General features: G+C 39.4%; 1 protein-coding gene across 1 annotated transcript; it reads right to left on the bottom strand.

The window, feature by feature from the left end:
* Positions 1 to 7747: 7747 nt before the first annotated feature.
* pth2ra (parathyroid hormone 2 receptor a) lies at positions 7748 to 113437 on the bottom strand. The gene is made up of 13 exons (XM_084724196.1): positions 113348 to 113437; positions 94059 to 94164; positions 88849 to 88959; positions 88031 to 88152; positions 81576 to 81673; positions 75696 to 75876; positions 68759 to 68912; positions 62499 to 62559; positions 53806 to 53872; positions 46066 to 46160; positions 23921 to 24059; positions 10150 to 10191; positions 7748 to 8131 (listed from the first exon to the last, which is right to left on the bottom strand). The coding sequence occupies exons 1-13, from the start codon at positions 113432 to 113434 to the stop codon at positions 7748 to 7750; spliced, it is 1647 nt and encodes a 548-aa protein (XP_084580322.1). The 5' UTR covers positions 113435 to 113437.
* Between the last annotated feature and the right edge of the window lie 6999 nt (positions 113438 to 120436).

Here is a 120436-nt window from a genome sequence, read left to right as displayed (position 1 = left end):
TTTCATACTAGTGTCAGAAGGTGGCCAGAAAGAGCTAATTATTTATTTTCCTTGAATCAAAGGGTGAATGCAGTCCTCTGAGGCTCACTGGATCAAGCTCCTTGAATAAAGTGTGAAACAATGCAATGGTCTCTTTTTTGCTTAACCAGTAATTCATGTTTTCTCCTCCAGTGTATCAATAAGCATTAATGCACTGATAGTTCTCTTCCTGTTCTCTGACACAGCCATCACGAAACAAGGAAAACAAAAAAACAAGAAAAAGCACACATGTCAAGACTGATATTGTCCAGCAAGATAACGATACAAACTATAAGGTTAGAAGATGTAAATGTATTTACAAAGACACAACAATACAGCAAATGAAAAGTACCAATTATAGCCAACTAATTTTTAGTGAAACTATTAAATCATGTTACAAGAAACTTTGGTTATTTGTGAATTCCTTCTGGTAACTACCACAGATTGGAAACTGTAATTATGTTTCATGCAATTTGCAACCTGCAACTAGCTGCATGAAAAGTTTCAACTGAGAGAAACAAGGAGTTCCAACTTCTCCACCAGTCAGCTAGAACTTGAAGAAGCGTCTCGGATGAGAGGAGAAAGGTCCTAAAGAACATCAAGATAGTCCAGTTGTCTACGTGCAGCTCCTAGAGAATACCATTTCCTTCCTGTTGATCTCATGCACATCATAAATAAAAGCAAGCTATGATTGTAACACACCCTCATACCTACATGACAGAACAGGTCGACTGCCAATTACATATATCTAGACATGTATCTAATTACTTTTTCAAATTAATAATACAGTTACAATTACTGAAATGTAAATGTGCTCATTCATTTTGTCTTACCTCAAAACGGTAAACAACCCCAGAGGACAGCAGCCAAATGCAGCACGTAACAGTTCAGGCCATGTAAGTTTGCTTATCATTATACAAAAATAGAAACTGTTCACTGTAGTTATTTATTAACTAGCATAACAACACTTGGTTGACATGGTCTTCTTCGATTAAATCTTACCATCTAAACCATAGGAAATAAAAGTGCAGCTTACAGGTAGGAATGGTAGTCGTTGCTGCCCTCTAGTGGTCAGGAGTATTAATAACTCTTATCAGTGATAAAGCTTTCACACTGCCAGCCTTCAGCCAGTAATTCAGCTACTTCTGAGAGAAATATCTAGTAACTGTAAATATTAATATTATTTCAATCAGGAGAGACTGAGAGTAAAAGAAAATGGTTTATTGACACGTGCATGAGATATGAAACATGAAAAGTCTTTGGCGGTTAGACCTCACTGAGGTGAAACAATAAGCACATATAAATGTTGGTGATGAAGCTGTAGTGAAGAGAACCCCCCGGGGTCTAGACTCTGGTGGTGGTGAAGAGGTGCAAAGCAGAGACTGGTGAGGTGAAGTGGCTCCAGACTCCTGCTGCCTGGACCTGAAGACTGGAGGAGAGAGAGGAGGAGGAGGATCGAGGTGAACATCTTCTGCTACCTGGGTCCAATGACTGGAGGAGAGAGGGGTGGAGGAGGGTCGCACGACTGACTGAATGACAACTGATGGAGCAAAGACAGAGGCGATTTAAAGTTTGGCAGCAGCAAATCGACTGGCTACCGTGACTGTGGCAAAATCTGATTGGCCAGTAAAGAGGAAGATGAACGCCCACAATCAGCTGATTAGAGGGAATAGGAGGAGAGAGATGGAGTAAAGGAAAGTTGTGAATGAAGGCACCGTAATAGAAGGTCTTCCTGATTGAACTTACGCTGAGCCTCATTTAAAACAGCACATGAACCAGACCTTAAATATGTGATGTACGCAAGTCATGTGGTATTGAACACACAGTTAACATTGCAAAACTCCAGCAGTTTGGTTAGACTTAGGCAGAAGAATATACTTAGGTTTAGTTTTAGATTGTGGTTTACCCCCAAATCAAAAATACATGTTTTTCCCCCTGGTCTGTAATGCCATTTATCCATCTAGATTTATTTGAAAAGCTCAAAACCAGTGTCTCTGTCCAAAAATCATGATGTAGTTACTCAAGGTAATCCATGGACCTTTCTCTTCTAATAGAAAAGAGAGTAGATCTAGTAGATCCTAAAGTATTTCCACTAGATTCTACTGCCGAAAGAAAGTAGTTTCAACATGAAACTGCTCACATCAGGGTCTGTGGATTAATTGAAGTGGAGCAATTGCGTCATTTTTGGAAAGTATACTGGTTCTGAATTTTTCAAATGTATGTTTTTGGTGTTTTAATCACAACAAACCACATATAATTTAGAGACAGCAGACATCTCTACAGCCAATATCTCCAAAACTCTGCAGCTCACAACAAAACAACTAGAGGGATAAATAGGACTACAGGCCACTACATTTTTTTTTTTATTCTGAAATGAACTGTCCCTTTAAAATAAATACATGTGATGGAAGTTCTGTACACAACCTGAAACTTTAAATAATAAGGGATACAAACTCTAATCTCCTGGGTGGAAATCCCATGTTTGTTTGACTGATCTATCTATCTAGACTTCCTCGCTCTTAATGTTTGCACCAAGGTCACAGTTTGATCAGTGACCCAGACGCACGGCCATTTTGGAGGTACCACGTAAACAACAGAATGGATCACATGCTGAATATCTAATTCAAGCCAACTTTAGTTTTCCTGAACTTTTCTGTGGTTTAGACGGCCTAAAGAGAACCTGCAGGAAACAACCTGCCTCCTATCATCATGAACTGCATTTTCTTTTAGCCAAACTCATCATACACAGCTCGACATAAGATGCCAGTAAATCCCACACACTGGCCCTTCCACAGAGTGGTCACCTTAGGCATATGTTTCAATATCTGATGTTATATAGGAGTATATGTGTGATGTGTTTTTTTTTCTGTTAATTCATAAAAGAAAGCAATTTCTCTACCACATGCAATCATTGGAAAGCTGGGATATCAAAGAGCAGCTCAACAAGTAGTTGTTGAAAACATCAAACATTTATCAGGAGTTAACAGGGAAGGAGGAGGGAGAGAGAGACAAACAAATATAGAGAAAAACAACCAAATGCATTCAGCACATAAACAGACAAGACTAAAAAGAACCCTGTCAGTCCATTTTTTATGCTTCTGCTGGAGCAGAAGAGGCACACGTACAAAAAGATTCTTTTTTTAGTGACTAAGCACTGCAAACATGCATACACAAAGCAGACACAAAACCCATCAAAAGTTGCCCTTCACAGTCAAAACAACAGTTGATTGTCAAAAATGAGAAAATCATGATTGTAATGCTGTCGTAATGTGCCATGAAAAATGTGCGTGTGACTGTAAGCAACCGAAACCATAACAGTTGTCACAAACAGTTCACATGGCAACTGAATCCACAGATGTCAACAGTTCAAGGCAATAAAAGTCAGAATTGTCTGTGCTTGTGTACATCAATACATCTCTTAAAAGTACACAATGTCTTCATTTCATTTCAGCTTGATTTAATAACAAAAAAATACAACCCCAATTCCTGATTAACCTTTATTGTTTTTGTAAACACGCACTCATTCTGAATTACATGCCCTCAACATGATCAAAAAAGTTGTGTGTTGTGTGTACCTCTGTGATACACTCAGTGTTTGGGAATTTAGGACACTAATTGTTGAAGTTCTGAAGTTTTTTGCTTGATATATGGCTTCAGGTGCTCAATAGTCCAGGGTCTCCATTGTCATATTTTGTACTTCATAATGCACCACACAGTTTCAGTGGGAGACAGGTCTGGACTGCAGGCAGGTCAGTCTAGTACCTGAACTCTTTTACTACAAAGCCACACTGTTGGAACACGTCCACAATGTGTCTTGGCATTGTCTCGCTGAAATAAGCAGGGACGTCTCTGAAAAAGACATCTGGATGGCAGCACATGTTGCTATAAAACCTGCATGTACCTTTCATCACAACACAGCATTAAACATGGTGTCTCTCAATGTTAGCGCTGGTAACAATCTGGATGGTCATTCTCTTTGACTCAGAGGTCACATTGTCCACAATCTGAAATGTGGACTCTTCAGACTACAGCAAACTTGTCCATTTCAGATGAGCTCGGGCCCAGAGAAGTCTGCAGTGTTTCTGGAAGTTGTTGATATGTAACTGTGTTTACTGACAAGCCTTGCCCCTTGTGTGCAGAGATTTCTCCAGATTCTCTGAATCTTTTAATGATATTGTAGATGGTTAAATCCCAAAATGTTTTTGAAGTTTTGTGTTAAGAAACATTCTTAAGCTGTTGGACTATTTGCCTGCACAGTTTTCCAAAAAGTGGTGAACTTCATCCAATCCTTACTTGTGAACGACTGAGCCTTTTGAGGATTTTTGAGCCCATTTAATACCCAATCATGATACTGTCACCTCTTTTTGTTTGTCTGTTTTCCACAACCTTCCCAGTTTTGCTGTTCATCACATTCAGAACGAGAGTATATTTACCAAAAACAATGAATTTAATCACTTTGAAGATTAAATATCTTGTCTTTGAACTGTATGCAGTTGAACACATGTCAAAAAGAATTCAATGATTTGCAAATCACATTTTACACGACTTTTTTGCAATTTCTTTTGTAGATTGTGAAGAATCTGGCATTTTGTGAGGAGACACGAGTTATCTAGCAAAGTGAGCTGAGTGTACAAAAAAGCACATAAGTTCCTCAGGAGTCAGTTCTTAATAAAAAGATTCATCATTAGAGCCTCTTGCATGACAGATGCTGCCACATGTGGGAATTGCAATTAAGCCAACTAGAGGGTTTAGAAACTGCTGAATATGACTGTAAATTATGTTCCAATGTTCAAATTCACTGAACATTTATTTGCAAGAAAAAAGTTCATCAACTCTTCTCATTCCAGATGAGGTTTATTCTACAGCTGCAGCTGCCTTAAAAAAAGTCATCACCCTTTCTTCTTATCATCTGTTTCCCCCAGTTTCTTCTTATGTCTTTGTGTATTCCTCAAGTGTTTCTGTGTTCTCTTTTCCTGCTTTGATTCTTTTTTATAATCAGTCGCATTTTATGTACAGTCAAGATGACAGCAGGAAAGGGGAAAAGAAACTGCATTGCCCTCTCTTAGAAAAATAAATGCTTGTAGTCCTTTTTGACAGACGTTTCATATCAATGTTTAATTTCTAACCTTCTGAAGGTGATAAACAATTGTCTTCATTAGGAGGTGCAGCAGCCACAGCAGCAGCTCGCTCAGACTGCCCACACTAAAATCTAATTTTATACATGTTCGTTTGTTGCATTTCACCTCTTGGCACCTCACACATACCACTGCCTCCTACAGATTTATCCATATGTAAACCATCTCCATCAGAGGTAATAATTTATGATAATTTTCACGTAACAAGTGAAAAGTATAGCAGTGGCGGTTGAGGAGGTCAGCAGACATCAAACATTTGCTTTCAGTGCCAGCAGACCTGTGTCAAACCATCAGCCAGTATCTGATGATTTTTTTTTTATTTTTCAACCCTGCTCATGTTTTCTTTAAGTCCCTGTGTGTACAATTTGAGCATTTCAGATAACTGGAAAAAGAGGCGGACTTGCCATCAGGCAAAGGTCAGAAAATGCCTTTGGCCCCAAGCTAACAATACTTTACTTTTACTTTACTTTATCCTTTACTTTGCCTGCGTTGTTTTAGGCTAAAGTTGGTCTTTGAGCCTGAGGTTCAGGGAGTTCATGCAAAGGTCCAGGTCAGCGATCATCAAAAAATACTGTATTAAGTTACAATTAATGCAAACCGAACATTTCATACTGCTCCAGCTTCATAGTAAAACCATTTAACTAGCAAAACAAGAATTTACTTTTATTTCGAAGTAGATACAAGAAATACAATGTCAGGGGGTTTAGCTTTAATGTGATAGTTCATCAAAAATGAGCTTACAAAACACAAAAAAGGTCGTTTTTGGCATATTTTGACAGCAGATCAGTTTGAAATATGTCAGGGAGTAATGGAGCTGTCAGGAGCAGCTACAGTGAGCTGTTAGATGAAGAGCTGCAGGTGACAGGCTGTTGCACACCTCACACACACTCACACACACACACACACACACACACACACACACACACACACACACACACACACACACTGCACAAAACCTCTCTCAGCCAGGTAATCAACACCTCTCACTGCGCCCTGATTCGATCCATGTGCAGCATGAAATCAGATCACGTATTCTCAGAATGATGGAATAAGTCCAATTATTGCCTGACTTCTTTATTAAAACCACAATAGTTTGTTCTGCTGCCTCTGAATCCTGTGACTTGTAGTATTAAATCACAATTGCTGTTACCACCAGGAGTTACAGGTGTCTCGTGCAACTGCATAATGGCACCAAAACCGGTTGAAGTTGATTAATATTTCCGATCAGTGCTGCATTCTGACAGATTTGAACCATCACCCTTCAGTGAACTGCTTCTTTGAGGAGGTCTGAGAGCATTTTTGACAACGAATGAAGTGTCTAGTTATCCTCAGGGATTTTCTGCCTTTTTAAGAGTCTGTTCACGCTGATAGAGGCTAATGAAAGCAACTTTAGATAATAAAGTGTTTTGACTTTTCGCAAGGGATGTCGAGGGTCACATGCCTGTGTTTGCGTTGGGGCCCAAGATGACCAAATCCGCCTCTGACTGGCCCTCAGCCTCACAACTATCCAACTTCCTTACTAAAATACTGACTTGCTTACTAAATACTTTGTATGGTAAGTTCTTTTTAATAAGGAGATTCGAGACACTTTTCAGTTTCTTGTATGTACAGGGAAACTTTTTGTTTGCTTTGATATTGTCTTTAGAGTTTGAGTTACATGAGACTGATTTAGGTTGGCGCAGGTCCAGCTACAAACTTCTTTGACATTACAAGGTTAATTTATTTATCGGAAACACTTTTCAATACGATACACAAGGAGGAGTTACAAAGGAACCAGTGAGGACTGAATCAGGAATAAACTGAAGCTTGTGGAGTTTGCATGTTCTCCCCATGCTTGTGAGGGTGTCTCCTGTGTGCTCCAGTTTCCCCCACCATCAAAAATTTCCCCTCCGAAATCAAAAAGTTTGATGTCAGTGTGTAAAGGCCTTTACTAAGCAGTCTCTTATTACTTCATGATTATGACAAGTAGTATGTGAACAAAAACCAGGTGCAACGCAGCGGAAAGCAGAAAACTAGCCTTGCAGTTCTGGACTCCTCAACTTTTGAGACTTTGGAGGCGGGAGTGAAAAAGACCGTGATGTCCGTATGATGTCGCTTTACTTGAATGGGTCAGAGAAAGATCAACTAATAATTCAGTGAGAGTTTATCAGGAATGACTCATGAAGAAAGCGGACAGTTTGTCGATTCACAGGTAACTCATGATTCATTAATATATACCAGTCTGTTTCCTGGTAAGTTATTATTCTTCAATCACCGTTTTTCAGGCATTATTTATTAACCTTCATTCATCATCATGTCATTCCTGATTCTTTCCTCACTTTTTCCTTAGTTTTGTGTATCGTTCAGTAAAGTGTTTAATTATATACACAAATTAAATACAGTAAATGAGTGAATAAATAAATAAGTCATACAAATAAAACTATTTTTTATGGTGGAGCGCTGAGGCTGAAATGAAGTCTCACAGCCTAAAGAAAGAAGCCATTTTGGAGTCTGGTGTTTCAGCAGCAGATACTCCTGTATCTGCCACACAGCAGCAGGGTGAACAGGCTGCGGCTGGAGTGAATTATTGTTTTGTAGTGTCCTTTGGACGACTGCTACAACGTTTCCTCCTCATCCTCAGCTGTTGCACTGGGACTAACTACGGGTAGATTTTCCTTCAGCGAGATATCGTCCACCCGCTTGGGGCCGCTGTCCTCAGGTTCCTCAGGTATGGATGGGTCTGAGCTACTGATCACGTATCCCGGGAGGGTGGCGTGCATGCTCATCACGGGACCTGTGCTCCGATAAACACGACTAGAGACAAGCGTAGTGGAGCGTGTGGAAGGGCCACCACCCGCCAGGTGGGAGTGGCTGCTGGTGCTGTTGTTGTTGAGGCCGACAACGACGGAGCCGTAACGGTAGCGGCCGCAGACCACCGGGCCCTCCCACTCAAAGGCAAGGTTCCAGCGTGTCCATGTTTTCTTTATCTCTGTCTGGACCTGTGAGCAAGAAGAAAGCAAAGGCTATATATATTATATTGCAAAATAATCATACAGTGCAGAACAAGAGGCTTATTTTGAGATATTTTATTGTAAATATTTGGGTCCTGATTTGATATAAAACATAATTTTCTAAGGTAATTTTGCAAATGCAATTTCAACCTGTATTTTTTGTTTTCAATTTTCAGTACAGTGATTCTTCTGTGGGAACTGTAATGGAGGCAAAGTCCCTCCACTTCCAGTGTGCCCCATGGGACCATACTTAACATTCATAAAAATACGCTTGAATTAGACATAATGTTTGATAATTTTACAAGACAAGAACATCACAATTTGTAGTAAATTTTGTTGTAGTTTAGTTTTATTTGAACCTGCTTCGTTAACTACATCTCTCGTTTCTATCAGTCAAGGTTTTGAACTTACGCGTCTGTCTTTCCCAGCATCATGAGTATTTTTCATCCCTCCCACCTAATGCTATAAAAAGTAGGAAACTCTCAGCTGTCTGAGCTTGTTTGTCAGATGCAGCTGCCTTTTGTCTTCTATCAGCAAGCTGAGGACATAGTTAGATTAAACTATACTCTGTGTGTGGGCTGAGTGAAAGCAATGCATTAAGGGCAGCTTAAAGCTGCTCTGAGTATATGATGCTAATTGTGGGACGAAAACCTTTTACATTACATGAGTCATTTGCTTTTGTGTTAATGACAAAATTATACTTTATAGAGCTCAGTTCCAGCAGAAGAATAGAAAATAGAGTGCAGTGATGCAAGGGGTGCTTCATAGAATACAATTTGCATCAAAGACAAAAGACAAAACAGATTTTCAAGTACTTCAGTTCTTTACTTCTTACCTGTGCCACTGGATCCATTGTACTCCTTGAAGGGTAACTTAAGTATTTTTCAACCATCATCCTATTTTTCTGTGTTTCTGTGTCTAAATGGGTGCAATAAGTTCCAGTAATAATGATCCAGTATTGAGCGAGATCACAGTAGCCATCAGCCGTCAAATGTGCTGAATATAATCACTTGTGAACTGTCAAAAGCACGTCCACTAAAAGTGCTTTTTGCCATCGACAGGCTTCATTTTTGTTAAATTAGTGTCTGACAACATTATGGAAAGGTTCCCTAGAATAAGGCTGCATAATTAATTGAAATATCAAAGCTGTAATATGGAACATGCAACCTCCAATTCACAGAAGCTGCAATTTTTTGTTAAAAGAAATGTGAGAAACAGCTTTATAATAAAGTACTGTAGTGCTGCAGAGAGGCTCTGGCTTATAAATCCTGTTCTTTAGAAGTAAGAAAACATATTTCTTTATATAGACCCCAAAATGTGTTTTTGTGATGCAAAAATACTCATGCCCACTAATCATGAATCATATCAATTTTTTAACCTTATTGTGAAGCCCTACTACAGAAATAAGATCATTTCTGATAAATCAGAAACAGCCAATTTATTGCTTTCATCAAAGTCACCAGACTCGATTTACAAGAAAAGGGGATTTTTTTTTTTTTTTTTAACATTTAACACTTTCAAACTCAATAGAAACAAAATAATCAAAAACGCCTTCATCTTTCCAGTGTTACACCAATCACCAGCTTCAATTGTTTGGTCAAAATAAACTATTTTTACCAAGGTAGATGTGATAATATTCTGCCTCCTCCTAACTTTTTCACAATATTTTCACATTGAACACGGTGAATCAAATATTCATTTCTACCAAATAATCAGAACTGGTGATTGTTTGAACAATAAAAAGATGAACCAAGGAGTTTTTGGTTAGTTTTATTATGGTTTCTGTTGAGTTTGAATGATCGATACTAAACCAATCATACAAATCATTGTCCACATCAGTCACTTATGTGGGAAAATAGGATCCAGGTTGAAAAACAGTGATTGGGACGGTGGCTATGATCGATCTGTGACTAAAAGTTCACCTGTCATTTTATGTACTTTGTTTGGTACATTTTGTATTTGCTTTGGTGTTTGTACTTCTTGTGTATGATTAAAAAAAAACTCACCTCTCCGTTGCAGTAGCAATAAATAATGGACACGAAGAAACCCTGAAAGGATGAGATTGAAATAAAAGTTGAGTGCTCAGATCAAAGTGGGAGCATACAGTCTGCTGATCACAATCATTTACAGGATCAAAATGTCATTCTTCTCTGAGTGAATTACACACCCTGTCTATTATCAACACAAGATGATGAGCTGCAGGTCGCTTCAAATAGTTTTATCTGATGAAAAAATAGACAGAAATCTCTCTGGCTCCCCGTGTTCTGACCTGTTTCACCTTGTGTTCCCACCATCATGAGAAGTTACAGAGACATGGTGTCTCTGAAGTTGGTGGATTTATGGGAAGAGTTATGTGTGTGTGTGTGTGTGTGTGTGTGTGTGTGTGTGTGTGTGTGTGTGTGTGTGTGTGTGTGTGTGTGTGTGTGCATGTCTCGCTGTGCACCTTTGCTGGTGAGAGACAACCACGCAGTGACTTTCTCAGAAGCCTAAATGAACACAGTGTACTCTGGAAAGAACAGCTTCCAGCAATGTTCAGACATTAATGTGAATGTTGTTTAATCTGCATTTAATACTTAAAAAAAAAAAAACAGCTTTGTTCAAGAAAGGTGAAGTTACATTTGAAATATACAAAAACAGGCAAATATTCACACGAAAGAAGTGGTTAAAGTAAAGTCATTAGGTATTTTTTATCAGAGGGAAAATACCAAAAGAAAGACAGAAAGCTTGTATAGATTTATATCACTGTAGAATTTATTTAAAATCCATGTGTACTGGTTGATTATTTTGTTTATTTTTGTAGTCCTGGTTCTCCCTCATGTGTCTTGTCTTTACTTCCTGTCTTTGTTCTTTTCTCGCTCTTTTTGATTGTCATTGGTTTCACCTGTCTGTCCACCTGTGTCTAATTTGGTTCTGTGTATTTAGTCCCTGTGTTTCTCTGTTTCTTTGTCAGTTCGTTGTTGCCCCCGTGTGTCACTCTGTCGTTTGTTGGACCTGTTCTCATTTCTTGGAGTTTTGCCTTTGTGGATCCTTTTGTTTTTTTCTTCCTGTCTCTGGTTTTGACCTTCTTCATTTAAATAAGCCGTTGATCATTTGTTTGCTTTATTAAACACACTTGAACTCTGCCTCCACAGTTTCAGTCTGCATATTTGGGTCCACTATCTAGTTTTACTTTGACACATATCATAACACATTTACTCATCCAGCAAACATGCTGCATTAATTTGAACTCTAATTATCATGAAACATTCTGTAGTTCTGTTCTCAGAGTGTCACGCATTTCAACTTTGCATGTTTCACTAATTTCTGATGACATGTCATTGTCATTTCATGATTTATTACAATAATATAATTCAGATTTCTTCTTTAAAAATTTCATGTATAAAGTACAGCATTTTTCATCTGTATAAAATATTTTTCTTTCTTTTAACTAAAAGTGCTTCTGCTTTCGTTCCTTAAAATAAAAGTAGCAGACATGCACAAAAAATTGTTATGAACTGGAAATGAATTTCTTAATTATGAATGGACAATTGAAAAATAAAAACTAAGCAGCAGACTGTAGCTGTCCTTTTAGTAAATGAAATAATTAAGCATGTAATATCACAGTGGAGTGTCTAAGCTGCAGCCTATAGGCCATATATCACCTTACTGTATTTTATATGGCCTGTAAATAGTATTTGGCTCACTGACTACTTTAAAATTCAGTTTCTATTGTGAACGCTCAGTGTCTCTATCACAGTGTAATGGGATACAGGATATATCAGTCTCAAGAAGCACTAATCTCATCCAGTCGAGAGCCCTCAGTCAGTGGGAGTTTCAGGTTTTCTTGATGGAAACTGATGCACGATGCAGGTATGTGGTTATCAGACTTGTGTGTTGGCTTCCTCTGGAGACAGAGCTGGAGCAAATCTATTCACCAAGATCTGAAATGGACTGTTTTTTTGTTTTGTTTTTTTTGTTTTTTGGAGGGAAAACATTCATAGTCTTGTTGAACTGAGCAATCTTGAGTAGCTGGCAGACATTGCTTTTTTTGTGGTTGATCTCACTGACTGTCTGAACGCACTGAACAGAAGCCTGTGATGAAAAGATGGCCTTGTGTCGCAGATGTATGCTCACACAAAATCATATTTTTGTAATTGGTGGACTTGTTGAAGGGGCAAATCAGTGACTGCGATGCTGCGCACCTCCCAACCCTGCTGGAAATGATCTGTTTCCTGAACATCAACATTTCTGTGAAAATGGGACTGTGCTCACATCACTGATAACATAATTTAACCTGCACTTTCAAGATTTACTGCCACCGAGAAAGAAGTGAATATATAAAGGCTTTATGTGCTGATGTGGAAGGAGCACAGGAGAACGTGTGTTGAAATGTGATATGATGATACTTTCTCAGATTTCCCCAGTTGAGGCACCGTCCCAAAACGATGCTCACTTTATTCGGCTCTGCATGCGTATGAGCAAAAATGATCTCCTAGGACACAAAGAGCAAATTCTTCTGTCCAGGTATCACTGTTCTCATTAGGAGTGAAATCAAACCCTTTGATAAGGGCTGGGTATCATTCAAAAACTTTCAGTGCCGATACGGATTAAGTTGGCTTTAATTTCGGTTCCTGAACCATACATTTTTTTATACCAAATCCATTATGATAAAAGGAAAACTGCATTGCTCATTACAGCACAGTTACTCACTTTAAAGGAAGAACTTGTTCAAAGATTTGGGAGCAGCTGGAGAAACTATTTTTACTCTAAACTCTCAACCAACCTAAAAAATATTGGAATATCTGTACAGTACTAAACTATTAAAAAACAACTAAAAATTCCTTAGGTATCAAATTATGGCATGAATAACTAAATCATGATTAACTGAATAACCGATTATGAAATTAATCAGAAACTACTTTGATAATAAACTAATCAGTTTCAGTCATTTTTCAAGGTTCTCCGATTCCAGCTTCTTAAATGGGACATTGTGCTTTCTTCACTCCTCTAACAAATAATTTGAATATCTTTGGTTTTTGGACAAAACAAGACATTTAAGGACGTCATCTTGGGCTTTTTGGGGGGCTTTTTATGCCAGCTGATGGGGGGGGTAGAGAGAACACTGATGATATGCAGCAAATGGGCGACGGGGCAGGAGTTGAACTAGCGGCCGCTGCAGAGGACTGACAGCCTCAGAACATAGAGCACACGCTCCACCAGCTGAGCTACAGCGGCGCCATTTTCTGACATTTTATAGCAAACAGCTATTAATAATAGAAATAAATAATCAATCAGTATCAAAGTTGTGTACTCGAAGCCCTAGCCTTGATTCAACTGGGCACGTTGTGTCTGTGACACCATTTTGATCCGTTTCAGAAGCAGAGCGTTTTACCTGCCTGATTTATTTTACTTATGTTGGATCATTTTTCCTTTTTTCCCCAATGGTTAAGTGGGCTACATAGTTAAATAGTTTCCTTTTTGTCCTTTTATGATCAGTCTTTCATTTTGAAAAAGGACCAGATTTTCTATGCTGTTTCTGTCTCTAACTTCCTGTCTGGCTCAATCTGTTCTTTGCAGCATCTGTCAAAAATAGCCTCAGCACGTATTTTCCGGAGCAGAGCAGAGAGTTTTATCAGTGGCACAGAATGGCACGGTGGTGCAGCGGTGAGCACTTATGGACCTGTGTGTAGTTTACATGTTCTCCCAGTGCCTGCTGTTTTTTTCCCCAGTGCTCCTAATACTGGCATGGCTTAATGAAATCCAGCTGTATAATTATTTTGTATGGTTGTATAAATCACAATAAAGCTAACCTTTACTTTCATTGTCTAGTACGGCTGTGATCAGCTGCAGTGGCTGCAACACAGTGATGTCCAGTTGATTCAAACACAGTAATAACTCATTAAGACAAATTCTCTTAAATTAAAGGTCTGAATGAACCATATTATTTTTGCCTCCATGACAGGTTTGGACACCCCTGTTCTAATTAAACAGAAAACCTATTTGAAATTAAGAATTACATTTTGAAACTATCACACAGCAAGAGAAAAGACATTGGATGAAAATTTGGGTTAATTAGAAGCCCAGCAGGTGATTTTAGCTCCAGCCCCCGGCAGGTTGATCTGGCCCTGTGTGTAACTTGCATTGGTTCATAGTTCAACTTTTTGTCATAAAAGTTGCCTTTAACTTCAGTGTAAATATTGTATGTAGGAGAAAATAAGGCTCTTTGTTGTAACATTGATGTGAATCTGCCTCCCAGGAGTCACTCATGTTTTTAAGTGTCATTCTGAGCACCTGTTTGTGAGTGGGTGGGTGCACCCATTATAATCTTTTCATAAAGCCACATGGGGTTCTCATCTGTGAGTGCTTTGCATGTGTTGGGTGAGAGACATCAGATAAATAACCAAATACTGCTGACAGCAGAGTAGGACAGTTTCTTTTGTCTGGATTCATTATAGCCCCTAAATACGGATATGATGGTGTGAAAAAAGCAGCTTATGAAGAGAAGAAGACATGAAGCATTACACCAAATATGGATTTTCCTCACCATTTTCGTAACCTGGCTCTTTTGCCATCATTTCAATACTTTAATATGTCATGGAGCCTCAGTTCCATTATGCACCTGGTTCTCGTTCTTTATGGATTCGTCCTCTTTCAGCTCTCTTTTCTGCTTGCATAAGCAGGGACGGTTTTCAAGAGCATCAGCCTCCTAAAGTGCAGGATCTTAAAGGACCTTTCCATTTGGTTTAAGACTGTAGACATTCAGATTCATATTAAAGCTAATACACACATTTCCTCAACCATGACCACAAAATGACATCAAAATAAAATTCTGTAAATAAAAATCTCCTCCATCCTTTTAACTGGCTTCATCTGATTACAGACAGTCTGACAGTGGCAGGCTTTAAGAATAATAAAGAAATATCCAGTCTTCTCACAGATGGTTTCATTTTCTTGTATAGGTCATGCAGTCATCAGTAATAAATTGACAGTTCAACTCGCTTCAACCTTAGATTATATATTAAATAGGAATTTAACCTATTTAATATACAGTCTGACATCAACATGCTTTTTTTGTAGTTCTCATTTTTGCATGCATAACTGTTACATGTTGCTCCTTTAAGTAGGTTCAGTATGGTTCACAAGCATAAAATATATGAAATATGACAATGTTAAAAGAAGACAGACTACCAAGTGTGTCATTATTATATAGACCTCGATACATACAGTTAAGATCACATTCTCATCCCTCAGTGTGTGATACTGAGGCAGAAGGTAAGCTTTGGCTGCAGGATCTGACATGGTCAGAAATCTGTTTTTAACATGTGATTAATGCTGTGAAACTTACTTTCAACACGTGATGAACGCAAATTTGTCAGTATCTGATCAGTTGGGAGTGAGACCGGCCTGCTCATTTTCAACAATAGCAAAGCAATTTTCATCTGGCGTGTCTCATGGTTTGTGGCTTCAAACAAATCAGCTCATGCTGGGGTGGCTGCAGGAATACAGCTAATGGTTTTGGTTGGCACAGTCGGCAGCACAGTGCAATGTTGGTGTGGTTTTAACATGAAACTGCTTTTGTTGTGTCTCTGGCCACCATCACAAATACAATCACTACCTAGTTTTTTGGCTTTAATTGGCAACAGCGCACACACAATCCAAAAACCCTTTCATGTGTTTTAAATTTGCCTTTTCACTTTGATATAACTTATTTGAACTAGTACACATTTGAATGCACATCAAAAATAAAATTGATGCGATTTAATTGATTGAGGAATTAATAAGTTTGATCCTGTTCTGGCTGATTAAGTACCTGCAGCTGTTAGATATCAGCGTGAGTTGTGTTTGCTCCATTTGAAGAAGGAATTGGCTGCACAGAATTTCACATGGGTCACACGTTCTGGGTACATCCTCCCACAGGCATCTAACAAAACAAGAAAATTTAATTTTTCTGAATTCTACACCCTAAAACTGGAACACTGGAGTCTCTGCACCGTTAAAAACTGATTGACAGTCATCTCACTTAGTCCATAAACAGGTTTTGTATTCACAAAGGGAACATAAAATCAATTCGGGCCATTCCTCCTGTTTGTGAACACATCACTCCTCTGTCACATTTTTATGGATAGATTTAGATTTATTCATACTGTATGAACAGTGACTCCATTTTTCTTCAAAGATTTTGCTCAGATCAAGCATGAAATTGCCTAGATAAACACTGCCAGTGTTTAAAGATGACTGAACCCCCTCAAAAGACAGTTCGACATTATTTATTAATATCTTTATATTTTTGTGCAATTCATTTACTCTTCAGCCTGAACTTTTATCATTGGCACTGATGCTCTTGGAGTGAAAGTAGTGTTTAATACCACTTGAGTTTTGATTGTTTGTCAGGAAAATAAATTAAATTATGGCTGCCGCACTAACGCGAGTCGAGGCCTGAAGAAGAGAAGAAGAAGCAGCAGCACTGGTGCTGGAATAGGACAGACAATAAGACATTTTGTCCCCACCACTTTCAGGTGATCCAAAGTGGCAACGTCTGTCACATCATTATTTCAATCAGGAGAGACTAAGAGTAAAAGAGAAATGGTTTACTGGCACGTGCATGATATATGAAACAGACTTTGGCAGTTAGACCCCATTGAGGTGAAACAATATGTATATATATATAAATGTTGGTGATGAAGCTGTAGTGAAGAGAACCCCCCGGGGTCTAGACACTGGTGGTGGTGGTGATGATGAGGTGCAAAGCAGAGCTGGTGAGGTGAAGTGGCTCTGGACTCCTGCTGCCTGGACCTGAAGACTGGAGGAGAGAGAGGAGGAGGAGGATCGAGGTGAACATCTTCTGCTACCTGGGTTCAATGACTGGAGGAGAGAGGGGTGGAGGAGGGTCGCGCTACTGACTGAATGACAACTGATGGAGCAAAGACAGAGGCGATTTAAAGATTTGGCAGCAGCAAATCGACTGGCTATCGCGACCGTGGCAAAACTGATTGGACAGTAAAGACGAAGGTGAACGCCCACAAACAGCTGATTGGAGGGAATAGGAGGAGAGAGACGGAGTAAAGGAAAGTTGTGAATGAAGGCAGCGTAATAGAAGGTCTTCCTGATTGAACTTACGCTGAGCTACATGTGTCTTGTGAGCATATTTTGAGAGCAGGGCAGGTTATTCTCATGCTAATCGACTGTGACACGTTCACACTTCTCACATTCTGTCATGCCACACGTTCATTTTCACACGTTCTCACTTTTCCTTTGAAATGACAGTTTTCTGGAAGACGATCCCAAGAAACCCTGTTTAGGTTTGGTTTCAACACCTTCTCCCCGACTTCAAAACTCCTTCTGAAACCACTGAGAGGAAGACGTATATGAGGGTCTGTCAGAACTGCTCAGATCTGAATTATTTAAACTTTTTAAATGAAAAATCCAGTGTTTCCCAACCCTGGACCTACACACCGCCCTACTTAGAAAGTTTCCCCTCTCCCAACACTCATCCCACTCAGCTCATCATCAAGCCTCTGCAGCAGCCTGATTCCCAGAGTTGGGAAACGGCCCGTAAGCTTAAGGGAGACCTTAAGATACAACTTAAAATGAACATAGCGCTACAAAGGCTCTGGGAAATGGGGCCCAGTCCATTTGATTCAGGTGTGTTTGAGCAGTGTGTCCCGAGAACCAGGGCTGGGAACCACTGTGGGCAGATTTAAACTGAGAAATACATGAGGGTTCATCATCAGAACTGCCTGGAACATATTTTCTTTAAAATCATGATTTATTTAAAGGCACCAGGGCTGCATGTAAAGGCAGATTTCAAACAAAAATCAAGACAGAATTTGGAGAATTTGTGTCTAAACGACAGACATGTATGTAATGTATTCCTTCAAAGACAAACTTATAATTTAAAGCAACAACAAGGAGTTTCAAACAGTCTCACTTTATCACTGATGCTTCTATGTGACTTAAGTTAACAAGACCACCTGGGAAAAGATCGGATATTTCTATATAGTTGTTCTTATGCTGCGTTCAGGACAAGGTCAAAGGTTAGAATTTTCCAGACCCAAATTTCTAACTTCTGGTGTTCCAGGTGCACATCACTCAGTAGTGCAGCCTCAAAGAAATACAACATGAGTCCTTTATGTTATGTTTTATTTTACAGCACTGAATAACATCGGCAACATATTAACATCAGTTTCCATGCAGAACAGGTTTTATCATATTATATTTTGTATTATTTCAGTGGGGCTGTTGTTCTGACATCAACAGCACTTCTTCAGGGAGTTGTGTTAAATCAGGCAGGTCCAAACTGTTCTATAAAGGTCTGCGTGGCTGCAGGTTTACATTCCAGGCTCCACTTATTTAATCAACTGATTTCAGTCTCCCAAAGAGCTGATTAGTTGACTCATGAGTGCTGTTGATTGGTTAGAACAAAAACTTGCTGCCACTCAGCTTTTATGGAATAGTTTGGACAAGTCTGGGTTAGATGGCTTTTCCCCTAGTTCACACGTAAGACTTAGAGTGGTGTTCTTTCGTACGTTTTTCTGGTAGGTGGTTAGAAATCAGAGTTGTGTGGAAGCAGCATTAATGTCTGAATAACTTGAAATCAGACAAAGTGAGCCTGTGTTTCCATTTTCACATTTTAAATTTTATTTTTAATGATATTTTGTGCGTTTTGCAGTGGAAAGGTTACCACTTTTGTCCACAGGGGCCTCCAGAATCAACAAGTTGTTTCCTAGTAACTTCTTGTAGTAGCTTTGAACATGTTTATTCCCATTAACTGAAATGGTGTATATGATGGTTGAATTCAAAATATTAAAATATATATATATATCTAACAAATTTTAACAAATCTGTCTTGCACATTGGAGATTTAGTATTTAGATTTAGTACTTTGATGCACTGTGGGTTCAGTTTTTTTACTGATAAAAATCTGTCTGGATCATTTGTGGAGGACAGTCTGAAGATGCAGAAGTATTGAGTTTGGTGTCAGTGTGGGAGGAGATATTTAGTTTAATTAGTTTTAGAGTTTTTGTAAAAAAAAAAACAGAGTGATGGACATCCAAACATTTCTGCATTTCTTCTGAGATCTACATTTTGGTGAACTTCACAGAGTGGTAATACTCACGACTGATTTTTTTTAATGAATTTACAAAGTTTTGAAGAAAAGAAATCTCTGCACACCTGAATGTGTGACATGTGTGTCAGAGGAACGTGCAACTTCAAAACAATGAGAGAAGCTCCTGCACACTATTTTGCTTTCTGCTGCCATTTTTTTTTAAATATTGATGTTTCAGTCTGACAAAACTTCATCTGGGCAGCTTCAAAGCATTTATACAAAGAGACTGCCTCAATTTTCCAATCACCCAGTCAGAGGACAGCTGAGATTGATGAGCACCTGAAGCTGCTAAATGGATCATCAGCCACATAATACCATTGAAAAAAAAAAAATCATGAAATCTTAAATATCCATATAACCTTATATATATTATATATATTTCATCTCAAGCTTCTAGATTTCCATTTTGCTATTTAAATGATATGAATGCTCACTGATGTATTGACAATTATTTTTTTTAACTTTTGTGGTGTGTTATGTTAGGTCCTGCTAAATGTGTGTGTAGTGTTTCCACAGATGGACAGAGGCTGGGTTGTTTTGTGGGAGCCTGATTTGTTTCATACTAGTGACGTGTTTGATTGTGTGAGGACTGAATTAAATCTGGAAAAACCCAAATATTCAGCGGCGCCTCTGAATGTCTCTGCTGGAACGCCTCCCTGCAGCTCCCGAAACTGCTCATTCTGCAGACAAACGTCCAAATTTCACCTCAATCGTACGAGTGCAACATACAAAAGCACCAGTTTTAAAAAGCACTGAAATCACTCACTCCAAGCCCCAAACAAAAAGCCACATTAGCCAGCAATGCAGTGATAGACAGTACATTCAAAGCTTGAGAGTACCTGAGAGTTTTCATTTTCATTTTCAAATTGAAGCTGGGGAAAAAGGACTTAAGCACAAGTCCACAGTTCTATATAGTTCAATCCACAGTTCATCAGCATTACTGGATAAACACTACTTGTCTTGCATTATTAGTGAGGGTGGTCAAAAAGGTGAATCAACTGAGTTTACTTGGGTTTAATCCTCACTACAACCCTGATTATTGCCTTTGCCTGTGTAAATCTTGGCCAGTTTAATCCCCGTACAGAAAGTTTGCATTGACATAATTATTGATCACTTTGAATCTTATTGCAGAAACCTGTTGCTGCCTGCCTCCCTGCCTATATCAACATACATATAATGTAATGATCTGCTCTGCACATTTTAAGCTAAGTGACTGGCTCATGTATGAAACATTATTTGGAAATAAATAAATTAGATTTGTAAGATTTGCTACATTCAGATATTTCTCCAATGCTTTACTCGTGTCACAATAAGGTATTGTTTTTGAGTTAAAATATCTTCATTTGGGGTCTTTTCCAAGCAAATATTGATATATGTGATTGTTTATGCATAAATCTGCATATTTGCCACATAATTAGATATTTCTCTAGTGCTTCTTTATCATGTTCACAAACAACTGATCCAGGCAGGACTGAGTTCCAAATAAAATGTATTTGCTAATGCAGATTATTTCTATTTTTGAGGGACATCGCTTCAATTAGCACATAGCAGATCGAACGGGCAGGAAGTCAGATGCAGAAAAGACAGGGAGGTCCTGTTAATTTTCAAAATAAAACACCCTGTGCAGACTTCTGATCATAAAGACAGAAAACAGAAAAGAAACTATTTAACCACGTAGGCTACTTAGTCATGGTAGAAGCACAAAGAACAAGGAAAGAGGATCTAATCAACAAAATCTGAGCAAAATCAGGCAGGCAAAATGCTCCGCTGCTGAAATGCTTCTGAAACACTGCTGGTGGGGCTCGCAGCTGTACGGAGGATGGATCAGAACCGTCACACAGACATGCCGTGTTTGGTGAAATCAACCAGTTAGTGTGTGAAACCTTTATGACCAAAAATTACTCTGAAACTGGGCCATAGTAAATTACATATTATTGTAACTAGAGGCTGGTTGGACAATGTCAAGACATTGCCAAGGATTTAAAAACAAGAAGGGCCAACAGTTTTGACTGTTAAGTATTCAGTAAAATCTGCTGCTGCTGCTGCTGCTGCTGTAAGATCGGTTATATTATGGTTGAAATTTGGTGCTTTTCACTACTGGGGGGTAAATCACATTTTCAATTTAATGGAGAAATGATTTTTTTTTATTGCTAAAAGAACAACAGAGAGAGAAGAAGAAAAAATCTACATGAAAGATAGACATGTTACATAATTCAAGGAGAAATATACAAATCCCTTACCTTCTCCTAACCTCCAAACAGTAAATTGGAGCCATAAATGGTCTATTAAATAGGTTGAATTCCTATTAAACATACCATCAATGGTGCTGCTCTGAAAAAACACACTCTGGAGCTGGAGTTCAGTGACTCATTAACATATTAACCAATTTAAGCATTCCTTCTAAAATATTAGTCATCATTTCTCAGTACTCATAAACAGACACTAACTCATTCCCTTAAGATTCGGCATAAATTTAAACTCCAATAAATGTGAAACAGACGACTGAACCGACGGGTATTAACGGGTATTTCAATTTACCATGTTTCCTTAATCTCTGATGACATGTCCTGGTCAGTTTCTGATTCAGTACAGTAAAGCTTTTACATGTTTCTTCTTTAATCTTCCATGAAGCGAGTAATCATCAACTATTTTTGGCTCCTGTAGAGTAATTTAATTTCTTCCATCCATTTAAGGGTTTCCATGGCAGCGCTCATTTTCTGTTTCATTCATTACACTGAAATTGTTTAAAGTCAAACTGAGAATTAGTTCATTATAATAGCTGATGAGTTACGTACTCAACACTCCTGAACATGAATTATAATCCAAACAAGTGGTTATTAGCTGTCATTTAGTTAATATATAGGAAAGGTCAATCTCATACTTACACATAATGCATGAAATTGCTCATTTAAATTTAGGCAGAGCTGAATTATGAAACTGAATCAGTCTCATTATCAGGATGCTTGACTGAATAATAAACTCTGACAGTCACTGACAGAGCCACTTCTAGAAGATAATTGTGGTCAGCAGTGTTGTTTTCGATGATGATGACAAAATAATTTCATTAACGCATCTTTTTTTCCATGACTAAAACGAGACTGTGATGAGCTAAACATCACCTATTTGATGAGGAAATTATGGCGAGACGTATCTGTTGTTTTCATTGACGAGAAGAGATGAGACAAAAATGTTAGTGGGTTGACTATCGGACTATCAAAATGCATTTCGTCCAACTGTACATTCAATCTGTCTGTCAAATGCTGAAGATATCAGCAATGCACCTGCATCCTGTCCTTCTTTGGTCCCGCCCACCACCGGGCACAGTGCACACCAGGCCAGTCACACACAGTTCATGGACCATTGCGGCAACGTCAGCACAAGGGCTTGGTGGGCGAAAAAGACGTGATGATTTATGGATATACTTTACTTTAATTTACTTTACTTTATGCCTTGTAGTGGGAGACAGAGGTACGCGCTGAACATGTGGCTACAAACTACGTGGCAAGAATACGACCAACCTCAAGAGGCATTTAAAGACTTAATTAAATTAAATTAAATTAAATTTGTTTATTTCAGTTGTTCTAATGATGGTGTTTTCCTCATGACTGTTTTCATAAATGTTTCATTACTGCTCCCAAAAGTAACAACAGGTTGAAATGACTAACATAGAAACATCATAGACAGGGCTTTAATAAAAGATGTCACCCTTTATGTCAGCATGTACATGATAAAAATAGCTTGAAAGTGTATTACTCTTCAGAAAAAATCCATCTTGTCATGCTCAGTCTGGTTGGCAGAGCTCATATGAGCCACTCACTGTGATTACTTTGGTTGCAAAGTCTATCAAACTAGTCAAGTTTGTTATTTCATGTTTGAAGACGTCCAAGTGTTGTGTTTGTTTCATACCATTCAAGTATGTATAACCTGACAACCTCATGTACCTCAGGAATTTATTTTTCTTGTAGTATTCTTAGTTTTAGAATATTTGCAGCTTGCCTGAGGTTAATACAAGACTGGAGTTGTATAAGCTAATGCCTCTTTACTATTCAGCAAGTACAGCATGACAGAACTGCATCTTCATGGATGGGAAAGTCTAGGCTAGTGCTATCAAACCGGTAAGGAATCTGGTTATTATACTAAAGTGTTAAGAGAGTTAACTGTTGCTTTATGAATTTTAACACAACCTGTCAACCTCAATTACAATTTCCTATATCTATTTTAAAGTCATTATTTTTTCAACTAAAATTATGACTAAAACTGGATTTAAACCCTTTTAGTTTTCGTCAACTAAAACTATCAAGGATAGAAATGACTAAAATGTGACTAAAACTAATAAGCATTTCGTCCAAAAGACTAAGACTGAAATTAAATCAAAAATGGCTGCCAAAAACAACACTGGTGGTGAGTCCCTCAAAAACGTTTGAGGTTAAAATGAGAATGAATTACTGGAGGTGGGAGTTGGACAGAGTCACAAGATGATGTTGAGATATTGACTTGTTGACACCAAACTGCTTTAAAATATGCATGTCTCAGCCACTGCAGGAAAAAAAGACAGAAAATTGCTGAACCTCCTGTCCTGCAATGCCAACGTGTCACTGCTTATTGCACCAGGGCAAAACAACAAGGCAAGTTTCAGGGCAGATTTTCAAGATGGTGTTTAAAAAGTTCATCGAGGTGTTAAAAGAAAGTACCTGAAAGGAGTTGAAGAACAGCTCACAGTACATGCGGACTTCCCAGCTCGTTCCCTCCAGTGTGTGAGGCATCCCAACAAAGATGATGTAGTGGATCCCGAACACCAGCACCAACACAAGGGTCGACTTTGCCAGTTTCCTATGAATAATAATAATAACACCTTAATAACCCTTTGCAATATTCTAAAACAAACACAAACACACAGTTATGTTGCCACCACTTCAGAGGACATTGCACTGACTTGCATTCATTTTCTAAGGATTTACCTTATCCCTACTCATAACAACTACTTGCCTAACCCTAACTTTAAAGGAATGGTTCACTCAAAACTCAAAATTTTGTAATGATCTACTCACCCTCATGCTGAATGAAGCTCAGGATTAGGTTTTTGGTCCACAAAACACTGCTGGAGTTTCACGGGAAAACAGCGCTGCAGAATCTCCCAAGCAATGTAAGTTAATGGTGACCAGTTTTTAAACTGTAAAAACAAACTTTATGCGTGCAAACTGTCGCACCACATGCACCCAGTTCAGATGGTGTGCACTCGCACATGAAAGTGGCTCCAAACTATGAACCCACAGTAAAGATTTATGCTAAAAATAAAGACATCTTTCAAGTATGTCAGGGCTTTAGGAGACTTGGATTATGCCAGACGAGCAGCATGGAGGCATTTAATGTTTTCTTTCAGTTATTAGGGCCCGAGCACCGAACCGGTGCGAGGACCCTATTGAAATCGCAAGAATTATTAGGGCCCGAGCACCGAACCGGTGCGAGGACCCTATTGGAATCGCAAGAATTATTATTATTATTATTATTATTCTCGTTCACAATCTTTAATCGCATTTTTGGGGGACTTGCCATATAGGTAGGGCCGCCAAATTTGGCGGGCGCGTCAGTCCCGGCGAAAAATTACGTATTTTAAGGGTCTCGAAAATGGGCGCGGCGAATTGGCTCAATAGCGCCATCTACAGGCGAGCCCCGACGGCATGTTTGTCCGACGTGCACGAAACTTGGAACGCAGATAGAACACATTGGGACGCACAAAAAATCCTCTTGGAGCCATGGGCTAAACCCTACAGGAAGTCGGCCATTTTGGACGGCGCGGCCGATTTTGGCGTTTCGCACGTGTCGTATTTGAACGAACTCGTCCCACACGATTCGTCGTATCGACTTCAAAATCCCTGTGTACCATCTAGACAACATTGTGATCAAAAGTTATTGAAGGTTTACGTTTTTGATAAAGGGCCTGCGCGCCAGGTGGCGGCGAATTTTGATGTCTCGCCATGAAACAGGAAATGGCTATAATTTTGGGGTACATGGTCAGATCTGCACCAAACTTCATGTGTATGATCAGTGTATGGGCCTGAATACAAATATATGAAAATATTCCATAATTGTCATAGCGCCCCCTGGTGGTGGCAGAAAATGACTTTTTCCGGGTTTTGACATGTTGCTCCAAATGCATTCATTATTTTTAGCTCAAATTTGGTGAAGATGACCTTAACAAGTGGGTAATGCTACATTTTGAAGGGCGTGGCGGTCCGGCGAAGGGTGTCGACGCTAGAGAGCGGCGAAGGACCGCGGTCCGAAAAAACGACATATTCATCAATACCTTTTGTGTGCAAGTTTGTATCAGCATGAAATTTCACGTGTGCATGACAGGTCCCGGTCTGAACGTATGTTATTAATTTCGTCGATGGGCGTGGCCAAACGGCTTGACCACGCCCTTTAAACAGCAGCCCCCCCGCCACGTTTGACCGACGTGCACGAAACTTGGTACACACGTGTATCACACCCAGACGCACAAAAAAGTCTCTTGGACCCATAGGCCAAACCCCACAGGAAGTCCGCCATTTTGCATTTCCTGTTAAGTTTGGCGTTTCACTTGTCGCGCATTTTAACAAACTCCTCTTACAGGAAGAGTCAGAACAGTGTCAAATTCGCTGGCTACCTTCTGCACTACACTGTCATCCAAACTTACTGAAAGATATTCCTCAAGTTGAAGGGCGTGGCCATAGTGGGGCGGCGAATGTTGGCGTTTCGCCATAAATTCAATTTTTTAATTTTTTGCAATAACTTCTGTATAAATGGTCCAATTTGCACCAAACTTCACATGTCTGATAATAGTCTGGCCCTGAACACACCTATATGAAAATATTCCATAATTCTCATAGCGCCCCCTGTTGGCGACAGGAAATGACATGTTTTACAGTTTGAGGTCCTGCTCCCAGCCCGTTGACCATATCACTCTGCAATCTGGTCTGAAAAGCCTTAAGACCATGATGATGCTATATCATGAAGATCAGGGCGTCTCATGAAACGGCGTGGCCCTGGCGGCATGGCGAAGGTCCATGTTTCGCCAACACACAGGAAGTTGCTATAACTGGACTGTACATGGTCAGATCTGCCTGAAACTTGACATGTTTATTAACAGTCCCAGTCTGAACATATGGTATGAGTTTCATCCATGTCCGTGGCCACATGGCTTGGCCACGCCCATTAACACGTTTCGCCAAAACACAGGAAGTGGCTTTAGCCTCCCTGTACTTGGTCAAAACTGCCTGAAATTTTACATGTTCATTAACAGTCCCAGTCTGAACATGTGGTATGAGTTTTGTCCATGGGCGTGGCCAAATGGCTTGACCACGCCCTTTGACGTGCGGCGCCGCAAATAGTGAGTTTCGCCGATGTTTACGAAAATTGGTACACATATGTAACACAGGGAGATAAACAAAAAAGTCTCTTGGACCCATAGGCTTAAGTCAACAGGAAGTCGGCAATTTTGAATTTCGTGCTCAATTTTGGCGTTTTTCACATGACCTATTTTAACTAATTCCTCTTACAAAAATGATTCAACTGTCTTCAAAACTGGCATGGAGCAACTACACAAGTGTGTGATTAAAACTTATTAAAACATTTGGTCAGTGTTAAATGCTGTGGCTGCAGCGTGGCGGCGAATTTTGGTGTTTCGCCATGAAACAGGAAATTGCTATAAGTTTAGTGTAAATTGTCTAATCTGCATCAAACTTAACATGTGTGATAATAGGCATGCCCTGAACACATCTACATAATACTGGGAGCAGGAAATGACAGTGAATTCCTTTCAAAAGTAGTTCACCTAAGAATGAAATTGCACTCAATATCCACTCATTCCTGTGCTGATGTGAGGAGGGATGAAGATCTCCAGTACACTTGTGTGCATGCATTTCCAGTCTCAGAGGCTACAGTTGACAATGAGGCTGAAAACACGGTGTAAATGCTGTCTTTTTGGGTTACATTTTACTGTCACCTCTTACAGACACTTAACTCACACCGCAGGAGCGGTACGGAGACATTTTGTGGGTTATTTGTGCGCACTTGAGGTCTTCACCCGTCCTCGCATCGGCACGGGGGTGAGTGGGTGTCGAGAGCCGTTTGGTTTTCGAGGTGGACCGTGGCTTCGGGGCGACGTCGGACGGTCGCGGCGACGCCTGGCCTCTCCGCTCCGGGGCGGGTCCGGCCATCGGGAGGCGGTGGCCGGCCCCCCCGAGTGGCGCGGGGGTGCTCGGGCCCGGTCACAGCTGCTTGCAGCTTTAATTATTAGGGGGCCAAGCCCGCGGGGACTGGGGAACGCGGATGCAAGCATACGCGTTTCCCAGTACCAGCGGTGCTGGGAACCCTATTGTAATTGTTCTGATTTTTATTATACTCCTTATTATTATTATTCTCTATTTTTATTCTTCCGCCAATAAAAGTCATGCTGCAGGCTAAACCGTGCAAGTTTGAACGATGCAAATTTGAGGGCTGGCCCACACCCCAGCACGTACCTCAGACGCAAAAAACTGCACATGTACGTCTGTAGGGGGCGCTATAACCAAGGACAACGCGTTTTGGCATATAACTCCCACACCGTATGTCGCACATTCAAAAACCTTATATCCCCATATTCCTTGAATGGAGCTGAGTCACTTTGTAATTGGCCACGCCCACTTCCGCCTAAATAATTTTTTCGCAAAATCGCGAAAACTGGCAAACCTGCTTTTTCGAACTCCTCCTAGGGATTTTGTCCGATCTGCACGAAAATTGGCACGGACACTCTTCTACTGCTCATGAGCTAAAGTTATCAAAAGATTTTTTTTGGGTTGAAAATTCCGCGAATTATTAACGAACAAATTTCCGTAGCTAGCCGTAAAAATGGAAAATGTTGCATATCTCGGTCAAAGTAAATGCTATCGACACCAAATCAGAGATCCTTGGTTGGCATGAGACTGGGAGCCTATGAGCTGAATTTGGCGAATGTTGGCCCTTAGGGGGCGCTAGAGATATGGGAAGTTTATATCTCTAGAATGGCTGCACCGATTTTTACGAAATTTGGTCCGTACGATGTAGGGCCGGTCCTGAGGCGATATCTTCAAGGGGGTCATGACAGGTCAATGTGGGCGGGGCTTATTACAAGATAAACAAAAAAAATTAATTTCTGCCAAAGTATAACACTTAGGGCTTTGAAATTTTATGGGTACATGTAGAATAGGACTCAGATCCTGCCTACCGAAAATCGTCCGTGTGCTCCGCTAGGGGGCGCTATAACGCATTTTTGCCCATGACTTCCACATTTTAAATGACACGTTGAAAAATTTTATATTGCTGTATTCCCTGAATAGCGCTGGATTTTCTGACGTAGGCCACGCCCACTTTCGCCGAAAATTCCCGTCGCTAAGTCGCCGCGTGTCCGAAACCTACTTTTTCGAACTCCTCCTACAGTTTAAGCGCCATCTGCGCCAAACTTTGCACATACGATGTCTAGATGTGTCCGATCTAAAGTTATCAAAAGAATTGTTGCACGACAAAAAATTTGCTAATAATAACCGAACGATTTCTTGGCTAGCTTAAAAAACACATGTTGTGTCATATTTCGGTCAAACTACAGTCTTTCGACTTCAAACTTAACACGGTGGTTCCAGAGGTCATCCACAGCCTCTGTGCCAAATTTGGTGCGGATCGGCCAATAGGGGGCGCTACAAACCCAAAAACATCAAGTTGCTCAGATTTGTACTAAATTCGCTATGCATGATGTGGGTTCCCTCCATTTTTGCCTATAACTTCCACATTTTAATGAGACATTGTGAAATCTTATATTGCCGTGTTCCCTGAAAACCGCTGGATTTTCTGACGTAGGTCACGCCCACTTTTGCCGAAAATTCCCGTCGCTAAGTCACCACATGTCCGAAACCTACTTTTTTGAACTCCTCCTACAGTTTAAGCGCCATCTGCGCCAAACTTTGCACATACGATGTCAAGACGTGTCTGACGAAAAGTTATCAAAAGAATTGTTGCACGCCAAAAAATGCGCTAATTATAACCGAACGATTTTTTGGCTAGCTCAAAAAACGCATGTTGTGTCATATTTAGGTCAAACTTAAGTCTTTTGACTTCAAACTTAACACGCTCGTTCCAGAGGTCATCCACAGACGCTGTGCCAAATTTGGTGCAGATCGGCCAATAGGGGGCGCTACAAACCCAAAAACATCAGGTTTCCCAAAAGTTGCTCAGAGTCGTCAAATTCGCTGTGCATGATGCGGCTTCCCTCCTGAGGCCGACCGCAAAGTTACCTAATGATTGGTCATGAATACCGCAGCTTGGACGACGGCGCGCGTCCCCGCGATCGCCCCGAGCCCCGCGTCCCTCGGGGCCCGCGTCGGCGGGTTCCGAGGGCCGCTGGGACCGGGTCGCGCGGGGAGGCTTGGCCCCCGTTCATAACTGCTTGCAGTTCTAGTTATTATTATTATTCTCGTTCACAATCTTTAATCGCATTTTTGGGGGACTTGCCATATAGGTAGGGCCGCCAAATTTGGCGGGCGCGTCAGTCCCGGCGAAAAATTACGTATTTTAAGGGTCTCGAAAATGGGCGCGGCGAATTGGCTCAATAGCGCCATCTATAGACGAGCCCCGACGGCATGTTTGTCCGACGTGCACGAAACTTGGTACGCAGATAGAACACACCGGGACGCACAAAAAATCCTCTTGGAGCCATGGGCTAAACCCTACAGGAAGTCGGCCATTTTGGACGGCGCGGCCGATTTTGGCGTTTCGCACGTGTCGTATTTGAACGAACTCGTCCCACACGATTCGTCGTATCGGCTTCAAAATCGCTGTGTACCATCTAGACAACATTGTGATCAAAAGTTATTGAAGGTTTACGTTTTTGATAAAGGGCCTGCGCGCCAGGTGGCGGCGAATTTTGATGTCTCGCCATGAAACAGGAAATGGCTATAATTTTGAGGTACATGGTCAGATCTGCACCAAACTTCATGTGTATGATCAGTGTATGGGCCTGAATGCAAATATATGAAAATATTCCATAACTGTCATAGCGCCCCCTGGTGGTGGCAGGAAATGACTTTTTCCGGGTTTTGACATGCTGCTCCAAATGCATTCATTATTTTTAGCTCAAATTTGGTGAAGATGACCTTAACAAGTGGGTAATGCTACATTTTGAAGGGCGTGGCGGTCCGGCAAAGGGTGTCGACGCTAGAGAGCGGCGAAGGACCGCGGCCCGAAAAAACGACATATTTAGCAATAACTTTTGTGGACAAGTTCACATCAGCATGAAATTTCACATGTGTGTGACAGGTCCCGGCCTGAACATATGATATTGATTTCGTCGATGGGCGTGGCCAAACGGCTTGACCACGCCCTTTAAACAGCAGCCCCCCCGCCACGTTTGACCGACGTGCACGAAACTTGGTACACATGTGTATCACACCCAGACGCACAAAAAAGTCTCTTGGACCCATAGGCTAAACCCGACAGGAAGTCGGCCATTTTGAATTTCCTGGTCATTTTGGCGTTTCACTTGTCTCGCATTTTAACGAACTCCTCCTAGAGGAAGAATCAGAACGGCGTCAAATTCGCTGGCTACCTTCTGCACTACACTGTCATCCAAAGTTACTGAAAGATATTCCTCAAATTGAAGGGCGTGGCCATAGTGGGGCGGCGAATGTTGGCGTTTCGCCATAAATGCAATTTTTTAATTTTTTGCTATAACTTCTGTATAAATAGTTCAATTTGCACCACACTTGACATGTCTGATAATAGTCCAGCCCTGAACACACCTATATGAAAATATTCCATAATTCTCATAGCGCCCCCTGTTGGCGACAGGAAATGACATGTTTTACAGTTTGAGGTCCTGATCCCAGCACGTTGACCATATCAAACTCCAATCTGGTCTGAAAAGCCTTAAGACCATGATGATGCTACATCATGAAGATCAGGACGTCTCGTGAAACGGCGTGTCCCTGGCGGCGTGGCGAAGGTCCATGTTTCGCCAACACACAGGAAGTTGCTATAACTGGACTGTACGTGCTCTGATCTGCCTGAAACTTGACATGCTTATTTAGAGTCCCGGTCTGAACATATGGTATGAGTTTCGTCCATGTCTGTGGCCAGATGGCGTGGCCACGCCCATTAACGCGTTTCGCAAAAAACACAGGAAGTGGCTTTAGCCTCCCTGTACTTGGTCAAAACTGCCTGAAACTTTTCATGATCATTAACAGTCCCCACCTGAACATGTGATATGAGTTTTGTCCATGGGTGTGGCCAAATGGCTCGACCACGCCCTTTGACGTGCGGCGCCGCAAATAGTGAGTTTCGCCGACGTGCACGAAAATTTGTACACATATGTATCACAGAAAGATGAACAAAAAAGTCTCTTGGACCCATAGGCTAAAGTCAACAGGAAGTCGGCAATTTTGAATTTGGTGCTCAATTTTGGCGTTTTCCACATGACCTATTTTAACTAATTCCTCCTACAAAAATGATTCAACTGTCTTCAAAACTGGCATGGAGCAACTACACAAGTGTGTGATTAAAACTTATTAAAAGATTTGGTCAGTGTCAAATGCTGTGGCTGTAGCGTGGCGGCGAATTTTGGCGTTTCGCCATGAAACAGGAAATTGCTATAAATTTAGTGTAAATTGTCTAATCTGCATCAAACTTAACGTGTGATAATAGGCATGCCCTGAACACATCTACATAATACTGGGAGCAGGAAATGACAGTGAATTCCTTTCAAAAGTAGTTCACCTAAGAATGAAATTTCACTCAATATCTACTCATTCCTGTGCTGATGTGAGGAGGGATGAAGATCTCCAGTACAGCTGTGTGCATGTATTTCCAGTCTCAGAGGCTACAGTTGACAATGAGGCTGAAAACACGGTGTAAATGGTGTCTTTTTGGGTTACGTTTTACTGTCACCTCTTACAGACACTTAAATCACACCACGGGAGCGGTACGGAGACATTTTGTGGGTCATTTGTGCGCACTTGAGGTCTTCACCCGTCCCTGCATCGGCACGGGGGCGAGTGGGTGTCGAGAGCCGTTTGGTTTTCGGGGCGGACCGTGGCTTCGGGACGACGTCAGACGGTCGCGGCGACGCGTGGCCTCTTTGCTCCGGGGCGGGTCCGGCCGGCGGGCGGCGGTTGCCGGCCCCCCCGAGTGGCGCGGCGGTGCTCGGGCCCGGTCACAGCTGCTTGCAGCTTTAATTTTTTTTTGTGTTTGAAAACTGTCATCATTCACTTTGGAAGATTCTGCAACGCTGTTTTCCTGTGAAACTCCAGCAGTGTTTTGTGGACTAAAAAAACTAAACCTAACCTTCAGCCTTTTGGGTAAACTATCTCTTTAACCTAAACCTAACCTTACTCTAACCCTAACCCAAGTCTTCTTCCTAAAATTTAATTATATATACTATGGGGACGTGCATTTTGTCCCCATAAGGACGGCAGGTCCCCCAGTGTGAGAGTGTAAAGAGATGTATGTCCCCACAGCATGAGGAAGACACGTCCACACACATACACTCACACACACTCAGAGCCCAGCTGCTTTAGATGATCAGTATATGAGAAGAAGAATATTGGTGTGTCAGACAGTTCTGTCAGATTAAACACTAAACAATTAAAATATAAAGTTTTGAAATGAAGGGTTGTGATAATATCACACTGAAGCAGTATATTTCCACTAAATATCATTGAAAATAAAATATTATAAAACAGAACAACAAATAAAAGCACAAACACAACACTTTAAAACAAGTATCTCTGCCCTCTGCACTCTTTTAATATAACCATTAGCACAGTGGTTTTTAACCGCTTTGGTCCAGCGCCCCCGACTCTATTATCCCTCACTGCCCCAGCAAACAAAATACAGAGTGAATATTAATGTTGATTATTATTCTCTATTTTATCATTGAAAAGGCATATCAAATAACAGATTTAACAGCTAGAATATCAGTGTGGAGGGAGGTGTGATAAGCAGTCAGCTGCAGGGGGTGGCGGCTCATGAGAGCAGTGTCAGGTGAGTTAATTGGCACAGCTGGTGCTGGTTTTCTGATCTTGCTCTCCTCTTTGTATGCAGCGGTGTGGCCCTCAGATAACTACCGCTCATGAGACGAGGAGGAGCTCTACCTGAGACTTTTGTTTGCTGAACTGAACAGATAGAGCAACATGTGCTGAAGGATGCAGGCAGCCAGAGGCACATGTTGAAGAACTGCTGATTTGTGTTTAAGTATTTGGAACAGTTGTCAAAAATAAAAGTACACTGACTGTGAGCTGGATCTGTGTGTCTGTGCTGTAGAACTGTAGATGGCTACAATTATTATCAGAATAAAAAAGCAATATGAATGGAATGAGCTTTAAACAAATGCAACAGTTAGAAAGTTGACATTCAGACATTAATTAGGCCTCATTTCTGATGAACAAAGAGCAGCTGATCAGAAATGCTAAACAGGAAGCAGTAAAACAAGAGCAGCCTACCAAGGAAAAAGGCCACACGTGTATGCGATCCAATATTCTAGGGCTATTGATCTTTACCTTTGAAAAAAAAAATAGCTAAATGCTAAAGCTTTGAATGTTTTTTTTTTCACCGCAGCTTGCAGATAAGTTAGTTAGAGAGGTTGTGCAGTGGAGGACATTGAATTCAAGCAACTGAAGCAGTTGGACTGTATGTGAAGAAGTCCCTGCTCAACAAGATTTACTGTTGGGAAAGAATCAGCCTGGTCTTGGTTTGAAGATTCATGATGGCTGGACAAAACAGTTTTAGAACCCTTTTCATGCTCCCTTAAAAAAAAATTGCTTCCAGTGCCCCCTGACAAGCCCTGAACGCCCCCTGAGGAGTGGTACCATCCCCACTGAGAAATGCTACACAAGCATATACACCAACACACCTGTGCATCTTTGTAAGAAAAACAATGGTTTCACTTTAGGTTTAATATAAAACCAGTATCTCCTTCCAGAAATCATGACCAGCTTGCTCAAAGTAATCCAAAGACCTAGTCGTGAGCATTTAGGAACTACTTTCATTCCACAGAATCCAGAGCCATCCTTACACACAACTGCTCACAACAAGGTCTGTGAATTATTTTGAGTAACTGGTTCATGACGTTTTTGAAAGAGACTGGTTTTGAATTTTTCATGCTTTGAGCACCACATGACTTGTGTGACGGCCACAGGCCTCAGGTCAGTTCCTGTTCCTGCCTCTACTTTCTCTTGCAGGTTCCCTCCCTGGTTGCTCGCCCCTTCCTCCTCGTTGAGGATTGCTTTCACCTGAGCATGGCCTTTAAAAGTTTGGGAGAATCCAAGATGACTCTCTCTCTCTCCCTCCTGGAAGGCTGGTTCTGGTTCTGTTTGGTTTGACATTGTTTAGCTTAGGCTTGGTTTCCTTTCACACATAGCTTATGTTAGCACACACATTCACAGCACCTTCATTACACCACTGATTCTCCTACTTAGTCATTGGGTTCTTTATGTTGCTTTATTTTCAATAAATAAATTATTTGTTTAAAAGCTGTTATTGTGTGGACCTCCCTTCTTTGTTACGCTCTCCAACGAGCTGGGCATAACATTTGTGCCATTTACTTCCAATATATTGGTGCAAAGGCAGACATCTCTGTGGTCTCCAAAACTCTCACATGCAAAATATCTGGATGGATAATCCACAAACCTTGTTGTAAGAAGTCCATATTATTTCTAGCAGAAAGAAAGTATCTCTAGTAGATTCTTACATAGAAAGAAAAGTACAGGCTTTTCTCCAAAGTGGAGTCCTCAAGGAGGAAAAATGTAATGGTGGCGTAATGTTGCATTTTTGCTATTCCTGTTATTACTGCAAGGTTACTGGGCGTACACACACATCTCTGTCTTCATTCAGTCAGAGAGCCGACTGTATCTGTTTCTGAGCCAATGCATGTGTCGTTCTCTTTGTCTTTTACATGGCAGGTCGTGTGCAACTTTCTTGGAATTTGATTCAAATTGTTGCAATATCTTTAATAGCATCTGAATGAGGATGTTTACAGACTTTTTAACTGACACGGCACATGTGGGACTTACGTAGGGGTGGCATGACGTATGTTAGTGCACACACATGTACACACGTTTTTTTAGCAGTAATTCACATTTCTCATGTCTACTTTAATTAATAGTTTCTTATATTTGTTTAAAATGTTAGTTTAAAAGATAAATAGTCCTACTTCTATACTTTATTGTTTAAGTCCATCCAGCCATCTTCAACCGCTTAGCCGAAGTCGGGTCATGGAAATAACAGTTCCAGCAGGGGATCCCAGATATCCCTTTCCCCGGCTACATTAACCAGCTCTGGCTGGGGGATCCCGAAGCGTTCTCAGGTCAGGGTGGAGATATAATCCCTCCACCTAGTCCTCAGTCTGCCCCGTGGCTTCCTCCCAGCTGGATGTGCCAGGAACACCTCACTAGGGAGCCGACCAGGTGGCATCGTTACGAGATGCCTGAACCACCTCCACTTGCAGCAGCTTTACTCAGACTCCCTCACAGATGACTAAGCTTCTCGATTCAGTCACCTTCCCGAGAAAACCCATTTCAGGTGCTTGTATCCTCGATCTTGTTCTTTCAGTTGTGACCCACCCTTCATGACCGTAGATGGGAGTAGATTGAGAGGTTTGTCTTCTGGCTAAGCTCTCTTTTTGTCACAACTGTGTTAAAGCAAATGCAATGCCACTCCTGCTGCTCCGATTCACCAGCCCATCTCATGCTCCAGCTCTGGAGAAGAAAAGAATCCGACCCTTATTGAGAGGTGAGGTTCAAGAACAGAGGCTGTAAATAAATATAAGCACCACCAGATCAACCTGATAGCGCTCCACCTTCTCCACATCCTACAGCTCCTTCTCCACCTGAGCTGGCCTCTGCTGCCCGGGTCCGATCCATCGGGATCCTCTACCTTCATTGCCACCTATCAGGCAGCTTACTCGACCCAGCAGTTCTTCCGCAGTTGGTAGGTCCACAGTATGGAGGAGTAGTAGCCACATCAGTTTTTTCAGGCTGTACCCAGCCAGCCTCCATGGCTTGCTGACGGTCCCCCTCCCAGGCCTGGCTCCAGATGGGGGCCCCAGGCTTCCTCTGGGCAAGGTCTCCACTCCTTCCTCGGTTTTTTATGAGTTCTTAGTCTGGACCTGGTAAAGATGTAGAACTGCTGCCCTAAACTAAATTTCTATTTCAAAGTTTTAAGAAAAGCTTTGCTAAAACAACATACCTGATGATTACAGCTCATTATAGGCATTATCATGCACCTGACACTGAATCAGGAACCTTTGTAAATCTGTAAATATGATGCTTTAGTGCTTCTGATTCCTTCCACCATTGACTGGTGATTTCTTACAGTATATTCATCTTTAACTGCTGCTCAGAGGGATCTTTTTCTCTTTCAGCCCTGACATTTGAAAGGAAGCGTTTTTGTTCTACATGTGTAATACATTCTTTTTTGCAAAATATCATCTAGAGTATTTGTAAAGAGGTGTTTCTGTAACCTAAGAGCATGAAAGATGATTCAAACATGTAGAGTAGTTCTTTCAGCCATTTGACTGTGCTGAATTAAGCTTTTTAAGTTGTGTGTAATTCTTGATGAGGAATTGGTATTTATTGTTGATGTTCATTGAGACAAACCTGTCACAACATGCCATGGTATAATTAATAAAAGCATGAACTTGGTCAGCTTTACAAAATGAAAGTAGCAGTTTAAGTTAGGAAGTTACCGGGCTAATGGCTTTCTACACTCTAGATACTGAGATCAGTAATGATTGTTTGTTGCCATCTGCTCACACAAGCTCTCCCACAGACTGAGCCATTTTGGTTTGCATACTTAAGCACAGAAAAATATTTCAAACTTGTCCTTTAGGGAATATTAATTTTCTTCTTTGGTAGCTACTAGACTGCAACACTGAAGCACAAAAACTTTTTCAGTTTATTGTTTAGGCTTAGTGTCAGGGCAACCAGCACAGCATATAATATTTTTAACATTTGCTTTGCTGACTCCAGTGTGGATCCCTTCAGCTAATCTGCACATCTAAATCAAGAAGTGACAGTTCTGTGAAATGACTTTTTCTCCAGGGACTATTTCCTGTTGGTTACACAAATATATTTAGCTGAGGTGTCTTCAGTGCTTTGACTGGCAGTTGTAGAAAATGTACAGGTGTGTGTGTGTGTGTGTGTGTGTGTGTGTGTGTGTGTGTGTGTGTGTGTGTGTGTGTGTGTGTTACCTGGATGTAAAATATCTTACATCCCTTACAAATAAGAAGAACATACTTTTTAATATTTTAACAATCCAATCATTTCAGACTACAAAGAAACTGATGGACTGTGTATCCAGAAACTCTGCCACTGATTGGCTAATAAGCTACTTGCTAGCTTGTTACAGGCATTCTTTATAATACATAATTTTTTTTCAAATATGATGACAATTTTTACATTTCAATAAACCTGCAACATAATCTTGTCTTAGAGCAACCAATCATATCAAGCAACTGGTAAAGCAGTGACACAGTCCGAGCGGTTGTGTGATGAGCTGCAATCAATTTCAGTCTTGTGCAGATGATGGAGCCTCCATAAAATAGGGTGCACATAGCAAAGTTTTGCCATTTGGCATATTTTCCTGGCCCCTTCCCATGTTTCTGTACGTGCAATAAATTTTGTTAAAATACGATCATTTGAAAGTCGCAGTCCAATATCACATATTTACATCTGGCAACACTGGCCTTGAGATTTTTGCCCTTTAGAGTGCTTTGGGTACAAAAAGTTTGAAAACCATTGGACTAACCATTTATTTCTATTTTGAAGTTTAAAGAAAAATTTTGTTAAAGTGACAACCCCAATACCTTCAGCTCATTACGGACAGTTTTGTGCTCTTGACACTGAAACCTATTCCTGTTTAAAACTGCACCGATTTTGAGGTTTTTGAGGTTTTCAGCCTCTTCCTGCCCTTTGAGTTGCTGTTTTTCTCCATGCACATGTTCAAGCCATAGTTTTCAGTATCACCATGGTGACTTATGCTGAACTCATAACCTTGTCAGTAGCAGGTTACATTCAGAGTTTCAGATTAAATCAGCTGTAAGAAGCACCGGTCTCTAACTCTATTTTTCTTTTCCTGGTGATGTTCTTTATGAACAAAATAGATTCTCAGATGAGGGAAGATGTTATATACACAACGTTGCTGAGCTCTACGTTCGTAATGCCACCAAACAAAATCATATTACAGCAGCACAAACTGTTTGCATCCTGTTGCCATGGGAACCTCAGTTTGGTGATGCAGAAAGTAATTTCCTTCACACAGCAAATCATCCACACAATAAATGAATGATGAAGCAGCTTCAGACACTTTAAATGTTTTTTAGACTGATCCATTTGAAACTGCAGAAATTGCACCTCAAAACACTGATTAGAAAACTGAATAGTCAGAATATTTTCTGTGAAACTTTACTTTGATTTTGGCAGAAAACTAAAGTTATTTCCACTTATCCTTCATTATAGGACAGAGTCAGACCGACAGCATCATGTTTAAAAACTGTTTAATGTGCAGCTGTCAAAGTAGAAATAAATAGCAGGCTTTAAGTAACTTAGTAATTTCCTGCCAGCATTCCTCTCTCGTCCTACAGAAACAGTGCTTTTTGCTGTAATGTATTTTTTCTATCCTTCCATTATAACGACGTGTTCATCTTTACTGAAGTGGGCGGCTCGCAGTCGCTCCACTTTGGTGCATCATTTGACTCTTCTTCTACACAAACGGCCCTTTTTATGTGACTGCACGAAGAACCTTGGGAAGGAAGCCTGGATTAAAAAAGCGAGATGATAACCACCATCGTGATACTCGCTATGCCTGACTGGGGTTTTAGGTTTTGTCAAACCAGTTTGTGCAAAGAAAGCCTTGCTGCATTGAGCTTCTATTGTAGAACAGCCAAGCTTTTGAGGCAGGATATTCCAAACTTTTGAACAATAATGTAAAAACCTGCAGACAGATTATAGACTAAAGGGTCAACTTGGCAAGCTACAAATGCATGAATGAAAAAGAAAATTGAAAAAAGTTTTGTTGTTTGCAAACAATTTATATTTTGCATTAAACAGAACAGAAGTTTTTACTGAGAGATGAATAACCAGACAATAAGTTTTATGGTTACCAGGTTAATGGCTTCCAACACTGTAGATACTGAGATCGGTAATGATTTTTTTGTTGCCAGGCTCACATTTACTCTACAGCCAGAAATACGGGAAATATTTCAAACTTTTTATAATATATTTGTATTATATTTATATAATATATGTTTTGTTCTGTAACTACTAGACTGCAACAATGAAGCACAAAATCTTTTTTTTTTTTTTTTTTTTTCAGCTTAGTGTTCTGGGAACCTGCAAACTAACTCTGTCATACGCTGTGGGAAATACAGACCTAAAGCTTTAAGACTTCAGTCTGAATCGCTTCAGCTACACTCTTCACCTTTATTTCCTGATGGAGACACATATTTTGAGCTGAAGTGTCTTCATTGCTTTGACAGGCAGTTTTGGGAAGAATCTACACAATCCTGCAGAACACTGTGTGCTGCTTTGTGAGTTTTGGAACACTTACAAATAAGAAAACATTTCCTAACAATCCAATCACTGCAGAGTACTTTTAAACCCAATCAGATAGCCAGAGCACAATATTAGAAGGATTGGATTATTTGAAGTGGGGTCATCTGAGGTATTTATCCATAGTCAGTGTGTTATCTACAGTAGATGGCAGTTGACATACAACAGAGGATTACCAGTGTAGGAAGCTAAGCAATGTACTGCTGTGGACAGATTCAGCAACAAAACATATTTTAGCCACTTAAGAAAGGCTCATCTAAAAAAAATCTGAATCTGTCTAAGTGTATTTTATATTGAGAATAATTTCATAGCTTTACCCTGCCTTCAGACAGCCTTTTATGAGAGGAAACTGGTGTTATATGAGCTAATATCACTCTCTCCCCCTCAACCGGACTGTTGATCATCCAAAATTTAATCAGCACTCCATTATTTCATTATCATAATTTTTTGTTGAGTGGCCTGTTTCATTCCCTCCTTGGAGTGAACGAGGGATAAATAAAATTGCTGATATTATAAAATATTGTGATTTCTGTACTTTCCGGGATATACAGCAGCATTTTAATACACCGGTCACTTCATTTTGATTTTACCTGCAGATCAGATCTACTTCCAGGGGCTTGTGGAATCTCCTGGAGGTAAGAACATCCATTGCACAATATATACTCAAGTGTGTGTGTCTGAGGTCTGGTCTGCAAATTGAATTGCACGCAGGTAAAGGCAACTCTTAATCCAATCCCAAATGCCAAAATATGGAGGAAAATAAGGTTTTTCATTAAACTGCACGGTCATTAATTGGGTCAGAGTCTGGTCCAATAAAACGATTACCTCAAAAACCCTGATCATCAAATGATGAATTCTGATTTTGTTTTGGGGACATATTGCATAACTTGCAAATTCCGTTTTTTGAAAATGGTATGGGGATGTCCAGAAGTTCTTAGATTTTGGAACTGTCTCTTCATGACTATCAGAAGTTGGAACGCTCTGGACCATGCCTCCTATATGTTTTACTGTTGAATGATGATTCTTGAAAACTGTGGGTGCGGCTGGCAGACTGAACAGCAGCCAAAAAATTGATTGCCCTACATTGGCAGGCGCCACATTTACAGAGAAAACAGTGGTTACTCACTTTTGTGGATGTTCTGTTCATGGAACAAGCTGTTGCAAAGTCATTTGCAGCAAAACCATATAATGTTGATGTTTTAGTAGATGCTGTTGAGGGCATAAAGGCACTATTGTAGGTTTGTTAGCCTTTTATAGTCAGGGAGTACTCCTGTGGGTGGCTTAGTTTGTGCATGCATGCATTTCTTTTAGGATCAATAAATCACATAATAACACAAAGAAACTAACAGATCAAGGCAGCTGTAGATCGGTGTTCTATGAGGTAAAATTATTAATTAATTTATCATAATTCTTTCACATGATTCTTATTTTTTCAATAAAACCATTTATTGCACTTGTAGATGCTCAAGTAAACAAAAAGGTTTTGACCAGACAAAATGAAGCAGTGTTTCCTCTGCCACTGCACAATAAGTCCATTCTGTCTCTGTAATAAATTATGTTGAACTGTCTTGACAATGTTAACTGTTTATCGTACCACTATACGTACTATATGAACACAGTGAATGTGGTTACTGCAACAGCTGATTAGTATTCACGCAGACACACAGAGGATGCTGATCTCATTTTACAGTCCTTTAAAATGTTTTTTTAGTCAGAGCTGCTATCAGTAACAAGTCACAGATCTGCAGTAAAGAGCTGAAATCTCACTGATGACTCCGTTCACTGAGCGAGCCCCCGAAGAATCAATTTTCCACATAGTAACAAGGTCTGACAGCGGAGTGCTGTGCATGAGGAAGAGATATAAGAAAGCCCTGACTGAGTTGTATGTGTTAATGTTGATATAATAGTGTTTTTTTTAAGCTTTATTTATCCAGGGAGAATTCCCAGAGACCGATTCTCTCTTTTGCAGTTACATCCTGGTCACATTCACACAGTTTGCCAGTGACACCTGGAAGCTGCCCAGTACAACCAGCTGGACACTGAGCAGCACCACTGGAGCAGTTGGGGTTTTAGGGCTTTACTCAAGGGCACTTTTCCCACCCAGACTTATCCTGCCGGCTGGGGGATTGACCAACCTTCTGGTCCCAGGCTTGCTTCTCTAGTCTTTAGTCCACCACTTCCCTCCACTGGCTTTACGTTGTATAAGTGTGACTGATATAGCAACTGGGATTGTTCTGAAGCAAATAAGTCAATGTGTAAATGTAGCGTGATGTGAAGGTGTAGGGAAAAAGTAGTGGGTGACTCACAGTACTTTCCGAGGAATTTTGCTGTTGGTGCATATCATCTCTGCTATCACATTTGTGAGTGAAAACCTGCTTGCCAATAAAACCTTTTCTGATTCAGATGTATGAATCAAGTTTGCAATTTGTTTTTTAATTAATTGTGCAGTGAGTTTCCTGTTGCAGCTTCTCAGTGGAAAAAGCTGTCTGATGGCAGGGGAAAGCAGTGGAAATATTATTATATTATATTATTGTGCACAATTACAGAAAAGATGCATTAATTTTTTTTTTAGGTAGGTTGTTCTTAAGTGGCGACTCCTCTCTGTTTCTTCCAACTGAGGGTGTTTGGACTGTAGGTAACACACTGGCTATTGAACCACACTTCACATGCAAACTATCCGTTAAACACACAGATTTGCACATTGATCCATTCAAACAAGATGTTTTATGAACACTTAATGATTGTTCCCATCCTAGCTTTACACGCATCAGCGTACAGCGCATTTCTCTCATGTTCAAACAAATTTCCATGAAAGTGAAACACATCCATCAAACAAACACAGCTAAAGCTCAGACAGTCCTCCTGTTTGCAGTTTGTCAACAAAAAGAACTGGACTCCCTTAATGGTTTGACATGGACTGCATCTATTCAAACTGCTGGGAATGTACAGTACATCCTGAGTAGAGTCCAGGGAAATGACAATAACAGCAAAGAAAATTGCAGGAAGATGGTGGATATCCTCTTTATTGGAGCAATTTTGAATACCATAGCAACCAAAGTGCATATGATGACCTCTGAACAACCTGAAAGGAAACTAAATTGTACTGTATGCAACCATTCAACATATTTGCCTCCAGTCACTGAACAGCTGCAGCATTCCTCAGCAGGCTATTAGCTTTAGAGAGATCAGCCCCGCAGCTGTGGCACTGATACTCTGTGGCAGCTCTAAACTCTCACATGCATGTGAATTTTAATGTATTATCTGCATAATAAATGTCGAAAGTTCATTCTAATTCTAATATATTCTAATCAAATATAATTTCAAACAGGCCACAATGCTGCACAATTTTTAATCACACAAAACAGAAGAAAATCACAAGCACTCTACAGGTTCTATCCATGGCTGTCAGGGCCGTCAAAGAAAGCAATCACTCCGAGGAACAGGAGGTCAATCAGTGATCTCCCTCCCTGTCTCCTCCTCTTTGCGTGATGCAGTCAGTTTCAATCATTTTTTAGCATTTTTGTTTATTTGAAATATGCAGGTAACTGCAGGATTTCATCTTCCTCTCTGCTGCTTCCACAGCTGTCGTGGTAAACAGCTCGAGGACTTGTGATTAAAATGCATCAGGACTAATTTGGTTTGGCTTTTTACAATCATCCAATTAAGTGATGCGTTTGTGATATGTGCTTAAGTAAAGACACGACTATATCTAAATTCTATTTCATTTTTGCAGTACTTTTACAATGCTGTATGCAGTCTCTCCAGGAAGTTGCAATGCGAGTCCCACCAATCACAGCAGTCCCCAGCCAGCTCAATGTTTATTATTCACTATACTTTTGTAGAAGAACTCAAAAGAGGGAACACAAGGTTTTTCTTTTCATTGTCACTGACATTTATCAATACTCTGTGTACTTTTTAGAATTTTGTGTTGTTTTGGCTGAGTCTGAGCTCCAAAAGACTTTGCTTCTTTGTCGAATGCCCCCCAGGTCGAATTCTTCATTTACAAATAAAGCATATGTTTTTTCAATTTTCTAAAGCTGAGCCTTGAGTTACTGCGAGCAGTTAGAACAGAATGTGGTTTTATTCTCCCTGAAACAACTTACCTTTGATCGTCTTTAATAAAATATAGAAAAAATAGTAACTTTTTTTTTTTTTTATTGTTTGCAATTTTTCCTTGCAAAAAATGTCTAAAAACTCTGTAACACGTACAATTTTTAAAACAACCTGTGGTGAAATCAGCCACAACAATCCCAAAAAAGCCAATGAAATCCTGGAGGGACTGTCTGAGCTATAATACAAGGCTCATTCCAGTAAGTCAGTGACTTTGGTGAGTACTTGGGTTGGGTGATTGGACGAATATATCACCTATTGATGATGGGCTGGGTGTCTTTTTTTGGCTGATTTTTGAGGCAATATTTGTGAACCGGATCTGCTGATTGTTTAAGAGTCAATGAAGCTTGTCTTAGTTCAATATATGAGAGAAACTTGAATTCAGAAGGTGTACAGTTGTTTTTCTCTGTTTAAAAAGGAAAATAGGTGTCAAAATATTTAATTTCTCGATGCTGTGTGAGTTTGTTTTGTTTATTGGACGTAGTGAATGTACACAGCATATGTAACTAATCTCTAAACTGAAGATCGGAGGAGGTGGATGAATATTTTACCCACCGCCGGTTGATGGGCTGATGACGGTTTACAGGAAAATTTGAACATATGTGAACTGATGTTCAGAGCTGCGACAATAAAACACAATAAACTGCCTATTGAGAGAGAGCAGAGTGCAGTTTCATTCTCCTTTGAATTTTTAATGAATTACAAACAAATCATAAATGAAAAAAATCCCAACTTCTTTTTTGCATTTTTCTTTTGCTCATCACATTCATTTTAGAAAAGCTGCAGTGAAATCAGGCATTTAAGGCCAAAACAATCCCAAAAAATCCCTCTTAATCCAGGAGTGTGTAAAACATGAATACTTTTGCCATGCCAGGGGCCAGTTAGTAAAAAAAAAAAAAAAACATTTATCAGACAAAATGAAAAACCTAAGACCCATAACTTATCTTTCTTTGAAACTCTTTATTTTCAAATTAACTAACTGATTAAATTAAAATAAACTGATTTATTAATTTAACTATTAAACTTACTAAACTAACTTGGTACAAGTATAGTAATATTGATTAAATTGGCTTGATGCCCGGAAAAAATAATTGATTATTCTGCATTTAATAACTCCAACTGCATTTCAGTTGACAGAACAAACAGCACATCGAAGGTCTTTTAGTGTGTGCAGGTTAATACGCAGCTTCCTGAGTGACACCATATCAAGAGCCAGATTTGGTCCACAGGCCGCAAGTTGTGCACCATTGGTGTTAGCAATAAAATGCAGTTTTGCTCATTCCAGTATCTCTCTCCCATTGGTGAGTACAGTTATTATCATAACTGATGCAACTGATGTTCAGAGCTATAACAATAAAACCCAATTAATTGTCACTCACTTTTTGCTTTAATTTCCAGCAAGCTACTGCAGCTATCATCATTATGAGCTGCTCGATTTAATTAACATCAAAAATCTGTGCCAGTCTTTGTGAGTCCTTTGCACTCGCGTCTTTGAGATATTGTTTGGCAGCTTTTTACCCTCACCTGCCTGTCTTCTCTGTTTTCTTTTTTATGGGCACCCTGAGATCTGCATCTGCATGAAATGTGTTGCATTTGGCTTACATTCATCTTCCATTGTGGCGTCCAGTAACTGCACCCAATCATTATCATCTGTCCTGACTAACAGTGAGTCACACTCACACACACACACACACACACACACACACATATATGTATATACATATACATATATACATATATATATATATATATATATATATATATATATATATATATATATATATATATATATATATATTAAACTTTTGTTAAAATGTCACTAACATGACTATAAACACATCAGTTAGCCACACTGTTGCACCAAATCACATAATCCTCCATTGCTGTAGCAACTCATTATCTCACTAATTCCACAACTGAAAATATCCCAATGCACAGTGTACTCATGTTTGGCTAATGTTCGCTGTAAACAACAGTCTCTTCCTTTCCCCTACTAATAATTCATAATTGACTTACTTACTGTTCCAGTGTCAGACAGAAACTTTCGTTCAAGGTGTCAAAATGACTGATCACAGAGAGAGATCAATTCTGCAGCGCACACTTTGCGTCAAACTCGGAGATGCTGTCAGTTGAGTACAAACCTGTACTGTTTTCTGGTGTCGTATCTCCCCGCGTTTGTCTCTCGGATTTTGGTGGCCAACACTCGCACGATGTTCACAAACAAGATGAAGTTGAGCTGAAACAGAAGAACAGAGATGGAAAAGTCTTCATTAAGTGCTCCTTGGTCCTATTGGACTGTAAAATAATGGGTCATTTTAATTGTTAAGGCTCCACCTTTATACCATGAATGGTATAGTGTTCACAAAAGATATTATTGCTGCTATTTAATCAAATTAAAGAAGACTGTCATGGCCGTGTTTTGCATTTTATATTTACATATTTACATTATCCCATAGATATGATGTCAAGGCTCTGCGTAACATCGGTGTTTCAGAAGTGGAGCATCTGTTCTTCTGCAACCACATTAATTACAGAGTTTAGAGTTGCTTTGCCCACTTACTGCAAGCATAAATACACATTTGCAGATAACCTAAACCCTAAACCATCTTACCTCATTTTTAACATCAATGTCAAACATCACAGCAGCCATGTTCCTGTCACATCAAACTCAGGATGGGAAGTTCAAATGTCATACTGCTGTGTTCCAAGTCATACACGCGTAGGCAATATGACAAATCATTATCATTTCACTGCTTCCTGATTGATCAGCAACTGAAAAGACTATGGAAAGCAAAACTCTGGAGGAACACTGGGCCATATTTTAAACTAAAAGAACAACCTGTTACCCACCACAATTAATCAGTCTGATCTGTTTTATCTGTTGTGTTGTGCTTATTTTCTGTTGCCGTCTGTCTAAAATGACTGTGTGCAGTGTGGAAGATGACTGATCCATCAGTGTGTCCCACACATTCATTAATTTGTGGCAGCTCACAATAACAACCTCAGCCGCCATAAACTGATTTTCTCATTTTGGAGCTGTGCCCGTTTCTCCCTTGATGTGAGCATCTGATTTGCAAAAGTCTAATGAGATTTGTACCCATTTCTATTAAGGAAAATCTCCCGCCTCCAATTTTCCTCTCACCAATAACTTTCTACTTCTCACGTAGGCCTATTCCTCTCCTCCGCAGGTTGATTCGTCCGTTGTCTGTCTCTCGGGGGAAAGCTCAGCACTGCCCCTAGAGGCCTGGAGCACTTCCATTGTGTGACTGTATATGCAGCGTTTTCGTTTTGCATTTGTTTTCTTATATGCAGCGCGTTTCTGTATTTGCAGCGTTTTCCTTTTGCATCTGTTTTCTTATATGCAGCGCGTTTCTGTATTTGCAGCGCCTGTCTGTATATGCAGCGCGTTTGCACTTGTCGGCCACCGTAATATATATGTATATAATGTTCTTTCAGACACACTTCAGGCCTCACTGTTTGTGATGTTTGAGTTTATATTATATTTTATTGATATTGAATTCTCCTTGTGCTCAGGATCGTTCCCGTCTGCCCTCCTGCCTGCGTACCTGTTTTTCTGTTCATCTTCGTGCCATTTTTTTTTTTACAGATAAACCTTCTTAAACCTCATCTTATCTCCCGTTCTTCATCTCATCTCCTGTGTCCGTGTCCTGCAGTTGTGTTCTAGAGTGAAATGTCATTTATCTGGTGGCACAAAAACTTGTAAGCACAAACCAAAAAACAATCAAACCTTTCTCACTAGAAAAACTACAGACTGTTTCCAATCACAAGCCAGTTTTACTATCCTCTTTCTGTAAACCATACAAAAATAATTTCAGTTTTAAATTGCATGTTATTCCAACAATAACTAGACGACTATATACAACTTTCTAAGAAACCATTATGTAGATGTCTCAACATTTTCCACTCTATCACAAGGTAAGATCAATACCTGCAGGCTAATCTGTAAACAACAACAGTAAAGCACTTTAGAAGCCTATACATTCCCTTAAGTGAGATATTATAGTGTTCTGTGCAATCCATTCATTTTTCATAATAGCTTGGAGGGAAAAAAAAGCTTTTTTTTTTTTATTTTGCCAAGTTCTGGGATTGCTTCTCAGAGACTTTAATGAGGCTGAGGCAAAGTAATTTGAAAGATGCAAATTGAGGCTTAAGTTTTTCACAGTGACAGACTTAGACCCATGAATCTGTATCATCCTTTCAGTACGATGTGTCTCTTGGATGAGAATGTAGTAACAAATACAGCTCCAGAATACACACACAGCTTTAGATATAATCCAGGCAAGAGTAGCTTAGATTTTAAGTTATTTTGCAGTCACATATGAATGAATTTCTGTTCATTCTTTCTCATTTTTCCGTTGCTATCATCATACATGCACACACAACAATACATTTGCACTATAGTGAGTGTGCCTGACATTATCAAGGAGAGTATGCTTCACTTGTAATCATTGTCTGACCCTGAACACCCACAGAAATGAGACGTGGTTGATGAGAGAAAATTAGCACTTAGACCATGAACCAGCAGAGCTATTGGTCTTGGACTGTGATGACTATCAGTGCCATCATTCATGCATAATGATCCCGTCTTTGTTGATAAAATCAAACACGCATGTGACACACAGAGATTATGAGACATCATTTCCAATATATAAACATAACACTATGTGATGGATGTTTGTCAGTAACAATAATCCATTTGAGATTGCCCAAGAATGAGTTTCCCTTCAGCTAACCTTCAATTTTTCTCCACATCTATTACACACAAATATTCACTGTATGTAATTCTGACTTCATGTCCATCTTATTCTTGTGAAAGCTATATTTCAATAACGCCATGAGGGAATGTCTCTTCAACCACCAAAATTTATTCAGTTCAATCTTGGGTCCAAGTGAAAATTTGTCCACTGTGACTTCACGTCTATACCACTCTGGTGAACTGGTGGCTATTTCAGCACGTGGCCAGGTGAGGCAGGAGAAGAACAACAAGAATAAAACTGGGTGAAGAAGAAGCAAAGACGAAGAAGGTGAAGAAAAAGAAAGAGGCTACAAAAAAAAATGCGAAGAGGAAGGCAAAGAAGAAGACAGTGGCATAGAGGAAAGCCAGTCTGAGATTGTTCTGTGAATTTACTTAAACCCCGTCAGATCTTAAAAACCCATTTCTTACCAAGCTATAATTTACAGACAGACATATTCACTTTCCTGAGATGAAGAGTTCTCAGAATTACTTCTAATGTGTCAAAAGATTTGAAGTAATTTTTTTCTGTTTTAGTACATTAGTGAGCACTGTTGAATACAATCTGAATTATAGCATTGGGTTTGATTTCAACACTCGGTATCTTCAGGGGATCATCAGCAGTGCATCAGTCCTGATAAATCAATTTTGTCACTGATTAGAATCCACAGGAGATTTTTTTTTCAAGCTTGGTAGCACAGCTTGGTAGCAGCTTAACTCAACTCAAGTGTGCACATTTCTTTCAATGAGGGAGTCAGTTTTCAGCTGTTTGATCATTTATTCAGCTCTTGCAAAAGTGGTGCTCACCACAAGACACTGCATGACCAGCCAATCCCCCTTTCTTCCCTCTCCTTTATTTGTGTTTTTGTTAAAATGCTAAAAGATTCCAGAAGCCCACAGAGGAGCTGTGCACAGCATGAACGACAGAGACAGGGACCGTTTCTCATGATTTGTATTGGCAAACTTTAAGCTCATTTAATTTTGAATTAAAGAGAAAATTTCCTCCTGAAACAGACAAGGACAGTCAGACTTGTAATGATTTGTCATTCCTGCTCCTCAGTTTCTTTCTTAATTTAGCTTATCAAAGCCCCTATTATCTGTGCTGTGCCTTCACTTTTAGTATAACACTCAATCATTAAAAACATTCATCCAACTCTGAATCCTCATGAAAAAAATACACCGGGTCGCTACTCATCCCTACAAAACAATCCTGGACTTATTTCACCCCTGACAAGCAACTATAACCTCATTATTTATTATCTGTATATACTTAAACTGTGCACTACTGACTGTCAGACAATAATTCTGTGCAATGATTAATGTATGCAACATTGTTATTACACTCTTATATAATTGTAGCGTGATGCACATTTTTGTACATATTTAAAAAAAAAAAAAAAAAACATCACTATCTGTCAGACTCAGCCCTTCACTGCCTGCTCACTCATACAGCATTCTTCAGTCTATTTATATTTTACATCCATCCTCTTATTTCTATTCATCATATTTTTCTTTACATTGCAGTTTTAGATTGTTGCTGTAGACATACAACATACATGTAGATAAGGCACATGCACCTTTGCACACTTCCTATTGTATAAATGTCTTATCATTGTTATATCTTTTATACATTGTAGTAGAATTTACATATTTTTAATTTTACATACTAATTTTACATAAATTTTTAATTTTACATACTATTTTACATATCCCCCAGGGATCAATAAAGTATTTCCAATACTGAATATCTACACAAAACCTACTGGTTTTATTACTTGATTGCTGTTGAGACGTGTAGCAAAAGTAGTGATTTTGTGTAGTAATTTCAGTAGTAATGAGTATAGTTTTGGGATGTTTGCCTACAGGTGATTATGACATAATGACTATTTAAATCACTGCATTATTATTTTTTCTGTCTCACTGTTAGCTTTTGGGAAATGACTACAGAAAAACTGCTTCACATTTGTTGAATTGATTTTATTTATTGAATTACTACACAATACCTACACATTTACTACAGTATACCTTCACAGTCCCTATTGAACTGCTAAGCCCCGCCCTCCTTAGTTACCATTACTGAGCCTGCCAAACTTTCCATTCTCACGCTGCAGTTTTCGTTTAACGGTGGCAGATATAACATCAAAATTGAGAGTAATTGTTGAAACATGAGGCCTTTGAAACCTGGAAGATGTAAACAAAAGTAGATTCTCAATTCTAGCTGATGACTGTTGATTTTGTTGGCTAAAATGACTCTCAAGCAGATTTCATAAGTGTAGCTGGCTAACGTAGGCTAGTGCTAACTTGACTTCAGTCAGTTAAGAAGTCTCCAGCTTACGTTTTAATGTTTCCATCTGTCATGTTTTAAAAGAAGAACCCTCTGAGAAGTGTTTATGTAAAGTTAGCTTGCGACTGCATACATGACATAACAACAATTCTAAAAGAGTGACGCTAAAGCTAGCTTACATCTCAACAAACTGTAGTCACACAGCGAAATACAGCAGATATATCTACATGATAGATGACAGAAATACACTCATTAACATGGGTAAAGCGTAGGGACTTGATTAGTGCAGCGGACTTTGAGACGGGTCACCCAGCCAGACCAGCTGGACCGGTCTGAACCCCAGGATAAGAGCTAAGCTAACTCGTCTTACACCTCAGACTGCAAGCCAGAATGAGATGCATTGTCGTCAGCCCACATCCTCAAACCCCCACAGAACAAATGCAGATGCAGTGGGATCTAACAGGTTTGTCTGGAGGTAAAGTTACTACAGCTAGTAACCTAGTGTTAGTTAGGCAGATATGCTAATGTTTGCAGCTTATGTTAGAGCAGATGAAGACAGAGTTTAATTCATTCACCACACGTGTGCTCTTGTGTTTCATGTTTTTCACGAGAGATGCCAAAAAAGACGTCACCGTCCAGACTAATGAAACGGCGAGTATCTCAGGGCCTCCTGCAGACCGTCAACATGGAGAAAGGCACATTTACTATTTGTCTGTTTAGTGTCATGCTATATTCTAGTGCATGTAAATTATTCTTGACAAGCAAGTTTTATTGCAGAAATTTTTATTAAATTGTATGTGTGTGTGTGTGTGTGTGTGTGTGTGTGTGTGTGTGTGGTGGGGGGGGCATAGTTAATGTTGTCTGGTCCAGCAAACACAGTTGGAGCTGCAGAAGTCCCTGTGACACACAGCTCATGGAAGCAAATAAGGTTAAACCATTAGTGTGTGATAGTCACAATTTGCCTCAACACTCCCTCTCAGATTCAAATCTGAACAAAGGCGTAATGATGATACACATTTTTAGATTCAGTGTGACTTAATGCTTTCCGAGGATATCATTATCTCTGATGTTCATTGTGAATAAAAATCCATGAATCTGCTCAGAAATCAGAGAAAAAAAGACGCTCCCTGTCTGAGAATCATCATGTTTTTACGTTTTCCTCAGTATTGAACTCATCCAGTGGTACTTGTCCATACATCCATGGGTACACTGCAAAAAGGAACTCCTAAAATACCTGCAGGGTCTTAAAAGCATTTAAAAAACATTGAATTAAAAAGTACTGAATTTTATAAACAGAGGTCTGAATTTTATTTCTAGCCCTTTTGTATGCTTATATAAATACAATAACATCATAAATAGACTATAGATTTGTTTCCAGTTTAGTTCTGCATACTGTTAATGGTACAACTTTGGCAAAAGTCAAACAAATATGGGTTGGAGAGAATGTGATAAAGTACAACGTAACTCACTGCATCCATGGCAACAATATACTTATTTTTTTGAAGGTACATTGTCAGTATTTTTTGACATTACTAAATTATGGGAGGTGGGGCTGTCTCAGTTTTGTCTAAAGGGAAGGGTGGCACTTTGTCAGACTGGTCTGTACAAATTGCATCACTGCAGCTTAATTTCACACCCACTGCTGCAACCCAAGGCTCCACTCAGGCTCTGCAAGTGCACAGCAGTGCTCCAGCTGATCAGACACACTGATGGAGGACTGCAGCTGCTTTCACTGTGTGAGCAGTGGATAAATAAATCTACTATGCTCAGTTAGTCGAGGCTTGGATTAAGAATCTCTACATGGGTGCCAAGACAGCATGAGCTGTGGCACCAAAACAAACCAAACAAATTTGAAAATCTTATTTTGGGGAATATAAAAATGCTAAGTTGCTCATTACATCAGTAAGAATGTTTGCCAAAATAAAATATAGTAAAATTAGAGCAGTTTCCTGGGTGACATCAGGAAGTATATGATAAAATAATAACAAAACAAGCATCTATTCTGAGTCAGTTGTTCTCAAATAGGGATCCAGAGACCCCGACAAAAGTTTTTGGAGTTAAAATAAAACATATTATATAAATATATATGTAAAAATATAAATTATTTATTCATTGATTTGCAGAAGGATTTCAAGTTCAACAAAAAGTACTACTACTTATTAAAATAATTCTACAAATTCTGAACATAATTATCACAGCAGTAATCTCTAGCTCTCTTTCCTTAGGGTTAAAGGAGCATTTTTCATTCAATCTTTTCAACTCTTTTATATGCCCCCCAAAAATACAAAAAAAAATCTTTATAAAAAAAAAATATTTGTATTTTCATATCAAATGGAAAATCTATTAATTTTTTCCTCCCGTGAAAACAAAATATGACCTGTGCTTTTCCAAGTAGGAATCGACCAATAATATCATGACAGCCGCCTGTTTTCAGCTCTTACCAGAGTAAAGCACCAGAGCTGAATCATTAGTCAGCTTACAGGTAACAGGACGGTACATCGGTGTGTCTGCCAAACCGTGTGGCTTCACCAGAATACTGTGGTTACCGTGGTTACCGTGGCTAGCTGGCTAGAATAACTCACTCTGGGGAAAGTGGTATCTGTGACAGCGGATTATGTGTGAGGCGTTTTATACCAAGAGTTTATGCCAAGTGTTATTTTGTCACAAGCTTTAAAACCCTCTTATCCTTCACTCTGACTCAGACATAAAAAGACACCCATTTGGGATGAATGACGCTGATCAAAAGTTAATTCTTACTTCACAGCCATCAGTAAGAGAGGCAAATTTTATTTAACAGCTTCTCAAGCCACATTGAAACTCTGTATGTCACACTCACAATCTTACCCCAATGGCTGTCAGGATGGGAACCTGGTAGATCCACTTAATGTTACCAGCACTTAACTCCCAACACCTGCAGTTGACAGAAATACAATGAGGAGAGGATGAAGTTAGAGAAGCAGGAGAAATTCTGGAGCAAAGCAAAGAAGAAGGTGCTTTGAGTTATTCAGGAGACGTACAGGAGGTGCAGAGAAATATGAGATAGACGCAGTAGAGACTGAAAAAAATAGATTTCCTAGACTTGGACTTTTTGGTCAGTTAAAAAAAACAAGCAAAAATTTGCTGCAACCGGCTCTATGTATGGGCATGCATTCACACACACAACCACTTAACAACTCAGACCAATGGAAAAAGGAACTCTCACCTACCACAAGAGTCTACAACATGGGTTCATGAGTTACAGAAGTGGGCGTGGGTAAAGTGTAGGAGGCGGGGCATATATCACCAATCCCTCCTACAAGGGTCTCTGAAAAACGGTTCATGTCATGTTGGTCATGTTGTGTGAATCCATTTAGAAGTTATGTCCCTTTCTGTGATAGACCACAACCACTGTCACGCCCCTTTTTTGCCAGTTGGCATGAACAGTTAAAGGGATAGTTCACCCAAAAATTAAAATTCAGACATTATCTACTCACCCTCATGCTGAGTGAGGGTCGGGTTTATTTTTTTGTCCACGAAACACTGCTGGAGTTTCACAGGAAAACTGTGTTGCAGAATCTCCCAGTTTCAGTGACTGGTGACCAGTTTTCAAACAAACTACTTCCATCCTGCTCCTCTGGTGTAATCCAAGTCTCCTAAAGCCCCAACATGCCAAATGGACTTGAAAGACGTCATTTATTCCATGTTTTTAGCCTGAATCTTCACTGCCTTAGCTTGAAACCACATTTACGTGCACACCGTCTGAACTGGGTTTCTGTAGTATGATGGTTTGTGTGTGCATGCGAATGACATGTCAGGGCTTTAGGAGAATCCAACAGTGTTTTGTGGACTGAAAAACTAAACCTAAACCTAAACTTAAGTCATCATGAGGGTGAGTATACAGAATTTTCATTTCTGGGTGAACTATCCCTTTAATTAGCTGTTATGTGGCTCATGACCATCCCTTCTACCCAATCTTGTGCAAGTCTCTGGGTCCATTTGGAAGTTATGTGCCTTTTTGCGATAGGCCACTCCCACTGTCACCTTTTAGCCAATAGAGAGGCAAAGTCCCTCTCCTTGACATTTTTGTTCCCGGTTGAATTTGTACCATGAGTCACACATGTGATGTTTGTCAATTCAAAAGACAATTTTACAAGTCAAGAAAGTTACAGTTTAGTTTATTTTTAAGTGAAACTGCTCAGTGAACATCGCTGTCCCTCCTAACATTATCCTACCTGAAGTGTTTTGTCCAGCGACTCCTGGTCCTTTAATAAGCCGGGAAGCAAAAGAACAAGCAAGATCTGTTACCTGTGTGACTAAGATACGTCCTGGTATGAAAACACACAGGTATAACAGCTTCAGCGGCTAACGATAGCATTTAGAGAGAGAAAGCAATGATGTCATGTACATGTCTTTCGGAGTCTTTCTAATCACAAATCTTCAGTCTGATACTTCAACAGTTTTACAACAAACTTATGACTTTCTTGACTTGCAAAACTATTTTTTAAATTGGCAAAACAAATAAAATGTGCGATTTGTGGCACAATTCGAACAGGATAAAAAAATTAATAATCAGAGAAATTATGTTGGATAAGACCCAAGAAATATCAGAGACGGAGGGTGAAATGGAAAAACAGTTATAACCAAAGGCAGGAATGTGAAAGTGAAGATGAACGATGACAAAAACAGAGGAGGGGTTATATAATGCAAGAGGAAAAGGAGAAAAGGGAGAACAAATGTAATATGCTGTATGTTTTGCAGCTTATTATGTTTTCAGTTTTCTGAAGAAGTTTTTCATTGGGCCCAATGTCAGCACAGATAGAAAAAGAGAAAAAGAAAACCATTCTATTATCCATCCACCATCAATAAGCACCAGTCTGGAGCCTAAGATGTTTTCAATTTTCAATTCAAGGTCCTTTTCAAAACAAAATTAAATGGTTTCTGCTGCATTTTCTGTCATTTTCAATTTTACATTCAACCTTTTTCAGTCTGTAAATGTGTTTAAATTCTTTATATATAAAGAATATTTAACCTTCTGTTTCCAAGCGGCCATTTCATTACATAATCTTTGAGTCTTTCTAATAGCCAGCTTCGCCATGGGGTAGACTAAACTGTCAACTGTTAGCTCTTATTTTTTAAGTTCACTTTTACTTTTCTGTGGTTTAAATTATCTCTTGCAGATCATTTCATCAGACATATTTCCTCCCACATTTACCAATCTTAATTAAAACTGAAGCTCACACTCATTGGTGTATTTTATCTGTTTGTAGTGTAATGAAGTTTAGTCTGGCGCTCTCTTCATATAGCCATTGCATTTGCAAAATTTGCATTTTGTTTTTAACTTCAAAGGAAATCTTGCATCATTACACAAACATATAGATCTCCATATTGTGGATGTTCCAGGGGATTATGCAAACATGATTATGCAATTGTATCATAAACACTGAACAGACTTTAAGCCTGCTGGTGTGTGCATTTTGCATGTTACACATGCATAGTCTTGAAAAACACACCACCAATGTAATGTGATGAAAATGGCATGAACGTATAGTTGTTGTAGATTACACACATTGACTTCCTTAAGTTTCAAAGTTGCTGCTTTTTAAATGTTGAGGTGAAGAGTTGTAATTAATGCTAAACTGAAGGAGTGACAGTATGACTGCGTTTATACTGCTTTTGAAATGTCAAATGGGATTTATCAAGGCACCAAGTTGTTAATTAAAATAAACACTTAACAAAATGTGCAATCCATTCATTAAAAGTATTAACAAAAATGCAGTTTTATCAGCAGTAAACATGGCCTCAACAATTACCAATTAGAGTTAATTCAAGTCCTCTCTGATTCACTGGGCCGCATTCAACAAACCATTTGCAAACAAATTTTCTCTTGCTCCTCCAGTGTGAGCATTTAGGCCCCACCCACACTGAATGGAGAGCCATGGGTTGTGTTTCCCTCCACCTTTTTTTTTTTGTGTGTGTGACCGTGCCTCTTGTCACTTTCTGTCTGCTAGTAAACAACAGAAAAATGTCTGAAAGCTGCTTTGTGCTGGGATGCAATAAATTCAAGAATCCAGAACTAAGTTTTCATAAGCTGGTGAAACAAAAATAAAAAAAAGTGCTTAAATGTCCAAACTATTCCGCAAAGGGCTGAGTTGCTGCAGGTTTTCGCTCTGACCAACCAACAGCATGCCTGACTCAACTAATTAGCTGTTTGAAGTTGATTAAATGAGTCGAGCCTGGCATGCTCTGGCTTGGTAGGAATAAAAACCTGCAGCCACATGGTCCTTCACGGAATGGTTTGGACACACAAGAGTGGACGGATGTGAGGTATCAGCAGGATGAATGAGGAAACTGTGGGATCCTGGCAGTCAGTGATGTTTTCACTCGATTACAGTCACTACTTTGACCAGACAAACTGTAGAATATAACATATTGAAGTATTTCACCTCTGGCTGTTGAGGGGGAATTTATGTACTGTAATGTGTAATTGCTGACACAGCATTTGAAATATTTCAACATTTCATCGGATTGTCTCTCCAAGTGATCCTACACTAAGCCCCACCTGCAAACAGCAACTGTCCAGTCATAGGTTAGCAACCGTATCTAGGTCTGGCAAGCTTTCCACTTCTCCAGAGAAGAGATAGAGGTACTTGTCGTTTCATGAATCTGGATGGTAGCGTTTTTTTTCTAGCGTTGTCTCTCAAAAATGTGAAACACACGAGCACACTTGCGGTGAACAGATTAAACTCTGTCTTCATCTGCTTTGAAATAAGCTGCAAAAATTAGCATGTCTAACTAACACTAGCTTACTAGCTGCAGTAACTTTACTTCCAGCCAAACTTGTTAGACACCACTGCATCAGCATTTGTTTTGGTGGGGTGTTTGATTCTGCATCAGCCCACATCCCCCTCCTCAAAGTGGGTCGACGACGATGCATCTCACTCTGGCTCATTGTCACAGGTCTAAGACAGGTTAGCTTAGCTCTTATCTCAGCTGTCCTCTGTGATCATGGCCCAGACGGTCTGGCTGAGTGACCCGTCTCTAGCAACAGTAACTAAGGAGGGTGGTGCTTAGCGAAACGATCAATTCTTGCCCTTGTGTTTGCACATAATAACTTCCCTTATATTGTGTTTAGGGGGCATTACCTATGCTAAGAACAATTAGCAATGTCCCTCCAGTTTATGATCAAGCGGGACTCACCATTCAGCACACTATGACCGTTTGTTGCTTCTAAAGTTGACTTCTCATTTTTTCTCTTAACTGAAAATTAATATTGAGAAAATTTTAGGGACAATTTAAGAGAATGTTGCTGCATGAGGCTGAATGTCAGCAACAAGTTCCATAAATACACCTTTTTCATCAGCGTGCTGTCTTTTTTGGGTTACTGAGTGCAAATTGACCTCTGCTGTACTGCCAACAGAACAAAAGCACACTATTTCTCTCATACAGGCCTCTTACCATTACAGAACAAATGCCATAATTCCACTGATCTCTGTGGGGGTTTATTTGTGTTCAAACAAAGCCGCAGATGTGAGGACAGGAGCACCAAGCAAATAAATTGGCTTAAAAATGTTCAGGGCTTGAGATAAAGTGCAGGTGCAGACTAACACGGTGAATGAAGGCAGCGAGACAACAGAAAAATGAACAAAACAGAAAAAAAAATAGACAAAGTAATCCCTTCTTTTTTTGGTTGGTTGAAATGTAGAAAATGATGCCACAGTTTCCTCTCTCCCTGGATCTGCAAACCATCTGAACGGAACTTGTATTGCTTCTGTTATGATTATTCTTGCTTTCTTTCTTATTTTTTCCTACTGAAAGTGTTTGAAGAACTTTGAGATGAAAACCCACCAAAAATGTCAGGTAGGTTGCAAATTCCAAATTGGCTCTTATCTATATATATTCTTTTCTTTTCTGCTTTTCACTCCTTCCTCACTCCCCTCATCATCTCTCTCTTCTCGTCCTGCTCCCTCTTCTGCTTGTGCAGTGTTATGACAGGTTTAGAGTGTAGTTTAATGTAGTGTAAGTGTAGAGTAATATTATGATTGTCATGGTTTTGGTTTTTGTTGATTTCCTGTTTTATTTTGGTAGTTTTGATTCTCCCTCATGTGTCTAGTCTTTACTTCCTGTCTTTTTTCTTTTTCCCGCTCTTTTTGATTGTCATGGCTTTCACCTGTTTACCCACCTGTGTCTTGTTAGTTCCCTCTATTTAGTCCTTGTGTTCCTCAGTGTCTTTTTCAGTTCGTGCCTGTTTTTCATGTCTGTCAGCCTGCTTCCTGTTTGTCTCCCTTCTGTGTTTTTTCCCCGGACGGTTTTTTGAGTTTGCCTTTTGTGGATTCTGTTTTTCTTCCCTGCATTCCATTAAGCCTTTGTTTTGTTGTTTTATTTAATTAAACCCTTTTGAACTGGTACTCCTCCTGTTGTCTGCATTTGGGTCCACCACCAGTTGAATCCTAACAATGATTCATGATAAAGGTTTTCTATCACATCAACACATCTGTCCATGTTCACATGCTGTGTCCTTCTTCCTCTCCCTCTCTCTCCTGTGTGTCACCTTTTTTTCTTTTCTTTTACGTGCAGCAACATCAGCACTTGCCACCATAATACTGTGTAACCCAGTTAAATGTCAGGAAAGTATGATGGATGATTCTCATCCAGCATCTCCACTACTTAAAGTTTCCCATAACCTTCAAGGTGGCATTTTCTTTGTTTTAAATTTGTAAAAAGAATTATATTCCCTGAGACTGTTGAGACTTCTGAATGGTTCGCTGTCACTTAATGTCTTCTTTGATTTGTGATTTTGTGCATTTCTGTCTGTTTTATGATGGATTAATTCTTATGCTGTGTTGAAAGTTTAGATCACTGCCATTAGAAATAACTCATTATGTGACAATATTACTTGCTGAGAAAAATAAATGCTTTTGCGTTTCCAAAAATCAAACCCACTCTGTGATTCGTTGCACATGTTGGTTGTGATGTCCAGACTGTCCTTCTGTGACAACAATAAAACACAGGCTCAAATAGTACATCATGTTTCAACATGCAATTAATGAACCAGTTAACTCTGTTAGTGTTCTCAGTTGCACAGCTAATGAGCTACATTATACCAAAAAAGTAATCTGACTACTCATAACATGTTACTTTGCAGTGCATTATCCCCAACACTGGCTGTAATGGAAGTAAACTAACCTCACCTCACCTCTGAGTTCTGACTGAGCTGAATGTGATTTAAATAATCCACCTCCTCTCTGGGGCAGCTGTTTAACAGATCCATCACCAGGGAACAACCACTTAGCACGAGACACATAATGGAAATGAAATGAAATATCAGACACTAATGTTCAGATACAGACGAAAAATATAATTTAATTAATATCTGGCTGTTGCACTTTTGCTGGTGGCCTATGACCCTGGGCAGAGCATTAACTGCAGGGCATTAACAGATAATTGGTGCAGGTGCCCGATAAAGCCTCCCAAAACATGAACAACACACTGATATGTTTTAAACAGTGTAACGATGATAATTATTGTGGGATTCAAAAAGAAGAGATGACACCGGTGTACCCGAAAACAATGTTTAATACGAGCTCAGGTTCTTCCATAACATGCAGCATGCAGGGTAAGAAGGAATGAACAAACATCACCAGTTTATATGGAGTTGTCTGACTAGAAACATCTGGTGTAACTTAAGCTATCCAAACAACCTAACTACAGAAGGGGTCTCTTTCACCAGACATTCTGTCAATGTAAGCGTAACACATGATCCTGTGACCTACCACATTGTTCATACAAACACATCCTAACAAACAGTATGCAGTAATTGTCACTCAAACTTTTCAACATTTTGTAAATCAGCCCCAAACAGTCCATCCAATACAAAATAGTTTCCAAGAGACTGAACTAAAGTTACTGCAAAAAATCAGCTGTCCTGTCTGCAGCTTTTGTTCCAGTATTGTTGTCTGTGTAGAGAATCTGGACAAAAGGCTTTTTCAGGCTTTGAGCATCAGTGAAACAAACATTGAATGTTATCAGCAGATACCGAGAGGCAGAGGGAGGTCATGGTTGGCAGGAAATACCATCACATCAGAATTTATGAAAAGTCGCACTCAACTCAGCGGTCAAAACCTTTGATGATGTCCAAGCAAATGGATAATAGAGGTGGAGTGTTGGTGTCCTGAAGAGATCCTGGACTGCACCAATAATTTTACCTATTGTGCTTCTGAAATACACTTAACAGCCAAAGATATGTAGATGTGCTTATCATTTTGTGTATTTAGTTGTTTAGTGTCAGCCTCTTTGGTACAGTTAAAGGGAATCTTGACGCTACAGCATAAAACTATATTTTAGACCATATCAACTGGGTTGCACCACCAAAGCTTCATTTAATCTAAGATTATATCTAATCGGAGTTTGGTTCTTTTGGCTGCTCTGCATTTCTTTACAAAACATTACATTGTTTGCTAGCTTGCTAAAAAGTTCATCAAATACAATTTTGGTTGCTAGCTTTAGCTAAAAATGTAACAAAACATGACATAGTTTGCTAGCTGGCTAAAAAGTTAGGTAGCCTTGTTAGCCTAGTCCTGATGGCTCGGCAGAGAAGCTCCGGATCCTTTGAGGAAAACTTGGTAGAGCAACATGGCCAAATTACAGAAGATTAAACAGCACACTAAAGACAAACATGAGACCTCCTGGCAGCAACTGTTTTAATGGAGAAACTGCAGTGGATGAAAGAAGGGACACTTCATAAAACTCAACTGGATTCAGTCTGTCCTTTAATTTGCTTTGACAACTTGATTATTTTGCTCAATCCATCTCAAAAAGACAGTGATTTTAAAAGTCAGACCTCTTTAAGTGAGAGTTTAAAGTTAATTCTGGATCACTGGAGTTTAAAGTTTTCATGCAACAGATTTTTTTACACTAATTTCAGGATAGTTTTACAGTTTGGTGCAACATAATTTAAAGGTAAGCCATTATTTTATCGGGTTAAAAAATGAACTCTTGTTGGTGCAACAGAGCCATGGTGTGGTAACAATTTGGGGAAGGTCCTCTACTGTTTCAAAGTGCTTAAAGTGAGGTCCATAAAGAAAAGTTTTTCTTAGTTTGCTGTGGATGAATGTGACTGGCTTGCACAGAGCCCTGACCTCTGAGAGCCTGGCCTTACTGCAGTTCCAGGAGAAGTGAAGGCTGTTATAAGCTGCAGATGAACATTCGTGGATTTGGAATGAGATCTTTAACAGTCACACAGGCCTCTGGGTGTCATTTTCAGGGTTGTAAAGTGTAGATGACATGACAGCAACTTTAAATAACAAGCTCCATTATGAAACATTTATTCAGGATTACTTTGCAAATTAAATCATGCATAATTAATTGGATTTCAGTGATGACTCAAATGTCACCACAATTAAGCCCAATCATATCATGCCATCCAGAAACCCACTTTCTCCATCTTTTTTCATGTTTGTATTCAAGTTTATCTTTAGATGTGTTGACCTTTTTAAAAACTTTGTGCTTTTCTTACTTTAAGGTGTAACAGAAGACCAACATTTAAACATTTTGTGACTCACCTTGCATCTGCTAGCGTTGCCCTGACAACCGCCCACACTGCCACAAAAACAGCTGGAACACCTGAAATTACACAAATCAAACAATGAGCTGTGCTAAAGTCATATACTTTGTTATACTTTATTCATATTTACATTTAACGCTCAGGTAGGCGGTGTTTACTGTTTGGTTTCATTGGAGAAAAGTTCCATAATAACTTTGGTGCTCTGAGAGAAATCTAGATTTCTGCTTCTCGTCTCCTCTCTGTTTTCAGGCTTTAGAATATTTTAGAAAATTGGTTAATATACCTTTAATTTCCTATTTGTGATATTAAGGAAGTAAAGATGAAATTAGGAATCCCAAGTTATTGGCAACACCCTTTTAAGTCACACAGACCACTTTCATGGTAAAAGTCTGTCAAAGAACCAGACTGGATGAGCATAACATCTATTCTAATTTTCTTAATTCTATTTTGAACCTGTACAAGTATTATCAGAAAAATAAAATGAATATACAGTAAGATAAGATAATCCCTCATTCTACTATTTACAGACACCCGTTATCTTCTGCACACACACACACATTGGCAGACACCATCACTCATCATCACATTCTGACTGACTTCCTCTGTCTGTGTGGCACATTCAGTTCCCATGGTGTAAAAGGACACAGTGCTACATGACACAGCGCCCCTGTGTTTCACACTTTACTGAACACAAACAAATCTGCTCTGCTGGCCTGGGGATAACCCTGTTTTCACACTGTCAGATCATACAATACAAAGAAATGTGTTCTTTCAATATGTATTTGTCCAGATAGACATATTTTAATGAATATTTTCTCTTATCTGAGCCTGAGAAAGCATTATTGTAGTGTGAGAGTGGCAGACAGTGCAGGGGTTTAAACATAACTTTATGATGATCACTGAGCACAGCACTAGAAATGGATTATATTTATTTTTCAACTTGATGCTTGTAAGTAGACTGGATTTGGCATCACAGTTAAAATTAGGTTTGCAAAGTTTGCTTTTCAACATGTTCACAGTGGCTTAAATAATACTCAAAAACACCCATCCAAGCCGAAATCAAAGTAAACTGAAAGCTATTCCTGAACCATTTGAAGTGCATTCATGATTTTGATCCATTTTGAAAGGTAACACTCTAACAGTCAAATTCACTGCTGGCGTTGCTGGCACTGACTAATGGAAGTTTGAACATACTAAAGTAGAGGGCTTTTATTTCCACCTGAATAGTGTTTTTCTTGCAAAAGTATAGCTGCAAATGACCGAAACTGCTACTTAGTGGCTGGAAAACACAACAGGACCTAGTCTCAAGTTCAAAAGTGATGACCATATCACAAAAACTTAATATTTACACGTTTTGTCATGGTGTTTCCTAAAGAAAATGTAAACTCGACAACTCACTATCTAAGTTTGGTTCCCTGGTAGCTCAGTCAGTAGAACATGCAACCCATGTGGTGACTGATCCTCAGCAGCAGCCATGAGTTATGCTCCTCTTAACCTTTTGCTGTGTGTCTTCCCTCTCTCTAAACTCCATTTCCTGTCTATCTAAAGCAGCTCTAACAATAATCATCTACAGAAAAGCCCAAACAACTATCTAAATGTACATAATTTCCCTGCATTAGTTTCATATTACACATAAAAAGTGCATTTTGGGGATTTTGTGGGCTATACAAAGCAGCGGTCATCAGCACAGTATTTTCCAATCGGCTTTGTCTTTACATGGGAGAAGAGAGTAGAAACTTTCTTTCAACACTGACTCTCATTGGTTATTGTGGGCAGTGGACAGGACATGGTTCAAGTGAGGTTCTTCCGCCATGTTGCCAGAAACCAAGATTTGGGTGCTGGAGTAGAATGGGTCTGGGATTTGGGCTTGGCTCCTTTCCACATATGAATTAAGTGATTTTTTTTTTTACAAAAGTAGCCAAAAACACTACATACTGTCACATTATAGTTGTTCCTATAACATAGCCGTGTTGGGTAAAGTGTGGGACCAAGGTTTGAATGACATGGTGGCATTCAGGAGAGTCCACCTGTTCCGGTGCACGCCGCTGCGAAAACATGCAGTCCACTGCAGGGTTACAGCAGACATTTTAAAAACATTTTACTGTTCCTAATACAGACAGTTAATACTGCCAATAACATTTTATGAATGCAGAAATTTGAAGAAAAATAAAAATCACAAAATCAGCCACTTTACTGCCTCTCATTCACATCCCTCCAAGAATCACACATCACACAGTAAAACAATAAATCTGAGCATTTGTTAAACGGTGTTCAGCAAATTTGTGTTTTTTTTTACTGCAAATAAAGGAAATATAAAAAAACAGAAAATATAATCTAACACTGTAACAAATTTTTTTAGCTCTCACTAAATGTGTCACAGTAAACATTCAAAGGAGCTCATGTCCTTTTCACAGGAGCCCAGCTCTCCTCAGCTCCCCCATAATTCTAACCATGTATGGGTCATTCCTCTTCTGAATGTTGACTCAGGAAGCAAAAGGAGAGAAACATTGTGGATCACATATTTACTATAAAACTGACCTGAAATTATTTTCTCTTCTCACTGAGATTCATTATTTACAGTAGTTTTAGTGCTGCTTGTTGTTGCGTGTGGTGTCTTTTGAAACACGTTTAATCAAACCTGGTCTAAAAAGCTTCACGTGCTGCATATTCGGTATGAAACTAAAAAGATGATGTGTTTTTTTCAGATGAAAACAACTTGCAGTTGCCAGTTTCTTTTTGATTTTGAGCTCGAGCCGTTTGTTTGGATTAAGTAGGAAAATGTTCGTTTCAAGTGCAGCAACATTCAACGATTCTACCGGGGGTTGAGAGGGTTGATGAGGGAAAAAATGGAAGAAACCTCAGGAGGAGCAACAGAAGAGGAATGTAAGTTGCAGTTTCTGTTGGACAGTGAAAGAATTGTAAAGTGTTTTTTTTTAACTGCAAGGAAATGACTCCCCTCTTACATGCAGCTGAATTCACACTATCAAGCCAAAATGTGGCCCAACAACAATTTGTTCTTGGGTCTCCACAGAGAAAATGGAGGGGTTCATGTTAGAGGGAGCTGCTGACACAAGGGCAGGTTAAAGGAAGACTGCAGAGCTTTGTCCTCATGCACATGCAACCACAGGTGAAATGACACCCAGGACTGCCAACAGTTGCACAAAAAATGTGTTTGAGTAAAGAAATACTTTCAACTTTAAGTTTTTAAGTTTTGGAGAATATTTGTTAAAGTATTATTATTTAAGTTGAATAGTCACATTAGACCAAACCGACCCTGAAACTCATACTGTTTGTTCTCAAATGATGGTTTCATGATGCAAAGTCTCTATTTGTTATTTTTCAGCAATAAACACAGACACTGAGTTTAATTAACAGGGAAATGACTCTGTCAGAACATTAAATACTTAATGAGCATAAAATGAGCAAACAGAGCAGCAGCACTGACACAGCAGGGACAACTTTGTTTAATGTACAGCACAAAATGCCACAGTTATTAATGCAGTAACAGCTGGTACAAAATCAAACAAACCCTAAACAGTAATTTAAATTCTGGCAAAGTGTGCAGGAGTACAATGGAAAAGGAGACACTGACTCAGATAGAAGTAGACGGCAATCCTCCCCATTGTGTTAACTTCAAAGAAAAGAGCAAAACAAATTCTGTGAGGGGACAAAAACCCTCCGTCTACATGTCTGAACAGTGTCACATATTCATGTGTGAGAAAAGAACAGAAACTAGAGATAATGCCAGCTGTTCTGTGTTATATTGAAGATCACCATGTTTGTTCCATCCTGACTTCTTATTTGTTGATAATGATATTCATGATTTTATTGACATCTAACAGTTATGTGTAAGATAAAAACTTTTTTTCTGTTTGAGGTATAAAACTCTGATCCCCAGGTAATCTGTTTTCTGTTTTCAGTGTAGCACCTTGTAGGCACCGAACATGACCAGACAATATTAATGACTACAGAGCAGTTGAATATGAGCTGTTGTCACAGCAGTGTAATACCTTTCCCTAAAATATGGTTAGGTGCAGAAAAAAAGGATTATGCATAATTGGATATATTAATGCATTGTATTGTCTGTATATTTATTATAAGCTGACAAAGCAATTATGACTGTTGTGCAGGTTGAAGGTCTGTATTATCTAAAACTTTCAGCATCGGCTGCATTTATTCTTACATAACTGGAGGACTGTTTACAAAGCAGAGTTCTTACACCTTTTCCACCGTTTCCAAAGGTGCATTTTCAGTCTGTCCCAGCACCTTACAGCTGTGGTATATCAGGCCTACATACATACTGTTTAATACTGAAAATGATTAATTCATTTAAAATCAGATGTTATCATGCTTTAAACAACCAAAATGATGTTTCTTCATAGCATCCTTCAGATGGATGACAAATTAAAGGAAAGCACAACAAAGTTTCACGTCTCATAAATGTGTCACCTGCTAATTATGAGAAAAAAAACTTTTATTTCAATAAAATCTTTACTGCTTTACGTGAATATGAAACTCCTAATCTTCCACCTGTCAATTGGTGAAGGGGAAAAAAATCTGCATATGATCAGCAGATAAGAGTTTGACCATTTCTTTTTCACACAGCTATTATTGTTATCTTCATGTCTATCAAGTAAATTTACATACAGAAACAACACACACGCAGTAAACACACACCATCAACAAGGGTCACTTCTGCTTCCAAACATGAACGAAGCTCAGTACCAACGCAGCTCAAACAGTTACTGGCATCCAAAATGATACTCTGGTCATTAACTTGGCTTCAAACGCAGCTTAACGTTCACACAGTTTCTCTTGACTGTCCCTCAGTGTTACAACATTAGTCCAGCATCGCTCCAAGTTAACCTATGGACCAAACAACAACATAAAACATGGCAAAACTTACAGCTTTCCAGTTTGAAGGCGGGTCCTGAGTAGCTGAGTATTCATTATTCAGCTTGAAACCTTACCAGCAGACATTTATTGAGAAAGCATTTCGGTGGAGTGAAATCCACACAAGCTGTCGTCAAAAATAAAGTTTTTACCACTCAGCTCTTCTGTCCTATGAAGCTGTGGCCAGTGTCACAATTTGTGCACATGGTGTCAATTAGTTGGGACCCTGTCACTCAAATACACCAAGTCAGCAATGTCCTGCCCCCAACAACTGGGTAAGAGGTGTCTCTCGACTTATTAAAATAATACCAGACCAATGGGAATTGGGTCGAACAAGAGTGTAACAGCCAACCAACCAATCATCAAGCAACTTCCTGCAACTTTAGTAGAGCTATGTCATTTGAAGGTAATGTCACGTGTACCGTAACTGACATATAATACTAGTATTACTATATTGTGTCATCATTTAGCCAACTATGATGTAATGCTTTCCCAATTGAAAATTCTCAACTACAGCTTACCCTGTGTGGGCTCAAAAGCGCAGACTCTCCCCTGGTGAAAAGCTGTCTCTCCTTTTTGCAGACTGTATAGGAGGCTGGAGGATTCTGCCCTCGTTTCAATCATGGTTTGTACTTCTCATTTTCAGGTCAACAATCATTGAAACAGCAACCTCCACAACCTCCTGTTGTCTCTCACTGCTCCATCAAAGGGAACACATAAAAACCAAAGAAACTCTGACAGATCACACTGAGCGTAGACACACGCAGAGACTTGCTAAGTCGTGCATTTATTTCTTTATCTAAAAAGCAGCGAATTATTACAAAAGTAATACTATTGTCATTTCATGCAGATTCAAGCACTTTATCCAAAATTCAAGCACTTTTCAGAAGAAAAGAAGCCTTCCACCAGGCTGTATTATCCATCCAGATTGTCGTGGTGGGAGTTTTGGAGTTGTCAGCCTTCTCCTGAATATAATGGGACTAAATGGAACTCGTCCTGTGTTACTCAAGATAATTCACAGACCCTGTTATGAGCAGGTTTATGTAGGAACTACTTTCTATCTATTGCAGAAACTCATGGAACTACTTTCTTTCTGCTGTAGAATCAACTAGAACTTCTTTCTTCATACAAGGAAGAAAGTCGGGTGTGTTCCAATACCCATACTAGCATGCCGTTTAGTATGCCAGAAAAAGATTTAGTATGTCCAAATACATAGTGTGTCAAATGCTCAGTGCCCCAGTAACCTGGCCTCACTCTAGGACCAACCATCGACCACCAAGACCTGAGAAATGAGAAATGTTTTTGTCATGCTGCACCCCGTCGTGGATTTTATGCATGAAAAATGTGTATTTCTTTTCTACTTACCCCATCCGATGAGTGTGAAGCCCCAGAGGTACTTGGAGTCTGATCTGAAGGCCATGAAGATGAGGCTGTGGAGGTAGAGGCCTTCCACCAGGATCCAGTAGTAGTTGGTCGCCAGAAAATAGATGAAGAGCAGCACTGTCACCTTGCAGCCAATCTGATAACAGAACATTAATGCTTTTATCACACCCTGTTTGTACCTGCTTGTTTGAGTGCCTGTGTGTTGATGCATTATTGTGATCACAGTACTTCACACAATCATCCTAAAGAGAGCAGATGATCTGATAACATTTTGAAGTACCTTGATGCATGACCTTGCACAAAAGTGAGGAAAAGTAGTCCGTATCCACAGCAGTGAAACTGTTCCAAAGCCAGCAAAGCTACCCACATTTGGCCCACATATGTTAATAACAACCAGATGTTTTTATCTCTAATTAAAGATCTCATATTAGCAGTGAAATTATATCCAAAATCAATAATAGAGCTCGGTGGCACAGTGGTTAGCACTTTCACCTCATATTAAGAAATTTGTGGGTTTTAATCCAGGTTTAGACAAAGCCTTTCTGTTAGATCTTTTTCCACCACAAACAACAAGAATGTACTTTATATTTCCTCCTTTATTTAATTTTTTTCACCCCACTGTTAATTATTTTTACATGTGTAGGCCATGCAATGGTGCCCCGCTCAAAGAGGACCACAGTCTCCAGGGGGGAAAACTGGTACCCAAGCCAAAGCCTTACTGACTGAGCTGCTGCATTGCAGGATGACGAATGTTCAGAGTTTGACACTGGAACTCTGTTCACATTAATCTGCTGGAGGGATGACAGTTTCTCTGGGCTCATCTTAAGTCTGAAACGTTTAACACGTCAACACAAGAACAGGATTTAGAGACCTCACGGTTGAAGACGCAGTTTTTTGAAATGTGACATGGAAACTTAAAACCTTTAGCGCACATACACATAACAATGGACTTGATTCACAAAGGTCTAGATTCTGGATTTTTTTTTGTAATGAGCTGGTGTTATTGTGGGAGTTTCTTGATTAGGAAACAGAATTTAATCTGGTTTATTTATTTATTTATTGTTGAAAAACCATATCCAACACAAATTAGTCTTCAGAACAACTAATAGCGCTCCGCTGGGTCTGAGGCAATATTGGTAATATAGTTATAAAGTAAAAAGTAAGTAGATAAAAAGGTAGTCTTCAAGGACAAGGGACAGAATTTGAATACAAATGGAAAAAAACAATGATTATTGAATTGAACTTAATGGTATCGGCTGGCAGTCCAAGAAAATCTGAGGAATTCTCATTAAGAAAATAAAAATCATTTTATGTATTGAAACATGTCTGGAGGGGCTGTTAAAAATTAAATACAATTAAATAAAATTAAATAATAAATGCAGACTTAATTAAGACTAAGTACTTTGATTTAGAGGTGCAGAGCCCAGATAATAAAATGTTTACTGTCTGTCAGTTTGCATTCACCATTTGCAAACACCTGCAGCTTGTAACAGGTAGTAACTCCATAATGACTGCTTATATGTATGTTATGGTGTCACAATTTCAATAATATTTTAAAATCGATTATGTTTTCATAATTTTTTTCTCTCTCTTCACACCTACTACTTGCAGCGTCCAGCATGTCTGAAGAAACGCTTCAAAGGTGACACATTACCAGCTTTTTTATCTCTCTTGATACCATTTAAAAGAAAAAAAACTGAAAATGTAATTGACATTTGTCCGGGTATGAAACCGATGATCTGTTGATCTTTACAAATAAAGCTCAATAATTTAACAACGGCAGAGCTGTTAGTCTTAAAAAATATATATCTGAGAAATTGAATCAGATCGAATCATTAACTACTTTCCTGTCTATGGTCGAATCTACTGGAACTTAACTGATATTTATTGATATCGTGATGATATTGTAATATTAATACAATGAGATTTTTGATAAATGGAGAAAATTACATCACTTTACTGTAATGCAGCCTTTAAAACCAGGAAAAGACAAGACTTCTATCCAGAATCTAAGACCATATCTTGTCTCATATCAAAATGTCAGTATAGTATTGATATACTGACCTGACATATCATAACCAATAATATACCTATAATGTGTATCCCCAGAAATCAAATGTTCCACTCTAAATACATCTAGACAACAGCGGTGTGATGTGGAAACTTAAAACCTTTGGGGGACACACACACACACACACACACACACACACACACACACACACACACACACACACACACACACACACACACACACACACACACACAATGGACTTTTCAGTGACGTAGGTGACATCTGGTATCTAGTGGTTAATCTTTTGCAATAAACATTTGCATATTCACAGATTATGGAATTTTAATGATGAAGAAGGAGCAGATGGAATTTTTTGTTTAGGAAGCTTAACTTTATTTATTTATAGTTGAAACAGCATATGAGACGGAATGTATTATTCAGAACAATAAAGACTGCTCCACTGTGTCAAAAACAACAGGGTCGGTAATATGGAAGTAAACAATCAGGTGGTCTTGAAAGTCCATAGTATTGGCAGACAGGCCAGGAAATCCTGAGGCCATCTGATTATGAATTTCATTGACTCATGGAATTAAAAAAAACTACTGTTTAGAGCATGTTATATATATGTATATATACAATATATAATTTCAATAATATTTAATAAAACTAAATAATAACTGCACATGCAAGAACAAGTATATTGATACAGAGATGCAGAACAAATGTATTGTTCATGTGGGTATTAATAGAAGTACATGCACTTGTGAGAGCAGAGAAAATAACATGGTTACTGTTTGCAAACGGTGAATGCACACCTGGAGCCTGTGACATGTAGTAACTCCATGAAAACTACTTATATATGAAGCATATTAGTCCAAAAACTCACACAGAACAAGTCATTTACATTAATATCCTGCATGGTGCAAATATATAAATATATAAACATTTCATTCATTAAATCTTTTACTTTTCACCAAAGAGCCAATTTATGAAACATTTTCAAGGGCCAGGATCAAACTAAATGGTTCGGTGCAAATCGAAACAATTGCTTTCATTGTGTCAGAGCTGCAAACTGGCAACCTGACACAAATAATTATTAAATCACCTGAATTTAACAAGCCTGACCTTTGATGTCAATTAGAGATGCCTCTCTGAACTTAGCTAAACGTATGATAATCATTCAAAACATTCCCAGTTCATAAAAAACAATGAGACATTTTATTTTCAATCCATAAAAATGAATGGGAGGGCTGTTCATTTTTTTCCATCCATTATTGGAGCTGGGTCACTGTTAAATTACCTCTTTAATTAAATAAATCAGAAAAGGACAACATTTTGGAATAAATTCATACTAAAAATACACACAAACAGAACTCCCTCTGCGCAGCCAGTCTCAGGGATCAGGTGCTGGTCGGAACATCTCAGGTAAAATCATCAACGTAAACCACTGCACACTGAACTGAGTTACCATGATTTTATTAGGCGCGAACAAGGCATTTTGCCCAGGTTGATATTGCATTTCATATCTCAAAACATCTTAAAAATAATTAAACTAAATAATAAATGCACATTTACAACTGTAAGACCAAATATATTGATTCAGAGGCACAGAGCAAATGTATTTTGGAGTTATTTGGGAGTTATTTTTAGTACATGCACTTCCATAAAGTGCACATACATTAAATAGTACTGCTGAATCACAACACAAAACCTATTCGTGTAGCAGTGGCTCTGTAGTGACACGTAGGAAGTGTAATTTGCGTTCTCATGATACACCAGAGGAGTTCTGTAGTAAAGTTGTAGTTTCCAGTCATAATGAAGTGAGAGAGGTTTGCTAATTGGTGTTATTACAGATCAAGCTGTGAAAACATGACCACTTTACTACACAGGCTTTTGAATAGTCATCATGTGGAGCTTCTACTTCTTGCTTGTATGGTGGATATGTAATCACAGAACTACAGCAAGACCACACGTAGTTTAAGTAGGTCTGAAGTTAGTTGTTTTTGATGACTGATGAAACGTTCCAAACCGGTGACCAGTTTTCAAATGTAAAAACCAACTGAAAAAAAACATAAATGCCTCCACACTGCTCATCTGACATAATCCAAGTCTCCTACAGTCCCGTCACACCACACACACCCGGTTCAGACGGTGTGCATGTGAACGTGGCTCCAAGCTAAGGATCTACACTGAGGATTCAGGCTGAAAACATGGTGTGAACAACATTTCTTTCGTCAGCTTGGCATGTTGGGGCTTTAGGAGGCTTGGCTTCCACCAGACCAGCAGTGTTGAGACATTTTATGTTTTTATTCTGTTGTTTTATATGCTTGAAACCATTTGCTTAAATTGTTTGGGAGATTCTGTGAAACTCCAGCAGTGTTGTGTGGACTAAAAAATTAAACCCAACCTTCAATCAGCCTGAGGGTGAGGAGATAATGATTGAATTTAAATTTTTGGGTGAACCATCCTATTTGCAGAGTGAAAGTAACTTCAGACCGAGGTGTCTGCCGAGGGGAACAAGTGCAGCACCAGCAGCTCCTACAAAAAATGACGACAATTTCTGTCAATTTAATCAAAATTGTTGAAACAAAATTTGTGTAAGCTCATTCTTGAGAAGAATAATTTATATGCGCTAAAATATAGCATGATGCTGAACAGGCAAATAATAGTAAATGTGTTCTTTGTCAATAGTAAATCAAAAGAGTTTGTGTAGAAATGAAAAGAAATTCAATAGTGATCAGTAGTGACACATACAGACAGAGGCAGTAATTCAATAGGGATTTTGAAGCCACACTGCTGTAAATTGTAGGCATTGTATAGTAATTCATTATTAAATGTGAAGCAGTTTTTATGTAGTCATTTCCCAAAAGTTAATAGTGAGACAGAAGTAAGTAGTTAACATGCAGCACTTTAGTCTTTATGTAGTAATTATCAGCAGGCAAACGTCCCAAAAATCTAATTACCACAGAAATCACTGCTGGTTTGCTACACACCTCAATATCACCGGTAGGTTTTGTGTAGATTTTGTATAATAGTGATTCAACAGTTCTTTAAATGAAGGTTTTATTATCTCGACTGCAGCACAGATTATAAATTGGTTACAGTCTGCAAGTGTTGAATGCAAGATGAGCTTGTAACATGCAGTAAGTGCATGATGAGAGATATTTATTTATTTATTTATTTATTTATTTATTTATTTATTTATTTATTTAGGATGCCATGATTCTCCAAGTCCACAGTTTGGTTTGATTTTAAGGTCACAATTTGAATCGATTTTTTGATTTTAACAATTTCTTTCAGCTCTAACAGTTCTGCCACTGTTAGACTTTCAAGCCTTGATTTGCAAACATTAAGAGATCATCGGTTTGATGCCCTGACAACTGTCATTTAAATGTTTAAATCTTCTTTAAAAAGAGAAGTCTCCATGGTACCAAGTGTGTCACAACAGCCAGTAAGCTACACTCTGTTGTCTGTGGAGGAGAGAAGATTATCCAAAAACACACCCAAAACAACCCCATAAAAACCTTTAAAATGTTTGTGACTTGAGCATCCTCATCTCACTTTTATTTAAATCTCTGACTTTTCTCACAGTGCCATTTTATGAAACATTTTCAGGGGCAAGGATTAAACTGCACAGTTCAGTGCAAATCAAAATAATTGCTTGTGATGTTTCAGGGTTGCAAACTTACTGCCAACCTGACGCAAATAATTATGTCTCAAATCACTTGAATTAAACAAGCCTGACCTTTGATGTCAGTTCTCTGCACTTCACCAAATGAATGAGAATCATTCAAAATATTATCTGTTCATGAAAAAATGAAATTCATGAAGTTAATTGAATGGGAGTGCTATTCCTTTTTTTTCCACTCATGACTGGAGCTGAGTCAGTGTTAAATGAGCTGTTTAATGAGCTAAACGGACAACATTTTAGAGGAAATTCACACTAAAATATACGTCCGTTACTCTCAGGCAGAAAAGTCCCCATGGGAAGTTTGTTGTGGAGGTGTTCTGTCACAAACAAACTGCCGCCTGCAGAGTTTGAATGATGAAAGCGTGTTTGCTACAAAGCACAGTGTGAAGATTAAATCATCTTCACTCTCCTCATGCAACCCTGCAGATGCCAAACCAGCAGTTACTTCATCACACACTTTTTCTCCTCATCTATCAGTGTGTGACGGCAGAGGCGTATTCCTTTCATCATTTAGATTAAATTAGAGAAAGTGTTCTTTGCAAACATCTGTATTATCTTGAGGACATAAAATTGTCAACCTTGTCTCACATGTGCAATTTGATTCTACCGCACAAAGTTGTTTTGCAGAAAAGCCAGAAAAGGAAAACAAAGAACATTGATTTAATTCCACCCTACTGATAACAGCATCAGAAATGAGGAGGATGCCAGCAGCAAAACAAAACTGTTTTTAATCACAGGGTTCAGCTCTGAAACAAGGTCTCCTGTTAACTCTGCTTCTTGCAAGTTTTATCTTTAACAACAACTGTCATTTAGTTCACTCTCATTTTCCTAAAACTGGACATCCGGATAAACTCACACACAGCCTCAGGGTATCTCTCAGCCTGCGCCAAAGATCAGGTCCATGTTTGGCCTTAAAAAAATTGTTTCACAAGATTGGATGGAATTCAGACAGTTATTTTCATGCTGGTTGAGCTATGGGAGGAGTGTCGCTGAACAAAAAGTGAAAATATTGAAATATAAAAGTGTAAAAGTGATAATCTGACTGTAGACAACGAACAAAGGAATTTGGCTCAACATAGAACATGTTAGTTATGTTACACTGAGACTGCAGTAAAGTGGGCCAAATCATTTTTTTATAATTCATATGTAATTCAAATCTTTTTTTTTTATTACATTGTGAAAAATCACACAGAATCACAAGTCGCACTTGTACTTACATACTGAGACTTGTCCAGTGGTGCCATGCTGACTGACTGGCCGTCCAACAGGGCCGAATCAAAGTCCTGCAGTCCAGCACTGGAGTGGACGACTCTGTCCTTCACGAAGATGCTGACAGCTCGCAGCATGAAGGAAACAAACAGGTGCATGTGGATGTAGTTTCTCGTGCAGTGAAGACGTCTGCCATGAATACAAATGGTAAACAAACGGTTAGAGATGAATTATTTATAGTACGGTAAAATGCAATTGACATTTTCATAGAAGGCTACAAACAGAGAGATCAGATCTACTGGTGGAAGAAGTATTCAGATCTTTTACTGAAGTAAAAGTATCACAGTGTGAAAATATTCCACTACAAGTAAAGTCCTTCATTCAAAACCTTAATAAAGTAAAAGTAAGTACAACTGTAAGTAATATTGGCTAAACTGACTTGGTAAAAGTACACATTCTGCAGTAAAATGGTTCCTATCAGTGTTTTACTATTATAGTTGATGTTTTTGGATTAATATTACTGCTGCACCAGTGTATATGTTGCATTTTATTGCTGTAGATGTTTAAGGTTTTTACTATCATATATACTGTTGAGCTGTTAATCTACAGCATCACATTCTATACCATCATCATATGTCTGTGGCACATATCCTTAAAAAAGTCAAGATAAGAGATCCAAGAGACTTTTTAAACCTTCTACAGGTAGTTTTAACTGGTTCTGAAGTCTCAGAATTATAAACGTGTGATGACCAGTTGTCCATCCTAGTGTTAGGAGCAGTGGGCATCTGCTGTGGAGCACCCAGGGACCAACAGACATGTTTTTAATGGTGGGAGAATCCGGAGCACCCAGAGGAAATCCACACAGGCACTGGGAGAACATGCAAACTCCCCACAGGAGAGCTGAATCCGAACTGGGATTAAATGCACAACATTCTTGCTGTGTGCCTCCTTGCCCCATGGAAAGCCTTTTTTTTACCGATCATGTTATGTTGTGTTATTTTCCTGGATATTCCAGATAAAGCTTCACACTGGGCGATGAACACTGTCTGTTATCTTGAAAGAGAAGCGGAGAGAGCAGAAAGAGCTGAGGACGCGCACAAATCAAACATGTGTAAGCAGCTTTATGAAGTCAGACGCAGCAGATACAGGATCTGTATTTGTCAAAAAGTATTTTGATGGCTCTTTGAAAATTTGCTCCGTTTGAAGTTTTTTCCTATTTAAGATTGTATCTCTTGGTGGCTTTCCTGTCTGAGAAGTCTGCTGACTTAACTTTCTACTTTTGTCTCTCTTAATCAGTTCAACTACTCTTGTACTGAAGTTTCTTTTTACTCTGAGTAGCCATCAAGTGCACAGTGTACATCATGCAGAGATGCATGAAATTACATCAAAAGTAGAAGAGTCCATTCATAAAGTGACAATAAGTGTAAAATTCTAAGTTTAAATGTCATTTAATTACTACATTTTGTTCTTTATTTAAAACATTACAAGCACCAGGTGCTTTACAACAAAATAATAGATACTAAAATCTACATTTTTGGAAAAACTCACATAAGCTGAAGTACTAAGTAATTTAAACGTAATGTTGCTTGTTGATTTAAGTCAGAGTCTGTATGTCCCAGTGGCACATAGAGGCATAAAAATTATAAAATAAATAGATTTGTCAAGGTTTTTCAAAATTTCTGAATCAAGGAGGTCAGTCATGACTGTGCACAAACAAAATTAGGCTGATCAGTCCTGTAGGATTCGAGATTAGCATACACTCACGCACGCATACATAGAAGTGATTACATGATCCCTGTCAGTTTTTGACCCATGACAAAGACCAAAATGTGATCAGCAACAGATGAGACAAGTCTTGTTTTTAGCCAAGCAATTGTCGGTGACTTACTGTCCTTACCGGTCAGTCAGGAGGAATGAGGAGTCAGCAGTCAGTATAAAACATTCCAGTCAATAAAAGAAGGTTTCTCAAGGTTTTTCAAAAATTGTGCAGTCACTGCAACTACAAGAGGTCATTGAACATACAGCCATAAAATTGCACAAAAAGTATTAGGCTGATTGGTCCAGCAGTTATGTGAGATTCGCTGCGGACACGGACAGTAGCTTCAGTCACCAGGCAGCTGATGCCTGACAGACATAATTCTCTTGTGATGTCCAGTCAATGTCACTAGTCCCTTTATAGCTGGACATGGTTGTGCACTCAGCAGCCCTTCTTTAAAGCCAGCACTTGCTGCTTGGACTCTGTTGATTCAAATTATACTTTTAGGAGTTGTCACGGCCACAGCAATGCCTCCTGTTGTCTCCCTAGTGTTTTCCTCTTTTCCCTCTCCCCCGTCTCCTCCTGTCTGTTTGTTGTTTGTGTTGTGGGTGTGATCTTCCCTCCCAGGGGCCTGGTGTATGAAGAAGTTTCAACATACCCAGGGTACATTTTGGTGGTCTGGCTTCACCAAACATAACAAAGGCAATTAAAACATAAGTGGTCACACGAGTTTCCCAGTCTAGACATGAGCATGTTCATATTTCGAGGCAGTGTTTTGAAGCATCTGACTAATCGTACCATGTTTACTGACATGAAGAGCCAACATCTGAAGAGAAAACTGTAATATTAGACAAATAATAAAGAAGAAGGTGATCATAACCATCATAATCCAGACTGAAAGAAACACTCCTGCACTGTAATACAACAAGTACAAGACTTTTCAAATCAATCAGTTTTGTAGGATGAAATTGGTGTATAAAAGCATAATGAAATAACATGTTTTCCTCCTCTGCACATAGTTGGCCAGTGCCGTTTAATAAAGTGCTTTGATTGGTCAGCAGGCGGTGCTCTGTCTACAATGATCTCTTATCTTGAACATAACCTGCTCCAGAGGCATTCAGCTTAAGTTACCATGGTGATGTACCCTGGTAAAAAATGAACCACTGTCGTAGTACTGATAACCCAGGGTTAACCCTAAAAGTTACCTCGCTAATCACAATTCCTGCTTTGTGGTACAGGCCCCAGGTCTCTTGTCTCCCTGTAGCACTACTCACTCCACACCTGGCAGTAACTGACTCATCATCACTCCCAGTCTGCTCACCTGGACCTCATCAGCGCTGCATTATTATCCCCGGTCTCCCACAGGGGAGACCAAGGATAATAATGTTCTAGTTTTACTCCTGCCTGTATTCAATCATCCACACCTCCTGCAAGCTACGCCACCTCCGCTCAACTTTCCTACCCAGGTTTGGCAATCCTGGCCATCTCATTCCTCTGCCTCATCCAGCTGCCTCCCAGCTGCCTCCCTGCTATTTCCATCATCGTTCCCTTTCACTCCTGCAATAACCACCCTCAAGTATTCAGAGTATACTTTATAGCCATATTTTTGCTCTGAAAGTTTAGCAATTGAAGTATTCTAAAGTCCCAACCATGTAAACCAACCGACAGCAGAACAAGGATCCACAGTATGTTGAGATGTAATGCAGTACAAATTGATTTAGCAGTTTTTTATTTTCAGCCCGTCAAATACGGCACATTGGTTGCATAATGACAGTGATTATGCTTCGGAGCAGACGCTGTAGGTGCCCCTGCACCATCATTTCTGGAGGTGTCCATCTATCCGCCATCAAAGTCAGCTGATGTATTATGAAGACATGTTTACAGGAGGTTGGTCAAACAAACACAGGACTTTCGCCCACGAGGCAGGGTTCATGTCCCAAGTTCATTTCTGCACTGATTAGATTTAGGATGACGCCATGCCAGTGAAAGTGTAGGCTACTGAGCATGAAATTAGAGAAACACTGACAATGTAGCACATTCATCAGCAGCAATAAGGATTATTAACTGAACAAGTTCTAAGCCCTGGCAAATAAAGTGATTATAGTGCAGGACATGGCTCCATTATTTATGCATTGATTCATCATCCATTGCCTGTTGTTGTGCTGGATTATTTTTGTGCATGTAACATAAAGCTGGTTCCACAACAGCACATCAACATTCAGTGGAGGCGCTCAACTAATATGCCAGACAACATCCCACTGTCGCCTTACAAGGACCGCCAATGTTTATTTGTATTTTCTGTGATTCTTTTGTCCATGTAATTCATAAAGGTGTAAAAAAAAAATGCCAACATTTGATTTGGACTTTAAAAAGCCAGCCTGGGCAATGTGATATACACTACACACAACACTGGACATACTGTGGGACGTGTGCATGCTTCTGAAAAGATCGTTATTTCAGATGAAGTTTCTGAAAGCTTCGGGACCAAGCAACCAAATTTTTGCTTTTAAAAGTATAAATTTGTTTCTGTCATACCTCAAACAGGAACTAATTAGTCTGACATTTGGCGTACTGAGCAGTTCATTTTAGAACTGCTGACTGTTTTGTTCATTCACTACATGAAGTCTGTCTGTTTGAAATAGGGGGTGCAATGGATCACAAAATTCATGGTTTGAATCGTATTTTGGTTTTGAGTCACAGATCAGATTATTTTTCAGATCAGCAAAAAAGAAAAAAAGGTTGATTAGGGTTCAATTATTTTAAAAATGCACATAGCTTTGATCTCCCTCTGGCTGTTGTCATCAGTGATCATTACAAATATATATGTATAAAAAAAAAGCAGATTCATTAAAATAAGTCATTTGATGTTTTCAAAGTCATTCTATGAAGTTGAGACAGATGCCATATTCTGTTCACGTTCAAAGGCAGCTGCTGTTGAAGCTGGCATTGTGCCTATTAAAATGTCAGATATTAAAGTCAGACATCACTCAAAGTTCAAAAGCAAAGCTGTGAAAAAGTTCTCATTTACTTTAGTGTGAGATTTCAGATGGATTCTTCAAGAGACTTTGTCCATCGCATTTTGCCACAGACAACTGTTGAAGATAAATCTGTCATATGCTGCCAAATCTGCCAGCATTTCAGCCAGAAGTGTTTTGGATAAAGTAGGAATCGAGTGTTTTTGCACACTTCAGTTTTGTCAGATTCATTTCCAGATGTCACAGTGCCTGAGTCCAGCACTTTTGATCCCTAGTTCCGAGCGCACACTTTGCATCTTCATTCTTTGATATTTTGCAGTATTTCCATACAAAGATGGTGGCAGACATCATGTTAGTTTAATTCAGATGTCAGAGCCACGGGTTACCATAATAAGTGCTTGAACTGTCGGAATTGTTTGAATTCATGGCGCTTTGTGCTTGTTAATCAATTAATTAAAGCGCTCGGTGCACTTGGCTGGCGCACACATACACAGCTGTTGAATTTGTTATCAGAAAGTAACCTAGGCCGACATATTTTCTAACATATTCTCATATGTTTAAAACATTTTAAATATTTTTTTCTGTTTTCCTGTTATCATATTTTAATATCCTGTTATTCTATTGTCAGATATGCATTCTATACAGCACCATGTTGGACTAAATGAACTGACACAAAGCGTGTAAAAATCAAATCACTGCTATCCAAATGCTTAATTGCTGCTTTGTTTTTCAAGCTGCGTGGTGGTGCCAAGGCACTGTCTGCCATTTGGCTGTGTAATTGTTGTATAATTTGCATGATAACATTTTTAAGTATCTTCAATTTTGCAATTTTGTCATTGTGAACACAGTACGACACTAAAGCAACATGTTGAGAAATGACGTTTGAAACACAGCAGGACTGTCAGGATACCAACAAAATGGCACATGTGTCACATAGACTGAAAAGTGACTGGTCATCAGGCATTAAACCTCGCTGTTGTTTTGTAGCTCCTACACTCACTCAGGATACAATATGTGAATATGCAGACACAGCAGAGGATCTTGTCCTGCGGTTATTCCACTGGTGTGTGTGTTTGTGTGAGTGTATCTGTCTTTGCACTTGATTGTGAGGTGAGGTACAAAGATAGCACTTAAGTCTTAAGAAAAACCTCCTGTACCTGAAGTATCCGATGATGAGGATGGCCACCAGCAGGGAGCTGAAGGACACGGCATAGCCGATGGTGTACATGACATACAGCCGCTCAAAGAACTCTTGCTGTGAACAGAGAAAGAAATAATTACTATTCAGTCCTCTCTATAAGGTGAAATATCCTGTGTAGCTGCAATGAGAGTGAGACAGAGTTCAGCTAATGTGGTGCCCTAATTATTTTGACATGAGAAGATCAAGGAATAACAGATGCACTGAATATTAAAGCTGAAACTGATGCTAAAGCTGCTCTGTAGCCTGTGCATATGCCAAATTAAAGACTGGATCTGTAACCAATCCTCAGTGCTCTCACTATCCCTGTGTGAAGTTAATTAAAACAGAAAGACTTATAAAGTATTAGCATGTATGTGGAAGATTTAAATTCCTAATCTTAACAAATGCTTACATACTGGAGACAACATCAGGAGTACCAAAGCACTTGTTTTGTCTGAAATCAGAGATAATGTATTTTTTTTCGAGCACTGGTCAGACTCAGAGGAGATTAAGTTGATACCATGAACTCCATCACTTTCATTTTTCACAGAGCAGATGGCAACAAGTCCCCCAGGTGAGATGAAATGGTTTGCTGGGATGAGTGGGTTGTATTTCAAAAGATGGATAAGTTGAACAATAATACAATTTTACAAGTAGTCAAAAGGATTGAGGTGTTGAAAACCACTTTTTTTTTCACAAAAACAACAAAACTGTTTTTGGTCCAACTCCAAATCGATCTCTTTTCAGTATCTACAGGCCGAGCGTACCAACTGAAATTCAGCTTCAAGCTTGTCTCCTTAAAGCACTGGTTCCCGACCTGAGTGAGGACCCTCCATGGACTTTTTTCTGCTCTAACGTCCTCAAAATCAGATTTGCACATTAACTAAAATCAAAAGTTCAGGGTTCATACACCTTTTTCAAAGTCAAATTCAAGCACTTTTCAAGCATTTCTAGAACCTTCAATCTGTGATAAATTACATATTTATACACAAAATTATGATTTTTTTCTTCATCACATTAAATCAGATGTTACTGTTAAGTTCCAGTGTTTCTGCAGGTAACGTTTTGCAGAAGTAAAGTCAGAAACTTTTTCTGCACCCCACACCACTCCATTTTTTTTATCAGTCATTAACAATAACAGGGAAAGCAACTAATAAAGAGGGATTTTTATTATTATTATTATTATTACACTGTTGTTGTTGTTGTCAGTGTTGTGCCTGAACGCGTTCACTGAACGATGGTTCATGAACTCGTTCATCAGGCAGAAATACTGTACGTTCAGTTCACGTTCGCCCAAAATATGAACGTCACTGTGAACGCATTCATTCTGATGTCTGTGAACGGCACGCTCATTCAATTTAACTTCATTCAATAGGGTGCCAGATTTCCACAGAGCCTTCCAGGCAAAATCCCGGCTAAAACACACCGTAAACAGGCCTTAATATGTAATGGAAAAAACACCCAATCTGGCAACACCAGCCACCACAGTGTCGCACCGCTGCATGCATCATCAACACACAAAGCAGCATGGAGGCGCCAACAACAGCAACATGTAGCAGCAGCACTACCTCAGACTCTTCAAATGATTATTTAAAACAGTTTTATGAGAAGGTCAGTGAGGATTCCACTGGAAAAATCTTACATTTTTGTGCAAACTTTGCCCGCCGGGTTTCAAAAAGCAACTCCGCACATCAGTTACATCATCAACAAACCTGAAACGGCACATTGAACTCAAGCACCTGGGTAGCCTTTCAAGGCATGTGCAAGCGAATAAAAAATCAAGACACTCCAACATTAAAACTGATAAAATAATTGCTGTCTGTGGTTCTATATGGGCTGTGGCAATAATTTTGAAAAATAATAGCTCACAGCAACATATTGAAAAAAAAAAGAACTATGAACTAGTTTATTTTTGGAACTGTGAACTTAGTTAAAAAAATTTGAATTATGAACTATGAACTGAACTAGTTCATTTTAAAATTTGTGAACTGAACTTTGAACTAGTTCGTGTAGAAAGTGAACTTTCCCAACACTGGTTGTTATTATTGTTTTTATGTGATTGCACTTCTTTGTCTCTTAAGCCCTTCAAAAGCCCTCCTCCTCCTCACTCTGAACAGTTTCACCTTAGGAGCTCTTTTAAGTGCCATGATGCTTTGTAAACAACTATATTATCTTTACTGTTAACATTAAGAGGAGATTATTAGAAAGCATTATATTATATGAGGAATTTCTCAGGGTTCTACAGCTCGGAGCAGCTCTTTGTGCTCTGAGGTTGTATGAATACAGCCCCTGGGCTCCAAGGTGAGCTTCTCTGAAAACACAGACTACGTTTCTATGAAACCCTCACAGGCACTTTATCTTCAGAGGAAACTCAATGATCTCTGTGTCAGGCAGCAGATTTTAAAGCTTGTGTACAAAACTAAACCAAAAAGAATGAACTTTCAAGGGGTGTGTCAACAACAAGCAAAGTAATTGGCAAACCCCAAAAGCGTAACGTTTTACAGAAAGGACGATGAAGAAGTTGAGGAGAATCCTGACACATGGTTCCCATTGTCTCGTCAGCTTCAAGCTCCGCTACAGAGTCCTGCTGGCAACTGAAAATGTATTTAAGATGGCCTGTCTTTCCCCACACATTTGTTTTTTACTAACTGCTGTGCTCTTTCTTGTGTTTGGTGAACCGATGACAAGGTTCAACCCCAGCAGATGCATTCTGTTCTGCTGTGTTCTAGGTATTAGCCATACAAATGTCTGCCTTCTCTCCAGTATAATGTAATTATATAGCACTTGGCCTGTTGTGATCAAAGCAACAAAAACATACGTTTGAAAAATTCAAAACCAGCATCTCTTTCCAGAAATCATGACCCGTTACTCGAGATAATCCACAGATCATGTTGTGAGCAGTTTCATGTAGGAACTACTTTCTTTAAAGTAGTTCTGATTACTTCTTTTCTTATGAAGACCCTAAGAGGTTCTGTTGAGAACCATTTTCATCGATAGAACCCTTTAGGAAAGAAAGAGTTCTTTGAGGATTGTTGAAAGCCTTGGAAAAACTCTTTAGTCAAGGGTTCTTTGTAAGTAGTAAGCAGTAATATAAAAGGGTTCTCAGTAGAACCTGCTGTATGGGCTATACATAAAACCAAGGGAATATAAAATGGTTCTTGGTTGAACCCTGTAGATGAAACCCTTGGGATATAAAATGGTTCCTGAATAAACCCTCTAGGTGGGTTCTAGGTAAAACCCTGGTAATATAAAATTGTTATTGGTAGAACCCTCTGGGTGGGTTCTAGATAAAAGCCTAGTAACATAAAAGGTTCCTCAGTAGAACCCCCAGGGTGGGTACTTGTAAGCACACTTGGTTTAAAGGTTCTGGATAGAACCCACAGAAAACGTTTCACAGATTATTCTCAGTATAACCCTCTATGTTGGGTTCTTGGCAGAACTCTCTGGAAGAGTTATAAAAGGTTAATCCAGGAACCAAAAAGGGTTCTCCCATGGGGACAATGGTTCTAGTTAGCACCTTTATTTTTAAGAGTGTAGTTCCAGTGAATTCTACTGCAAAAAGAAAACAGTTCCCTCATGAAACTGCTCACAACAAAGTCTGTGGATTATCTTGAGTAACAGTTTGATGGTTTTTGGAAACAGACACTTGTTCTGAATTGTTCTGGTGTCTTTTGGTGCTTTGAGGACCACAAGCTGAGTTCCATTTCATTTCATTATATTGGAGACAAAGCAGACATCTGTATGGCTGATATCTCTAAAACTCAGCAGCTCACACCAAAAACTCTATGTGGATGAACTGCAGTAACAGGAAAAATGTGTACTTTGGATTTGGGGGTGGACTGTCCCTTTAAGTTGCTCTGCATCTGATGTCTGAACAGGCAACTGTCTGCAAACACATTTAAAACCTCAACTTCATGAAGGGGTACTCAGTGATGTGTCTTCAGTTTGTTCTGCTGCCCATAAATAATTAATACTGCTTTAAAGTTCCAGTTCTGAAAAGGTCTCAACAGAACACACGTCATCATGGCTCCACGTCCAACAACACTGATGAGTGTTTACTCTTCTTGACAGAGACTCTTTCAGTTATAATGTGTTTTCCTTCCTCTTCTCACTTTGTTTGTTGGAGACGAGCCTTCACTTAGTCGATTTCTCAAAATGGATGACTTCAAAAGCTGCTGTGTGATTAGTGTCTGTTTTTTAAGGACATTTTATTTTGTGTCTTTATCACATTCAAAAAAGAAAAGGAACAAGTCTCTGTATGACAGCGGTCCCCAGGAGGATGCAAGAAAATGTTAGGTATTGGGAGGTAATTACAGAGGTGGGAAATGAAAAAAACACACAATCCTGCAACATAAAATTATCTCAGCTTTTCAGACTTTTCTCTAATGGTGGTCCTGTATAATACTGTACGCTTCAAACTCCTTCTGTATTAAAAATAAATAAATAATAATAATAATAAAGCAGCCTGAGAAGGAAAGGCCACTCTCCAAATGAACTGCTAACAATTCATAGACATGCGGCCTGTGAGGAGCTGTCAAAAGCTGACGCTGCTTTGTATTAAAGGGTAACAAGCTTAAGAAGGTGGGAGCCACTGCTGCAGACGATGGTAACGCAATCATGTGATAAGATGTAAATTTGAACAACTCTGCACTATGTTTCGTTACATAAGAAGAAGCACACACGACTGCCAAGCATCTGATTTCATTTTTAAAAGAACATCTCAGATTGCTCACAGTCAGCCTCCCCATTAGCTTGCCCGAGGCTTCTGCAGGATTAGCAGCTTTGACTGCTACATATGCTAATGTTTACACAGCCACGTATGTATGTGGGTAACATTTTAACAGTTTCACTGTACAGCCCTGTTAACTAATCTAATGTGTGTGCGCTGAATGAAATGACCACTGGAGCATCTGTACTATACAGCTTTGCAACTTATCTTTTTTTGTTCAAATGGTTCGTGTGTACATGCCACATCAGAATTAACAAACGTTTGTAACTTCAAATAACTGTGTAAATGATCTACCAGCGTGTATTTGAGTGCATGTGCACGACTTGTAAATTAGCATAATTAATGCCCTGATACCATATAAGGCTACACTTCCTCTCCCATGTGTCAGGAAGTGTTCATTCATGAAAATGCCATCAAAGAATTAAAAAAGGTTTGTGTGAGGTTAGAGTTTGATGTCCTGCAGATCTATTTAGGAAAATCTGTCATTTTAATAGTGTCAGCAGAGGAATTGAAGGACCTGTTAAAGCAAAATAAGTGTTGTCACCTGGCTTCAAAGAAAAAAAAAAACACCTTGCACTCTGACAGCAACAGGTGGAGGGGGTCAATCGAAAGTTTCCATCACGGAGGTAGAGGACAGAATAAGTGAAGACTTCATAAACCCAGATATGAAGACATACGGCCAGTGGACCTGACAGGAGGTAATAATACATCATTACACTAATGATGATGGGATTTGTGGAAATTTAGAGCTATACTATAATTTAAAATGCAGTCAAACAGGATAATGTCGACATGATAGAACAATGTGTTTTTTGTGTCTGAAACTAGAAGATCTGTTCTTTCTTTTGATATATTCCATGTTAACATATTCATAGAACTGAATATTCTGTGGGTGTCGACAAAAATGAGTGAATTTTGTCAAAAATGCTGGCACTGGCTGGCAATGTGAGAAAAAAAAACAGCTAAGAGAGATTTAAGAACAAATTACTTGAGCGGGCCACCCAGGCATATTAACAGGCCACCAATTATATGTGGTGAGAACAACGGCATCTGTGTTCAATTAACTAGTGCAGTGTTTCTCAACCTCTGGGTCGGGACCCCCATAAAAGGATTGTGGCAAGACACACAGAATGAGAGTTAGGAAGCTCTATGGTTAATGAGTAAAGACTGTAACAGAAAGGGGGAGTTGACTTCTGGAGTTAGTCCTGTTGTTCATGATTTCTCTGTTCAGGATTTTTTGGGTGGACTTGACACGTGGCTCGGTGCCAGAGCACACGAATGACACCGCCTCCCCCTCCCCTCCCCTCATCCTCCCTAACGATCAACTACGAATGTACCTTCAGGCCAAATCAGCCCTGTAGTTCACTTCAGTGCCTACAACCCGACACAGAAGACAAAAAAATACCATCCTGTCAGCGTCCTCTGGCTCTGGTGGCTCAAACATGTGGGGCGTTCATGTTTCAGTTTGTTTTCAGGACATAGTGGTGTTTGACACTGAGACAGCAGAGTGGACAGCATTTCAGAGCAGAGAAAACAGTTAATTTTTTATGATTTTGTGACCTAATTTTAATTACTTAACGATTTAAATTTGTCTTAATAACATGTTTCTGTGGTGTGAACGTGAACTTTAAAACTATAAATACAGCATACAGCTCTGGTTAACCGAATGAAATGCAGCGTGAATATTTTACAGTCATACTTACTCTCCCTTCCTCATTCGTGGGCTGCAGGAAGCGCAGACACTCTGTGTAGTTGGTCCACGTTTTGTTCCAGCGGTCCACAAACACCCAGGAACCGTTGACATCACACTTCCTGTAAGCATGTCCTGTAAACACATACTTTTACATCATTTACAACACTTAAAGAAACAGGACTTTTTCATAATAGCCATGTTGACATGAAATATTCAACACAGGTGTTACCAGTCATAGCCTACCGTAGTCCATTTTACACTGGACAAAAAAACCCCACTAACATCTGGCATTTGTCTTCAGTGGGAAAAATTAAAATCATTCAACATTTTCCACACCTTTATCACCCTATAGACTCTTTCCACTGGAGGTATTGTGACATATCAAATGAAAAAAAAGCAAAGGCATGAATAATAAAACTAACAATGGCTGAATTCCATTTAGCTGCTTCAGCTTTAGTTCAGTCCTGGTATTGTGCATGCTGGATTACTGAGACACTTGAACAGAACAGAGTCAGTGTTTCTGTTATTAGTAATAATAATGATGTTATTGATAATTAGTGAAAGAGGCCTAGAGGTCCAGTGAACTCACATAATATCCCTCATAGCTAAAACCAGACGGGGGTCTAATCAGTCAGAATGAAATAAAGTTTTGATGTTGAATATTTCAGATTAGTTCATTTATGCTGAAAATATTTATACTGCAATATATCAGCAGCATAAACAGCCTGAATTTATCTCCACATTAAACTGTCTTGCACTCTTCTAGCAGTCAGTGTTGGTGATGGTACATCTGCAAAAAAAAAAAAAAAAAAAGAGGAAACTGTAAACCTTTGTGATTGAAGTCATAGATGTAAGACGGACAGGGAACCTTGGTAACCAGCCCAGGGGAGCCATGAGGCCAACAGATAAGACCGTCCCAGTCTGGAGGACACGTCTCATCTACAGAGGGAAGACGAGGAGAAAGAGGAAGTCAACATACACACACACATCTGGTCAATGATCACTTCTTTTTTGCTGAAACCTGTACGGTTAAATTTTCATTTGATCAATATATTCACGCTGTACTGTGATGACAAATTCCTCCATGTTACAATGAAAAGTCCAGTGCGTAAGATTTGGGGGAATTTATTGGCAGAATATGGTGAAAATGGAATATGATGTTCATAGATAAGTATGTTAGTGTATAATCACCTGAAAATAAGAATTGTTCTGTCTTCTATCATGGGTTCAGTTCTGAGGTGGAACCAAACTCAGGATGAAGAAAAAGAAACTTTAATGAACTTTCTGCAGGTGGAACTGACGAAAGCAAGGCAACAGGAAAAAATAATAAAGACCACTGAGGATATCTGGTAAAAACAAACTCAACAGTCCAGCTAAGAGTGTATAACAAAAAAACACAAAGAATAATCCAGAACAGAACAGAACAGGAACACGGGGAACACTGGGGAGCACCCATCTCTTGGAGTTCAGTGATGAAGGCGGAACCCTTCTGGAGAATGCCAGGAAAGGTGGAACTCCACAGGAGGTTACCTGCGAAGGAACCCCTCTGGAGCCAGTGAGGAAGGTGGAACCCCTCTGGAGGCTGGTGACGAGGCTGGAGAACAGGAAAGGCAGCTGGCACCAGAAGGTTTGGCTGCAGGGTTGGGTGGGGTGCTTCTCAGGACTGAAGGACACAACTGGAGACCAACATCTGGAGAGCAGGACTGGAATCTGGTGGCAGGGGAGCAGAGCAGGACATGTGCAACATGGCTGCAGGGCTGGGAGGCGGCAACAGGGCGACAGGACTGGAGGCCAGTGATGGGGGTTAGGGCTCCAGCAGGTGAGCTGATAAAGCCATGAAAGCTGAGGATTGCTGCAGCTCTGGGGGAGGGCAGACATGAGCAGCTTGGCTCTTGAGGACTGCTGCAGGATCAGTGGACTCCTGCAGCTCGGAGGGAAAATGAGCTGACTGCAGCTCAGCATCAGGACACAGCTGCAGCACAGACTCAGTGGATTGCTGCTAAAACAGAACAGAAACACAGGGAGCACTGGGGAACAGACACAGACAACCTGACAACTGAAAAGGGCAACACAAACTGACTGTATATTCAAAGAACTAATAATGAGCAGCTGAAACTAATAAGAAATTTAAAAAAAAGGGGAGGAAGAAGAAAAAAGTCAGGAAGTCAAGTCAACAGAAAGAGGAGGGAAGACAAGACCTATGAAATAAAAATAGGAAATGACAAACAAAAACCCCAAACATGACAATTTTCGCTACCTTAGAATGAGCCCTTAATATCTACATGTTTTTGTTGAGACTTGAAGGGCTGAATTCTGCTAGAAAATAACAAGTTCATACGGGCTGCTGTCTGATAACAGTGCACAGGTCCTCAAGTGGAAGAGTCTCCCGTGGAAGCCATTCACTGTAAAGAAAAGAAGAAGGTCCATCCCCTGATTACTTTCCACCTCCACACAGCTGGCCAATCACAGCGTGATTATATATATATATGTGTATACGGGGTGGGGGTGTTAACTGTACATGCTCCATCCAGTAAGCACCTCTGATGGAGTACACACACCTCTACACACCTCCCTGTTGCTGTTGGTCTTTCTAGTGCACACATTCAGCACTGACAGTTCCCAAACTGTACAAGAAGACAATACAGTGCAAAAAGTTACACTACTCAACCACTTATATACCACATATACAACCAAACAACACTCACAGTAAAATGACTGTTTTTGCTCATGAATATTAACTGTATGAAATCTGTGTGTAAAGTGTGTAAAGGGTATGTATTTCACTGACATATTACACATGCATATAAACAGTCTGTATGATTTTAAAATTGGCGCTTTACACATATATATGCACATTGTACATTCCCAGTTACTGTGTAGCTTTATCATAGGCAAAGAAAAAGCCTAAGTGATGAAACGGCTTCCTCTGGTTATTATTTGCTTTAGGAAGCAGTTTTCTGACCTTTATGACTTGTGCTGAGTTAATCACCACACTACATTTTTGAAATCCTGTTTCCCTGAGGTGTTTATAACACATTATAGACTCCTTTACAGTGCTGTTTTTAAAGCTCTTATCTATTGTCAGCAGCAGCTATGAGAATATCTTTGTTGTATCCCTCTTTAATTTTGATGCAAAAAACACCACAGAGCTTTTTACTTTTATCAACTCAACCTACGAATGCAATATCCAAACCGCAGATCCCTGCAATTATTTGATAAAGGAAAGTAGTGTGACAAAATAACATCAAGTACTGTAGTGCTCACCTGAAAGTCTTGTTCTCCATATGTAGGAAAACACAAATACCCCACAATCATGATTTTATTTTACTTTATTATTTTCTATTCTCAGTGAAATTGAAAATTGTGATGCAAAAATGATCATTCTTTTTCATGGTATCACACGTAAGAATCACAATTTCAGTCAGAATTATAGTAATACGACTTTTTACTGTATCATGCAGCCTTAGTAACTACAGTGGATTAAGCATGGAGATAATGAGTTTTTAGAAACTATAATAACCCTTTGTTCCTGTTATTGCTTTATTCACCGCTGATTTTTCTCAGTGAAACATTCTTCAAACTATTATATTCTTCCACAGGGGACTAGTTTTCTGCTCCAGTGAGCAGAGGTGAACAGCCTGACTCAGCACAGTTGGCAATGAAATCACTATAATCATAACTAAATAAAATTATGTCTATCAAATCGATCAAATTGTGAAATACAAGTAATTATGGAGCAGGAGGCAACAGAGCGCAGGTTATCCTGCTGACACAAAACAGATACCACTCCTGTCCACACCTCTAATGCACAATTTTGCATTGAGTTAGTTAGTTAGTTATTATTTGCATGTTCTTCTAAAACTCCCTGTTTATTTTGTATCATTTAAAGTTTAATTTGTAAATGTTTTTAAACCGCAGGGTCTAAAAACTCAGAAGGAGGGTGTTCATAGTTTAAATTACCAAATCATGGCCAGCGTGATTGTAATAGTTTTAATTAGAAGAAAACAGCAAACTTTGTCTCTGGTGTGAATCTCCTTGAAAAATCCTCAAATACCCCCAGAACCCAATTTTCTTCTAAATTACTTCTGTAAACTTGTAACACTCGTTTTGAAGTCAGTTCATTAAATGTCAGAAAGTTTCAGAATGACTTTGAGAATCTGTTTTTGGTCTTTAAAATCAAATGAGCACCTGAATATGTGTTTAAGAAGTAATGAAATCTTAAAACTACCTTTTAGAATATCAATTAGCACACGTTTCTTCTTCAGAAAGCGATGGATGTCAGTGGATTTTATTGTGTGGGATGTATACAAAGCCAAAAAGCATTAAATCTACACCAGTGCTGACTCATCTCCCCTCTGTTATAACCATAACATAAAATTAGTGCTGCAAAACAATTTAGAGTGCAACTTTCAGAAGCAATGCTCTTTCAATCAAGTCACATAATTCATCTTACATCACCACTTAACATTCTTCCACAAACATAAATATGATTCAGTCAGAAAGACGACATTTGAAAGTGGAAATTGCTCAGTGTCTGTCTGCCACTCTGACAATTTGATTGCAGTTGAAAACAGTTTCAAGCTCACAGTGTTTTTATGATAGACAGCACTAAAAAGTTCCTGAATAGAAACTGTATTTATAATTCATATCACTCTTCTTAAGTTTACCCTTCTCTAACCTTTCTCTCAGGCCAAAGATAGCTTAGTGACTCCCAACAAGGCAGGGCAGCCTGTCAAGTGTTTGATTTAAAGGACCAGGGTTGATTGCTGATTGCAACAAACTGACTACCGCTCACCTCACCCTCCTCTTCCAAGCATGTAGGAGAAACATGTGGAAGAAGAGTACATACAAATGGCTCATTATAAGGTAGTGGCAGCACAAGAAGTCCTATTTTCAAGTAAATATAATGAAGACATTCCATTCCATTCCTGCCATATTCTGCCAATAAATCCCCTCCCCAGTAAATCTTTTTCCCCATAAATAAACATTCTCTTCAATCTGCAAACAAAAAGCACAACTTTAGACTTTGAAACTGCATTCAGTTCATACTCTAGGACTTATTTCTCCTGAATCCTGCTGGATGAGGATCCAGAACCTCAGAGATAGGGATGGGCATGTTCTGATTGGTTCTGGTACCTTTTTGGTCACTATAAAAATCTTTAAATAAAGTTTGTGAAATATTTAATAATATTTGATCATTACTGTAAGACCAACAACTAGGCAAGTAGGCATTTGTGCTGTGAATTTGTGGTGACAATAATTTTGGCTAAATTCAGAGGTGCACACCTATGAGGCAGACATAAATCCAGACCCACGCTTATATTCTGGATCATTTCAAGTCATTTAACCATTGTTCCTATGGTGGCAAGTTTACATACATACAAGCTAAGTCAGCCCTGCTCTGTGGTCGGGCTCTGTGCCCAGATCGTGGTGCTCTCTGACCCGGCAGTGGCGTGACTCAGCTGGTGTGGAGGTCCAGGGGCTGCAGTGTGAGCAGCCCCACTCTGTGCCCAGGCTCCGTGGCCGGGTCATCATGCACCATGTTTTCATTCTAGATAACACCATCTTCTTCTTCTGCTGCTCACTTAGAGTTACAGTTGTCAGATGATGCGTCACAGCGTCCCCTACCGCCTCGCAGTGAAAACCGCAATAAAGTAAAGCATCAAAAGATTGTCAGGTGATGTAGTTTAAAGAGTGAAAAAGTCTACATATGGAGACGATGGGGCGGTTGGATAGATTGAACGCAACCGAGGATTTTTACCCATGAGGTTTGTTCCAAAATGTTAAATGTTTATGTCGCATGATTATTCTAACCCAAACCATCCTTTCCTAAATGTCACCTGACTATTGATCAGCTCTCCATAGACGTTAGGAGGAAAGGACTGACATATTACCTGCCCACTTTGACATACACACTGCACACAATTTGAAATCAGGTTATTTGTAGGTAGACTGAAGAGACCGGGTTGGTATTTCTACATCACACTGTGAAGAGGAGAACAGCGGGGTCATGTTTGTTGTCAGCAAATGTTTTGTACCTGTGGACCCTGAGTCAGCATTGGAGAGGTTCTGGTAGCACTGCAGTTTGATTTCATAAAGGATGTACATCTGCTCCTGTGCAGTGAGAGGACCATCAAACCCCACCTGTGGAGCACAACAAACAAGATCAGATCTGTGACACTCCATCTCTATATAATGCACGTGTTCAAACCAACCACTGCCTTTGGCTTTTCAGTAACACATGGGACATCTTGACATAAACAATCTGCTGCCAACATCTGTTGCTTGTGAAGGAAAGTCGTGAAAACAAAAAAAGCAAATGGAGAGCAGAGAAGCAGCATTTTATGGCACATTTTCTATTTTAATTAGAGTTTGACTTATATAAAGGTTGGCCAGTATACTGGTTGATATATGGACTTGATATAAGCCTGATATGGGCCTGTCGCAGATACTGGTATCAGCATATGTTTACCAATATGCACAGAACATATAATACAGAAAACAATACTTGGGATAGTTTAGATATAGTACAATTTATGAGGACAATTTGCCCATAAAATATTGATTTTATTTGTATTCATTCTTTATTTTCTCAGTTTTCCTTTCTAAATTTGGTTGGTATACGTTTACATTAAATTTTTTAACACATTGAATAAAATATTTAATATTCTTTAATAAAATGGTGCACAATTCACAAAAAAGGTCCAGCTCAAAATCTCACCATAAATCTGTGAATTTTTGACCCTGTTGAATCAGAGGTCCCAAAAGTCCCATATTGGTTGTTTCTTGAATACTGTGGAATTCAGCGCTGAATATAAAATCCTGTACATTTTATCAGGAGAATGAATATTCATGCACTTTACTTTTAAGTCAAGTTGTATTTCTAACATTCAAAACACTGCTAGGTCTGGCATAAATCTGCATTTCCAACATTCTGACCTCCTGTATGCAACAACATTGTTTTCTGCTGTGTAATGAGTATTACAGTCTCACGGGGCTGCTGGTGTGGCTTACAAATCAATCAAAGGAAATGCCCAATCAATTATACAGTGTCTATGTGTGTGTGTGTTGCACTCCCCTGGATCCAAACTGCCAAAACTGCCTTCTTCAATGCTCCTATGGTGGTTAAACCATGATAAAGTGTCTTTGAAAGCAGCAGTGCAGGCAGAAATCACAGTGTGGGTGCAGAGGTCCAAGACCAAACACATCAATAGGTTCTGTAATGCATATGTTCAACAAAATATCTTATTTTATTTTATCAATATATTTGGCAGAGACTGTACATGAAGACATTTAACTGAAAAATGCAATCGATTCAACATACATAGGACTTCGAGCAACAGCATCCTGCAGTCCTTGTCCCTGGTTAGACTTTCAAAGGACAAAACACAACAAAAAACACTCTAAAAATAGACGTGGAAACTAACAATTAAACAAAGACAGACAGATAACCACTACAAACAATAATAAAGACAACAAAGACTAAAACTGAATAACCACTATAAATGTAACTGAGACAACAGTGACTGAGAACAAACAACCACTGAACAGGAACTGAGAAAACAATGACAGAATATCAACAGCCACTACAAACATTACTTAGAACAACAATGACTGAGCACAAACAAACACTGTGAACATCAAGACGACAAAGACTAAAATCAACAACAAAAGGAAAAGACAATATGCAAACTTTATAGACTTTGTAGACATTTTTGCCTTTGTTTGAGCCATAGTTTTGCTGTTGCATTAAAAAGTTTCATATCAGTTAATGTTTTTAGTTAAGAAGGTAATGTTTTCCACACCTGTGGATCTTTAACTGAAAGGGAGCACTGACTGACCAAATGATGTTGCTTTGCAATTTGCTGGTTTACAGTCTCCAGTAACTGCTCCTCTCACAGTGGCTCCTGTGCCGTTGTATCTCGTTTGGTCCTGTTAAAATGGACTGTGGTCTGGACTGGTGGTCTGCATGTTCAATGCAGTTCATTTTGGCTGGTGTGAAAGTTGTCGATCGAACCCTGGTGCAGACCAAACAGCCAGACCGAGTCCACTGGAAAAGGTGGGTCTTGGTCAAACATAGATAGAGGATGTGATTTTAGCACTTTTTAAAACTATAAAACAAATAAATCCATCTGCTGATCATGAAATCTGTTCAGAAGGCGACTGATTGATTGAAAACATGTGCAGCTTATATTTATGAAACTGATTTAGTAACAGGTATGAACTTCAACACAGATATTTTCCCTAATTAATATGCTCAAACTGCTCTGCTTGTATCCTACTCTGTGTGTTTTTTATGGTTAAAAAGTGTGTGACAGCGATCACACAATTACAAATGACAGACGTGAAAAAGTCAGCTGAAAGGCAGATGTGCTCTCCACCTACCTCCCTCAATCCCTCCCTCTCTTTGAATGACAGAAAACAAAAATCTGGAAACTTTCTGGTTACTCTTTTCTTTTCTTCACAAAATTTCTGTAACCTGTACAAGTCGCTGCAGTTCAGCGAGGCCACAAGACGTCTACTTTTCATGAATGAACACATCAGAAGCATTAAAGTGCTGCACAAACTTCAGTCAGTCACTGGAATTAGATTTCCCCCACGCAAGTCCTGATGATGCACTGATGATGCAAGATGACAATCAACAAAACTTTCCAATGAATGAGTTGCAGCAGCATCATTAATCAAGTGTATGGATAGAGGTACACCAACACTAACATGCTCAATAACTTTACAAATGACACTTGAAAATTCCTGGCACGGCAGCCATAAATGTCAGGAGGCAGATGGCTGATGCAGCAAAATCAGCGGAAAACCCAACTGTACACCCAACAGAAACTAAATCCAATGAACAATACTGAAATATGCAATAAAATATTAGCACAAGAGCTCACTTCTGATGATTACAGTGGGAGAGGACGGGGCTTTGATAAGAGTGAAATTATTTCATTATAGTCCAGCAGATTCAGTCAGTTCTGTTTCAAAGCAGAGCAGGGACAAATAGTCCAGTCTGTGTCTTATCACCAGTGCCCTGATGACAGTTCTCATCCAAGTCTTTCACAGAACAATTTGTTATGGATGATGTAGGCCTGTAAGAGAGGATTCATGAGGGGAAATACAGTGTGTCACTGGGGCAAATAACATGTCAAGCCCCTCAACAAATGTTGGAAATGACTGGTCCTCAGTGAACTGCCTTTCCCACTGCTGTACAAACACTTCATGCTCTGATGGAAAAGTGTGTGACTTGGCAGCATGTATTAATGTCTCGTTATCAAAGCAGGCGAGCAGCAGCAGCTCTCGCAGCTCCGTACGTGAATGCGATTTTTCCCAGGAGGCTGGTGATTTTCATTGCCCTCTCCCTATTTCACAATTCTCCTTTATTTCTCCTGATTTTCACTATATTTTTCCTTTTCATTATCACAACCTGTTTCTGTCACTCTACAGCATGTGCACCCCCCCTCCCCACCTCCAAAACTCTACTGTTTCCACACAATATAATAACAATATAGATACAACAAACCAGACACTCTGGAAAGAAGAATCCCCATTTCTTAAGGAGAGGGGCATGCATTTTTTTAAAATCTGCCATGTGGTTTTGCATCCTCCCTATTTTTGAGGTCTTTTCTGAGGTCTCAGTCTCTGTCGCCATCTTAACACTAGTGGCACTTTTTGAGGAGAAACTGTCGTGAAAAGAGGGGTCTGTGTTGAGAATAATGGCTGAACTTGTGCTGAATTGTCTCCCTCCTGCTCCTCACGACGTCTTCTTGTGATGAACGAAAGCAAACTGCTTTGTTTCTGCATGATTTGGCATTAAAAGCAACCAACAAGCAGAAAGCATGCCTCCATTCCCCTGTGCACCGAGTTGAAGAGGGGCTACTCACGCAAAAAATCTGACCTGTCATCATCAGATGGTAAACAATACGAAAGAAATTAGAAAGAAATGTTTTGTTGCCATTTTTATTTTCTTCTCCCCTGCCCAGCAGACAGCCTGAATCCACCACTGAGTAGAAGAATTTTTGCCACTCATCCTTCATCATTCGTTGGCTTTGCCACTTGGTGGGGTGTCATTTAAACGTTGATTGTTCACAGTTTGATGTCAAACAAGTGTCATTTCTGTCACCGTGCAGTCAGTTTTGCGTCACGCTATTCAAAGTGTGAACTGCCATGAAATTGCGTGAGAGGAGCATCTGTGTCCAAAACACCTCCACCTGTCAGACCGGCTGACACACAGCTCGAAAGGGCAGAAAGGGCATCTGTTTTGCCATATTTTAAATTCAAGAGGGAACGCAGCCCTGCCTGGAGTCAGAAAACCCATCAAACAATCCAATTTCAACATTTAGAAAAGAATTTTGTCATCCTTGTTTCCCTTTTCAAATGATTTCCCAGAACTTTTTTTTTCTACTTGCTGTGATCAGGACTCCCTGACAGTTAAGATATTGATTTCTTTTCAATGGGACATTTTTGCTTAAAGGAAGGATAAATAAATAAATACAATGTCACTGAAGCAACAAAAGAAGCCTTAAAAGAAATCGCTCCGGGGGGGGTGCTGGGGGTCAGGAAATGTTTGTGTTCATTTTGACATTTCAAGAGTCAATAAATTTGTTCAAAAGGAAAGGTGCATTTGAAGAACGTGACGCCCGCCCTGCTTTCAGTCCAAAAAGTCGAGTCTCAGTTCTAGTTGAAAGAATTTGCTGTGACCTGTCCTCAGGTGTCTGTCTCTGTCAGCATCCTCCCTGATACACATTCTTATTCTATTCTTTATTTTAAAATTATATGTATCAGAAACTATGTCATCAAATTTCAGTGTGATTTTTACTGTTCTGAACACCAGTCATCTATTACACATCTGTCCATCCTGGCAGTGGGATCCCTCCTCTGTTACTCTTCCTGAGGCTTCATCCTTTATTTCCGTTAAAGGATTTTTTGGGGGGAATGTTTCCTGTGAAGATTGTAAAGCACCCTAAAAACTTGGTGGTGATACTGTGCTATACAGGCACAGCACAGGTCACTCTGACAATACAACTTCCTGGCATTTCCAAAATAAAATCAAAAAAGAAAGAAGACATATTACACACATATCACACATTTTATGCTCTGCTTGGTGCCAGACTTTGTTTCCAGTTCTACTGAAGTCTACAGGAGTAGCACTAAAATCCAACATATGTACATATTATGACCTTTGATGAAGAAATGCTAAAAACACAAACCTAACAGAATAACTTACTGCCTGATTTTTCCAAATATGCACATTTGTTTATTTGGTGTTGGTCTCCAAATGACACAGTTAACATTGCATTGTAATGACTCTCCCATCGTTTTTATTCTCCTTCATGTTTCCTTGAACCTCAACCCCACAAGACTCATCTGCAATCAAAGATGGTAGTTGAGCTTTTATCAATCAAAAACAGGCTTAAACTGAAAACGACATGCTTTTATACCACACTGATATTAGAAAAAGTAGAGTCAGTAGGATTTGTCCAAGCTATTTATAAAGGCATCTGTTTTGAGTCGGTGAAACATCCCAAGCATGAGAAAACAATAAGTGATAACTGAAAGGGAATATGTCATATGACTATATACACTGTTTACACCTTTAAATAACAAGCAAGAATGCTAGAGCAAGGATTTTGACTTATACACTGTGAAAAAATGGTTGAGGAGACTTAAAAATTCAAGGCATCACACTGCAATATTTTTCTGAGTTTTGAGCTCAACTCAAACTTTAAGTTTTGAAATCTTTAGTTGAGATAATTTACTTTTCTTATGTAGAAAAATTGAATCTTTGAGTTTTAGAGGCAAAATAAACAATTGTCTTAAAACAGTAAATAGTTGTCATTGAAAATATTACATTTTTAACATTTACCTTCACATTTACTTAAATTTACTCAGTATTTTTAAACACGTTTTGAGTTTATAAAATTGAGAACTTTAAGTTTATTTGAAGAAGAAAAGTAAATCATCTCAACAAAAGATGAGTAATCAGTAAAACTTTTTCAAAATTTAAGAATTTGAGACAGGCTCAAAACTCAGAAATCTATCGCAGACTGTTGCCTTGAAAGTTTGAGTTTTGAGTTGAGCTACACACCTGTAAAGTTTGGTGACTACATCCTTCACAGTTGTGATGCTATTGTGTATCTGCCCACAGACAGACAGACATATAAACACCTGTCAAACTATTCAAAACCGCCTCTGTACTAGTTCCCAGTACAATAGGTTTCTCCAGGATCACATTTTGCCATAATGACACACAGACAGACTCACACAGACTCAGGTGACATCTTACCTCCTGTCTGAGAGAGATGGGAATGACTGAATCTGAGATACAGTGATCCACGACTTAAAACGTGGTGGGGCGAGAGTACCTGTGCTTGGACCACACCCATCCCAGCGTGGGCTTCATTCTGATCTCAACTACACACCTGTAAAGTTTTGTTTCTGCATCTTGCACAGTTGTGATGCTACTGCGTTGACAAAATATGTCCACAGACAGACAGATGGACATATAAACACCTGCAAACATTCTCAGAACCGCCTCTGTGGTAGTTCCTGCTACAGTAGGTGTCTCCAGGGCCACATTTTGCCATGATGACACACACAGAGACTCACAAGGTGAAATTTACTGTCAGTGGGCCTGACTAGAGTGACAGGAGGGGATTTTTACTTCTGTCACATATCACATCCACCAGTCACCAGTGGAGACAGAAGAAAATAAAAAATAATTTAAAATAATACAACAGAATGACTGTCATTATGTTCAAGATAAAGAAAATTGAGTTTGTTCATATTAGAACTGCATATTAGACTGACTGATTGTTATCCAAGAGGTTTTGTCACTTGCCGGGGTGTCATTTAAACTTTGACTGCTCACAGTTTGATGTCATGCAAGTGTAATTTCAGTCACTCTGCAGTCAATTTATGTCACATTATTCAAAGTGTGATTTGCCATGAAATTGCCTGAGAGGAGCATCTGTGTCCAAAACACTGGCTGCAACCAGTCACCAGAAAATAATTTAAACAAGATAACAGAACTACTACAATTATGTTGAAAATAAAGAAAATCGAGTTTATTAGCATTAGAACTACATATTAAACGGACAGATTGTCACAGCTCGTGTTCTTTCCCAGTTTTATCTGTCTCCTATGTCTTTCGGCATTCCCGGCTGTCTCCGTCTGTCTGTGTCTGTGTGTGGGAGTGGTCTCTCCCCTCACTCTCTTTGCTCTGCTCGTCCAGCACTCCTGGTCATCATCTTCAATCAGCTCACCTGTCTGACATCAACCCCTCACCTCTCCACTACAAAACCCCTGACCCTACAGCCAGTTCTGACTATGTAGCTGGTTTACCTGCTTGTCTGTGCGTCTTATGCCAACTCTCCCTGTCACCAGGACTATCTGCCAACACTCCTGTCTTGTCACTCTGCCAAGCTCATTGGCCAGCTCTCCACCCACAATTTTTGCTGATACGTCAAATAGAAGTCTTTTCACCTTTCTTTCTCTGTCTACATTTGAGTTCAGACTCTAACTTTTGACATCTATTGTTATTATGAGTTCTGGTCCTGTTTGGTCTTTTTTCCCTGTCTCGTCCCAGTCCTGTGAAGAATCAGGCTACTGAATTTGCCTCCCACAGGAATCCTGTGTCCCGCGTGACCCTCTACTTCCTACCAGAGTTGACTGATGTCTACTGAATAGGCATATGATGATGTCCACAATGAAAAATCACAATGGATGTGATCTTGTTGTTTGACGAGAAGGAGAGTGGTTTACAAAGTTAGCCAGCCGGCTATACTGAGGAAGCTAAGCTAATTAAACAATAATGCAGATAATAGCTAGCCTGACTCACTGGATGCACACTGCAGGTATAAGTCCTGCCATTGGTTGCTTGCTTCAAGCAGCATCGTGGTGTCTGCTGTCTACGTTTTCAAAGTCCCTGGGAAACAAGAACAACCTGTGACCTGCAACCTACATGTTGACGAGAGCAAATTAGCACCTGGGATGCTAATGGTACGGACATAAAAAAAAAGCTAATAACTGTTACCTTTTCTTTTGCAGTGATGTAGTCTTTTTAATGCCAGATGTGCAAATGTTCCACCAAAGCAAGTTTCCCCTGGACACTATTTTTCAGCTGCAAATGTTTGACTAGTTTAAAGAGATGCAAACAAGGCAGGGTGATTTTTTTTCCTCTATAGCAGAATGAGCATATGTGAAGACAACACCAGAACTTTCTCCAGCATTGTGCGCTGTGGAGAGACATCTGACTATGCAAGACTAAGAACAGCACGATCTCAGCCAAAAGAAAAGAAAAACTGCTGCCACCAACGTAACTGAGCATTTTGGGCTTGCCTAACTGCACGTTTAATAAGAAAATAATAAATGGAGGTGTAGAGCAATGACCAGAGGCGACAGCTGTCCTTTCATTTTCTCTCCTTTTATGGCAACAACACAATTTTGCCAATAACTCTGGCCTTAAGGCAACGTCAAATACAGAAGGCTTTTCGATCAGAATGTTATAATGGTAGAGGGCGCAGTGGTAGATGACTGTAAGGCATCGTAGTACATTGGCCCAACCCTACTTCCTACCCCCTACTTCCTGTGCCCTCACTTGGACCACACCCATCTTCAAACTTGGCCTTATTTTTGTTCTCAACTACACATGTGACGTTTCATGACTCCATTTTTGCACATGTCTACAGACAGATGGACAGACATAAAAATACTTGCCAAAGTGCTTGTAACCTCTGTGGTGATTCTCACTACAGTGGGTGTCTCCAGAAACACATTTCGCCATGATAACATACATAATATACACATGCAGACTCACAAGGTGAAAACAATATCATCCTCACTGGTGGAGAGATGAAAGTCCTTGTGAGCCCATGTGTGAGTAGAGCTGGGAGCAGTGAGCGAGTGGGCGTGTTGATGACATTGCACTCTGTGTGGTTGATTCATACTCTTTTCTGCTTGCCTGTGTGTTTTCCTCACAGTTAGAGAGACGTTAGTTATAAAATCTCACGGCACCACTGAGCATCTCTCTGACTGGGAAGGTAGCTCCTGCTTTGCTCTGTGTACAATGACACAGCTAAAAAAAAAAAACAAAAGTACAGAAATTTGACTTGACAAAACATGAGATGACTCGGGGTCATCTCAACATGATAACATGAATCATCAGTACAGAGCGGTCCTCTTGTACATGCACATGCAGGCGCCAGACTTCGCCTCAACCATTTTCCAGCCAATTTCCACCATGTGAGAATACGTCTGACAGGGACAGTCTTCTGTGTGACAGGACAAGTTCAGTCAATGACCCAACCAGAGGACTGTATGAAGGAGGCTCAACATATCCAGGTTTTCTTCACATGAGCTGCTTCAAATTAACTTAAAACCCTGATCAGAGATAACTGGAATCAAGACTGTGATTATCAACTTTCTCTCTTAACTCAGCGGTGCAAAACTGACTTGGCAGCGAATCAGGATCAGGCCTAAAAAACAAACATGATGTAAAGCAAACAGGAAAAATTTACTCTGCATCACCAAACTGAGGTTCCCGTGACAACGTGATGCATCCAGTTTGTGCTGCTCTAATCCCATTTTATTCTGTGAATTTACAAACACACAACTCAACAACTTTGCACATATAAATAGCTGAAATCTGAGGTATTTAACTTTTTTTCCCTCAAAAAAATTACTCAAACCGATCAATTGATTTTCAAAATAGCTGTGTCCGTCTGGCAGACAGAGGTGGAGTTCACGATCAACGACCAACCTGATCATCATCATTCTGGGGGTATGCAACTCAAAAAAACCTGGAAAATCACTGATCTAGAGAAAAGTTTTTTATTTGGTATGTCTATGCATTTTATGTTTTATCTACTGGTTTTGAAATTAGTCTTTACCTTGGTGACTTTTTCCTTTTTCATTGTTTCCAAAGAGTTTTTTCTCTTTCTTTCTTTTGTTTCTTTTATTCACATGGGACCTGCTTATCTGCTGAGGTCCAGGACACTTTGTCAGAGCCTGGAGGCTGATCAGCTGCAACACCAAACTCACGACTCTCCTTTGTGGCCACATGTGAGAGAAGAGTGCATGTGCTCCGTCTGCCAGCTCTGTAATATCAGGTCAGTTAACAGATGCAGGAGTGTTAACAAACAAGATGTTTTTTTTGTTGTTTTTTTTTCATTAATTGCTAAAATCAGACATTGTTATAGTCTTGAAGGCATAACGTCAAAGTCTCTGTACTGTACCGTCTCTACTTGTCTGCAGACAGCAATTATTCCAGTTATTTCACATCCATGATGCATGTATTGAAAATTTGAATAGATTATGGATTCATGCTGTCACGACCTCTGAGCCTGTCGAGGTGATTCACATTTTGTTTTTAGTACCATGTCAAGTTCATAGAACTGTGCAATATTAGATTTCTGACAGACCATTTAGCCAACAAATCACATCTTTTTCAGACTCTTGCTCCACTGTTAAGACATGCATACATGCATAAGAATGGGCAGTGTTGGGAAAGCTACTTGGAAAATGTAGTGAGCTCAGCTACAAGCTGTTCAACATTAAATGAAGCTTCACTACACTGAAGTTATACACCAGAGAAATGTAGCTACAATAAAATGACAAAAGTAGCTTAACTACATCAAAGCTATTTTTTAAGTAAAAATAAAGTATCTATGTATCTGTCTGTCTGTTTAGTAGTGTATTTACTACCCCCTTCTGTACTAGGAGCCATTTACACAAATATCAAATTATTTATTTAAATTGACCACAACAATTTGGTTTTGTAGAGAAGTTTGTAAAAAAAAAAAAACCTGCACAAGTAATATTTCAACCAACATAACCCAAAGCTTCTCCTGTCTTTTCATTTTTCTTACCTCTTCCTGCCTAAATTCCCTTCACAAAGACGTGCGCGCACACACACACACACACACACACACACACACACACACACACACACACACACAGTTTGCTGCCAGAGGACATGTTGCTAGCTAGCGCCTTGCTAGCTGTTGGTGTTTGCTGACTGAGTTGTGATGATTAGCTTAGCTAGCGATGGTTGTATGAACTTCGGGAAATACCTGAATGTGTGTCCTTAAATTTGTCTTGGATGTTGACAGGAGCTTTTCTTTTGTGGTTCCACAGTAAACATTGGAACGTGTAACTGTTCTGTGAGGACTCGATAAGTAACATGAACTTATTAAGGTTTGGTCATGGAGATTAACGACACGTCTCTGCCTCCTCTGACATTATCTCCTGCTGCACACGTTCCATCCCGTCCCGCTGCATCAGACAATTTGCGGGCATCTTTTTATACCCAGCAGGAGGACAGGTACCTGACGTCACATGGAAGAGATGCATTTAAGGTTTAGAAATGCTCGGGGAAAGCCTGAATAAGTCACAGGAGAAATCCATAATATGTTTACTGTAATAAAAAAAAATCATAAAATGAACATGATATGTCATTAAAGACAACAACTAATGCCAACAATATGTCCTCCTTTTGAAATTTCTATTCCAGCCCATAACTTGTGTTTTTGTTTACTCATTTCATGTTAACAATTGTTCAAATTATTGCAGAATATGAGTGAGTAGGTGTAGATGTTTATATCAGTTAAATTGAGCAGTATGGTAATGGGGTCTTGCAGGCAGTATGTCGGGCAGTCACTGAACTCAAACTTCAGAGAACTTACAATGTAGGACTTATAGTCGCTTGCTATTGTCCAATTATGATGTTGATTTTGTCTTGCACTCCTGCAGTGTTGTTGGAGCTTGCCTGGGCCTCCTCAAGTCTCAGGAGGACAGAAACAATTTGCTTCAAACATAAACTGTATATTAAATAGGATTTCAACCTATTCAATATTAGGGATGTGCGTGATTAGTTGACTACACGATTAAATGTCACTACCATAGTCGGCACCAGAAATACTAGTCAATTGAACTAATTATCAAAATTTTATTCATGCACAACGCCAGTTAACTGTTGCCTCTAAGATGTTGTGCAGCTGCCCACCACTGGTCGGGGCTGTGGCACCGTCAGACGGCAGCCCCTCACGCCGTCAGTGCGTATGGCCCAGTGGCCCACGCAATCCCTATTTTTATCAGCAAAGTCGTACAGATGACAGCTTGTAAGACTGTGGCAGAATATATAATCACTTGACTGGAGCAACATGCGACCACTTTCCACACAGACATGGACATTAACCTGCAAGAAGAGCAGCTGCTGCTGCTGCTAACGTTAGCCACACTGTGTAGCAGGCTGGCAGCTAACGTCAGCTCCGGGTCGTTTACACGCGGACACTGTGATCCTCTTCAGTCTGAAAAGATGAAGTGTTTAGTGAGTTGTCATGTTTTTTAGGTTAATGTGCAGTGTCTTTATTGCATTTCAGCAGCATTTAAAATGAAAAATGAATCTTAATACACAGAGTATTTTTCCAGACCGTGTTAAACATTATAAATTCATTAATTGTGCTCAACTTTAACTGCGTTCTGAGTGTTTTCTTGCTGTTAGACTAGTTGACTAGTCTAAATTAAATTTTGCGTTTAATCTACACGGAAATTAGTCGCCAGGAGCATCCCTATTTAAGATACCATCTATAGTTCCAACTCACTATTTGGATACACAATTGTTACATATTGCACCTTTAAAGATACCAAAGAAGGCCACTTGACACTCAAATACTGAAAAAGTCAGCCTTGACTTGAAGCACAATTTTATTTCTTCAACATTTAGAATGAAAGCTACAACCTGCAGCTAACCACAATCACATTACGCACAGCCCGGTCTCCAGAATCAAAGCCTGTGCTTTATACGCCCACCATCCACCCCAACCATCTCCCTGTGGCTCCTGCAGCACAAGAAAGCAGCACTCAATCGAATGGAAAAAATGGGGAACATAAGCTACTGCAATTTGTCCAAAACTTCTTATGGAAAACCATATAAACTTAATTTTCAGGAGACAGGGTTGCAGAAAAAGATGAGAGAAGCTATTGTTTCTTTACAGTGATCCACTGAGTGTAGTCACAGGAAACAAGCTTTTTGATTTTTCAATCGTCCTCCTTTTTAATTCACCAGCCTTGCCTCTGCGTCATGGAAATACATTTGTCAAATTAGCTGCCTAAAGTAAACATTGACAGTATACTGTATTAGTGGATAGAGCTAGTGTGACAACATCCACTGGTTTGTGAACAACTGTTCTGAAACCTAGATTTTGCCATTTTTTGAGCTGCCATGTTGTTTTTTTGGAACCAGAGCATGTGCACTACCGTGTGACGTACTACGTGTCCTTGAGTTTGGCTCGTCCATTCAGCAGGAAATCATGACAGCCTCCCAGTCACTTAAATGGGTTTCTGAAGATATGTCAAGTGAGAACCGATAACACAATAGTGGCTGCCTGGTCGTGTCTGGAAGGATCACAGACTGACGAAAGATCTTGCAAAAGCAAATATTTTAACCATAATTTTAACCATAAAATGGATTAGCAAGATTATGAGATCATGCAAGAATCAATCCAGGCTTCAAGTTATCTGTTTGCATCTGCATCAAAGGTGGTGTGAGTCAATCAGCGTTCTCGGAGAGACCACTGGCAGGAACGGGTGTGGTTTTAAGTGTTCTAACAGCAAGAAGCGTCCATGGAAATGACTCATCTCGAACAAACAGTGGCGACTCCTTAAGAGGTTAGTGTAGATACGGTGAGAGCATCAGTTATATCAGAACTGGAGAGCATTTCTTTTCTGAAAGAACAAAGAACGACACTGAAGGCTTTCATCTCTCTACTTCCGGCCTGCTTCAGCTTTGGTTCAGTGAGTTGATCTGATTGGTTGAAGTTGGCCATGAAGTTAGACGTGACAGATGTTGTGACTTCCCAGATGTTTCTATGTAACAAACCATCTGGCCTGTCAGGTTAATTTTGTCCCTAACTGTAACCAAGTTTTTTGGTTTGTTAACAAATAACGCATATAATTCTCACAAGAGTTTCACAAATCTTAGCTTCCCCTCTAGACACGACCTGACCCCTTTACAGCTAAACAGTCACTAAATTATGTTTCTAAAAACATTTTAAACAAGAAAGTCATAAATTAATCTTGCCCTGTGTGTTGCACTGGATGGACTTGCTGAGAATGACCTGTCACTCATCTTACTCTAAATGTGACCATAATTTACAAAATAAACATCATGCTGCATTGAAGAAGACTTGAAACTAGCGATTGAGACCATAAACTCATCAGGAAACTGTTTACGGAGGCCATAAATCAAGTGAGAGGAAAGCTCATTACCATAAAAGACAAAATAAATTCATAATTTCAGCATTTTTACAACTGATTGCACAATGCCTACCATATGTGTGTATTCTGTGAACACTAATACATATTTAAGGAAATAACAGTCAGCTAAAGGTCAAACTGTATTTGTTCTTTCCACACATGCTGACCACCGTCATTATCACAGATACCCTCCAGGCATATCAAAAATACCCTGCATTCATATATTATGTAGTATGGACATTTACTGTCTTATTTCACACAAATAAAAATTGATTTGAAAGCACATTTCTCCTCCCTCACTGAGAATTCTGGCTGTATTCATATGGAAATGTTAATGCCTGCAGGCAAACCACAGATATCATCTCAAAGACGTAGACGAGGCGATGCTTTGGCCCATGTGTGTTTCATGTCTGTGTGTTCAGACGTGAGTCAAGGACATGACTAGTGTTAGAAGTATACGTTCCGGAGGCAACTGTCTTTCATGCATGATCAGGAAGGAGACTTTCATCAGTGACACATCTAAAGGAATATACATAAGAAAACCAAAATCAGAGAACAACTGCCACCCTACTCAGATAAGAAGAACAAGCAGAACATTATTTGAAAAAGCTATGTAAATACATGCACCATCTCATTTGACTAGTTAGATAACAGCAGACATGCAATGAGGGCAAATGCAAGTATCTGTTGGATGCGTTAAACCCACAGTGGGAATGAGTTCCACAGAGGAGCTGTTGGAGTTGCAGCACAATGCGTCACATTACTTTCAAAAATTTAACCTGTTAATCCACTGAAAAATTTCAAAATGTAATTAGAGGATAAACCCCTTGAAATTATTTCCACATAATATTTGTAATGGAAAATATGTGTTTAATGGAGGCCGACTCCACTTTTGAAATAATTCACAAATAAGCACAACACTTTTCAACGCTTCCTTGATGATGTAATTAAACTCCATTCTAAAAGCAGGTGTTTTATGGTTTTTACTGTAAAAAGTTTAACAGTCTGTCCACTCGCTAGGGAGCAGAGGGTATTTTAACATTAATAATTCACATAAATTAAGCAGTAAACACCATAAAGTAACGTAGGAAGTGGAGCTAAAACCGACCTGTTCTCTACGTCTCTTGTAGTAAAGGGTGGCTTAATTAACACAAACAGCGATTAGTGATTCATGGGTCAGGGTTTTTTAAAGACCCGCACCCACCCAACCTGTTATGAGAGCCGATCAGCACCACCCGATCCACAAAAACAAGTGGTAATCAATGACCCAACCACAACCCCACCTGCAAATCACCAACTTCATGCATTTTAAAGTGCTGATCCTGCTGCTGGGGGCAGAGAGGCTGTCAGAGTGCTTTGCTTCTCCTCCGAGCACAGTCGTGGGAAGATCTAGGCTATCTAATAAACAACATGAATGGTTACAGAAGGTTCTTCCTCCATATCTTTTTCTCTTCAGTGATTTTTTCCAGAATAATTGTCCACATGTGTTGGTATATACTTCCTTTTTCAGCTCAGTGTTTGGCCGCACTGTGTAGAAAGAGAACAGAGTCCACATTTTCAGAATATAATTTCATTTCATTTAATGGTATTTCTGCAACACCAAACAATCGCGCTGAAACATCTGAAGACAGTAACAGCCAACCCTGCCCTACAGACACCAGTAAAGGAAGCACAACTATCAGCTAACACCCACTCCCTGTTATTCATCCTACAGCTGGACAAAGCCCCTGCAACCCCCCATGACTAAGTACTGAACACACAGAGCACAGAACATTATACCACCACTGCTGCTACAAGATAGCTTTCTTTTTTTTAACCCAAGTCAGTTCGAACTGAAGAAGAAGCCTCTTGGACGAGAGGCGAAACATCTTCAAGAATCTAAGCACGTCCAGTTGGCTACAATAAACCTTAATGAATATCATGACCTTGATTACTGAGAATCTTCAGACACTACTAAACCATTTTGGTTTGATTAGTCATTAAAGTAATTTTTCATGAAAAATTATAGAAAATGCTATTTTCAGCCTCTCAGATATGGAGATTTCCTGCATTTCTCAGTTTATTATCATATCAAAATGAATATCAGTATGAACTGTCAAAGCAATACAGTAGAAAGTAAAAATTGAGTTTGGGGAACTAGATTTCTGAGCCACTTGTCCAACTGGGCAAGTGAAAAAAACCACTGATGTTGAACCCTGAATTATGCTTTATAATGTAAAAACACCTGGCTATGGCCAGAGACAGACAGTGGTTTGGGTTAAAATATTTTCTGTCACGAGATTTTCAAAAGGATCCTCCCAAAACTCAAGATCAAATTTTAAAACTAGGCAGTGCTGATCACGTATGGATCAATATTTTGTTACTACATTGTCTATTTCTTGCTTTAAATGTTTTCAGAAACATATTTTACTGACTGTTTAGTTGGAATATGAGAAAGATCACAACCAGGCAGGCTGCCATTTTTTCCTGCTGACCAGACGAGCCACATCAAGCACCGCCCAAGTCACAGTACATCACCCGCCAGTTCCACTCTCTCGTTGGTACCGTGCCTGCTCTGTTTCCGAAAAACCAAGATTGCCAACTCTTGTAATACCAAACTCGAGGCTTCAAAGCTCCACAAACCAACGGGTGACGTCCAGTGGTTCAGTCCACTAATGTACTGAATAAGTGAGTCCTCCAGCTCCTCCCACCTCGCCTGCCACCAACTAAGACCACCGTCTATGGATAGAAGAGGGCACGTCCTCCAGTTCCAGAAGGAGCCACTGAGGTGGAGAGGAGGAGCCAACTTTGAATGTTGTATTTACAAACCACAACTGACCTGCTCCTACTCATCCTACTCAAAAAAAATGTAAAAAAAAAAAAAAATAGAAAAACAACAATGTTTAAACTACCATATTGCCAAAATTATTCATTATTGTACTGTTGCATGGCTTCACAATGTTGTGAGTCCTTGTAATTTCTTCAACATTGAATCCCAGTGATACTTAACTTGCAGCCCACAGGCCAAATCTGTCAAATCCCCCAGTAAGGTGCCAGGTGGCTCTCCAACCATTTTCTAATTGACAATTAAAATGAAATGATTCGCACCCTTTTTCCCAGGATGGAGACACAGATGTGCCATTTTATATGATGGGACAAATGAGACTGTTAGTAACAAAGAAGGCTGGTCTTTGTGTGATGGGTGTCAGACGATGGTGAGCTCAGCAGGAGAAGACGACTACTAGCTGATGAGGAGCACAATTTGAGTGTATGGTTTATGTTTAGGAATCATTCTGATATTTCAATAATTGCATGACACAAGAAGTTCCAGATATGTTTAATGTTGTATAAACTCTTTCAAATGTTACTAAAGAATTTACAAATAAAGTTGCAATTATTAAATGCAGTAAAATATCAGATTTATCAGTTAATCTTTGCACCAAGTTCATGTAAATTAAGTTCAGTTAAAAAGTCAATGGGCCTTTTAATGATTAATTTTATCTGCTAAATAATGTTATTAATGTTTGTTTATTCACTGGCCCCTGGCCTCCTTTCATTTTGCAAAAGTGGCCCCAGGCAAAGCAGATTGAGTGTCCCCTCTGTTACACACTCATTCAGTATCTGTCGTGGTGCTGATGCTGGAGGCGCTGTCCATGGTGCTGATAATGCTCTCTATTCAAAAGTGTGACACAACTATAACAATCACTTTCCAGGTTCACATTTCGGTCATGAAAAACCCTGCAAGCCTATGATAGACATAATTTTAGTGCTTCATGGTGCAGTCTTTCACCTGCACTGTGCACAGGACACCAAGTGCCAGAGGGGCACTCACAGCAGAGAGAGAGAGAGAGAGAGAGAGAGAGAGAGAGAGAGACAGAGAGAGAGAGAGAGAGACAGAGAGAGACAGAGACAGAGAGAGAGAGAGAGAGAGAGAGAGAGAATATGGACAGAAGAGTTACTGTAATATAAAGTGTCTGGTGTTTCTGTGTGGTGAATCAGTGAGGTGTATGAACTAAACTACAGACTGGAGTCTCTGTTAACAGTAAGAAACAGATCTGCATACACTAATATTTTGAGATATTAAATCATTATTTTGAGTTATTGCTTTTGACATTAATTGTTGTTAATAACTAGACATAAGTAATCCTGGCCATTCAAATTAACACAATAATCATAAATACCATCTCTCAGCACTATTGTTGGACTGAGTGCCTCCTTGGTGCTTGTGTTTGGAAAAAACAGTGCAAAAGTGCCCTTTAGGGTGCCGTCCAAGAGGACAAAATGTGAAAAGGTGCCATCTAAGGGGCTGTTCAAGGAGACAAGATATGTAAAGAGTGCTCTCTAGGGTGCCATAACAGTGGACCAAATGTGAAAATGTGCCCTCTCAGAGGACAAAATGTAAAAAAGTGTTTTTAAATGTGATCAAATGCACTCGAAGGTGCCATTCCGAAAATGCCACATAGTGCCATACAAGCTGGCCAACATGCAAGAAAATTAATTGGCATCTATGTGCCTTGAAATGGTGGAGGAGGTGCAGGCGTTCTACGTTCTACGTTCAATAAAAGACTTCTACCATGTGGCAGACCTGATCAGATAATGAAGTGGTCCGTAAAGAATGTAATGTAGGCTGAGTGTGACGTGATGCAATTCCTCAATAAGGAACAAGCAGCACCTCAAGAGTCAGGCTTATCATGAACGCAGGGAGACTTTCTTTGACGATCGATACTAAGAAAAAACACAAGGCTGGACAGATCAACAGGTTCGAACTGTAGAGACACTTTGCGCTGCGCACAGGCTTTTTGCTGTCAGAATGTGACAATCATTAGTCAGTGCTTCTTCCTGTTGTATCAAGAGGGCAAATACCTCAGCAACCCTGGAACACTGAGGAAGGAAGGATTTCTTTTTACAGAATTATCTCTTTGGATAATGTGAGAATAATCCTTGTAAACTGGAGATTTTTCAACAATAATATCAGGCTGCTATATTAAGGCCATTTTAACAGGTTAAAGAGGAGTTTGTTATCATGCAAAAATAGGACTTCAGCAGCGACTGTCACAGTACCAAAGCGCTTTGCCCTGTCTGCGAAATGTTTCCTTACCTGTGCGTAAACCAAAGTCCAGCATAAGAAAAAGTTCAAGACTAATATCCACACGAACAAGTTCATACTCCGTCGATCTGCTTTCATCTCCAGCAACGTAAAACAATAACCTTCATTTGAGTTCAAGCAACCTTATGCTCGAGATAAACCTTATGCTCGAGATAAACTTCCCCTCTGAGCTTCTCATTATTTCAAAGTTTCATCCGAAGTTCTTTTCCAGAACTGAGCTCCGGAATGGACGCGGCGCTGGACTTCATCACATCACAAATTCCACGTGGTTTTCCCATCCAGTTCCAGCTGTAATTTGCTCAGACGGCGTCCTAAAAAATGACTTCTCAGAAATGCCGCCGCCTCTGCAGAGGGAAAGTCCCGGATTCACGTTGGCACCAGGGACTTCGGTCAGTCTGAGATGTGACAGAGAGGACAGACGGTGCGTAAAAGCTGCCTACCTCTAGATGCCTTGCAGCTACTCGTCGCCACCATGTGATCTGTGACTGAGAATTTCTCTCTCCCTTACGCATTAATTCATGGCATGCGCTGTTTGCAAAGGGGACCGGGCACTTATCGATTGCCGTGCGTCACTTGTGACAGATGTTTTCTGAGATATGCTGTAAATTGAAATATATTTTAATCAGCTGAGCGCAGGTGTCGAGTAGGTTCACTGTAAGTGTGCCATATGCCATGAACACATTATTAAACAGAATCATTTCTTACATGCAAAAATTAAAGGGACAGTTAATTACAAAAACAAAAATACATATTTTTCCTCTTACCTGGTATGCTTTTTATCCATCTTGTTTGTTTTAGTGTTTTCTCTTCACTATAATGGAACTAAATAGCACTCAGCTTGTTGTGATCAAAGCACCAAAAGATGCATTTGAAAAACTCAACAGCAGTGTCTTTTTCCAAAAATCAGTTACTCAAGAAGATTCACAGACCTTGTTGTGAGCAGCTTCGTGTAGGAACTATTTTCTCTCTAAGGTAGAATCTACCAGAACTACTTTCTTATGGTTAGAAGGAAATTCCTCCATTCAGACACAGTCTGGGGTGATGATATTTACGCAGCACATGCGCAGTAGGATTCCCTCTCTGCCTGAGAAACAGGAGCAGGATCATTTCATCTTTAGAGTTTTTCAACAAAAACTAATTTTGAGGTATGAAACTAACTTTTTTGATGCTCTGTATTTTTCTTCTGCTGCCTAAAAGATGACTGGAATGAAACTTAAATCAATTTTATCTCTATGTTATTGGTTAGCCAAAATGAAAGGGAACAACAGTTGTCTCCACAGGCAATGAATATATATGAAAATATTTGAATAAGTGACTTAAACTACAGTTCAGTGGACCCACAAAACGAATACAAAGGCAGTAACACCTGTTAATAACACTTAATTAGCTTCCCAACTGGAACTCAAAAAACTCTCCCATCATCTTTATGAGCTGCAGTGGGAAGATGGAACATACCACTCCAAGAGGGAGGGGTGGAATAGTCTGAGTGGTGCTGGCTTTTTTTTTTAACAGTGTCACATATGTCAAAAGATGATTATTGTTTTTCAAATAGTTTGTGAGTGATGAAGGAAAATGTGCAAAATGTTACAACTGCCTCTGGTCTCCTCCCCTGAAGGAAATAAAAAGTCTGAATAAAGTCTGAATATGTCTGAATAAATACATAAGCAAATTATTTCAGACTCAAGTAAGATTTCTAGTTTTTCCAGTATGTTTCACATTTTTTTAGCAGCATGTCTCAGAGAAAAAGTCAATTGTTCCATAGTATGCATTTCCTGACTTATTTTTATTTACATTTTCAGAACAGGTTTGTGACTTTAGCGTTGATGCATTTGAGGGGAATTATAGATTATTTACATACCAGGCACGATGGCTGTTACAAGATGGAATTGGTGTAAATGGGAGTGAAACTCAACTTCAGAGAAAAGATGAGGTCCACTTAGATTTACACAGAGGGAAACTTTTTGCTTTTGTACTTTGCATTTCAGAGCCTGTACTTTTTTCACTTTTGCTGTAAAGATGAATCAGTACTTATACTTTAATCAGAATCAAGAATGTGAATGTGCATACTTTTGCCACTTCTGACAATAAAATTGAAAGAATTTTAAAAAGAAGTCATAGAAGAGGTGCATCATACTAAAAAGGATTAAAAGATAAGAAAGAGGTCTGTAGTATAAAAAAAGAGGTGCATTTCTGAGGGTACTATCAAATCTATTGTAAATGGTTAAAGTTTTGAAAGTTATTTCACAATTTCAGACAGTTATTGTACTGTAGTAGAACATTTTTCAAAGTTAGAAAGTGATGTAGTAGACTGCTTTCCCAGTTGTAAATGCTTTTTGCACAGTTGTTCAACAGTTATTGCACATTCCTCATTGTATGGAGATACTGTTAGAGTTGTTAGTCCTGTATTGAGGTTTGTTGTGAGTATGTTGGGGGGGATGGTTCAGTTCAATGATGTCTCTGGGGTACAAGTTGTTTCTGAGCCTGGAAGTGCTGGTCTTTAACACCCCGAAGCACCTTCCAGATGACAGCAGAGAGATGAGGTGGTGTTACAGTGACTTTCATCTCTCACAATGCTGCTCGCTCTGCAGAGGAGGCGTGATCTGAAGATCCAGCGAGGGAAGGGGAACTCCAATTATTTTCTGGCCTGTTTTTATGACTCTGGAGAGCTCTTCTGTCTGCTGCTGTTGAACAGTTAGCATACCGTACTCTAATACACCACGTCAGTACACCCTCTACAGAGCAGTGCTCGAAAGGCACCAGCAGCTTTGCAGACAGGTTGGTTTTTCTAAGTGTTTGTAGAGCCGCTGTTGAGCCTTATTTTTTTTTACCAGGGCTGTAGAGTTTAGTCTCCATCTGAGGTCCTCTGTGATGTGGATTTCTAGAAACTTGAAGGTGGAAACCCTCTCGACTTTTACCCCTGTCGTGCTTAAAGGAGAGCGGTCCTCATCATGTCTCCTGAAGTGTATGACCACTTCTTTCGGGGTGTTTTTTGCTTGTTTTTTGTGATAATTTTGTATTGGTATTTAAACATATAGGATGTGGTTGCATGGCGATAGATCGAGGATAAGATAAGGATTTAACTGTAGTAATATCTTTTTTCCAATGTGATATATTTTGCCTGCTGAAATGCCGAGTTCCCAGTCAGAGCTGTCATTAAGACAGGACATCTGGTAGATAAGGAATTGTTTTGGACAATATGCTTGATTGCATCTCTGAAACCCTCTTCCAGAACACTGCAACCCTGCATTCTGATTGCAGACGGTGCAGACTGGTGATGGCAAAGCTTTCATTTTATGCAGCGTGCAGGGAGTGAAATATGTTCTGTGTATCAAATCAAAATGAATAACTTGATGGCCGGGGTTCCTGGAAGATACTTGTATGTTTACAGTCCAGTGGGGCTGGAATGAAATGGATGTGTGTGGAAAAGGTATGTTACAAGGCATACGATAAGTGTGCATCGCTGTGCAGAGTTGAAGATAGAAAAAGAATGGTGTGTCAAGTAGATTAAAATGTTTCTTGATGTCTTGGAATGGCTGAGGCCTGGAGGCCCATAAAGGCCACAAAGAGTGTGCACCCTTTTACTGCTTCATGGAGGAAATGAAATTGGTTTGCACCCCAATTGGAGGTTAAGATTATTAAAAATGGGAGAATGAAGATAGCAGCCAGACAATATTTTGCAGGTCTTTGCAACAAGATGTGAGGTAATTCTTTTTTTGTTATGTTCAATGCTAGATTGTTTTCTGTACACCACGCTGCCAGTTTGCAGACTTCATCTCTGTTTGCTGTCTCATCTACAATTGAGATCAATGCCACCACCGTTGTGTCATCTGAAAATTCACTGTTATTGTTTGAGAGGTGTGTGGGAGTGCAGTTTGAATGTGTAGAGAGAATAGAGGAGGTGTGCCTGTACTGAGGACCAGGCTTGGAGAGAGGTGGGTCAATAAAAAAAACATTTTCACATAGTTTCCCTCTGTTCAAGGTTGGTCAGAGAAGCATAGAGAGCCATGCTGATGGATCTGTCTGCTCCTCCAAGGTACAAATTTGATATATATACATAAAAAACATAACAAGAGAAACAAATAGACCACAACAGAACACAGTTAAAAAGTTCTAGTTTAAACTGACCTAAGGGTACAAGCGTGTTTAGTTTTAATGTTTGTTGTACCGAGTGTCTGTGCAGCACAAAAACTAAAAGCAGTTTTCCCAAATTCAGTGTTTTCCCATGGGAAAAATGTGAAACAGGCATCTTGGCATAATAAATAAGAGAGTTGGGACTAGACTAAAGACTAAAGACTAAAAACTAAGACTAACCCTTAAGCTTGATGCAAATGAATGCACAATGGCATATGATTTCATCTTGCCACTTTTAGCGACTTTTACAGCTAGTGCTAACTACATTCATTGTAAAAGAGATGGCAACACTGGCTGCTGGGATGCAGGCTGCATGTCCCTTGTGTCAGAAATAAATATGGAATGGGAATATTGCTAGTATATTCAGGCCAAATAGTCAATCTGTGAATTAAGTCATTCTCACAACACACAAGGTTCAGTTGCAGCCAAAATCTGCCTCTGTTTCTGCTCCACTGTAGGACTCTTCTTGTAAATTTTTAACCAGGAGCATGATGGGAAATCATTTCAAAAGGAATCTATTTGTAGTTTTGAAAATGTTGACCCCAGTCTTTGCAAAATCTTCCTCTGTGACCAAACCTCTATGACTTGTGACACATTGTATTTAGATGTGAGAGGCTTTCAGAAGTCTTTTCAAACTCTTCGAGTTTATAGTTGGCAAGTTTTTCAGTACATGTTGAAACAAAGAACAAGGACTGCCGAGTTTTAGTGAAAGACATGTCAACTATTATGTCTTGTTTAAATGGGCATTTTCAAGAAGTAGATGGAGTTAATCTGGCATAATGCTATGAGATTAAAAATGAAAGTAATGTAAGGGTTTTACGCCTAAAAATATCATTATATTATTTGTATTAGATATTATCATTATATTATTTATAAGACATGTGACATTGTACCATGTTGCATCACCAAACTTTCATAACATGCAATTGTGGAATTGGGTTTTTGAAATTGTATATTTCAGTTATGCCTAAAAATATCATTATATTATTTATAAGCCATATCACCCAGCCCTAGAATTGATCTGCTTTTACCCAAATATTCATAACATTCTATAAAACTTGTAACTGAATAGCATGGCTCATATTATGCTCAGGCTTGGCAATATTTTTTACAATATTTTTAGAGAACGTGCTGCTGAAGGAGGTATCCATGGTGCAGAAAAGGCAGGATGAAGAAGCCCTGCTGAGAGCCTGCCAGCCTTTATTTCATGGACTCACATTTGTGCTTTAGTCAGGTTGTGATTAAAGAAGGTATGAGAGCAGATGACACCTCATTTATTAGCACAAATTATTGTCACACTTCCCAAACAGTAATTCTGTGTGAAAGAAACATCCCTGTTCACTTCGTCCCTAAAAGGTCTGGAGCTGTTTATTGAGCATGGATCTCTAATTACAGTATGTTGCCCAGCATGTAGCCCAACGCACACATTGGCAGAGTCTGCTTTGTGACTCATCAGTGAGCTAATCCACTTAGTGCATACATCAGAAACACACTGTGCACCCTGTTCTCAGATGGTAACTGTTGATTACATGCAGCTGCCGGTTTGACAGTCGTGTGACAGCGTTTAATTGGTGTAAAATAAACCTTATGTTAGCAGTGTAACAATAGAGAGGACAGACAGCAAATAAGAGTTTAAAAAAAGGTACATTTACTAGCCAGCAATTTCTGAATACACATTCACAGAGATGGGAAGAGATGCACTCTCTATCACAAAAGGCATGTTGATAGGCTGTGATTAACATGATTTTACACCCAAGTGCTTGTTTTTCCTCTGCCCAATTAGTGGAAAAGGTCATCCACTTACAGCGCTGAGGTGGCGGCCTGGGCGGGTTCAACCTATCCACCCTGGTGACACCTGAATAGTTGAGAAACCAGCAGGGGAGAGTCGCCTTAAATGTAGCACGTTGCAGTTATAACATGAATGTTTTCTTTTTATATGTATGTGCCATCATGAGGCCATCTTATCAGCATGTGGTCAGTGTAGTTCTCAACATCCCTGAGACATATCAGCAGGATTCGTCCACTCTGCAGGGAATGCAACCTGGAACATTGATTTAACACAAATTTAGTAAAGGTTTAAGCTTTAGTTGAGTTTCTATCCAGCTAAAATACATATGGCTATCTGCATGTATCTGTTCCTCCTTGGTTAGTATAATTTTCACATGTCATGCATGCAAATTCTAGCCTATAAGGAGCGCAGAGCATGGTTGCGAACAGCAGCTCATTTGTAAGACAGGCTCAGTGCATAGATACATAGGCTCTCACCAAAAAACATGAGCTGTGTTGGCCAGTAGGTGACTGTATTCAATCAGACATCATGTAACTGTATACTAAATCAGGTATGGTTGTATAGTATTTTTTAAGGGTGTAACAATTTATTGGCCTTTAATGTGTAAGATACAAGTGCATCCGTTCAGACCTGTGGCGGGAAAAAGCTGAATATGAATCGGGAAAGAAATTGATGCAGCACTAGCATATCATTGCATCTCATTAGGACATGCATATGTTTCATTTTTGGCATCAGTGAACTGCCGCTGTAACTTTCCTACATTTTTTCTCTCCTGCTGCCTCTGCCTGCACCGCTCTCGCTCCCCCCTCCCTCTCGCTCTCCTCCTCCTCAAAACAGACAGCGCTGAAAACATGCAGTGAAAGAACTGACATTGCACCACCAAACTTTCATAACATGCAATTGTAAAATAAGTTTGGGTTATACAAAACGTGTCTGACAGCAGAGTTCACTGTGAGAGCAGGTAACATGACTTCCAGTTTGATACAAAGTACCACTTTTATTAGTGTACCATTGGGTGTATGGTGTCTAATTAGGGTATAGCTGTGTTTGATTACTGTCTAATAAAAAACATTTCCAATTTTTGTCTAATTTGATACAAAGTACTTGTCACATTTTATTAGTGTACTGTAATATAAAGCACGACCAAATATTGTTAACTT

This window comes from Lutjanus erythropterus, chromosome 8 (genome assembly GCF_056507025.1).
Source record: "Lutjanus erythropterus isolate fLutEry1 chromosome 8, fLutEry1.hap2, whole genome shotgun sequence".
In the NCBI taxonomy this organism is placed as follows: domain Eukaryota; kingdom Metazoa; phylum Chordata; class Actinopteri; order Lutjaniformes; family Lutjanidae; genus Lutjanus; species Lutjanus erythropterus.
The sequence above is the reverse complement of the archived record's forward strand: the minus strand, read 5'-3'. Positions and strand labels throughout refer to the sequence as shown.

What these genes read in the sequence shown, in the direction of transcription:
- pth2ra (XM_084724196.1), bottom strand. Translation starts at nt 113,434, where the DNA reads ATGAAAGCAGATCGACGGAGTATGAACTTGTTCGTGTGGATATTAGTC. An exon ending in GCAACGCTAGCAGATGCAAG is followed by an intron (nt 53,873 to 62,498) that starts GTGAGTCACAAA and finishes TGTCAACTGCAG; the next exon opens with GTGTTGGGAGTTAAGTGCTG. An exon ending in CCATCCTGACAGCCATTGGG is followed by an intron (nt 46,161 to 53,805) that starts GTAAGATTGTGA and finishes CTTCTGTTTCAG; the next exon opens with CTCAACTTCATCTTGTTTGT.